The sequence below is a fragment of the Zalophus californianus genome, chromosome 5 (assembly GCF_009762305.2).
Source record: "Zalophus californianus isolate mZalCal1 chromosome 5, mZalCal1.pri.v2, whole genome shotgun sequence".
Lineage (NCBI taxonomy): Eukaryota > Metazoa > Chordata > Mammalia > Carnivora > Otariidae > Zalophus > Zalophus californianus.
Genome location: NC_045599.1, coordinates 41,943,776 through 42,065,671, shown reverse-complemented (window position 1 = coordinate 42,065,671; position 121,896 = coordinate 41,943,776). Strand labels below are relative to the sequence as shown.

The following is a 121,896-nucleotide window of genomic DNA, read 5'->3' as shown; positions in this document are numbered from 1 at the left end:
ACACTGCCATGATACTGAGTCATTCTCCATAATTTTTTGTGTGTGTGGGACTTGAACTCCCCACTCAGAGGTCAAGACCTGAGCTGAGATCAAGAGTCATACGCTTAACCAGCTGAGCCACCCAGGCGCCCCCCCCCCTTCATAATTTCTTATCTGGACACTGCAGTTATTGTCTGACTTTGTCTTGGCTTCTTGTACCACCGTGTTTCTTTTTTCAAGATGCTACTAGAATGATCTTTACAAAATACAATTATGCCACTTCCTGCCAAGGATTTCTCAGTATCTCCCGTCCCTTGTTATTTCTCCTCCTTTCCTTTCTTTCCCTTTCACCCTAGTTACACCCTTATTCTCTCAGTATGTGTTTTTTTTTTATTTTTGAAAGATTTTATTTATTTATTTGGCAGAGAGAGAGAGAGCAAGCGAACACAAGCAGAGTGAGCAGCAGGCAGAGGGAGAGAGAAGCAGACTCTCCACTGAGCAGGGAGCCCGATGTGGGGCTGGATGCCAGGACCCTGGGATCATGACCTGAGCCAAAGGCAGATACTTAACTGACTGAGCCAGCCAGGCGCCCCTCAGTATGTCTATACATGTTGAGAAATCTCCTTCAGCAAATTGACTTTAAAGAAAAATGGCATTTAATTATCTCTAAACTCTACTAGTTGTTTCAGCATTGTTGGAAAAGCTACTTTGGGGTGTGATGGCTTTACCTCTTACATCATCATGTTAGCTTAGGTTTAGCCCTATTGTGGCTGGTAAAGCTATCAGGGCCATGAGGCATGGGCTAGAGTGATTCCAGGTTCACTACGAAGTAATGAGGCTGGCTTCAATCATGGATAAGTTCTTTAGTCACATAATACAGATAGAGTATCTGTTGTCAAATAAAATTCACAAAGTTAATGATATCACAGTGATGGCATATTTGAATGCTACATATGCATAATTTGCTACATGATAATTAGGCTTTAGTGGTAAACACTTCACATTAGTGCATATAATTAGACATTAATTTTCTCCTCAGAGAATTGTTCTCTAGCATCTGTAATCAGCATCTCCACCTTCCCCTTTTCTTATAGCTCTTAGAAGACAAAAGTCAAGCGGAGATTCTCCTCCAATATTCTACCTTATTTTGTTTTATAAGCCTGGACCAAAATCAGAGTCAAAAAGTGGCTGGCCACAGGTCAGATCTAGCGTGTGAGTTTTGTTTAGCCTGTAGTTCCTAATCCAAATTTTAAATTAGTTTCCCATGTTTAAACACCAGGAAATTGCAGATAAAATGCAGATTTCCAGCTTCTTTTAAAAATTTATAGAGGCTTTGGCAACACTGTTAACTTATTTCTTCCCATTCCAGTGTGGCAAGCATGGACCCCCTTCTTGAACATGAATTTGGCATGAACTCTCAGGTTGGCCACAGGCCCTGCTAAGGACACTTCTAGCCACATAGGTATTTGATCTGTAACCTTTGGATCACTCATTCATTCAATTAAACATATATTGTGCATCCAGTGTGCCTGGCAATGTTGTAGGCCATTTACATAGGTTCTTTTACTTCACACAACACTGTCACTTTCGTTCTATAGAGGCAGAAGCGGAGGTTCAGAAGGTCAAATGTCAAGTGGCAGAGCCAGATTTGACCCAGGGTATGTTTCATACTCTGTGGTTTCCAGGTCCATCCTTATGACCTACTACTGTTCCCTAGAAACCTAAAAATTGTCATGATGTAGAAAGATGACAGTTTGCAAAAGTTTCTGTTAGTCACTGTTTTCCCCAGTGGCATCAGTATTTCATGCATTTGTTATAACAAGTGAATTAGGGTATTAGTTCCCATGTGCAGTCATTGGCATTTCCAGGTAAGCATGATACCCCACCATGTTTTTAGATTGTATCTAACCTGCAGATATGGTCCTTTTACACAATGATTAATGCCTTTTAAATAGAATCAAAGAACAACAGAATTTATTTTAATTCTCTAAGGCAAAAACCTGTTCTCAAAGGTAGTATTTTCTGGAAATGACAGAGGTGTACCCTTTAACAGTAATATCTAAAGCCTATTTAAAAGATGCACATTTTGGGGGGCGCCTGGTTAAGCGTCCAGCTCTTGATTTCAGCTCAGGTTGTGATCTCAGGGTTGTAAGATTGAGCCCCATGTCGGGGTCCACACTGGGCATGGAGCCTGTTTAAGATTCTCTCTTTCCTCCCTGTGCCTCATCCCTGCCTCCCTCGCTTCCTCTCTTAAAAAAAAATGCATATTTTCATATTATACAGAACCTTTATGACAGAGAGACAGAAAATGCCATCTGAACTCACACTTACTTAGTGACATTACCTATTTTGCAGGGTTAAATTCATCTTGTTTCTGATTAAGTTTGATCCTGTGAGAAATGACTACTGGCAGAAAAACGAAGGATAAAAGTGGAAATGAGCACACAACCACAAGGTACAATCTAAGACTAAAACTGTGGGGCATTCCAAAGGAGTTCACTGGTGTAGCTTGAACTGCAGAATGATTGAAATTGGCTGGTTTCTGAATTTGTGAAATAGAGTGTAATCACTGTTCCAAGGTATGCCTGACAAATTCTTGCTGGTGAGTAAATCTTCATTCCCCTTCTCAACAGTTTAACGTAAGAGGATAGTTTTTATTGTTTCTTTAATTCCACACAATATAAAAAGAGTTGTGTGTACAGAATCAATTAAGTTTAATCTGTGCTGCCTGGGAACAGTAGTAGTATTTGTGTGAAAGTATACATGTCAAGCCACATAAGGTAGATTGTTAAAAGAGTTATAATTTTCACTTAAGATTAAAAAAAATTAATTTTTTTGGAAGAGCTTTCCTTCTTGTCAAAAAGTCCTTAGATGTTGATAGTCGGGGAGGCTGTGAGTCAGTGGGGCCAGGAGCCATATGGGTAATCTGAATATTCTGCTCAATTTTGCTGTGAACCTAAAAGTGCTCTAAAAAAATAAAGTACATTGCATATATATATGCTACAATATGTATAATACAACTTTTAAATATACATGTAAGATGGCTTTAAAAAATATATACGGAACATATATATACTAAAGCCCACAGGTAAATGGGAACAAAGATAGTCCAGCAGGGGTTGGGCCCCATGCAGGGAAGGCTGCCTGTTGGGAATCAGATTGGTTACACAGGGGGTTGGGGTGGGGGAAAGGACTTGAACAAATGAGTCAATATACTGAGGTACATGGGAGTCAGGTTTTTCACTGTCCAGGAAAGGGTTAAAAATATGGAAAGAGGGGAGGCTTGAATGAACCTGGTGGTGGTAAACTGAAATTAGATTGGTATGAACTCATGGTTTGTGTGTGTCGGCATTATGTATATTTCTCATATGCACAAGAAATCTGTATAGTAGATATATAGTAGTTTTGTCTACATCTACCAGGAGGGCCTGGGAGCAAGTGACAAAGTGACACCCAAGAGCAATGAGTATTTTTAGCACCTTGTTTTTAAATACCAGTCTCCATCAAAGGAATCTTTGGAAAATGGCTGATCCCAGGGCTGAAGCAGAGAACACACAAGATGGGTCTCTATGGAAGTGTTCAAAGAATACTGGTGCCTTGCCAGTGGACAGAGAAGCTGGCTTTCAGAGGCACCCAATGGCTGAGTAGGACCATTTGAGCAAATAAATGATGACAGTAATCAATTTTCTCTCACTGAATAGGAGTCCACAAATCCACTCTGATATAAATGAATAATAAGTGGAAGAAGAGAAAGCTTTTCTTTATAGCAACATGTCCATTAATAAAATAAAGAATGCAAGAACTAGAAAATCACCATTTGGCAACTATCAGAGTAATAATTCAGAATTCAAGAAAGCTAAGAGCAGAGTTAAAGTTGAATGAAGAACAAACTATGTAATCTCAAAGTATCAGCTCTGCAAAATACTTAACATAAAGCTAGATATTAATTACAAAGGGAAACAGTAACTTTATAGTGATGAAGCCTACTCAGATGATCACAGTTAATATCACCAGCATTGGGACAAATTGGCTTTGTAGCGCCTCCTGGTAAGACACACCAAGAAGAGCCCGGCATAGGGCTCCCTGCTCAGTGTGGAGTCTGTTTCTCCCTCTCCCTCTGCCCACCTGCCCCCCCTCACTCTCTCAAATAAAATCTTAAAAAAAAAAAAAAAACAAAAAAAAACACACCAAGAAGAGCAGAGCATCACCTCTCTGATATTCCTGTCACAAATGCATACTCTGAATCCAGTCATGAGGAAGCACCAAACTCCAACGGAGACCTCTATAAAACAATAACCTGTAATCTTAAAAAATATTAAAGTCATGAAGGTCAAGAAAAAACTCAGGAAGGATTCTGGATTGAATGAAACTGAAGAAACTTGATGACTACAAGGAACACGTGATCTTGGTCTGGCTCCTTTAGCTATAAAGGACATAACTGGGGCAGCTGGCAAAATAAAAAAATTACCAATCTTTGTTCAAAAACTTTTATTTACTATAAAGACAAACACCAAAATAGGTACAAATACTATAAAATTGGTTCAATGGGGTAAAAATTTTAATTAAAATATCTCGATATATTTAAAATAACAAAGGATACATTTAAGCCAAATTTTCTTAACCCAGAGATTTTTTTTGTAACATTTGCTTACACAGTAAGGTGCTAATAGAAGTTAGCCCTTAAGCCCTGGAGGTCTTAGGAATTATAGTCACACAGCAAATATAATTTCATTGTGAAAGTGAACTTTGGTAGAAGAAAAATCTATAGGACACCTGAGGTAGTAGAACCTGGAATAAACAGCAGTAGACATTATTTACAACTTTTGAGTACCAAATAACATTAAGAACACAAAAATAATTACACAATACAATTTTCAGTCCAGCTTTGATCCAAAGAAAATAAGAATATTATATCACATTTGCATTGAAAACAAAACAAAAAACAAAACACCACAATTACCAGCAAGCTGAGGGAACTGCAAACAAACTCAAACAGTGGATTTGGACATCTAGAGGCAGTTTGAGTTTGAAATGTGGTGGGCATGGTGATCTACAAAGTAATACTGATTAGCTGAGGTTCCTCAGTTTATACAGTTTACATTTCTGTCAGACACAGTATTAATCTGACTAGTGATGATCTTCCAGTACATAAAATGGCAAGAGTGCATCCGTTAAAGCTTGCACATGAGAAACTCGGAAACAATCTTATTAGGGTTGTGAAAATTCTAAGTAGTCACACACATAAAAAAGATAGAAAATAAAAAAGAAAGTCAAGTACAACACGTTTAGAGCTACCAAACTTCACATTTCGGTACTATTTTCAACTCTTCGAATATTGCCAATCTTCCAAAACAAAGGAATGTAAAATTTCACTAAGAGACACATTCACGTTAAAAAAAAAAAAAAAACCTGCCTTTTAAAAATTATATGCAATATATCCCTGTAAACTTATCTTGTAACTTATTTTACTTCCAATTTGTGATGTACATTTAAAATGTACTCTATATAGCTTATTTAGTTTATCCTGAGTCTTTGAGAATAACCAATTCTGTTTCACTCTGCAATAATTCAACTGGCTTCTGAAGAGTTAAACTTAACATCTCAAAAAGTCGTATTAAATATTTAATCAGTACTTGATTTAAAAGACTCACAAAAAAAGGATAAAAGAGCTGCCATTTTCCTTCAGGATTCCATGCATCTGAATTCAACTCAGATGAAAACCATTAGATAATTGTGCAAAATCCAAGAATTAGTCAAATTCAATTTCACTTTTCATTCTGAACCATTTTCAGAGTTCCAAGCAAATTTATTTTGTAAAAACACTATTACTCATTGGTAGTTATTTTTCTTTATCTTTACTGTAAAGAAATAATGCATGGTAGAAGGAAAATAGCAGTTTAATGTTACTATTAGTGGTGATGGATGATGAATGATGGATTGTTACATACAAAATAAGACTTCAATGGTGTGAAGTTTCCTACAAAAGAAACCAATACAGTAAAAAAAAAAAAATCAAATTTCAAGGTAATCTTGATCTTGGTTTTGAGCTGCATCACAGAGAATAGTTGATTTTCACTTAATTTATATTTAATCTATATGAAAAGAGCAGTGACTGACTCAGTGAAGGTAGTATTTTATTATATTCCAATTTTAAAAACAAACAAAATTAAATCTGTATTAAAAAAAACCTCTTGCAATAGCAAGATATTTAATAAACTCTAGTTCACACCTAGTTCTATTTTTTTTTTCTGGTTTGAAAAGATCACCTTTCCCTGAATATTAAACAAAAGTGAAGGTGAAATGAAAATATAGAACCGTAATTTCCAAAAACGAAATGAATGGGCCAACAGTAAAATGCACAGTGGACCACAATTGCCCAGGCATTTAAAAAATAAAGGTCAACTGTGGTTCATAAAGAAGTTACCAACTTTTAAAAATATATTTACTGCTAGTTATAGCATATTCTGACCTAAAAGAGGCAGATACTGATTTATAGCCAGTGACAAAAAAACAACGGAATTGCAGAACCCCCTGCTTGTGATCACGATATGAAATGGAAGAATAATTGAAACATTAAAATAGATCCTGAGCCCCTCAGCTGCTAATATTGCTGAAAAAGTGCTCCAAAAAAAACCCAAAAATACGCTTCTGTTAATTAGTCATGCAAACTTCACTGCTTTCCTGTTTACCTATGGCCAGTTCTTTGAAAGGCACGGTTTACAGTGTCTGCACAAATTGTGGACTTTTGCATACTAAGCTTAGGTACAGATCATGATTTGTCAATCACATACTTAGGTTAAGGGTTCCCCACTGGTCTTGTTCATCGCTGTTCGGTGGCATGAAGGCCAACATATTATCAGCGTGGTTCCCCACAAAAGTTTTGCCTTGTTGAGCATCCTGTCTCCATGAGAGTTTATAATTGGCTACCAAGTAGTACGGAAGACTGGATGCTTCAGTAGCTCTCTTGACGGAGGTCTGTCCTGAGGTTGAAGTTCTAAACACCGAAGAGCCACATCTCGTAAACCAGGAGACAAATGTGAAGGGATTGACGGAGCAGTAGTTGCACTTGCAATCTGTAAGAAAAACCACCAGCATGCTGACACCTGGCACAGTTGGAACTTCTGTAGTACACATGCATCCTGTACATAGAAGAATCGAAGCGGAAGTGCGTGGACTTTCTTCTGACAGAATCTATGGAAAAACTCACCTGCTGGATGGAAGGCTTCCTCCAAGAACCTTCAAATTTTAGGATTTTTAGAAATTTGACCAAATACATCCTGAGCAGATGGATCTATGGGTTTCCCTTATTGTCTCAAATGAACACGACTAAGTGCACCAAAATGCTTAAGTAGGTAAAGTATTCACTTTATACTATATGTTCGCCTACATTTTCTATTGTTCAGCACAGAGAGCTATTCAAAGTAAGAGTGTCCATTTAGTGCATCAGACACACAACTGCACCAAATGAGGAAGGGCTCTAAGTGTGGGAAGGACCGGAGGCTGTTAAGGCAGGTGGGAGGTGCCGGGACAGGGTGCTGGTACAGTGGACTTCACTTTACTCAGGCCCAGAGATAATTTGCTTATTCCCATAATAATCCCATGAAGTAGGTACTGTCATTATACCCATTTTACAACCAAGAAAACAGAGGGTAGATAGAATAAGTCATTTCCCTAGTCACAGGGCTATTAAAGGCTGGAGCCACGGTTTGAAACCATGTCTGTATCACTCCAGAGCCCGAGCTTTTTTTTTAAATTTAAATTCAATTAATTAACATATAATGTATTTGTTTCAGGGGTACAGGTCTGTGATTCATCAGTCTTCTGTAATACCCAGTGCTCATGACAACACATACCCTCCCCAATGTCCATCACCTGGTTACCCCATCCCACATCAGAGCCCGAGCTTTTAACTAGCACATGTCTGGATCAAAAACTAAAAACCTCAACTATTATACTCTTCTCTGCTGGAAATGGACAGAATGGATTTCAGAGTTGTCAGAAAGGTAGAACAGACAGGATTTGGTACCTGACTCGGGTGTAAATTTCTTAAATACAGAAAATAGTAAGTCAGATTTTAAAAATTGGCAGCTTATATACATAAAGAGCTCTATGTTTTTACATTGAAAGGTGGATATATCTATTTACATGTTTCACCTAGAAACAATGATTCATCATTTGCTAACTCACTGTTCGCTGTGACTTTATAGAGCTTTACTACTGTGAAAAATGAGGACCAACTGTACATGCTGCCAACATTCACCACACCATATAAATTCCTGGAGATGTATACATGCATATTTATTTCAAGGAGGATATGCTTTCACCTGAGATTGAGAGTTAAGGAGAACCCATGAAAATCTGCCTCCTGCCAGTTTTAGCAGAAAGAAGTAATTTTTATATGTTACCTTAAATATCAAAGCAAGATGATTGGAGTGTTTTTCTGCGTTCCAAGGTGGTTTAGCACAAGCCATTTCTATAATGGCACAGCCAACACTCCATACATCACAGCTCCTACCATACTGCTGACCTCTTAGTACCTAAAATAGAGAGTTAATTTGGAAATATGACTCATTAAAAAAAGAGAAAGACATTCTGTAGTTATGGATTCTAGTTTTTTATTTCAGATCAAAACAGTGGTACAGACAGCAACTCCATGGACTAGCCTGATGTCTCATTTATTTCATCAACAAGCTTAATCTCCTATGTGGCACAAAAGTATTTTGGAGAATTCTGAGATTCTGAGAAAGAGTTGCATCATAGAATTTCCAAGCATCCCCAGTGCACTTAAGTAAACTATGGAGCCAGAGGACAACAATTATCACTACATATAAACACGAAGAGTTCGGAACACAACAGAAGAAGCCTGATTCAGAACAGCAATGCTTAGTTAAACTTCTTCCACTACTACTAAGACCAGCTTCTCTGTGCTCACCTCCCTTTGGAATAGGGAGAGAATAATGGTTGAGATTCCTAATTATGTGTTCTTTGGGTGTACTACAAAACTAATAGTACAAATTACCCCAAAATTCTTTGTTAGAAATAGCCTTATAAGCAAACTATTAAAACCTGTCTTTAAAAATTTTGTCAAGACAAAGATGGAAAGACAGGTAAGGGTCTAAAATCAAGGATATCATTAAAACCTTATTTTAGAGCCATGAGCTTCTAATTGGTAGAGCATATACTGAATAACACTACAAACTAATTTGCTGTAATTCTGTCACACACAACTCCAGATATTTTCTTTCATCACACTGAAAGCTGCTTCTCACCTCAGGTGCCATAAATGCAATTGTCCCCAGTAACTGTCCCTGAAACTCTCCTGCACCAGTTCCTTTTGATGCCAACCTCGCTGCAGCTCCGAAATCTGCAATTCTCAGTCTCTGACCTGTGCTGTCAATTAGTAGATTGGCACCTATCAACAGAAACAGCAAATGACCTTGTATGTTAAAAACAAAAGAACAGATTAAAAACTCAGTAAAATACTACTCACGAAACAGGACAGTAACAAAGGAAGTGGGCATGGAAGCATTCAGAGAAATCTCCCCTCTGAATTCATTTCATTCTTGCTAAAGGCACACAGGTATCAACAGTGCAAAATAAATAAAATCCAAATCCTCACAGGGATGATCAAAGTAACAAGGCAGAAAGAGATAAAGGCAGACATTTAATGAAATAGTACTAAGTGCTGAAAACCTTTAATATAATGATTCCCAGCAGAAATCTTCCCTCAAAGTTAAAATTTTAGTGCAGTTTCCATTTTAAGACAAAGTGCTATTGAAACATACTCACCTAGACCAATTCAAAATATACAGTCCTTTCACAATTATAAAAAATTAATGTTGTAAAATTACTTGAATAGGTTACATCAAATACTAGCCACAGAGAGTCACGTCAGAAAACCAAAGTAGTTTTTTTTTTTTTTAAAGATTTTATTATTAGAGAGAGAGAATGAGCAGGGGGAGTGGGAGAGGGAGAAGCAGGCTTCCTGCTGAGCAGGGAGCCTGATGCGGGGTTCAATCCCAGGGTCCTGGGATCATGACCTGAGCTGAAGGCAGACACTTAACCGACTGAGCCACCCAGGTGCCCCCCAAAGTTCTTAATAAGATGAAATGCAAAAGATTTGAAAGGATTTTTCTCAAAAGTACACGATATCCCAATTATTCTAAGTAAAACCAGGAACAGGAACTTTTCGGGAGGCAGTAGGTCATGAGACCAAGACAGAAAATCAGAGACCTGATTTTTATACCTGGTTTGCCATCAATTAGCAGTAACACTGGAAAAGTCACAGTCTCTCTGAGGAGGGTAGATTACATGACTCCACAGGTTCCTTTCACTTCTATTAATTCTAGTGATTTGAGTTACCCAGGAGAAACAATCCCATAGTTGATCTCAAGTTAGAAACCATCAACAAAGGTCCAAGTTGTAAAACTACATTTGTTTTCTATTTATTACTAGTAGGTAGTAATTAAAATAATACCTACCTTTGACATCTCTATGAATGATCTGGTTTTCATGGAGATACGAAAGGCCACGAAGTAATTGTTCAGTATAGTTAATAACTACTGATTCCTTGAAGGCTCCGTATTTACTGAGCAAATGAGCCACAGATCCCCCTGTAAGACAAACATAAAATAATTATAAACTCAAGGCAAAATTAAAACTGTTCACTACACTTTGGTTATATAAGCTTGTGCCACAAGTGCTCACATTCACATTTGAAATGTTAAATTTATCCTCTGCATCAGAAGTCAAACAGATTTTAAAACTAACACATTCCAGGAATCTGAAAACCTATCAATTAGACATTTTCATCAAACTTTCATGAAATAGTTTTTTGGAAGGTCAAGATTTCAGAAAACTTTAAAACTTAACAATTTTACATGGAACTATTTCTGCAATGTACCATTCATCTCTCTGTCTTTTTGACCAAGATATACAAAATACCTTTCTTAGTAAGACTTAGGTAAAGAATGCTAACATGTTATTCTGCAGAAGGTAGAGAGAAGCCAGACAAGAGAGGAGCCAGAAGATCCAGCATGAGGCTTCATATTCTACTATTTACCAGCTCTGACCTGGGACAGGTCACAAACTCAATAAACCTCACACTGAGAAGTATTTATAATAGTCAACTTAATCAACACAGCTATACCCAACATCAGAGAACATACTAAAGAACAGATATGTAAATAGAAATCCATTCCTTCAGTTGCAAAAAAAAAAAAATCTAAGAAGTTAAACCAAGCACTTATCATTTATTACATCCCAAGTTACTTGTTTTACTGTACGTATGATATGATACCACATAAAATTCAGTTTTTATTTGTTCAAGTAGATAATTAGGTTCAACTTTATGCTTCAGTGCTAGTTTACCTACAATAATTTTTCCAAGTTATATCTTAATTTCATTTTTATACTGTCACGTTAAAACATCTCAAATCTGTCCCACTGATGGCCACCTGGAAAAATGAGTCTTACACATAGGTTTTAAAAAAATTATTCCTATAAAACAGTGCTACACAATCATTTAAAAAGAAACACTGAAAAAGTTTGAAAGGTAGAGACAATATTTTTAAAAACATATAATGTATTATTTGTTTCAGAGGTACAGGTCTGTGATTCATCAGTCTTACACAATTCACAGCGCTCACCATAGCACACACCCTCCCCAGTGTCCATCACCCAGCCACCCCATCCCTCCCACCCCCCTCCACTCCAGCAACCCTCAGTTTGTTTCCTGAGATTAAGAGTCTCTTATGGTTTGTCTCCCTCTCCAGTTTCATCTTGTTTCATTTTTCCCTCCCTTCCCCTATGATCCTCTGTCTTGTTTCTCAAATTCCTCGTATCAGTGAGATAAGATACTGAGACAATGAATATCTTATTTATATTTAAATGTAAGACAAAATGGGCAACCCAGCCCTCTTGGCTTCCCTCCGTCTTTGGGAGCTGTGTACTATCGCTCAATAAACTTTGCTTTGCTGCCCACCAATCAATCAACCAGTCAGTATAAGACAAAAAAAGTATTTCCGGTCGTATTATGTTAGGGATGATTTGCTTTTAGAAAAACAACTAGTTATTAAAAATAAGTCTTTATTACTGTTTTTCCTAAACTTAGTATCAGCCAGAAAGTTCAATTCATGTACTATTACTGGCGATTTAAAACAGGAACATACCTGCCATCCATTCGATGAAGAGATTATAATTGCTCTTCTCACATGTGGCTCCCAACATCCTAATGATGTTGGGATGATTCAAATGGCTCATCATTCTGATCTCTTCTCTTAATGCTTCCACTACTTCTTCTTGCTCAGAAGATGTATTTCTGACATATGTCACCTGTTTCAATAACCATGTTTACAAAGTTTTGAATTCTGATGAATTATTCTATTTACAGACTTCACTAACAATCTGATCTAAAATGGACAAATTCAAATCCGTTTATAGATTAATAGGAGTTGGCATTTATGCTCACGGATACAATGTAGATACTTTATAAAAAACCAAGTCAAGCTCTTAGAAAGAAGAGAGTCTAGCTTAAGAAGCAGTGAAATATCAGAAAAAGGGAAAAAAATGGGATGTTGCCAATCCTCCAAAACTGTTTAAAGATAGAATGAGAAAAGCCTATTCATAGAAGAACCAACATCATTTAAAAATGAAGGCTTTATTTTTTCTTATCTTGATAAACATGCTCAATATAAAAAGTCAACTACAGAGATCCCAAGATGCTGCTGCACTGGTAACACTGCTAAAAGGAGTAGGAAACCCTAACTCTTGTTTATAAAAAGCACAGACCCAAACCAAAAACCACCTCTATGAGGCCCATCATGATGCTGCATCTTAAAATAATCATGCTTCAAGACTATACTTTCAGGGGTCATTTCTACAGTTCATTAAAATAATCATGCTTCAGCTTTTCATTAGAATTCATGATACTTTTGGTGCTTTAGCAGTATTTACTTTGAAATTCAGGTTTCTGAAAAAGAACTAAAACGTATACACACAGGGACATATCCTTTATTTTTCTTACTTGCTCATGCTTCGTTTTTATAATTTAAGTCATTTATGTGCTCCCTAGATATTTACCTGTTTAACAGCCATTAAAGTTCCAGTTCCCACATCTTGAGCCTGGTAACAGGAAGAAAATGCTCCAAGGCCTATCTGCTGACCTTTCAGCCATTCAGTGTCTTCTCTGTAAGGCTGTTTTGCTTTGGTATGTCCTGGTAGAGTTTCTGGTGTCTACATATTAAATGAAAGCAATCTTTTTACTGTTAAGTTATAAGAGGAAAAGTTTGTGAAATTAGTCTGGCAAAATATTATTCTTGTTCAGTCTGGCTTCCCAAACCACCTATAAAGTTGACCTCTGAAGGGACAGTGTTGGTGACCAATGTCAAATGCAGAAGTGATCACCATTACAGAAGCAACCAGAAATGCCTTTGAAATAGGCAAGTAGTGTTTGTGGTTAAGCAACGACACAAAATTGTTGCATAATTCTATGTGAAAAACTGCTTCTCACTATTAACTCATGTGAAAAGCATCATTTCTGAGTTAGATTTCTTTCAGCTTGGTCCAAGGAAACTCTCTAATCTCTTCAAGACTATACTTACATCCTGTTGAATAATGATGATGTCTTCTCCATTTTCAACTTGTAGTTGAGGAACTATGGGGAGGGCATCCTGAGATGCTGACATTGCCATGGCAATTGCTAAAGCTGCTTCTTCTTCAGCTTCCATTTTTTCTTTGCATTTCTGATTATGATTCACATCATCTTTGTAGGTATCATCATTTTCATCCTTTTCAGGAGAGAGCACAGCAACTTCGGACTTAAAAGTTACTGTTGTGTCACTTGAAGGCATAGATGCTTCAAGAAGGTCCTCAATACTGGAGTTGAGCTCTGTATTGACATCTAATCTGCATTTCTCTTCTACTGGGGTGAACACTGTCTCATCACTGGGTATGACAGCATTACTGCTATTGCTGCTGCTGCCAAAGCTGTCATCACATTTGGCAGGACTGTTCAGATCAAGTGTCATGCTATTCTTTGAGGCATCTCCCTGTTTACTTGTATTACCTGGGGTAGGTCGAGATGGCTTTGGCCTGTGTATATTACTAGAGGGCAGGGGTCTTGACTGAGTAAAGATAGGGGAAAGTTTATCTGAGTCTCTGTTTTCGGAACAGTTTCTCTGGAACTGTAGAGAAAATTTGCGCTGTGTTTGAGGAGATGCAGAAGGTATTTTGCAGGGAATGAATCCCTGAGGTCTATGCTTAGAGACATCTGTTCCAGTACCAGTTGGTGCAGAGGGGGCAGATGAAGAAGGAGTTGACAAGGGTGGAAACATTAATGGGGAATGATGAGATAAAGGAGAGGTGTTCAAACACTGACTGTGGGGTCTGCCTTTTGTTTGAACCATTGGCTTTGGTTGCTCCATTGTTGTTGAACTGGGAAGTCCTACTGAAATGCTGCCCAGTCTGTCAGTAATGTCCTCTGAATTGGCGCTCAGTTTTGTAGCACACAGTCCTTTTCCAGTTTTCTCCAAATGGTCTGTGCACTCAAGGGAGCTGTTCTCTGTGGTTTCTGGATAGCTGGAAGGGACAGAGGCCTGTGAAAAGCTGTCACGTCGGCCATCCGAAGTGTCTCCTACGCCCAGTTGGATGGCCTCAGCAATTTCCACCTCATCTGCAATAGTCATCAAACGACGACGCATCCTGGCAAAATGAGTGGAACTGGAAACATTCAGCATTTCTAATAGTTTTGAAAATACGTGGGGTACTGCAGTAACCATTCTTGCAGAACTCAAATATATCCTTCGGGAGAGTTTACCAACCATTGAGTGGGAATTATCAATGGACTGCAAAGCAAAGGTTAAGAGGGACAGCAGCTTTTTATACCTGAAAGAAAAAAAAAACACATTCAATTACTAGACAAGTCAAAATTATTGCAAAATATATGCAAATTAAAAAAGGTACTAATTTACAACTTACACATTTAAAAAAGAGCCGTTTCAGAACAAAGGATCTATAAATTTTTAATTAAATAGCCTAGACTTGAGGTTTTTATATCAATCAAAGATTAAGGTATTAGTGACCTATATATGCTCTGTAATTTCTGAATCTTTCTTGAATCTAAAATGTGTCCTCCTTAGGGGAGTGGGGATGGAGTAGAAAGGAAGAACAAAGTAATATATTTGCAGAAGAAAAATTACCTGACTTCAACAGGCTCAGCTTGTGAAACATCAGTACTGACAATATGAGGGTAAAATTCAGCAGGAAATTCCAACAGCAGTCTGTCTATAAGACAAAGGCGGCCCAGAAGTTCTTGCCAGTTGTTTGATTCAGTTTGGTTTCCAAGAATACAACTTAAGACATAATCAACACCACCAATACCAATGGATCCTATGAAAAGGAAAGCAAAAATAATTGAAAAACAGCGATATTAAAATCTAAAAATATGATCAAAATAGCATAATGCCAAGAATAAATGCCAAGAATAATACTCTAATTATATTCATTTTAAGAATTTCTTAGGGGTTGCCTGGGTGGCTCAGTCCGGTTAAATGGCCAACTCTTTATTTTGGTTCAGATCATCATCGCAGGGTCCTGGCATTGAGCCCTGAGTCTGGCTCTGCGCTCAGCAGGGAGTCTGCTCCCTCTCCCTCTGCCCCTTCCCCTGTGTGATCTCTCTCAGATAAATAAATCTTTTAAAAAAGAATTTCTTAGATTAATTCATATTTCTAATGTTAGCTGACTCAATCAATTTACACAATTACTCCAAACTCCCGTATACAATTGCCCTATCAGAGATGACGGGATTAGACAGTAGGCGAAGGAAAATGGTAAGACGTGCTATATTAAGTAAAAAGTTATTACCAGCTTTAAGTATTTCTCTGCCAACTGCCAACTCTCCTGCTTGGCCTTTGCATAATTCCAACAGTGTTGATATAGACAGTTGACTTGTACGACTAAAAATGAAAGAAGCAACATCAGACTTGGATCTTAGATAAAATACACATTAAAAGGACAATAGTAATGTAACGCTATGTGAAAAGGTGGGGAAAAAAGCTTCCACAAGTGTTTGCTTTTCCACCACTAAAATCACATTAACAATGTCCCTACAAATAATAATATTCATTATTTAAGGTCTAATTTCGTAAGTTTTATCTCATTTGTGGTAAGCACAGAACTTTTACTAGTGGCTCTTAGCAAATACTGATTTAAATAGCAAACCAGATAAAAGGCATATTTTGATGATTTCCTTAAAATAAAAAAGAAGACTCGTTTTGGTTTCTGAATTTTCAGTAAGACTCGCTTGCTTTAAAAATAAAACCTTCCCATCCAAAACTTTAGCCTGACTGAGTTCCAAATACCTTAAAATCTCTTTACTGTATTTTTTTTATAATGTTCTGTCATTGAAGGGACCAGGTAAACAACCTAATTTTAGTATTCGGGAGAGCACATGACACAACAAATGCCACAAAAGCAATGAAGTTATCAGAAAAATATGTACTCTAATCCTGAAAAACTGTAATTTTTCTATGCATTTTGCAAATTATTTATTTTGCCTAATGTTGTTCAGGTATTATAGTATTCTCTCTAAGCAACAAGACAAACTCTAATACTTTCAATCCATAGGCTTGTGTAGAGAAAACAATGGAGGCACAAGACAGACTTCATGAAATGAGAAGCAAGTCAAATCTAAGCACCTAGTTTTTGAGACCATACAAACCTACAAACTCTACATCATGTGACTTAGGAAGACAAAAGTTGGGCTGAGCGAGCTCCAAACGGGTATAATGGCAGAGGCACAACAAGGGGGATTCAGTCCCCGCCCCCAGAGAAGGGTGGGAAGGGGAAGAGGCGAGAATGCCCAAAGACCTTTGGCGCCAGCTGTACTAATTAAAGGAGCGGTGAGCGAACCAGTGGTCTCATAAAAGCACAGTTTAATTTTTACTACGATCGTGCCTCACTTCTCTGACTATCTTTACCGCTCCAATTAGCATTACTCTTGTTCTTGTCAGTTTTTAAGGATATTGCAGGGCTATATGGAATTTGTTGCTGTGGGGGTATTTTTTAGCATAAACTGTCATAGAGTAAAATTGCATTACACAGCAAATATGGAATTGTATTTTTAAGCAGATGCAATGATTTTATTGGTTCCTATCCTGTGTAACTCATTCTCTAAAATGAGATTATGTATATAACACCTATTGTTCTTTCAACTGGAGTTGAGATTAAGAATATTACTTTAAGATAAAAGAAAATCAATCACAACACAATAATATGGTTATCCATGCAATTTGTTAGCCTGTCATTAGTCCTTCTCCCTAGTGTTCAACAGCTTTAAGTGTTACATTTTAATTTCAAATCTCATATTAGAAAACAATATTCAAAGCCTCATGTAATAAATATGTATCAAATACTCACCAGGTGTGAGGCTTGTTGCTAGGCTTTTAATATAAGAGGGTTTGAAGCAGTTCATCAATAGGGCCTTACCTATTGGCATCTGCACACTTGACTAGGATGGTGTCTACAACTGGCCGGAGAAGTCTCTGCAGTTTGATTCTTTCTGCCAAACTATGGCAAGGAGTATATACTAGCATGGCTCTCAACGTTTTCTGGGAGGAAAAAACTGAAGGTCAGTTTAATTGCATTTGAAAAGCATCAAAGACCCTGGCATAATCTGAGGTGATTTAATAAAATAATGATAGGAAAGGATTATAACCCATAAATAAATAATCCATGGATCCATACTGATACAAATAAATGAGTAAGTAAACAGATGGGGTACAAAGAAACTCTCTGAACTATTTCTGCAATTTTTGAAGTATGAATTTTAAAATGAGAAGTTAAGAAAGAGCTTCCAGTGCCAAAGCTGGAATAATATGAGCAACAAATTAAATGATGATAGTACTGGATTTTAATCCATAGATGAAAATAAATACCCATCAGCCTATATTGGTATAAATTTAAAAACTGAAGAAATACATAAATGGGGAGAGAAGAGACAGTTCCTCTTGATAGAAGAATTCCAGTTAATTAATATAGAAGGAATGAGGGAAACAAAATCATTAGAGCACCATAATAATGAGGTCTAATTCCATAATTTCGTAAGTTTTACCTCATTTGTGTTAAGTACAGAACTTTTACTAGTGGCTCTTAAGAGAGCAAATACTGATTTAAATAGCAAACCAGATAAAAGGCATATTTTGATTATTTCATTAAAATAAAAAAGAAGACTCGTTTTGATTTCTGAATTTTCAGTAAGACTCGCTTGCTTTAAAAATAAAACCTTCCCACCCAAAACTTTATATTCTCTTATATAGCCTGAGTTCCAAATACCTTAAAATGTCTTTACTGTATTTGTATTTTTTTTATAATGTTCTGTCATTGAAGGGACCAGGTAAACAACCTAATTTTAGTATTCGGGAAAGCACACAACACAACAAATGCCACAAAAGCAATGAAGTTACCAGAAAAATATGTAATCCTGAAAAACTGTAATTTATTTTCTATGCATTTTGCAAATTACTTGTTAATTTGCCTGTTGTTCAGGTATTATAGTATTCTCTCTAAGCAACAAGACAAACTCTAATACTTTCAATCCATAGGCAAATCCACTGACAAATGCTAAAATCAGTGGGCAAAATTCTTAAGAGAAACAGGATATTTGCACAGTCTCAAAGTATCTCCTCCAAGACATTTATTAATAGTAATTTATAGCAAGAAACCCAACAGACATCACCTTAACCAAATGATGAAAGACAGCATCACCAATAATAAGACACATCAACATCATGTACCCCTTGATACAATGCACTAAGAATGGCAACATCACCTCTCGTATTCTTATGAAAAATGCATAAACTCAATCAAATCATGAGAAAATATCAGATAAACCCAAAAGGAGGGACATTCTTCAAAATAAGTGGCCAGCACACTTCAAAAATGTCAAGATGTATCCAAGACAAGGAAAGACTGAGGAACTGTCACAGATGGGAAGACATTAAGGGAGCATGGTAACTAAATGCAATGTGAGTTTCTGGACTGGATCCTAAAACAGAAAAAAGACATTAATGGAAAAACTGGTAAAAACTGAGTAAGGTCTGTGGCTTAGCCATAAAGGACACTTGCAACAACTGGGGATATCTGAATATGGATTTCATAAGTACATAATAATACTGTTATTAATGCTAAATTTCCTGAGTCTGCTGATTGCATTGTGGTTATACAGAAGAATGTATTTGTTCTTAAAAGATACGCACTAAAATATTTGAGGTGAAATGTCATGTGATGCCTGCAAATAACTCTCAAATGGTTCAGCAAATGAGAGAGAGGAGGGGAAAACAGGAAGGACAAAAGGGAAGGGAGAAAGAATGGAGAGCTTTAAGGGAAGGAGCCATTTCTGCCTCCACTGTGCATGGCACACGAAGTAATTATAGAGGAATCAGAATATAGTATGATTTTCAGAGTTCCTTTACTCCACAGCTCACAGACTACATGGGAAACTATCTGAACTTAAGAAGAAACAACCAGACAGTGAGGCAGTACACTGAACAACAAGTATGCCTGAAGGTTTGTGTTGGAAAATAGTTAAGAAAAAGAGGTAAAAAGTTGGGCCAAGAACATTGGTCTTTACAGTATGCTGGTCCCTGGATATTCTACATAAAAAAACAGACCATGGTAAGACAGATTTGGGAAATAATGCATTCTACTTCTTGCTCTTAAAAATTCCTAATGTACATTAGCTTACTGAAGGTTCCTAGAAGCCATGCAGTGAACAGACCCACTTAACTCGTGTAATTCATTGCTCAGCAATTTTAACTGAACACAGGGGAGTATCCCTCTTTCTTCAGGGGAGGTTTTCATAATCCTGCCAAACTGTCATGGAATATGCTTTTGGAAATGCTGCTAAAGCAACAGAATCCTCTTAAGGGTTTCTAACTTAGGGAATAATCAAAGTGGTCTTTAAGGAATACTGATGGCTACTATATAGTCAATGTTCTTACAATGTGCCAGACATTATGGCTAGAGGTTTTACACAATCTCATTTCAAACCTAAGAGGTAACATTTTCATTATTTTATATGTGAGAAAGCTGAAATTTAATGAGTCCTAAAGTCACACTGCCAGCAAATGGAAGAACCAGAATTTGAATCAAGGTCTTTGTAATCTTGACCTTATGTTCAGATTGCCTAGGCTAGTCCCAGTTTAACTAGCAGATCATTCAGGTACCCCAGTTAGGATGATAAATTATGAAAGCACTCAGTTCTGACTCCAAATTCATGTTCATAACCGTCAGGCTATATTACCTCTCAAAAAGAAGACTCACAGGGCATAGTTGTTATAGGATGGATTAGAGAAAGACTGAGAGTGGAAGCAGAGAGATTAATGAGTTTTAAAAACAAACTAGGTAAGAATTATTCTAAAGCAGTGGTTGTGAACTGGGCAATTTTGACCCTCAGGGGACACTCAGCAATGCCTGGAGACATTCTTGGTTGTCACGAAGCGGGTGGGAGGGAGAAGAGAGGTTTGCTACTGGTATCTAGCGGGTAGCGGCCAGGGATTCTGCTAAAACATCCTACAGTGCACAAGACAGCATAATTATCTGGCTCAATGTCAATAGTGCTGAGGTTTTTAAAGATATGTATACTCAGAATGGAGAAAGTCAAATTAGCCTCCAAAATTACAAATTAACCTCCTCATTCCATCCCACTCATGAAAGACAACTTATAATAGCTTCGACTAGAAAAACTCAGTCATCTATGTCATGTAACCCTCCTCTTTGAAAAGGATCCTGAATTTCCATACAATGTTCTCCTTAATGTCTAATATCAAATTTTTAAAAAAAGTAATTATCACTTGCTATCCCATAAAGCATTTTTAATTTGATCATGTGTAAGGTGTAAGGAAAATTTAAAGATATGAACAGCAAGACATGGCTATTTTAGGGGAGAAAGTAAACAGTATATAAGAAAACCTGAATAGATTAAAACAAGTAAAATCCAAGTGAAGAGATTAAATGGAAAATTGCAATTTCTTGGGATTATGATCAGGTAAAGTAGTTTCACTGGATCTTAAGAGTGATATCTATAAGCTCTAAACAAAACAAAAAACCCACCCATAATGCTTTGGTTATGTAATAAAGCTACTTACTAAAGCAGCAACGTACACTTTGTAGACAGGGTCAGCACAGACCATTGACAAAACGTTGCAGCATGCCTCTACCACGTCTCCTGAGATACTGGTCTGGGAAGACCCACTGCTGGCTCCAGCACTCGGGCTGCTTCTACCGTTGCTCCCAGAATTTCCAGTGCTCTCCCCATTTGCCAATAGCAGAGCCCCACTAACATCGTGGGAAAGACGCCTGAGAGCCATCTCTCTTACATTCCAGTTTCTAGAAAATAAGCAGCCAACGAGTTCCATTCCAAATACCTATAGTCAAACAAACACAATGAATTCAATGTGGAGAAAAACTAATGAACCTCAAGTATTTGAATATAAGCATGATTTTTGATTACTAAAGGAAAATTGTGGACATTTCTTAAATCTTCACCAATCTGCACAGTTTCAAATTATGTCTGGCCACTTAAAAATCAGAAGGAGGAATTTTATATTCAAGTTTAACTGCTAATTATCCAAACTCTTTTACATTTATTAGCTCAAATAAAATTAAGAGTGAACTCCATTAAGTAATTAGATGGATATGTATATGTTTCTGTACTCCTATACTTACGACCAAAAACATCCGTGAAGAACCCCAATTTTATATTTGTATTAAGGTAGTTAAACAGAGAAAAAACTGAAGCAAGATAAAGCCAAATCAAAAAAGGCACTAGAGTGTCCAAGAGATACAGAGTATTTCTCCTACAGATGACAGTGGTAAGTCAAAAACTTTTAATGTGATTTTTGTCTTGTAGAAAAAGGTTAAAGAAAAAAAAACCCTCAATAAAACAGATGGAACTATAATGAAGGGAGTGGAAAAATCTAAAGAAAAAAGAAAAAAACTCCTGTTCAAATCAGCAAATCACCATGCCTGCAAAGCCCAAGAGTCCCTAAATAAAGGAAAGGGTACATGGTTTTGACATTATGGGCCAATTAGGTAAAAGTAAACTTAAAACCTAAGATAACTTATCATATGAAAAATTTCTAAATTTTAGAGATGAATAAACACAATTTTAGGGCAAATAAATGATTTACTTAAATGTGTTCTGTTACAAGGTGACAGTAAAGGAGAATAAATCAACTAGAATATAGTCAACTTATTATATGCGTGGCACATAGTGTTAAAGAGCATACCATGGTTTAAGTCTTAATTCTCTTATGTCATATTCTTAGTAAAAAACTAGGAGTAGATAGTCCAGCCTAAAGCTTAAGCAAAACTGACTACACCACTGCCTTGAAAGAATGCGTCCAATAGCTCCTAGGTACCAACTTCGAGAGTTCTCTTGAAGACTCATGAAGGGGCAGGTGAGGGCCTATGTTCAATACCATTAATGAACCAGATAAAAAAAATAAACTGTTTATTAAGTTTGCAAATTTTATTAGATTCATGATAGGTTACTTACATGCTGAGAAAAGAGAATTCAAAAGCTGCAGGACTGTAACAGTCATAAAAAGAAAAAGGAAATCCTAATGACACACAAGTTGAATGAGTTGGTGTGTCTGTTTACAAATTTAATAGTATTAAACAGAATTTAACAGATTACTGAAAACATTTTACTTAACTACTGTCTACTGGAGACGTTGTTTAGTTTGGGATTCTACATTTTAAAAAAAATAATAGACTAAGCAGACAACAACAAAGAAAATCACCAGACTCCAACCAACCAACCAATAGAAATTCCAATTTACTGAGGAAGAAAAAACATTTCATCAGAAGAGAAAGTAAAAATGGAAACTGCCCTTTCAAATAAAAATGGCTAATATAAGGTAAAAGCCATACATTTTTTTCCCTTATTCATCCACTCAGCAATTATTAAGCATCTACTATATATGCCATGAGGATACAGAAAAGAGAAATTGAGTTTAAATGGTGATAAATAAGAAAAATGATAGAAATTCTTAGTAGAAATGGGATTAAACATTTGATCAAGTTAGCATTGAAGGAGTCTAGTGTCTATCCTTAGATAATCCTGATGTCTGATGGTTCAGAGATTTTTCTAGAGATGGGAGGTGAGAGAATTTTCGAAGTTTAAACTCATTTATAATAAGCAGCAGAGTGTTAACACCAGAGGTAAAAATTTCAATCGAATTATCAGTCATGATGGAGGGAAGCAAAAGTACTTTCTTAAATTATAATATAAACAACTGGGAGATAGCTACATTAATTGGTCTTATAAAGGTTTATTTGAGAAATGAAGAGTAAGAACTACTTACCTGAATCCATGGCTCAGCTAAATCTTTGTAAGCAGGAGGAATCTGCTGAGTTCCATAATGAGTAAGGTTAAAATTGCTCTCCTGACTCCTTCGCTGTGACCCAGCCAAAGGCTGCTGCTGTATGGTTTGCTGCTGTGCAGCTCGCAGGGAAGAAGGGGAATCCACAGGGCTTGACAGCTCGTGGCTAAGCGAAATATTAACAAAAGCGTGTTAAAAGATTTAAATAACACTTTAAGAACATTTTTATCTTTTATTAAACATATCCAAATCATCAATTCAGAATTCAAAATTACCTGTAGAAATCATGAGATCTCCACTTAGACCTACAAAGGGGACATATTAAAGGTTCTCTATTTCTTCTACATTCTTCTGCCCCTGAAAAATTAAAGGAAAAAAACTTAAAAAAAATATAAATGCTTAACATTAAGTAGTTGCATATAATAATTGCTGCTAATGGCTAGTATAAGTTTATATCAAAGGAACCTCAAAAAATAATTTGATGTATTTACCTAGAAGCAAGCAAACACAGGAGGTAAAATTATTCTGATGCATGTACCTTTTGCAAATGCTATTTTTTTTTTTAGTTAAAACATGTATTTTGCTATTTTTTAAAACATTCTGCCCCCTTGATTACCTGGTAATGTCATTCCAAAACTTGCTTTCATGTTACCCTGTTATGCCTGCCCAGGTCTTCTACCTCCTCACCTCCACGTACACCTTCCAGACCAGAATTTTTTTAATTCTGTGCATGCCTTCCATTACTACACGTATCACACTATATTACATTTCTTTGCTCACAAAGCTCATCTCCTAACAAATCCTAAACTCCAATTCGTTGAAAACTTTACGTAAGGGCCTAGATATACTTTTCTTCTCCCCCCAAAAGTCACGTTAAAATCCTAAATAATATAGTTGACTCCTAGAGTAACTGTGCTGAGGAAGCACAGGGAGAAAAAGAGCCACATACAGATTGACATGCAGTGGTGATGCAGCTTGTTCCTGCAGCCATCTTCACACACGGTAAGACTCTCTTCATCAAGCATGCCCAACAAGCAAATAGGACACATCTGTTCCTCCTCATCTTTTATACTATAAGGGGAAAGAAAAGCATTAAATGCTAAAGAATATAATACAGAATTAACACCATAGCTAAAAACAATTTTGGATTCTTTACGATATGAAAAAACTGATTAGAAATTCTTGTTAGGAGCATCTTTATGGAACTATTTGAGAAATATTTATTTCTCCTATTACTATACAGCAATTTTAAATAAGATTCACACCACTAGTATTTATAGATTGTGAGTATGTGTTAACCTTTCCTTGGTATGAATACAATTCAGTATACGAACTACAATCTTAGAGACCTATGTAGCCCCTCAATTCTGCTGTTGTACCTTTTGAACAAACTGGTATAAGGTTTGACTATATACAAACATGTGATATGCCAATAGTTTCAAGATTTCAATTACTGGAGAGGACCTTAGAGCCCATCACAGGCATTTTTTGTGGGTCCATAAACTGGTCCAACTTTCCTAGAAACTAAGCTAGAAATATATGTCACATTGTTAATAAGCAAAACCTTTCAACTAGACTTCTAGGAATATATCATAAGGAAACACAAAATAGTAAACGTGTGTGTGTGTGTGTGTGTGTGTGTGTGTGTGTGTGTGTGTGTGTATAAAAGAATATTCACTGCAGTATTATTTAGTATAAAGAAAAAAAATCAACCAAATGAACATCAAAAGAAGGTTAAAAAAAATAGTACACCACACACTGTGAAGCTTTTAAAAAGGATCTAAGACATTCATAAATGACAAAGACATCTACAATATACTATATGGTGAAAAAAAAAGCATGACAATTCTAATTTGTTTAGAATGATTCCAATTTATGGCAAAACTGCAACTTTATTGTGTATATTTGAAATACTCTTAATACGCAAAGTGCTTTTAAAAATCAGTAAGAAAAATATTAGTAATTCAATAGTAAAATGGGCAAAGAAGATAAAAAGGCAATTGAAATGAAAAATACCAATAGCCAGTTGAGTATGAAAAATGAAGTATAAAATGTGTATTAATGAAACCATATCCTTTTTTTTTTAATCTGATTGACACAAATTGTATAGGTTGGTAACATCTGGCCTTGATATTGGCATAAGAAAACAAGTTCTCATATATACTGCTGGTGGGAGTAAAAACAAGTTTTTGGAAAGGAAAGTGCTAGTATTTCTTAAATTACTTAATGTATACATGCATGACCTAAAAAACCTATTTTCTAGGATGCTATCCTACAGAGTTATTTGGAATATATAAACAAAGAAATTTAATAGGCAAAAAATTAGGTGTACTAAATGTCCATTAATTATGGCAATGGCAAAATAAATTGTGGCATATCTACATAATCCTATACAGCCATGAAAAGAAAGTAGTGTGTATTTTTCTACTGACTCAGGAAAATGGTCCTGGTATCTAAAGTTAAAACAAAAATAAAAAAGCAAGTTTCAGATCAAAATATAATGAGAGAAGTACTGAGGAGTGTGTGTGTCTATAAAAAAACAATGCAGGATAGAGTTTTACTTCCTTTATTTAATTTTTTAAAAGTTGTATTAAACTGTTAACAGTAGTTATTTTGTATGCAGCCCAGACTGGAGAGAGGGGTTTTGTTTTATATTTTATAAATTTTTGTTGAACCTTCATGATGTCATGAGTGACTTTTAAAAATCAGTAACCAGGGCACCTGGGTGGCTCAGTCAGTTAAGCGACTGCCTTCGGCTCAGGTCATGATCCTGGAGTCCCGGGATCGAGTCCCGCATTGGGCTCCCTGCTCGGCGGGGAGTCTGCTTCTCCCTCTGACCCTCCCCCCTCTCATGTGCTCTCTCTCTCTCTCATTCTCTCAAATAAATAAAATCTTAAAAATCAGTAACCATATTTCCATTACAATATAAAGACTAGGTTCTGAGATGTTAAATAAACTGCCAGAGACATAAAATCAGTTTGTGGTAGGCTTTAATTTGAGGAGAATATCTCATAATCTACCTACCCCAACAAATTCGAGTCTCTACTAAGCTTAGGCTTTTCTCTGGGCCTAATATTATTCTTCTACAACCCTAAGCTATATAATTCCTAAAAAATAGGTCTGAATGACTGACAGCAAAGTAAGTTTGCTTAAAAAACTTTCATAAAAGCTGAACAAACAGGTGCAGCAGCCATGATGCATGATTCCTGAGGTGAAGGCACACATACTAGTCTCTTTCCATCCTGATTATCTGCCCCTTCTCTTTATCTCTTTTCATAATTATGGAGCTATGTGGAGTGGGGAAGTGCTGTCAAAATATGCATGTGGTTAATGACAAAAATTAACAGAACCATGGCAGAAATGATTTGTACAACAGTCTATAATAAAAATATTAATGGCAGAGATGATCCCAGGTCAAGTAACTTTAAAATTACACCAAAAATAGCTTAGAAGAAAAAAATAAAATTCCATAATTTAGTCCAATTGCAAGTACAATTTATTACTCAAATGTTTTTCTGACTTCAGCATCCATTTATTGTTGGACATGAATTGTTTCTGTATTTTCACATTTTAAGAAACCAGTAGAAACATTTTTGTACCCACTTCTTTTACATTTCACATTTTCTTTTTAGCATAGTTTTTTCAGAAGTAAAGTCACTTGAGTAGAGAGCAGGTATTAACATACTACAAGGGGATCAAATTAGCCTGTTCCAGCTTTTGTAAATAAAGTTTTACTGGAACACAGCCATACCCATTCGTTCACTTATCCTCTATGGCTATTTCTGCTACAGGGCAGAGGGGAGTAGTTGTGACAGAGACCTGATGAACCTTAAAGCCCAAAGTATAAAAAAGTCACCCATAATAATGCCATCTATTAATAACCATTAAAATTCTTACTCATTATGTATGCACCCACAATACCTTCATATATAAAAATTGGGTTCAGGCATAACATACAGTACTATAACCTAGATTTTGTTTCATGCCATTCAGTATTCTTCAGAAGCATTTTCTTTTTAAAGATTTATTTGAGAGAGAGAAAGGGCGCCTGACAGCAGGCGACAACAGGGGAAGAGGCAGTAAAAAGTGAAAGAATATGAAACAGACTCCCTGAGGAGCTCAGAGCCTGAGACCAGGCTCAGTCTCACAATCCTGAGATCATGACCTGAGCTGAAATCAAGAGTCGGATGCTTAACCAACTGAGCCACCCAGGCACCCCAGAAGCATAATTTTAATAGCTGCATGAACTATTCCTAATATGGGTATACTTTAACCATTCCCTTGCTGGATATTTAAGCTGTTCTCATTTTTTTCCATAATGCTGACAAAGAGTCATATATATAAATCTTGTGCATTTCTCAGATTAAATTTGTCAAAAAAAGTATATTTACTGTATCAACAAACATAAACATTTTAAAAACCACATTTTTTTTTCCAGAAAGGCTACAGAACTTGACATAGAGTGAAGCAAATCCTTATACAAGAACTAAATTTTCTCATGACAAAGTCTCTACTAATTATCTAAATAAATCTGGTATCTTTTTTTAATGATCATTTCCTTAGTTATTAGGTTAACTAAACCATTTTCATGTTTGTTAGCCTCTTGAAATTCTTTTGTGAATATTCTCTTCATGCCCTTTGCCCATTTACATACTAGGACCTTAGGTTCACTTTGTCCCAATTCTGGCTTTTGTTGTTTCTTCTATAATTTAGAATTAATTACAATGCAATCAGGTCTCCAGACAAATTTCCTGTTTTTTTTTTTAATTGTAGTCTTTAGATATAAAAATCTGTGATTACATGAAATATTAACTTACTTACCTACACAGTATAAATACTCAGTATATCAAGATGACAGCTTCAGTGGTTCCCCCCATGGATACATTAATCCAAATGAATTCATAAAACCTCCATATTATGGCCAGCTCATATTTGGAAGGTATCTTCATTTATTTTAGAGAGAAACTTTCTATTTTAACTTTGGCTACCTGGTTTTAAACATTTTTTACTTTTTCCAAAACAAAAAGCTACAGGAATGTGAATCCAAAGGAGAAGAGCTCCAGAATAAGTTTGGGTCAGGAAGCGCAAGAAATAAAGCTCCTTTTTTCACCTATTTAGAAGAGATAAGGAGTAAGAGAAAGAGCCCTGAACTAGAAGTCAAGATACTGAGGTTCTGGTTCTGCCTTTGCTCAGCTGAGCTGCATGACCTCTTTTGGCTTCAGTTATCACTGAACCATGTAAACTAGAAATCTCTAATTCCCAAAAAACTTGTAAAACTCTGCAATTCTAAAATCAATAATCAAAAATAAGAAAATTTAAACATTTACTTTTCCCATAGGTCTCTCCATTCTTTTCTTCACAAATCCCTTGACCTGATTACTTTCTATTCTTCATGAATTTTGAAGTAGTAATAATACTTAAAAAAATTGCTGGGATGAAGATGGGACTTAATCACTTAGACTAGTGCTTCTCAAACAGGTGCCTCAGAACATATAGGAGGTACCCTTTTAAGAAAAGTAGCATTCCTTTCTGGAGTAATTTAAAAAACTCATTTTTTACATTAAAACCAATGAGGAAACCCAATAACTTGGAAAAGAAAGAAAATTCACATGAGACTTGAAAATTTTTTCACACCTGTCATTTTGGGCTGTATCTCAGATCCTTCAGCATTACATGTTCATTCTTACTAGCAGCTAGGCAATGGAAGAGTCTGAGAAGCGCTGCAGATTTTCAATACCTGTGATTAACGGCTACTGTATCTCTTAATTACAAATGATTAGTCTGTTTAGAAGAGCATCCTTGTGTTCTCACAAGTAAAACAGCCTGTAATGAGGATTCTGTGAAAATATCTATGAAAGAAGTGGTGATGTCATACAATTTAAAGGTCCTACATTGGAAAGTGATTTTGGAAAACCACTTCGGCTTGTATATAATTTGTTTATAGAAGAACTAAAGACATATTTTTTACACAGTGTCTCAGCTTCATTGTCTGCAAAAGAGTGATAAAACATACATAATGAGGATGGTATATGAACAGAATGAGATACCATATTAGGTGCTTGGCAAAAGGTAATGATTGATAAACAGTAGCCACTTATATTTTATACTTGCCACCTGATTTTTCTTATGAAATGACTATTATATTCTGATTTTTAAGGTGCCATTTTCCAACAGTGTAGTTTTTCAGGATGAAAAGTCCATATATATGTATGCATATATGTGTGTCTACACACATATACTCAGATGACCTTTAGTATTGTTTACCCCTGATTTTAACTTCAAAGCCAAGACTCAGTAAGTAAATTATTTTAGAGCAACTTAACAAGTAGATACAAAAAATGACCTCTAAAATAAAAAAATAACACTGGATTAATGCTTTTAATTCCTTAAAAAGTACTAACCTGTTTTCTGAACTAGATGTAGAAGTACTAGATGATGACAATGTATGAGAATTTGACATGCGTGAAACAAACTTCTGGATGGTGTTACGAGATGGAGCTTTGATCCTTGAGCTACGTCTACTGTGATATTTCTGGAACAAACTTTCAACCTAACATTGAAAAAAAGACAGTAACAATGATATTCGCACCATAATATACATATAAAGAGTTCTAGAGAATGAATTGTCTTTTATTTCATAAAATTTTCATAAAGCCAATTTAAGAGCTTCAAAAATAAGAATATATATAGCTTACTAAGATTTACAGCAGGTCAGTGTTTACCTTCTTTTCAATCTGGAAGAAAAAACTAATCAGTCAATGGATTATAAGAGATAAGCCTCAAATAATTCTTAAATATCTTCACAGCTTCAAAATGACCACTGTCTATTTAAATTTAGAGCTCATGGAAAATTGTCAGGAATGAGCCATAAAAATCTGTTAGCAATTTTACTCTAAAGCATTTATTAAAAATTACCTCAAAATTCTTTAAAGTTTTTCTCCATAACATTGGGTCTGAAGGTTCTAGTTGAAATACCCGGAGCATAACAAACAACAGATGAATACAAAATGTTCCACGCCCACAGCTGCAGTTCTAAAGAGTTAAAAGAGAACCTATTGGTAATAAATCTGTGGTTCTATTAGAATTCCTAAGATGATCACTTTTTTTATATTTCCAAGTTTAACGAAGTTTCTATTTGCTTCACTTTTCTTATATAGTAAGATATATAAGGATATGTAAGAAAAGTCTATACTATGACTTAATCTCTTATTTTTGGTGAATTTATTAAATCAAATTTGTATTCTAAAGTATATTGAGTCATACTAGAGACGTTCACAAATACATTAAATAAAAATGTTTACTAGCCCAAAATATATTTTAAATTCACTTTAGTTAACTAAAGAGAATTAACTGATCTAAATTCAAGAATGTTGTAGTACATACATTTCACTTAGTACTAGATACTAATAAAATGTAAAATGGTGAAAAATCCTACCTGAGGCCCGATAAACACCCGGTATTTATTGTCTGGGCTGTCTCCTCCAATCAGGAAAGAGTTGGGTCCTATTTGTTGCAGTAAGTACAGCCTGGCCCGCATAACTTTGTTTACACGGCGGTTTGTCTCCTCAGGGCTATATGGTGAGAAGCCATCTGGGGAAGGGGCTCTTCGAGGAGGTGTGATTCGCCCACTCTGAAACTTCACAACATTGTTTTTCTATTAGGTAAATTGCTTACTTAACAACTGCCTAAAAAAGGGTCACACCAGATGGCCATGTGGCATTTTATATTCTGAAAAATGCCCCAAAATAAAATGGGATAAAATGTGTTTTGCAAATGCTTTTTATCTGACATATGCATCACAAGTAAACTTCTAAAATCTCAGTCATCCTTATAACTAATGATAAACATTTGGCTGAGTGAGACAACCATGTCGTAATTTTACAAAATGTAAATATTTGAGTTCTTTGAAAAGTACTATGTAAACCAAGGTTAAAAGCATAAAAATTCATCCATAAGCAAGCAAAATGACTTGTTTCTAGTGATAAAAATTAAACATCCAATTTCCTAGCTTCCACTGAATGTGTTACTAAATGCTCTTTTGCAATGGTAATTCATAAACACCTCCATGGAATTCCTCCTGTGGTACACTCTGTAGAGAACTAATGGCAAGTGACTTTCCCCAGATTAAGACATTTTACTGAAGGCCGACAAAATCTCTTGTGGTGAAGGTGATATATATCACTCATTCCACTCCACTGATTCCTCTAGAACTTGGTCTTTCTATATCAATGCCCAGTGGAAATTCTAATTCTTTTTGATGCCTTGTTAAAGATAATAAATGTTGGTGAGAACATGAAGGATTAGAACCCTCATACAGTGCTGGTGGGAAAATAGAATGGTACAGCTACTTTGGAAAACATGAGCCAGCAATTCCACTTCCAGGTATAAACCCAAGAGAAGTGAAAGATATGTACACAAACAGATTCGTATGCAAATGTTCCCAACAGGATTATTCATAATAACCAAAGAGTGGAAACAACCCAAACGTCCATCAGCTAACAAAGAGATAAACCAAATGTGTATATCCATACAAAAGAATGTTATTCTTTAATTAAAAATGGAGTACTTCCAAAAAGAATTACAGAGAATTGGGTCAATCGGAAATTAATTTTGAATGTTAAACAAACAAAAAAACAAGAATGATATTGCAGAGCTAATATTTTTGTTAAGATATATACGTACACGGCAAAAATCAATGCATACACTGATAAATAAACATATTTTGTGGGGAAAAAACCCAGAAAAACCAAACACAAACAAATGGGGTACTAATACAAGTTATACCATGGATGAACCTCGAAAACATAACGGTAGGTGAAAGAAACCAGTAACAAAACACCACATATACTGTATGATTCCATTTACTGTTTATGAAATAACCAGAATAGGCAAATTATATATAGACTAACAAAATAGACTAATGGTTGCTGAGGACTGGGCAGAGACTGCTAATTGGTCTGGGGTTTCTTTTTGAGGTGATGAAAATGTTTTAAAGTTGACTGTAGTGATGGCTACAACTGTGAATAGACCAAAACCCAATGAATAGTACAATTTAAACAGGTGAACTGTACAGTATAGGAATTATATCTCAATCCGGCCATTTTTTTAATAAGCAGTTATTAAAAAGTAAAAGAAAAAACAAGTATACATGTACATGTTATATGACCTAAGCATTCAGACTATGGATATGCTTACAGATGTGTAAAATTATGTATGCATAAAAAGTATGTTTGCAGGACTGCTTTTTGGTAATGAAAAGAAGGACTATACATGTCCCTATTAGTGTGCAGTTGATTAAATAAACTATGATTTATCCAGATAATGAAATGCTAACTTGGTGTTAAAACGAATGAGGGGTAACTTTGACTAACATATACCCTAAAGTGGGGGAGTGAAGGGGAAACGCAATTCTGTATATACTTGTGGTAGACTTTTATACTTTGACGGCCCCTATAAACCATACCTCCCAGTATTTATACCCTTGTGTAGTCCCCCACCACACTGATTCTGGATATGCAACTAGCATGTAACTACCTTTGGGCAATAAGGCATTAGGAAACAAGGTAGCTTGATAAAAGCTTCCACACTGGACTTGCCCTCTTGATACATCTTTTTTTGGCTTAATAGAAATTTCTCTCATAGATCCAGAGGCTAGAAGTCCAAGAACAGGTGTCAGCAGGGTCCCCTCTGAGGACAGAGACAGAGAATCTGTTCCATGCTCTCTCCTAGCTTGCAAAACTTGGTGTTGCAACCCAACTTCCATAGTATGAAGAAGAGATGCCAACAGCCTCCAACTGTTCTGGCATCCCAGCTGAAGCACCAGACACATGAGTAAGGAAGCATCTTGGATATTCCAGCTTTAGCAGATACCATGGGGAACAGACATAAGTCATTCCTGCTGAGCCCCACCTAATTTGCAGATTCATGAGCAATAACAAGGTTGTTCTTGTTTTAAGTTTTAAAAAAAATAGCTCATTTAAAGCTGTGTCAACATAAAGCCAATAAATACTGTTGGGTATCTTGGGCTTTAATGTAAAAAAATTTACTTAAAATTTACTTCTGGAAGGATTTATATGCTGATCAAAGGAAAACCAAATCTCCCCCTGTGGTCATGATCTTAGTCATTCTACCACCCACTCATTTGCTCTTTGCTCTTCAAGTTTAGAAACTAAATTTTAACTTGCATTTCTGCCACTAGAAGTCTTACTCTCTCTCTCTCAGAAAGATAGTACCTATCATTTTGCAAATCTCTCTGATGTCTGATTTAATACAGAAGACAACTGGATTCTCATTCATGCTTCTGCACTGTGTCTACTGTGATAATGATGTTTGGTTAAAGTACATGAAGAAAATGTGGCTTCACAAATATATGCAGCTGGAAAAGGTATTTTAAAAGACTCTTCCAATAATTATGAACACTCTTCTCTGATACTAGTTCCAAGAAGACTGTGATATGGAATCTGAAACCACATCAACAAACTTTTCCTACTGTTACACATGAAAATCCAGATGGTCTATCTTACACAATGTGAATGGATCATTTACCTAAGGATGATTTTGTTTCATCATGCATTGGTCATTGGGAAAATACTGGTTCACCAAGTTATGCAGATCTCCTAAATGTTTACACATTTCACTGCAATACATTAAAAAAAAAAAATCACATTTGATATTATTACCGATCTCGTTAGAAAATTCAAGTATCGAGAAACTGTCAAGTTTACAGTGGTGGATATGAGTTTCCTAAAATTCTAATCTCACTAGTGAAAAAAAACATTTCAATTGTCTTTCTTGAAGTTCCTTCCTTCACTTAACTCATCTTAAGGAAACTGTCTGCCAAAAATACCCCAATTTCTGTTGTCATAGCTTTAATTTAGGTGAATGCATGAGCTTTACCCACCACTGTAAATGTTAATGCAGTGAAAGAGGCAAATAACATCTCAGTTTTATTACAAAATTTATTTTGATCTAATGGATCCACAGAAAGGGTCTCAGGACCTGCTCTCTTCCCCCAATCAAGGGTCTGTGGACCACACTTGGAGAAATGCTGCTCTAACAGATGGCTAGCCAATCTTTCCTGTGTTATAAATGTACCTAAAAATTGTAGAAACTTAACATACTTGTTGAAAACATTAACTTACAGGCACTGGGGAAACTCTTTTTCTCCGAACTCCTGGAGATTCTGACTTCACTGAGCGACCTGACGGGGTGCTGCCAGGAGAAGGACTGCGTCGGCCTTTGGGAACGGGTGACGCGGGGCTCACCTGGCCCTCTCCTTGAGACTCAGTTGCCAAGTTGTGAATTTCAGAACCATCTCCTTTAACAGGGATTGGTTTTACCACCTAAATTAAAATCCCAACATTCTGATTACTTAAAATAGAAAAAGTAAATTTGAATACAACAGACCAAGAAATGAACTCAAGTTTTCATTACACAATATTATACAAACATAACAATTTATTAACTTTTATTTAGTATTACTTCAAACGATAAATGTTAAGACTATTTTTACCCACAGATGTCATTCATTTAGGCTTTATCACTAAATTGTTATACATAATTTTAGAATTTAGTATTATGTTATTATGTGCCCTAAATCACTTAACATTCAAAATCAATAATCACAGGTTAGTAAACAAATGTGAAAAATAAGCACTTTTACATTCAACTAGATTCAAGATGTTTTCTTTTTCATTTCTATTGAGAAAATACATAATCTTGAAAACAATAATGGGCCTAATTTAAATGCCCAAATAGTCTGATTAATATAAAACCATTTTGCCTTTTTTTTTTGCAATGTTTTATTACAGTAGCTTAAGAGCAATCTCTTAAGCAGAAAGGCAGGTTGCAAGACGTGTTGTTTCTCAACAGACCTAATCTAGCTCTGACCAAAAGAGGTCAAACCCTGTAGCCTTATCTAACCTTCCCTGCCGTTCTCCCACTACTCTTCTACTGTTCTACTAGCCGGCTGCTGTGCCTATCAAACATGACTAACCTGTCGTCTTCCTGGGCTTTCACTCCCCCTCCCCCAACTCCACATCTCCAGCCTGCAGCACACCAGACAGCATACCTTCACCTGGTGAAAAACCCCTATCTTTTAAGGCTCGGTTAAAATCCTGTGTTTTACAAATGCACTTAACTCTATCAGCCTGATATTTTTCTTTCTAAATTGTTCCTGCTCTCTTCCTACTCCACACATTTGGCATACAGTCACATACTGTTCTGTGATATTTCATGCCTTTATTTTTATTTATAAGTTGCATTTTCTTAATTGGAGATGTTTATACCTCACATTTCAAGAAAGACCTGATTTAATTTACATAAAACATAATAAAAACAAACAAAAGCAGACTTTCCAAGTAGACTATAAACTTCTTAAGGGTAGTATGAAATCTGTAAACTATGAGATGTAGGGTAGCATAACTGAACTTAAGGACTACATGTTGTCTTATTCCACACATCTCTTCCCTCTTTACCTCTGTCCTATATACAGATAATGTACTTGACAAAAAAAAGAATTTGGCCTTAGATAACTGAATGTCCTTAGTTTATATGTAATAAAGGACTGGCTTTATTGGCTTCTTTTCAAAAAGTTATGATTTCTGCTTTACGGTATTCTCAAAAGATCTGGACTCTTCACCAGTATAAGAAGCTCCAGAAAGCAGCACATCCACACTTCAGATGGTTTAAACTGCTCAAAGGTTCTTTATATTAACTAGGCAAAAATGTACCCCCTTCTGTAAGATGTTTCAAAAGAACTTTCTCTTTTCTAAGATGAATTCCTGATTTCTTCATCTGCATCCTCTGACATGATTACTAAAATGGTCAAGGGTTCTCACTATACTACTTCATATGAAAAACAAATGGAAGAAATGTGGAAGCTTAGCTGGAAAGGAAAGGACTCATGGGTAATGTAGCAGCTTAGGTTAAAAAGCTGGTATATAAAGAAACAATTAAATATATTCCATATTAGCTCCATGGATTAGCACCATTGTGTAGAATGTGCAAGACAGAACGCAGCTCAATGAGGGAAGTCTGTGTGGCTTTTGAGCATTGGAAACATGGCTAATGTGGCTGAGTAACGAAATTTTTACTTATTCACATTTAATTAATTTATATTTGAACTTAAATAGGCAAGTGGGGGACACCTGGCTGGCTCAGTTGGTTAAGCGTCTGACTCTTGATTTCAGCTCAGGTATGATCTTAGGGCTGTGAGATCGAGCCCCATGTTGGGCTCTGGCACTGGGCATGAAGCCTGTTTAAGATTCTCTCTCCCTCTCCCTCTGCTCCTCACACCACCTTTCTCTCCCTCTCTTAAAAAAAAAAAAAAAAAAGGCAAGTGGGATGAATGTAGGGCTAGATGATCATACGCCTGAAGGGTTTCAATTGTCGAATGAGTAGCTTGCCCAATAACTTTTATGATTATACCCACCATCCCTTGCCCTCCCCCAAACCTAATAAATCTTAACTTGTCATCTTTACTTATAAAGAACAAACAAAAAGCAAATAAAAACTTGCTGATACAGACTGATACTGGGACACTTAACAATTGAGATCTACTTCCTTTATAAGAAAGACAAGCACATTTCATAGTATTTGTCTACTTTAAAAGAAAATAACCATGGCAAAGGATAGAGTATGCCTTTCTTTCCTAATTCTACCGATCTAGGTTTTCCTTCCCCAAACCCTGGGCATCTTTTAAATTTACCTCAAACCCCATGAGTCTATTCAACCTTTTTGCTTTCATGGATGATTTCTGGAATTCAGATCTTTGGATCCTACCTTAGAGAAAGAATATCAAAATAAAATGAGAAAAAATGCTTTTCTTTTTTAAAGCACAATATAAATCTCTACTAAAAGGATTTTAGCTACTGACAGTAGGGGGCAGTGTTGCTTTAAGCATTACCTCCCCAACCCAACCAGTTTAGTTTCTATTAACAGTTTAAGGTGCTTAGTGAGCATAGTTTTAGCTATATTTTGTTCCAAGTGGCTAGAATATCAAGCAAATGAAACAACTGCATTTAAAATCAAGAAGAAAAAAAGCTTACAAGAGGATCTATTTATGCTCCATTTCCCACTTCCTCCTATGCTTTCTTCCTTACATCAGGTAACCCACAGCCACTTACCACAGGGCCTCTCCTATTTCTCCTTTCCAGCCACTCGTGCTTCCAGGCTGGCATACAGGTTGCCTTCAGTTTCTCTCTGATCATTCGTTCTTCTGGGCGATCGTCCATCTTGTGCAACCCCTTGAGAGTTTCTTTATTCTCCATCTCACGACTAAAATGGAGGGAGAAACAAGAATGAGATTAATATATAAAAAATAATTTCCAAGAACAGTATTTTATACTTTCATTGGACATGTAACTACAAAGGTAACTGCTAAAAACTCCCCAATGATTTAAGCCAAGTATCAAAGTATCACTGTGAATCACATATACACTATTGTTCAATGTTGCATGATGATGTGAGTTTAATAATGCCTTTAAAAAGAAAGGTTCTTAGAAGGTACAGACTTACTAATAATACTAATGCAGACCTTTGTTCCCAGGTAGTTAACAAAATGGATACCAAGACATTAAGTATGGCATTAACAAACACATTCGTGAACATTGCACTGTTTCCAATTATACCATTCTCACATCCTGAAGTATTTAACAGATATTTAGAAGAGTATTTTACTACTCTAGGATTTCCAATAATTTAAGGATTTCCAGGATTTCCAATAACTTATCCCAGCATTTTCAATAATTTAAGTCACTATAGATTGAATCTGGTGGATATGCTCATTTTCTGAAAAAAAGCTAAATAAATATTTAATAAGTTAAGTGTAACCTCACCCATATTCTATGATCCCACAATATTTGTTCAAAGCCTAAATGATTAAATTTGTATTCTCCCAACAATAATTCCGCATCAAAGCACTGGGGATACTTTGTATATAAAAAGTAAAAATTGGTACAAACACCTGACCTTTACTCCATAATACAGTGTGGAGTTATCAGGATAAAACAATGTGGAAGCTAGTAACTTTTGAGAATTCTACAAAGCCTAAATGGTAAAGCATCCACTAATTTCAAATACACTTATATCCACATATGGATATATACAACAAATACAAAATGCATATGCATGGATTTTAAAACCTGTTTCATAAGGAAATAGTTAAAGCATTCGTACTCTGGGAGAAGCAACAATTTAAAAAATACTAAGCTAACTTCAATAACTATTTTGGACATTCTATAAAACTACAGAACAGTTATTATTTTTTTTTACACAGATAGGAAAAGGAAATACTCAAGGAAATACCAGAGACGATAACCGGAAGCTTACTAAAAAGTTAAATGCAAACTCCTTTAGGAATTTTCCAGCTAATTACAACCATAGAGCATCAGTATCTTCAGAGAACCAGCAAAAAAAACCCCCCAAAACAAAAAAACTACTTAAAACTAAATGTGCACTAGAAAGGAAATGGTTAATTGGATTTCCTGAAGCATCAATTCTGTGAGGGCAGTGGAAATGAACAAGTTAAATACCCCTGTGCAGAGAAACTGGTCTAGATAGTTTTAGGAATGCAAAAGAGCACGAAACATTTGAAACTTGCAAATGGGCATTAAGAGCATATAGAAGAGTATTTCCGCCATACAGGTATAAGAAAACTGTCGAAAAGAAAGAGCCTATATGAAAAGAAAAAAGGTAAAGAATGGAAGGAAGGAAGGAGATTCTTTTATTTACTTAGAAGTGCCTGGCCCTTTTTCCTGCTCTGATTATAGTATAAAATACAACTTTTTGGGTGTCTAAGAGGAAGAGTAGAGAGGGAGGAAGGAGTGGGAAAGGAAGAGAGGACAGGAAGGGGAAAGAAAGGGAGAGGGCAGGAAGAGAATGAGAGAGGAGTTGGGCATAGGAGGACGAAGGGAGGGAGGGTAGAGAAATGTTCTCCGAAATTTTATCCTGTTCAGTTACTACTTACCCAGGGAAGCTCGGATTTACAGGCAACCCAATTTATGGGCTGATTGCATACCAAAAATTCACTTACAATTCTCTGGTTTGAAAAGCAAACACTTTCCCCTCCAGTAAAAATGTTGCAAGGCGTGGCTAGGTTCCCAGGCTAGTTCTCAAAAAATAAGTCACACTGCAGAACTGCAGTGCATTTTCACCCCAGAAGCTCCTGCACTCCTGGACAAAGGAGATTATCCTCCCTTTGGTCCTAAATGTCTCTCCTCCCCCAAATTTGTTTTATGAGTATCTCTTCTCCATTCTGTATTTTCAGTGTCTCCCTGGCACACACCCAAACACGAAGAAGACTCTCCCTGTCTAAACAAAGCTTCCTGATGATGTGGCCTCCTTAAAGTCGGCATGATTTGCCTCTTTCCACTTGTTGGAAAATACTGTAATCACTTAAACCAATTTCTCAATAAATAATAGGGGATAAGCATACTAGTACCTCAACTTTTACATACATGTAAGATTATTTCTTCCCAACAAATGCAGTGAAATGGAATTGCTGGGTCAAATTGTACACAAATTAAGATTTTTGGTGATACTGGCAAATTATCTTCAAGAAAATGTATCTTCTACTCCAACCCCCCAGGTCAAGTTGCCAACTTGCTGGTCTGTACTAACAAAACTCCTAAGGAGGCTTCTTCACTTTGTAATTTTTTTTAAAGATTTTATTTATTTATTTGAGAGAGAGAGAGAGAGAAACAGCATGAGAGGGGAGAGGGTCAGAGGAAGAAGCAGGCTCTCCACTGAGCTGGGCACCCAATGTGGGACTCGATTCCAGGACTCCGGGATCATGACCTGAACCAAAGGCAGTCGCTTAACCCACTGAGCCACCCGGTGCCCTTTCACTTTGAATCTTACTCCAATCCAGGCTTCACAGAGCAGCCAGGGTTATTTCCTCTATTAAAACCCTCTAGTGGTATCCCCCTGGGTTGGCCTAAAATTCAAAATGTTTAACAGGTCCTTTGTGGCCATGCACCATCCTGGTCTTACCTCAACTGAAGTCACTTAGACCCCCACCCCCCTCGTTGTGTTTCTTTCACTGCCTGAAAAACTCCAACATCACTCCTGCTCAAGACTTTTGCACAGACTGTTTCTTGTCTACTTTTCATCTTGTTCATCTCTACTCACTTTTCAACTTTTCTTCTACACCTCAGAGGTGGTCCCAATCTCAGTTAGGAATCCCTAGTTCCATTCCTTCACAGCACTGTACTTTTCCTTTAAAGTGCTCATTGCAATTTGCAAACGTATTTCCCCACCATGAACTATAAATTCCATGAAGGCAGGGACCAGTGTTTTATCCATCATTATATATCCAACATCTAACAGTGTCTGGCTTATGATGGGTTTCAAAGCATATATTAAATAAATGATCATTTATTAACAACTTTGCCAGCCGTAAGGACCTTCCTAGTTTTTAAAATTTAATGACTACTCATGTTAATCTTTTTACAGTTCTGTATTTAATTAAGACTACATTTGTAATTTAGATTTTATTCAGTAGAGCAATTTTTGTTGTTCCTAAATTAATCTGCAAATATAAAACAAAGTTATTTCTAATGTTTTCTTAAATAATAATCATATATTAATTCTAAAATGTGTATTTGTTTGCATTTTACTATCTGTGAAATCTGAATGCTTCTTAGAATCAAATGTTGTAATTTATGGTAGGGTTTATATAAGATAATGGTTCAATTTATAACCAATGGGATCTTAGATTCAATGAAATATACAGTAAATCCTATTCTACTTGCTAGGAACAAAATCATGTGTGTATGTATATAGCGGTCATGTATCTTCTTATCCAATTAATACTAAAGCTATAACAGGAAACATCTTTTTTTTTTTAAACACAAACTAATCTAAACAGATGGTTGCTAAATCACCAGGAGATCAGAGGGCCTCTAATTCATTTTGGTTAAACATGAGTGTTTTGGAGAGTTATTTTTGCATTAGTACCTACAACAAATACCTGTTATTTTAACTAAAGTAATAGCTTGTATATTTCTGACTCTTTGACAAAACAAACATATTTTGAGAAACCACTTTGAAGACTTTAAAAATAAATGAAATTTTTGGGGCGCCTGGGTGGCTCAGTCGTTAAGCTTCTGCCTTTGGCTCAGGTCATGATCCCAGGGTGGAATCAAGCCCAGCATTGGGCTCCCTGCTCAGCAGGAAGCCTGCTTCTCCCTCTCCCACTCCCCCTGCTTGTGTTCCCTCTTGCGCTGTGTCTCCCTCTGTCAAATAAACAAATTCTTTAAAAAAAAATAAATAAATGAAATTTTAGCCAAATATGAGAAACTTAAACATTGTTACAAACTAAGCTTTATCTTCCTTTCCTGTTTATTTACAAAACATTTTTCTTGCTTTTTTTGGTTCTAAACATTCCTCAGAATGAATCTCTGATCAACCTAGAGCTTCAAAGAACCTTTCTTCTCTGAGGTTAGGCTTCTTGTTCTGGTCCCTTTCTAGACCTACAGAATTTGCCTGCAACAAATGAGATGGTTCAATGGTCCCTTCTTAATGAAGTCACTTGGTCCTCTGTCTGACTACCTGTGGTAGCAACTATTGTTGACTGGACTGTCACTCTTATAGCTCTCCTCTCCCTGAACTTCTAGGAGGTGATTTTTTCCCCAGTTCTGCTTCTAACTCTCTGACTGACCTCACTGGTATATACCAGACCCTCTTCCCGGAGCCCCTTAAACACCAGCCACCACTTCTCGAAGCACTAAAATACTCTTCTGAAGCACACCAAGGTATTTCATACCTCTCTGCTATTGCAGATGATTTTTTTTCCCCTGACAGAACTATCCTATCATCTTACATGTCTTCAGTAAAGAATTTCCTACTACCATTCTATAGCAGTTGCCACTCCCTCCCCACTGAGTTAATATTAATTATAATACATTATAAAGTTGAATATTAGTTTAAGTATCTGCTTCCCTCACCATACTGGGAGTTTTTCTGGGACAGGTTATAACATCTTACTCATTTTTCTATCATCAGTAGCAAATGTCTTCGACAGGCCACAAAAGGCACATGAACCAAAGCCAGAGGGCCTATCCAGCCATAGCCACCTCCCCTTCCAAGGATGGTGCCTGATGCTCGGGAGCACCGTACTTTATACATTTGAACCCATCCTGCAGTCCACAGTTGGCCAGTGCAAGAATGTGCCCTGATCCAAAGACCCTCTATACCAGATGGTAGTGTACATTTTAACCGTATCTGCCCACTATGGGTATGTGACTGCAAGATACAGAGATAGTGTCACTGCAGGAAGAATGGCATCGAAATAGAGAAAAAGAGCAAAATAGTAAGTAGGAACAATAAGACAGAAATAAGAGAAGAAAGAGAAATTAGAAGATGTGGTTGGCAATGGAAGGAAGGGAAAAAGCAATGCAAATAAACTTAAGAGTTGTACCTGGGCCACATGATATGCTGTTAACAATGATCAGAGCTACTTTTAAACTTCCCTGGTTGGTGAATAACCAAGTTCTCCAGAGGCCACATGTATGCGCTGCCTTGGAGGAAACTTCTTGGGTCCATTTTACATTGCACTGAAATAAACCCTACTATGTCTCTGTTCCCTGCATCCCCAAAGAGCCTGACTACAGCATTAATACAGCACACTGCTCTGGCACACAAAAGATATTAGAAAAACATTCAAAAATAGAATTCTACCAAGTTAATTATGATTTTTAAAAGGTATTAAATGGTTCATCTTTATCATGGAAATACGTCTGTTAGTCAACAACTAGTGATATGGAGAAATAGCTGCCAGACTTACGTCATAATAGAAAAAAATTAATGTTACATGCCAGGCAAGGTGTTAGGTGCTTTATAGATATTTACATGTACTTCACCCTCCCAATAACCCTATGAGGTCGTTACCATCTGAGGCTTCGAGAGGCTGATTTACATACCTGGGGTCACACAGTGTATAAGGAGCAGGAGCAAGATTCAAACCCCGGTCAATCTGACTCTTGTCTGCTATGGCAGGTCACTGTCAACTCTGATTTGGTTTTACAATGACTCAACATCAGATATCTGTGCTGTTTATCTAGCTGATGAGAATACAAAGTTTAAACAAGTTTTTACAATGGTGACTATTATAAGAATTTAAAAAGCACATTAATTCTCTTCATTAATAGAGCACTTCACTGTAATAAGAGTATGTAATGATCATATGAAACCCTTCTGGAAATTAATAGAGTTTAACTTTAGTATATATAAACATTTCCAGAACAGTTCACATTATGGATAACTTTACATAGAAAGACACTCAATTCTGTCAGTGTCTAAGAAATCTTAAGGAACCCTGGAAAATACACTGAATTGTCTGGGATAGGCACAATTCAGAGCCACCCAACTGAGGTCTACTTGGGAAATTCTCCTAAGAGGAGGAATTCATATCTTAAAAACCGCAAGCTTTGTGACCAAGGGGAGAGGAAAGCAAGGGAGGAACTATCTTCCAAAACAAAACTAGTCTATTGTGGGACCCTTAAAATTTGAGTTTCCAGGTAAAAGTCAAGAGAAGGAAGGACTTAGGTAAGAATGGGGAGAGTGTGCAGTGAAGCATAAGGCTAACAACAGAGGCTAACAATCCCTTACCATGGGCAGGGCACTGTGCTAACAGCTCCACATGGGTCACCTCAGTCAATTCTCATGGCTTGGGACTTTTACTATCCCATTAGCAGATAAGAAAAAACAAACAAGGAGGTTAAGTTGTGTCCAAGGTGATAAAGTCTGTATGTGAAAAACACAGGATTGAAACCCAGACAGGAATGATTCCAGTCTCTTATATCCTAACAGGTCGAAAGGAAAATGAGTATTTACAAGTGCTTAAAATTTGCTGACCAAGATCTGAGGCCAAAATATCTGTAAAAACTATTTTCCCATAAGATAATTTCTCAAGAGATATGGGCTACTACTGGCATTTTCCCTCTTCTGAGCAGGAAGAATTAAATAAAATCAATGGTCAGTCCAACCCTTCCATCTTTATAATACAACTACAACATATCTAATTTTACGTAAGAAATAATAGTATATAAAGTGGCTCATGTGTGTATAATTAGTCCCCAAAAGACTTTATTCCAACTTACGCTCAGTAATATTTGACCCCGAAAACCAACGATGGCACAACTCCTATTTATTTACAATGAGAAACAGGCAATTGCTTTTTACCCATAAAGAGTAACCATGTTCTCTTTGTCACAACAAAGGACTACTGATTTCTTAATATGGATATGGCCATGGTATAATCAGTGTTATAATATGTGGAATCTCTATCAGAAGTTTTTATTGGGGAGGGGGGCAGCTATTTCTAGTATAGTACAAATCTTCCTATTTAGTCCTTTGAGGGATACAGGCACAGAATCTCACCCTCAAAAAGCCCACGTTCTGGTTAACAACATCAAAGGTTAAATAATAAGGAGGCCAAATAACAAAGACAATAATATAACTTATTGTCAATAATGATTATAAGTACTTTAATACCACCTTAGTGATTTTGACTGGTTCTATTTATAAATTATTCCAAATTATCTGTACATACTAAAATTCAGTTTATCTGACCTCATGGATTAGTTTCTGTTAAAATGGCACCTCATCTGAGTTTTAAGATTAAAATTATTCAGCAAAAATTACAAGATTTTGAAAAGTTGGACATGGTATAGAAACGTGAAGAGTATATATGAAATTAACCAAAATTAAACTGATAGAATATATTAATGGGTAAACATACTGCAATTGCTTGTTCACTTGCTGACTTAGGCCAACGTAGACAAGGAAAGTGCATTCCCCTGGCATGTCCCGCAGCTACCAACAGAGGGCACCCGCAGCAACAGATGCCCTGGGCTCCATAAATAATTGCTGATTCAGAATCAGAAGTAGCTGGTTATCATTTCTAATAAACAAATTATCTGGGAAATAACACTGTGCAGATGTAGTACCCAGCAGACACAGCCTATTTTTTAACCCATAACTTCTACCATCAATTAGTATCTCTGGGACATAAAAACAATTTTAAAGAGAACAAGAAGAATATTCAAAAGGTTTTCTGACTTCTAAATTAGTAATTTGTAAAATATTAGCTTAATAATTATGCAAATATAGTAACAGGGAGTTTACAAAAAGCAAAGAGCTACTAGACAGTATCAAAGCATTTAAAAAAAAAGATTCATTTATTTTAGGTCGGGCAGAGGGAGAGGGAGTCTTAAGCAGATGCGCTGAGCGCAGAGTCCGACACAGGGCTTGATCTCACAACCCTGAGATCACGACCTGATCCAAAACCAAAAGTTGGACACTTAACCGAATGTGCCACCGAGAAGAGACGCCCCAGTATCAAAGCATTCGTAAAGGTAGCAACTCCACATGGAATTTTTTTGGCAGTCAATTACCTACAACCTAGTCTATGGAGTAAACTACATGCCTCAAAGGCTCCTTTTAGAGAATTCAAGCGAATCACAAAAAGAAAAGTGTATTTTGGGACACCTGGCTGGCTTAGTCGGTGGAATATGGGACTCTTGATCTTGGGGTTTTAAGTTCAAGCCCCACGATGGGTGTAGAGATCACTTAAAAATAAAATCTTAAAAATAAAAGAAGTCTATTTTAACTACATGGTTCTACATTATATGTTCTTATATATGTGATAAATATGTATGGATATATTTAAGGAAATTGATACTCTACAAACACTGAATAAATTCTAAGGGATTGATAAGTGAATTATTACTGGTAATTATAACTTTTAAATTCAGACACCATTAAAAATATTTTTTAATGTACATAACATATTATTAAGTGAAGAAAGAAAAGATTCTAGGTTGTTTTATGAACTGCATTTTTGTTTAATTCTACTCAAAACTGTTTTATGATTAAAAGGCACCTTTCTTTTTTAATTTTTTATTGTTATGTTAATCACCATACATCATTAGTTTTTGATGTAGTGTTCCATGATTCATTGTTTGTGCATAACACCCAGTGCTCCACGCAGAACGTGCCCTCTTTAATACCCATCACCAGGATAACCCATCCCCCCAACCCCCTCCCCTCTAGAAACTTCAGTTTGTTTTTCAGAGTCCATTGTTTCTCATGGTTCGTCTCCCCCTCTGACTTACTCCCCTTCATTCTTCCCCTCCTGCTTTTTTTTTCTTAACATATATTGCATTATTTGTTTCAGAAGTACTGATCTGTGATTCAACAGTCTTGCACAATTCACAGCGCTCACCATAGCACACACCCTCCCCAATGTCGGTCACCCAGCCACCCCATCCCTCCCACCCCCCACCACTCCAGCAACCCTCAGTTTGTTTCCTGAGGTTAAAAATTCCTCATATCAGCGAGGTCATATGATACATGTCTTTCTCTGATTGACTTATTTCACTCAGCATAACACCCTCCAGTTCCATCCATGTCGTTGCAAATGGCAAGATCTCATTCCTTTTTATGGCTGCATAATATTCCATTGTGTATATATACATCTTCTTTATCCATTCATCTGTCGATGGACATCTTGGCTCTTTCCACAGTTTGGCTATTGTGGACATTGCTGCTATAAACATCGGGGTGCACGTACTCCTTCGAATCCCTACATTTGTATCTTTGGGGTAAATACCCAGTAGTGCAATGGCTGGATCGTATGGTAGCTCTATTTTCAACTGTTTGAGGAACCTCCATACTGTTCTCCAGAGTATTTGTAACAGCTTGCATTCCCACCAACAATGTAGGAGGGTTCCCCTTTCTCCACATCCCCGCCAACATCTGTCGTTTCCTGACTTGTTGATTTTAGCCATTCTGACTGGTGTGAGGTGGTATCTCATTGAGGTTTTGATTTGGATTTCCCTGATGCCGAGCGATGTTGAGCACTTTTTCATGTGTCTGTTGGGAAAAGGCACCTTTCTTGATCACATCTCCATAGCAATATTCAAATATGAGTTTGATAAAACTGCTTTGCAGGAAAAATAAATCTTGTGTAATTAACACACAAGCCTTTGGATGGACTTCAGTAGCTTTCAAAGTTACTGACATACTGAAGGTAAAACACCAAGGTTGGACTTTCAGGTAGACACGTTTATACATGAGTAAATATTATCAAACTAAAGGGGCAGTGTTTCCTGTGCCTAAGAACCACATAAACCAAGAACAAGATACAGTGAAAAATAATGTTCAAAATCACTCTTAACACTTGCCTAGTCGCAGGAAGAATATAAAGCAGCAATGCAAAAACTTGGTTAAGAAGTTTCCTTGGTACATCTGTATCTCTCAGAAATGTAATGGCAGGTTCCATTAAAAACTACCACATTCAAATTAATTAATTTACCACAAACAGATCAGTCTAATATGCATTACTGATGACATTATGTGGTAATGGAACCGTGATATTCTATCCAAATCTGGAAAAAAAAATTACTCTTCCTTCTAAATGTGCTAAAAGATGAATCTGAAAATCAATACATTTACATCAAATGAAAATAATTATATATACTTTATCAAGTTAGAGGATATGTAAGATAATAATCACATGTACTGACAAATGTGTAACTGACTGGTCAAGAAAATGTCTACAACAGAAGTTAAAACCTGCCAGGAGGCAATAAGAATTTAAAGAAAACTAAAGGAAATAAGACAAGTCAAGTTAGTAATCAAGTTAGTAAGGAAATAAAAATCCTACAAGATTAGCAATTTGAAATCAGAAAATATGTTCGTAAAAAAGCACTCAAAGAGAAAAAGCAGAGACAGTGCAGGCAGATATCTTTTCAAGGTAACACCCCCTTGTGTATCGGCATAAAAAACAAATCAGACTAAAGTGAAACACATGCTTTCAGTTCTATAATGACTCAAGTTCAGTGTAAAATGAAATGGTAATATTTATGGCAGACAAGTGAAAATTGTAAAAATGGTCAGAAGTGAACAGAAATGAGTTTTGTGATTTTCTAAGATTCACCAAACTCACAAAATATATGAAAATCTTACTGGGAGAAAAACAATGAATGCTACTCTTCTAGCAAAACAAGTGGACCGAAAAGTTAACTAGCTGCCAGTGGAATGTTTACCTTTCAAAAATACTTTTTTTTACTCATCAAAGTAATGATCTTTGTAACAATATTTCCAGGGAGAAAGATTCACATTATTCTTTTCTTCGCACCCACAAACTTGGGACATCTACCAGGCTTAATGTAAACTTTAGTTTCTGAGAGCCATTGTTTACAAAGGGAGTTTAAGATCAATATGGTCCCATTTTTCATTTGTTCCTTTCCAGCAAAAACCCAGGAAGGCTTCAAAAACTTTTTAGCCTGTAGGTTTGTATTCTTTTGATATTCACTGCTAAAAATTCCACTGTTTATTCTTCCTTTGTCCTTGATACTTGACAAAGAACCTTTAGAAACCCTTTGAAAAAAATGGGACGTATGAGCATCCTCTTCCTTAACTGTTGAACACAGATCGTAAGCAAGGAAAGGATGCTAGTATTTTATAGTATTCGGCTAAATGTGTATTTCCTTTCAAGAATTCCCCTTTTGTGCTACATAACAGATCTAGAGTTGGGAATGTCTAAATGACAAATGATGCGTAAGTATAGTGAGCTTTTACAATACATTAGAGAAGCAGATTGGAACTCCCTACACCACTATGGTGAGAGAGTTTCCAGCAAAGCACACTTTCCTCCATCTAGTACATAGTTCACGGTACAAAGCAGGTGAGGGGACAGGGGGTTGCTGAAAGGGGTGGCTGTTCCTTCACCATTTTGCTTTTCATCCAAAAGATCCCAAATCAATGTTATATGGAAGTTCTGCTGTATGCTTTTCTTTGGAACCTTCTCCAGTGGGTGTGCAACTGCATTTTTACTATGTCAATTATTTTTCAAAAAACATGGCAGCTTAGTTTGAGTTATTCTTTTAAGAGATCAAATGAGTAAGACTAATAATTGGGAAACTGGTCTGTTACTGTACATATTCCCCTCTTTTAAGAAAAGATGGTTTACAGTTAAAAATATAACACTGAGAGAATACCATCAATGTTAATAAAAACCCTTGGGCTGTTTATAATGTTTCCAGATTAATGGAGAAGAGAGTATAGCACTGGATTACAGCACAAAGCGCTCTTACAGCCTTTGCTAGGAGAATGATTTCTTTCAAATACCGCAGAACAGCTGATAGTATTTCTATAGTACTTCCTTCTAGCTGGTGGAAAGGCATGTTAACTGGGATGCTCAGAATGAGGAAGAATGACTTCCTGACAAATGCTGCTTTTCTTCTTTATGCTTTTAATACTAGAAAACCACTCTGTTCAATGAATGTTGGCACGTCTACTACATGGAAGCTCTGGGCTAGGCAAGAGACATAGAAATACAAAGTGGGATAAAGAAACAAAAGATAAATAAACATAGGACCTCTATCCCTCCAGGTGCTTAGTCTGGCACAACAGAGAAAATATGATGCCATCTCTCCTATAATGAAGTATTTTAATATATCATAAACAGTTGCAAGGATGGAGTGGATATCCATCCTTAATTTTATCTAGGGGAGTCCTGGAAAGATCCACAGAGGAGGTCATACCTGGATAATTTTAAAGGAAAGAACAGGATTGGCAGGCATGGTACTGATGAAGGCTGAAAGATTTTCTAGACAAAAGATATAACTTTGGTGAAAACAATGTTCTATAAAATACTAAACAGTTTATGATTCTGCTGTTAGGAAATGCGAGATAAGATGAAGTTAAACAGGTTATTTAAAAACCTATGTGTACTTCATTTTCCAAGGGGGGGGGAAGAAGGTACACAGCATTCCTTACACTTATTTGGCACAGAAGTCCCTTTCAGCAGAACACCTTTGACAGAGTAGTGGTTTTGGGGATATACTGTGAGAAATCTGTACTGAATCATCTTTACAATCCCTTCTGGCTCAAATTAGTATGTCTAAGAAGAATCCAGTGAAGAAACTAGCTGTCTTACTGTCTTAATATAAGACTTCTCAAGCTATCACAAAATTCAGCATGTTTTTAGTACAACTAAGGCTCTAAGAATTCAAAATATGGGGGGAAAAAGATTACCTGACAGCCAGCTTCAGAGATGGGTAAAATCACCTGATACGAACCCATCCTAAGGGAAGGGGGTGTCAGATATTCAAACTTCGCCTAGTCTAACTATTAGCAGAGGCCAGAGTCACTAAGATTTGCCCCTGTCTACTCACTCTTTGTCAAGGACTTGGGTCTTGGGTGAAGATGAGACATCAGCCAAAGGAAAAAAACAAAAAACCTGACAAGCCATTTTCTCTCATCTCCACATGCCTTGAGTAAAGCCCCAGAATGTGAAATAAAATAGGGACCTGGGGCACAGTCTTCACTGCAAACTCCCGAAGCTCTGGCACAGTGGGAGCACTCTTGTGTCTTTGGCACTGATAGCCATGTTCCTGGCAGTGACTGGTGGGAAGGCGGTCAGAGCAGAAAGAGCATCAGTACCCAGGAGAAGCAGTGAGACCAATGTGTCTGGAGGAAGCAAAGGCAATGGACAAGGAGGCAGCACTGTCCAGAGACAGCTACAGGGCAACAGACCAAATGCATTCACGAGCCATGTCAGACCCACACTGGGGAATTAAAAAGTATTGCGGGGGGTGGCTGAGTGGGGTGTCTTAGGGGTACTGATGGGGGCAATAGCCACTCAGACCAGTAAAATCTGGGTTGTACACACAACAAAACCAAAGACTTTTTATTCACTAGAGAGGACATAATTTGAAGGATATGTTTCTAGGATAGGGTAGAAACAGAAGTCATAACCACACACATAATCAAAAAGTATGGCACAGTGATAAGGGGAATGAACTCTGGAGCTAGACTGCCTGGGTTCAAATCCAAGATCTGACACTATTAGCTATGGCTTTGGCCCAAGGTATTTACCTTCTCTGTACCTTAACTTCCTCACTGTAAAATGGGGATAATAATACCTACCATATAGTGTGACTAGTAGGCTTAAATAAGTTAATATATATGTAGAGTGCCTAAAAGGGTTTCTTCTGCAAAACGGAGATAGGTATTATTTATGATGCACTTTCCTATGTGCCTTTCACTGTTTTAAGCCCTTTGCATATAGTTCTCATCTCACAGAATGTTAAAGTGAATGAACATGAATGAAGCACTTAACAAGTTCCAATTACATGGTAGGGACCCAAATAAATTTAACTACTAAAATTACCTATTATTATTCATGATGTTGACGTTGATTAAAGCTACTCTTTAGGGAGCACCTCCTCTGTACTAGGTACTATGCTAGATGTTGTCCATATAGTGGCTCTAATTCTCACCACGGCTATAAGGTGAAACACACCATCTTCATGGTGGGGGGGCACAAAGAAACTCTTGCAGAAAGATCAAGTAACCTGAATAAGAATTCATAGTAAGTGGGGTTTCTGAGTTTTAAAACTGGGTTTCTTTGGCCTCAAAGTCCCATCCAGAAAGTGGGACTAGTGGCCAGAAATGAGAAATGAAGCATGGATGCTTTGTGGCCAAGTCTCAGCTGCACTTACGACAATGGCCAAACTGAATTCTAAGCTGAATTCTAACTCCCATGGTTCCAGGGCTCTCTGCAGCCACACAGCCTGTTTTTTTCATAATCTGGTGTCATAATTTCAGAAGTGCTTGATCTGTGTCATAAAAGTGATGGTTTTTTAAAATGAAGAAAAGCTGGGATATGTTAATATTTAATGTGTCATTTTGAGTACTAACCTGAAAACCCAATTACTGCTAAAATATTTGTATTTTGTATTATTAAAAATTATGTTTTTTGCGGGGTACCTGGGTGGCTCAGTCAGTTGAGCACCTGACTCTTGATTTCAGCTCAGGGATCTCAGAGTCGTGGGATCGGCCCCACATCGGCAGGCTCTGTGCTCTGCAGGGAGTCTGCTTGAGATTCTCTCTCCCTCTCTTCCTTTTTTCCCTCCCCACCAGCTCGTGAGCTCTCTCCCTCTCAAATTAAAAAAAATATATATGTTTTCAGAGACTATGTGTCATTCATTCAGCTAATTATCACTCCTTACTTATGTAGTAAGAGTAGACATCACTACAATTTATTTTTTAAGATCTACTCTCTTAGCTGCTATTCTTTAAACTGAAAACATGACCAACCTTTGGTTAATTACATCTGGTATTTAGGACACAAGCTTGACATGTTTGGATTAGACAACATAAACATTTTATATGGAATAAATTCTAATGCCCTACACTGTATATTTTTTTGGTTTTCAGTTCAGAATTTTAATATAAAATATCATTCCTCAGTGGGCTGTACAATTAATCCATCTACAACAGCAAGTATAAATTAATGTGTCATACAGTCTTGCTCCTCTTGAAAAAAATCACTCTCCACTTACACAGTCAACAAGTGGAAAAAGCTGCAAATGTTTGATGCCTAGCAATAAATTAAGCCAAAACACCACAAATGTGCCAATAAACTATAAATAATGGCCATGTAAAATTCTCAAATAAAATCTTTTAATTCTGTTACTCCTGTGTTTGCTAGTAGTGTTCATGTTCTCAGCCTTTCACTGATGAGATAACATCTTGTTCATAACTACCAAAAGTACCATATGGATTACTGTGAAAGAGGTATTTGGATTTCCAACTTGACTTCAGGAATCTCCCCAGATGACCTACGGCCAAGTTGTGATCAAATAATCTCTGTACTAATATTATTCTCCAGGTGACTGAGGTCTCCCCACCAGATGTTGAGACCAATGTCGTATGTTCCTTGCTCCCCTTCAGTTACTCGTTGGAATAATTTCTTTCCAGCCATTTGTTCACCTATTCCCACTCAATGAGTGTACACATACCCATCTTAAAACAAAACACAAACCTTTGGGCCAATCAATACATTAAAATCATGGGAAGGTTTTGAAACTTGCAAAGTGCTGATCGTGTTTATGTTTTATTTTCTACAACCGGTTTTGGAGGCACAAACTTCCTCTAAGAATACTAGCCACCCTATTTAATCCATTAGATGATGATATCAGGAGTGAACCTAACTTCTTTGTTCACTGGCTGGCATAAGCTACCTATTTGTAGTTGAAAAAAAGAATTCAAAGTGAGACAGGACATTCTAGAATGGAATGACAGGGAAGGGGGAAAAAAATCCTCATTCAGTAGGTGGCACTCTTTCCTTAAAAATGTAACTTAGGCGAATATTGGTATCAAAGATGTCATCCGCCCCATGAATCACTTTAAAGACACATTAATTCTGATATCCTGTTCCAAATATAGTCTGAATTATTACTTTCTACCTAAATAATGTCTTTCTCATTTTTTTTTAAAGATTTTATTTATTTATTTGACAGAGACAGAGATAGTGAGAGCAGGAACACAAGCAGGGGAATGGGAGAGGGAGAGCAGACTTCCCACCAAGGAGGGAGCCCGATATGGGACTCGATCCCAGGACCCTGGGATCATGACCTGAGCCGAAGGCAGACGCTTAACGACTGAGCCACCCAGGCGCCCTGTCTTCCTCATTTCAACAGAAATGGAGGTGTTCATAAATATGCCAATTTTTTTTCACTGTAGCAAAAGCTATAATTTAGAAGAATCAAATAATTGCGTTTATTTTAAAATGGCAGGTTCTGACTTATGACTTAGCCTGGTATATGCCTCAAAAGACAGTCGTTATAATCATTTCTAATTTTAATGAATTCAGTTATAAAAAGAATAATCTGAATGGAAATGGGGCAAAAGATTGTACTTATATAAATTATATTATTGTGTTTATTGCTGTTTAAAAATGTGGCAGCATCTCTTTTTCATAAGCATGCATGTGAATATTCCCTTTACTTGGAGTAACTTCGACTCAGTTCATTACCATTCTGGCTGAAACTCAACCTCAAAACTTTTAACTTGAAAAATGGGAACAAAGCTGACAATAAAATGTAATTTATCTACAATACAGAAGAAGGAAAAGATAAAAATAAAATTTGTCTAGTTTTCCTTAGGCATATCTCTTAGTCTCAGTGCCCTGTAGTTGCTTCTTATCACTCAAGTTCTAGGGTCATCTCTACCTTAGAGAAACTGTCTCAGATGCTGCTTTTAGGCTTCCCCACTAGTCACAGCCCCTCTAACTCAGTCTGAGGTTGGGGTGAGGGATGGATTCCTCTATCCCCACTAAGTGTAAATAGCACTACTATAATGGTCTCTTACTTATCTGTCTCCAACACTTGACTGTGAGGGCAAGAAATGATCCTTGAGGACAGAAATGGGTCTCAACACGTTCCCTGCCCTAGCAGAAAGCTTGGTACTTAATAAATAAGTGCTCAATAAAGGAACAGATTGATCTTTCCCCTTGTGCTATATTTTTCTTAAGGGTAAGGCCCATGTCTTCCATTCTAATATTATGGACCTTCTAATGCTTGGCACCTGTACGTAGCAGGCTGGGAAAAAACAATGCCTTTTCAATATAAGCCTTTAGACCAGAAAGATCTCTAGGATGTAAATAAGCTTCACTGAAACCTTTGTTTAAACCAAGTATCCACCATTAGTTCTAGGGGCTGCAGAAAGAGAGAAGAGCTGGGACCATCCCTCATGGAGTAAAAGATTTCATCCCCTGTAAAAGAAGTTAAGAACCATGAGCCTAGACATCTGTATTTCAGTGAAAAAACTTTTCCGTAACTTTGGAGCTTATCCATGACTCTAATTTTGTTAATGCCTGTTGATTTTCCTATGGTTAATAAGAATAAAAAGTCTTGAAGGATACCCCAACAGGTTTTGTGTCTGGGATGGGAGAGGCAGAAGCCATGAGACTACATCTTTCTGTGAAGCAAACTCAGAGGGAACTAGCTAAGGGGACCAACGAATAGAGTGTGTCCAGGGAAGGGGCAGTGTTGGAACCCCAAATCCAGACTCCTCAAACCTGGGTTCTCCTAGTTTAGGGGGATACAGCTGGAGGATGCATTTGAAGCCACAGCATAAGCATGAAAAACAGACCATCTATTTCTAGAATGCCAATTTCATTCTAAGATTTGGGGGAGGGGTATAATGCAAGTTTTGTGTTAAAAATACAAAGATGACAAACAAAATTCAAAAGAATTAATTAATGTGAACCATGAGCCTAGAGACCTGAGAATCAATTTTGTTCATGATTCCAAGTAAGCATTCTCAGGATGGCGGACTGCATGGGACACTCCTGGGTTCTTTCTCTTCAACAAGAACTGAATGGATGGCCAAAGTGTTCACCAATCAGCTAAAGCAGCTGTTCTCAACCACGTTCCAATCACAATATGTTTACATAAACAAGATACGACAAAACTTAAAAAAATTGTTGAGAGCGTAATTTGTCAATGGCACAACTAGCCATATCTAAGCAATAAGTCACCCTCTACCTAAGGCTGAGATAAGATAAACTGCATACCTGCCAAGTATAAGCCATCTCTCTACCACTTATCAAGAAAACCACCTACCAGTTATGTAACATAAGTAATATTTATAGGTATATTTCTAAATATGTCCTAAACTATTTTTTTAAAAATATGTAAAAACTTTGATACTTTATTATTACCAAGAAAGTATTCTTGCATCACCTCCCCAGGTGCGTCACCACACCACACCTTCAACATCAAAATCTGATTGGCTACCAGTCAGGTCTGCGTGCTGACCAAGTTAAAAATGGGACGAGGACACTATTTCTAAGAGGTAACTATGCGTGACAAATTGGAAGGGGTAGAGAAATATACGGAGCCACCGAGAGGGCTGGGAAAGAAAGCAATCTTCTGAACACTCGGGGCAGAGAAAGTCACTTAAAAAAAGTGTTCCTTGTCATCTGCAGGAAAGTCCATAAAACCTGACCAAAATGCACAGAGAAACCACGAAATGGGTTCCAAGCACACTTAAAACACTTCTGTTTTGTTAGAACATAATCTCTGTAAGAGCAGGGATTTTTTTGTCTGTTCCGTCGCTGGTGTATTCCCAGTACCTGGCACACAGCCAGTTCTTAATAAATTCGTTGAGTGAGTGAATGTTTTGCTACGTCATGAACTGCAATAATTTAAACTCAGAGAAAATGCCTATCTACATATTTCATAACCATGGCAAACTTTTAATCACAGACTGGCTTCCTATTCCCCATTCAGTCAAGTGCCCTCCAAGCCTCCTCCTCAAGAAATGTCAGTGTTTCAGAAAAGCAAGCTCACTACTTGAACAACAAAACCTCCTCTCTTTGCTCCATCTCTTCAGCCTATAAGCATTCTTCCCTCTCCTACCCTTCTTTAAAAACCAACCAAATCAACCCTAAAATGCTTCTTTGCCTTTGCTAACCCGTAGGCATTCCCCTCTCTCCACTAGCTTTTTTTTTTTTTTTAAGATGTTATGTATTTATTAGAGGGAGACACAGTGAGAGAGGGAACACAAGCAGGGGGAGTGGGAGAGGGAGAAGCAGGCTTCCCGTTGAGCAGGGAGCCCAATGCGGGGCTGGAGCCCAAGGCAGGGCTCGATCCCAGGACCCTGGGATCATGACCTGAGCCAAAGGCAGACGCTTAACTGACTGAGCCACCCAGGCGACCCCCTCCACTAGCATCTCAAGAGGAGCCTGTGCTTCCTCACTCCTCTGTCACCCCCTAACGAGGCACAGTGGCTCCAATGCCCACCGCTGTGCTAAAACTGCTGGTCAGGAGACATGCACAGCCACCCTTGCATTCCTTGCCTAGGGGCACTGCTCCTGCAGACCATTTTCTCCTTGAACAAAGTCCTCTCCCCTGCCTTTTGGGTGTCATCTGTCCTGTGACATCTCAGGCTCCTTTGCAGGTTCTCCTCTGCTCTCCTTCCAGGAAATCCTGGCACCTGAGAAGAAGGAATCTGAGCTAGGATTTCCCTACCACTCTTTCAGAGGTCCAGATATGAGCCAGGGCCTATCTGTAAGGGAATTAAAATTGCCCACAGCAACTCCCCATTCATCCCTCAATCCTCAGCAATTGTGAAAGATTCTGAGCAACCCAGGGTTCAGTGAGCAAAGGTATCCTTAGAAACACTCACGAGAAGCCATGAAACTTCAATCCCAAAGTCGGAATTATTATCACTGTAATAAGATGTAAGATTAAGCATATCTTACTTTCCACAAGTTATTTTCTTAAAAGATGTATATAAATAAAATATACGTAATAAAATAATTTTCAGGAGTCTGATGCTGCATCATTCTTGATTTTTTTCTTGGGTGTGTGTGTTTGTGTGTCCCAACTTACATTTTTATTTAGAGGGCTTTCTTAAGGCATAACAGTATTTCATTCCTCATTTTTTTTCTTCACTGCCTACATCATTTGTACCCTAAAAGGATAATCAATAGGCAGCATTTATGAAGCTGTCCTCATATCCAGTATATACATGGATACTGTCAAATCCAGGGAGAATGGACAACTACTACTTTTTTCTCCAAGAGTTCTTCCTGAAACTAGCTACCAGGAGTCAATAACTAGCTAGAGAACACAAGAACTGAATCTTTTTACCTCCTCAACTGAGTTTCTAGCCACAGTAGTATATACACAGTATGCCAGTAAACATGGACTGAGTTGAAATGATAGTGTAAGTTTCTATGAGCAGCACATATGTAAGATTTACAGGACAAAAAACACATTACCATTATTTTCAAGAAAACAAAATAAGGGAATAACACACAGTTAAGGGCAAAGATATTTATTTTGCCCTGAAGGAGATTTCATTTTTACCTGAGTGGCCTTTCTGTAGTTAAACTCAAAGATAATCTCCTTTGTTTGTGGGGGAGGCATAGGGTCAGGGAGATTACTGAATTCTCTCAAAGCCACTAAGCTCTTTTAATTATCAAAGAAGATGCCTGCTGAAAACAAACTAAAGATCCCACACTTGGTAGGCAGCCATTTGTTAACTTACATTACTAGGCAAGAACAAACACCAATTAGAGAATAAATGGACTAAAATTCATTTAGGCATACCTCTATATCGGATGGTAGCCTTAGATATTGACATCTTTACTCAAATTAGTAAAAAGGAATAGCCAACAATTAAAATACACCAACTAAAAGAATGCTAAAGCCTGAATTGAGCTTTAATTTAAAACCACTGGACATGAAAACTAGTTATTTTTTTCAGGACTCACTTACAAAGAGTTCTAATAATTACACTTAGGTATAAAGAAATAAATTTCAAAATGTCTGAAACACCCAAGACAGCTCCCTTAGAGCATGCACTAGGGCACTCCAGTGTAAGCTGAGGAGAGGCAGCATAGGAGGGAGTGGGTGTGTATACAGAAGAGAGTCAGACTTCCCCTCCGCCTCTTACGACTTCACTTGCGTGGGGAGGCTAACTGTTCTGAGGTATTCTCACTATCTGTAAAATGGGAATGATGGCTGTGTCACAGGGTGTGGGGGAGACAAAGTCTGTGCGTGTACTCTCTGAAGGGTGAAGGTTCCACAGTGTTAACAATGACCACTTCCAATGCAATATGCACTCCAAGCACATCTCCCATTCTGCGGGCAAAGTTCTGTGCGTTAAGGAATTCAACTATATTTGCAGCCTGGAGCCTACTCTCTTCTCTAGCACAGTAAATACAGTGAAGTCTAAATTTATTTGTGCTTACAACTGGCCTTATTTTATAAGAACGTCACGTCACAATGAAAAATGTTAACGGTTCAATGATGCTTCCTGTGTATTCTGGAGGACCCAAACATAATTTAAAAAGTCATCACCAGATATAGTTTTTATTTCAATAAAAGCCAAGACAGAGAAATAACAGATAATAAACTGTGTGTGCTATTGTAACTCAAACCTATCTCCTGATTTTAAAATATATATATTATATATATATAAAATACCTATCATATATATATGTATATATATATCTTTTGTGTGTGTGTGTGTGTGTGTGTGTGTGTAAAAGACTATTTAAAGGTTAAGAGCACAGTCTTAGTGTCAAACTATGAGGGTTCACAGCCAGGTTTCACTGCCTGGCTAGCTGCTAAGTTACCTCACTTCTCAGAGTGTCTGCTTTCTCACTCGTAAAATGGGAATAAAACTGCACTTCACAAGGACAGTACAAGGCTTAAGTGAGAGAAACTATATAATGCACCCAGTGGACCAGGCACAGAGGAAGTGAATTATTACTGCTCTTTCCAATAAGACCAGCACACAGGAGTATATTGCTGAACTAGAATGAGCTGAGGGAACTCAGCACTGGCCAGCCGCCCCAGCCCCGCACTCCACGGCTCTGCTCAACCCCCTGTTGGTGACTGAACATCTCTAATGTTACTGTGCTATTTAGGGACGCAGGTGCTTTGCACTCTGGAATTCTAAAGTGCTGGGACCATAAATCCTAGTGCTTTATTTTTACCCTTTGAAAGCACTTTCATATACAACATCTCATTTGATCTTCTCTAATTCTAGAAGTAGGAAAGGTATTATTTCCAATTCATAGATGAGGACAAATTCAAAGAGGGTAAAGTACCTGACTCAATCTCCTGCAGAGTTGAGAAGACAGTACTGGGGACAGGCTAGCTGGCGTGAGCCAATGCTAATACTTAGTCTAACACAGTCAGCTCCTGGACAGCAGGTTAAATACCTTTCAACTAAAGACACATGAAAACTCCCTATACAACAGCTGAATGGGGAAACAAGGAATCAGATGCATCCTTAAGGAACTCTTGAATTTGAACTGCAATTTGATTCAGCTTTTAATTTTAACTGACACAGGAAAGAAAGTTGAAGTGCTGTATCAGAATAATATTGGTTTTCAAAGTATTTTCCACATTTTCTCACCTTTAAGTTGTGTTATTTGACTCTTGAGAGGTCAAAGAAAAATTGATTTGTTCCTAATTTTTTTCATTAGTCCTACATAAGCAATTGTAAATACCCTGAAAAAGACTAGAATATTCAAAGTTGTTTTTAATGTTTAAAGTTCTAAGAGAAAGAAACAATGAATCCAAATATCATTTAATAAGTGCTATCTCTCATTCTCTCTCTCAAATAAATAAATAAAATCTTAAAAAAAAATAAGTGCAGAAGTGAACACGCTACCAATTTTTTGAAAGGGCAGTCTAAAGGCCCACTGGTAGGTAGTCCAATTAAACTTGAAGTACAAAATGAACAATTAGGAGGAATACGTTAGGTTACAAATCACAGGTTAACAAAAAATTAAGGCCTGGGTCTTCTGTGGTCCATCTCCCTCTGTCAGAGTCTAACTACCTTGTAATAAATAAGCCTGACTGAGTTTTATAGTCCACTGGTTGTAAAGATTGATTCTAGCTGATGCTGCCACCAGTAACGGTCCCTTCTCTTCTCCATCCCATCCATTCCTGATCCAGTCTCCTAAAAAAGTCCCACTGGTGGCTTCTATGCTCCAGCAGGGCAGAACACATCAATATCCTGAGTGAGTATTATCCAAAAGCAGTTATGTGGTATCTGAACTGAACTGGGGCAGGGAGTCCACCCTGGCCTCAGCTGCAGCACAGCAGAGGACCCCTCTTTGCCCAGGATCTAGGGTAAGACCCAGTGATGTTTCACTTCCCAGACTTATAGGAGAGACCCCGAAATAACTACTGGGCTGCTGGGCAGAAAATGAGAGCCACAACAGCTGAGAGTGCTGACTTCACCATTTCCTCCATGACACACAATCCTGGAGGAGAGTTGGTGATGGCTGTCAGGTCTTCACAGTGTCCAAACCCCAAATTCGTACACATCAGCCTAAAAACCCAAGATTTTATCCCATTTTCACAGGTAAAAGTATTGTAGAATAAAGAGCTGGAATGGTGAAATTATAAAATTTCCAAGGATATTTTAATGGTTTATGGAAAGAAGAGAGAATATTAATATTGTATTTAAAAAGATTTGATTCATGTGGCTATAAAGCATATGGAAAAAACTGAATATTTAAAATATATCCCTTAAGCAGAAACTTTTTACAAAATATAAGTGCTATTATCAATGTTTTTAAGGCAGGCAATCTCCCTTAGTACACTTTAAAAAAAAGCAATCCTGGGGCACCTGGGTGGCTCAGTCGGTTAAGCGGCTGCCTTCGGCTCAAGTCGTGATCCCAGGGTCCTGGGATCAAGCCCCGCATCGAGCTGCTCAGCAGAGAACCTGCTTCTTCCTCTCCCTCTGCCTTCCACTCCCCCTGCTTGTGCTCTCTCTCTATGTCAAATAAATACCTAAAATCTTTAAAAAAAAATAAAAATAAAAAAAGCAATCCTAGATTAGGTATTTAAAAAAATAACTAATTGATAGCATATATTTTTCTAGGTCTTTGGGCTAAATTCTGTGACAGAGTTAAAAACAATCTGGCTTCAGCCAATATAAAATGCAGCTCCTGTGCTCAAAGTAATATACTGGGGCAGAAGTAACTCAATAGCATGAGGACAGAAATCAGCCTAGGAGTAAAAGTATAGTATAGGTAACTCAAAGTGTAGAGGAGATCACAAAGACAAACCCTATCAATGCTCAATAAATAATTTATATTTATTTTTAATAAAGAACTGAGAAATACATGAAAATGTGTGAGTGCAATGGCATTATAGGAACCTTGCTATAGCAAAGAATTCAGTGTACGTGGCTTACTGAAGACCTTGTAATAGCAAGTCCCAGAACAACTTGTCAGCACGAATGAAAAGGCAAGACCTACATGTGTGTTTGGGGGCCGGGGGTGGGGCAGGGGATGGAAGGGAATACGAAACAGAGACAGAGCTCAGAAAAAATTTCATCTTGGCTCGGTGTATGACCAACCATATTATCTACTCAGATAAGAAATTTCTACTAATTTGTTTTTAGTAATTAAAATCTGCAACATTCAGTGTTTTGGGGAACCTTCAATAAGAATAAAGCATTATATTACACAATGTAATTCTGAGCACATTTCTTTACCAAGTTGCTGTATTTAGAGATAAGCTGACTTCAGAAACTAATGGTTTTCTATCTTATCACCAAAACTTGGCCCAGGAATTAAGAAGGAGAAGAGAAAGCAAGAAGTTCTTGAGTATAAACCTTTTCTCTTTGGTGCCAAAACTGCCTTTATGGATCTAAGCCCCAAGAGGGAAGGCTTTGTTCTCATGCATCTTTGACACTATTTAAAACTCCTAGCAATCCTCCTGCAGCGGAGGGAATGTTCCACCATGCACTTACAAAACTGAAGGATGATTTCAGTTTGCATTGTGCAAATGAGTCTTACCTGCCTTATTAGTGGTAACAAAAACTACTGCTAGTTACCACAATGAGTCACAATAAGCTAGAAGAATGGTGCTAATGCAACTGAGACTCAAAAGCACTTGCTCTATTTCTCATAGCAGCTGTGTCTAAATAAATCAGGTGCCCGTAGCATGTAGTAAGTGCTCTCAAATATGTGAATAACTGATCCCAACATTCAGAACTAAGTGTATGGGTTGTGATGAAAGCAGGAAGGGTCAAGTATTCCTCACTACCAGGAATCTAAGACAAACAGTAATTAGTGCTGGATGTGCTCAGCAATGACTTAGAAGCAGCTTCAGTTATGTGTATGAAGAATAGCAATGAGCCAGAGAGTTTTCTGTGGATATGCTTCAAGTTGGTACAATCACAATGATTAAGTCAGTTAAAAAGTCCTCTTCCAAATCTACTTGAAAGTCAACTGTTTCTAGAACTTGAGCCCCAAATTATTCGATTAAAAAAAAATTCACAGTGAAATTCATACTTACTAGGAATTGCCAACTCTATTCAAATTATGTGAAAAGAACCCCGCCCAATACAATTAAATTTGAATTTTCACAATCAGGAAACAATACAGCTAAGTGTCACCAAACAACATATATTAAAGTTTTAACTAAAAAGGAAAGTATGTATACATATGTGCATTTATGGAAAAAACTTTATAAACACAGGAAAAAGTCCAAGCAGGGCTTTGCTTATTAGAGGTCATCCCTGGGGATATCCATCCTTATACAACTAAAGCTGAAGTAAAGAAAGACAATTTTTAACAGTATAGTTACCAAAAATTAGATTTATTTTTTTAAAAGATTTTATTTATTTATTTGACAGAAAGCGAGAGAAAGCACAAGCAGGGGGAGCAGCAGAGGGAGAGGGAAAAACAGGCTCCCCGCTGAGCAGGGAGCCCAATGTGGGGCTCAATCCCATGAACCCGGGATCACAACCTGAGCCGAAGGCAGCCACTTAACTGACTGAGCCACCCAGGCTCCCCCCAAAATTAGATTGAAAGTTATTTTCAAAATTCCTCTCTAACAGAATCTGTTAAACACAAACATTCTAACTACTCAGTCCTAATTTCTCTCCACTTTGCAAGATACTATTCTCCCAGTATAGTTACAGGCTTTAAAAAAGTAAATATTTTCTCATCATTTAACAAATATTTCTTTTTTCTGAGCCTTCATTAATTCTCCTCTGAATTTCTCCTTAGAGTTGATATCCACGTTTAAAATTCCAAGAGTTGGTAAGTTCAAAAAACCAATTGTTGTTTCAATAATTACAACTAAATATAGCCACAAGAGGTAATTTTCCAATTAAGATAGTGGAAAGTTGCTAGCGCTTTAAGGAAACCAAGATATTATGTAAGTCAATCACTTCTTTTCACAGATGAGAAAACCAAACCCAGGAGACCAGCCTTATGTCCTCACAAAGTGATGAGATCCCTGATCTATGTACTAGCAATGATATGCTTTATCCCACATCACATAGTTTTGAAAGTTGTGTTTTCCATTATTCTAGCAAATAATTTCAAAATAATGATGAAAAATAACTTGCTCTCAAGATGATGTATAATCTATACACACTACCTTTGCTAAACTAATGGCAACTAGTAAGGTAAACTTGAGTCTCTTAACCTCATCCTCATCTGTACAAAGTATTAATTAGTGAGTCTTCATAGTTACTTGCAGTGATATTATTTGACAGTTAATGTTTACTGAGTAGTTTTCTGGGTCAAGAATCATGCTTCATTATCTCATCTAATCACTCCACTCACACCATTTTTGAGGTAGGACATTTGAAGTTCAGAGATGTTAAGTGACTTCCCCGGAGTCCAACAGTAGTAAGTGGCTAACAGGTCTGACTCTTAGAACGCAGGTTCCTAATTACTACACTGTGTCGTCTCTGAAATACAAATGGGCAGTTCCAAAACCACATTCAGGATCAAAGTGGATGGAATTTGTTTTACAAGAGAACACCTCTGAATCCGCGAACCTCTGAAACTTGGGAGCTGTTGGCAGTGCAAAGACCTGTGGCTGCAGACTATCTTGCACCAGCTCTGATGTAACTCCTTTGGGCCTCCTGACCCACTTCCTAGCACACCGTGATTACCTGTCAAACTAAAAAAGCTTTTTATTTTGTCCTAACCACAAAGATCTAAGGACTGGCCAGTGGGAACAATAAGGAAGCAGAGAGCTCTGCATGGCTCTCTGGACAGTCCCCAGCTTCGTTCCTGAGTCCCATCTACACACTGCTCTCCACCCAGACAGAGGTATCTGAATTATACTTGCAGTTCTCCATGTCAGCAGAGGGCCTGCCCCCCCAAACTCCGCCACCCCAGTCATAAAACCTCTCGCAAGCCCCTTTCACCTGTTTAACAACTCTGAATTCTTTGAGACTTGGCAAGGACCTTCCATTTCCCAGGATACCCTCCCTATACCTGCCTCACTCCCAGCTCAAGAAGGCCTGCACAGCCGTTGTCATCAGTAGACTGTTACCTTGTTAAACTCCTTCATAGGCATCATCCCTGCTGGGTTCCTAGCACCTTGGTAGTCACTCAGAGTGCTCCTGAAGGCACGGACAGTGGCGGCATCAGAGGGCATAAGAGCACTGGCAATGGGCATTCGCCCTGGCATGTTTACTACTCTGCCCTTTGGTTTCTCTAGAGAGAATAGCCACAGACCAGACAAAAAGAGATTTCAAATGACCCCACATCTGACATGCCTATCTTCCTATAGCCCATCAGCTCCCTGGAAACTTGCCTGAGGGGGCCAGGCAGCCGATGTAAACCTTGTGATCATGTTCCCCCGACACAGTCAAGCCCTGCGCTTGCAGCATTGGAGCATGTTTGTTCTCTGACTGGAGATGGTCTTGGATTATTCTCAAAGACAGAAATACATTGTATGGCACCAAATATTTTCCTGACATTGCACCTTTGAAATTTTAATACAAATGGAAAAATCTGACTCACTTTACAATAATGTATACTTTCCAAACAACTCTTTGTAAACACTGCCGTTCAGTAAGACATGACCATGTATGCAGTGACAGGAAAAACTGAAGAGGTTTAAAAGTCTAATTTAAAAATCTAATTCAGATACTGAAGAACTCTAAAGAGTTCAGCAGAATTCACAATTCAGTACACTTCTCCAAATAGCCGCACTTATATTTAGTAGAATACCAATACTTCTTTATTGCAAAGGGAATAAAAACATTATTTAAAAACATCTCATAGTGGAGATGAAATGAGTATTCCAGATATGGGAAACAGCACACTGAGAAAAAAGAGGGGCGAGCTGGGAAAACAATAATATGAACACGGAGGAACATGGATGTCTGGAGCAGGGTGTCCTGGAAGGGGGAGTGAAGAGGGGAGCAGAGCTGGTCACCAGAGGCTTCTGAGCTACAATAAGGAGTCTGGACTTCATTCTGAGGATGAAGGAAAGTTTTGTGGACAGAAGTGTCACGGGCAGACCTGCACTGTAGAAGCCCCACTCTAACTGCAGTATAGGGAAAAGACAGGAAGACATGTCTAAAAGCAGGAACCTAGTTACAAAGGAAGCTTTGCAAGAATTGGGATGAGGTGACAGAGGCATGACCCGGGGTCAGCAGCTGTGGTGTAGATTCCAAAGCTAGCAGAGACCTGGGGACACTAGAACTGGAGACTGCTTGGATGCTGAGGATAAGGAAGCCCGCAGAGTAGGGGCACAGTAATTGAGGGGGACGGTGGCAGGAATTACCAACAGGCATCCCAAACAACCAAGAAATCCGAGGGAGCGGACAGCAAGGCTGGGGAGGACAGGGATTCAGGTTGGACACGTGGCAGCTGCAGTGCCTGCCACAGCTGTACCTTCTAGAAAAGCTATCCCAGAGGCAGCTGGATGCAGGGTTCTGTCACTGAAGCTAAGACATTTCAGGAACCAAAATATTAATCAGAACGAGTCAGCAAACATATAGTTAATAATCTAATATATCCTTTCTCTTTAGTCAGTGACTTTCTTTTAATCTTTGTACAAAACTTGAAATGTGATTATTTATGAGTTTAGGCCCCTTGTGTAAGAAAAAGATCTGGAATAAAGAAATGCATTTGGGCACTTCCAAATGCTTGAAAATTTAGTGGATGATAAAGGGGATATTTCTTGTCAATTAACAGTGCTGGAACACCTACTCATTTGGAAAAAATTAAGTTAGAGCCCTCTGACACCCCTTAAACTTCAGATGGATCAAAGGTTAAAGTATTTTTTAAAAATACATAAAAATAGGGGCGCCTGGGTGGCTCAGTTGGTTAAGCATCCGACTCTTGGTTTGGGCTCAGGTTGTGATCTCAGGGTCGTGAGACTGAGCCCTGCATCAGGCTCCGCGCTCAGCATGGAGTCTGTTTGAGATTCTCTCTCCCTCTCCCTCCACCCCTCGTGTGCTCTCTCTCTCTCACTCAAATAAATATATAAAAATATATTTTTTAAATACATAAAACATATTAGAAAACACTGGTGAACTGTGATAATTCTGCACTTGGGAATAATAATAGTTATTACTTATACGGTGTTTACCATGCACCAAGCACCGTTTGAAGAACTATACAAACACACAGTTTTTGCAACAACTATGAAGTAGTATCTTCATGTCACAGCTAAGAAAACTGAAGTGCAAAGAAGCTAAGTAACTGTCCGGTTACCCTACTTGATAGTGGTGAAACTCGGATTAGAATTCATGCATCTGTACTCTTAGGTACAATTCAGCACTCCATCCCTAGTACATTCTATAAGACCTAGACAGAAATAATGAAAAGAAAGAACTGAAATTTGAAAAAATAATTAAAGCTTCCTTATGGAAAAATACTTAACTGAAATTCATAACTCACAACACAGAAGTGGAGGAGAACAATTCCAATACATGTCAGAGTTAAAATTCTAATATACAGAGGATGATTACAAACCAGTAAGAAAAAATGAATAATTCTTACCCATGTGTGAAAGGAAATATACCAAAAAATATGAAACTGATAATAAATAGGACAAGTTGTACAATGATGCTAAAAAGCTAAGAAATTTAAATTAGGATAAAAAACCATCTTTCATCCATCAAACTGGCAAAAAATGAAAGACTGATGATATGCACTGTTGGCCAAAATGTGGGGCCATGGGCACTCTCACATACTGTGAGGTATATATAAACTGTACAATGTTTGACAGGGCACTTCAGCTATAGAATTGAATTTTAAATACGCATGTCCTTTGAGCAATTCCACTTCTGAATATCTGTTTTATAGAACTAGATGCACAAATATATGAAAATGTATATACAATGGTAGTCACTGAAGCTTAATTTAACAATCCCAAAACAAACTATATAAATGTCTAAAAACAGGAAACTGGCTAATGTGACGTTCATAAGATGGAATATTATTCAGTCATTAAAAAGACAGCTCTATGTGTATCAAGATAACAAAATACTGTCAAGAAAAAAGCAAAGCCTAGGGGTGCCTGGGTGGCTCAGTCGTTAAGCGTCTGCCTTCGGCTCAGGTCATGATCCCAGGGTCCTGGGATCGAGCCCCACATTGGGCTCCCTGCTCTGCGGGAAGCCTGCTCTCCCTCTCCCACTCCCCCTACTTGTGTTCCCCCTCTCGCTGTGTCTCTGTCAAATAAATAAATAAATAAAATCTTTAAAAAAAAAAAGCAAAGCCTATAGTAGTCTACAATGTACAGTCCTTTTTGTTAAATGATAAAGATAGAAGTTTTAAAAAATAAATATTTGTTGCTTTCAAAAGGATTGTCTAATAATTTTATTAATGAGGTTTGATACCATAAATTCTGAATCCCAGAAACATTAGGACCTCATACAACAGCCTGAAGATGTCTGTGTACCAGAGTAATTGAAACATATTTTCCAAAATTCAAAACAAATTTAGCTTAAAACACTAAAACTTTTTCAGGAATATTAATATATACATTAATCTGTCACATCTTTTATAAAATTTAAGTTTCAATGAAAATAATCTTATTACACAAGCAAAATTTAAGAATACTAACAGAAATTCAGAAAATAAGAGATGTAGCCAACTCATTATCTTGAAGGAGAAAAAAGAAATGTGGAATGTGTTTCAAAACACTCTTCATCTTAGAGCATACAGACATGAAGAATGTTTTTGAAGTAATTAAACCAAAACACTTGTAGTCACCAGGTAACTTGATCAATGTTACAAAGTTGGAGCTTACTGCCTGACTCTTCACAGTCTCACTAGGAGAAAGGTCAGTGTATACCAGTGGTGGTGATTAATAAGCATCTTAAAGAAACTGCAGGGTATAAAATGACTCAGGCCCACAAATAAAGCAAAAAAGATTTTCCCATACAGACAATCCACACGACATTTCTACTGAGTACCCTCCAATTTTATGCAATTCTAAACACTTCATTTATTCAGTATCATCAAGGCCACAGGACTACCTAGGTAGTTCCAGGTAACTTAAAAGCTTACCATTTTGAGGATCAAAATACTTTCTACACCTATCTCGAATGGAAATCTTACTTAAAATATAATAGGCCTTCTAATTCAGTTCACTGAGCAGACAGAAACACAACCTTGTAATGAGCCACACTTGCCATTATAAAAACAAACAATCCTGATCACACTAATTCTGCATTAAGGAAATTGGTACCCAAAAAGTAATGTGGAAAGTTCTGTCATTTAATAAGTTTATAATCTGAGAAGCTATCCGGATATGCGGAAATGAATGTTCCCACACCAGGTGTCCCCTGACAGCAATGCTGTGAGGTGCTCTTGTCCCTCCCTCTCCTCTTTGCTGTCAAGTCTCTCTGTCTACACTGCAGCCATCAGGGAACCGTCTCTTCCCGATACTTCTAGTCTTTCTAATTGGCTGCTTTTGATCACTGTGTGTTGGGGACACCAAATGGACAAGACCACAAGAATAATATCTTAAATAAGTGTCAGTGAATCCTAAGCCAATGCCCTTGAAACTCTTGTTAAGTGTAAAATCAAAGAACTTCAAAGGACAGATTTCGTTACACGCCCTTTGGCGGCTGAGAGCCTTTTTTCCTTACTTCTTAGTGCTAAATCATGTTCTAGATAAGGGAGGCTGTAGGATTTAGTTACCACCAGTAAACTTTAAAGTGTTTTCTGTTACGTGGGCTCTTGGTTCCTAAAATTTCATACAGTATTTGCTTAGCAAATCTTTTCTTCAATGCAAACATGAACTTCTATTTACTCCAAGATGAATTAATATTAATAAAAAATTAATTTTGCATGACAGTAGGGTTATTGGGACAAGAATCCCAGAAGTGGTATTTTAAGTTTACATTACATTTTGAGTACTTGAAAGAGAACAATTACATTAATGCATAACACCTTGCTGAGCATATTTATACTCAAAATATAAATATACTCAATAAATAAATAAATACTCAAGGGACAAGAACCCTAAAATGGCATCTTGAGCTTATATAACATTATGAGAATTTGAAAAAAATGAATCATTATAATAATACATAACACCTTTATGTGTATATTTATGTATATATGAATATGAACATGAGTATAGATATCATATATACATAAATATACATACACACCCATTTTCACCTCCTTAGTAAGTGCAAAAGAATCACATACAGATAGTATGTTTATCTGGATAGCAGATTATCACACAGTACAGCAGTCTCCCCTTATCCACTAGGGACACATTGCAAGACCCCAGACAGTCCCAAACCCTATGTATACAATGTTTTTTCCTATACATACACACCTACGATAAAGTTTAATTTATAAATTAGGCACAGTAAGAGAGTAACAATAACTGATAAAATAGAACAATTATTGCAATATACTTTTAAGTTATATGAACGTGGTCACTCTCAAAATCTTACTGTACTGTACTCACCCTTCTTGTGATGATGTAACATGATAAAATGGCTACACAATGACATGAAGTGAGGTGAATGACGTAGGCATTGTGATGAAGCGTTAAGCTACTAGTGACCTTCTGATGGCAGTGTCAGGAGGAGGGTCATCTGCTTTCAGACCGTGACTGACTGCAGGTAACCAAAGCCTCAGAAAGTGAAACCATGGAAAGGGGAGGCATGGACTACTATAGAGCTATTTCCTCCATGCCACATTAAGCTGTCCTACCTCACTCAAGGCACTTGGCAGGTCTTACAGTCCAGATACCTCCCAAAGAATCTATCACAAACTAAGAATTAGGCCACACCAATCATCTAGGCTTTTGCTGTGTAATCCTGTCTCAGCTAGGACCTAGACTACGTCTGCCCAAAGGTGTTAAACAAATGATCTATGAGGTTGAACTTGTCATGTCATTATTATCCTTACTCATTTATTCCACAAATATTTACTAACAGGCAACTCTGGGCCAGGCATTTTGCTAGGTGCTGGGTCGCTATCCAGCCACAGGCACTGCCCACTCAGGCCTTACAGTCTTCTGGAGAAGAGAGCCATTTATCAGATGAGATAACAAATGTAAAATCACAACATTGAGAGTAAGGACACTGTGCTATGAAGCCAGTCTGGGAGATCAGGGAAGAAGAGCTTCCCTGAGGAGCTATCAGGGAGCTAGATTTGAACAATGAAGTGCTGACTTGGGACTGGGGAAAGTGTTCCAGCAGAGGGAGCATGCAGTGCATGCCAAAGCCCTATGGCAAGGAGGTGGTGTGCTGAGTTTGAAGAAATGAAAGAAGGCAATCCTGCAGAGAACAAGGGCAAGTGTGATCTGAGATGAGCCTAGAGAGGCAGCAAGGGCCAGACAGGGCAGGGACTGAGTAGGGCATGATAAGGATTCTCTGGTCTTTAACCAAATGGCAAGCTTTTGAAGGTTTTTATACTTAATCTTATTTACTTTTCTAGAGGAACATTGTTATAATCAGATTAACATTTTAAAATGATCACTCTGGCCATATAATATGGAGAACAGATGGGAAGGGAGAAAGGACACAGGGAGCAAGTCAGGAGGCTACTACATCAGTCCAAGTAAGAGACCATGCAAGTCTGGCCTTGGGATGTGGTAACAGGGTCAAATCCCCAGGCTCTGATGGTGGACTAAATACAAGGAGTGGTCAAGGGTAACTCCTAGGTTCTGGTTCTGCCATTTCATGAGCAGAGAATATATTAGTAGGACAAGGTGTAGGGAAAACCCTGAATTTGATTTTAGATATCTGAGTATGCCTATGTCACACAGACAGTTAGGTGTAGGTCTGGAGTTTAGGAGAGGTCATGGTAGGAAAACAAATTCTGCAATCACTTGTGAATGGTCAAGAACTATCTAAAGACATTAATAGTGGGAATGGAGAAGACAAAATGACGAAGCCCTAGGATCACCCTAAGGATCTTTTAATATTTATGTTCCAGAGGGTGATGATGGGCCACCAAGGAAGAACTGCCAAGGTTAAGAAGAAAATCAGGAAGGTTACCCATTAGCCCAAATAACTAGTCACTTCAAGTATCAGAAACTCAATTTTCTCAGTGTTTGACAGTTTGAGCATGACTCTAATTACTTTGTAACTACACTTAGCTATTAAAATAATTATTTTAAGTTTTACATTACATAAAATCAGTCAATATTATCAACCTCTCATTGCTAAATACCACCTACTGCTACTATATATCAACATAAGAAAGTTCTTGCCTTCAAAACTTGCCTTAAACTAGACGATGATTGAAATCTCATCAAAGTAAATTATTGTAATCTTTAGATATAGTAATTTAAAAATAACCACTTTGGGAAAATTAGTTCATCCTAACATTTATGGGCACCTAATATTCATGGGTGTCAGACGCTAGTCTAGGTACTAGGCAGTGGAATACATAGAAGACAGAGCTCCTCATTTGTTAACAACGGATATTTAGTATCAGAATGCTGTAGGACCAGTTGAAGATTATTTGATAATATACCAGTTAAGTGACTATTTAGCCAATAACAAAAGGTAATGATCATGTCTGTCAGAGCAAAGTCTCCACCCAGTATCTACTCTCTCCTTACTCCATATACACTCATCATCACTATACTTTCATGTGATAAACTTAGTTAATGCCCTAACTACAGCACTGTGTAAGCTCCAAGGACCTCCCCCAATCTTCAAGAGGTCTGATGGCCTCATTAATAATTCCCGGGTGTCAGACTATACTCAGAAATATATGCTTGGTGGGTATTAATAACTTAACAGTTCTTGGCACTCTGATATCTCAATCTATTAAACCAAACTAACCAGACTGGTATTCCAAAGGATTCAATCACTAACAATACAGAACTCCCTTCCATACCTAAACATACCTAAACCAACTATGATATGCCACAGAGTAAATGAAGATAAGGATTTTTTTTTATTATCTTAGACTCTAGAGCATATTTGACATTTCCTATTTTTTTTTTAAGATTTTATTTATTTGTCAGAGAGAGAGAGCATGCACAAGCAGGGGGAGTGGCAGGCAGAGGGAGAAGCAGGCTCCCTGCTGAATAAGGAGCCCCATGCGGAACTCCATCCCAGGAACCTGGGATCATGACCTGAGCCGAAGGCAGATGCTTAACCTATGAGCCACCCAGGCATCCCCTAATGTTTTCTTAACTAGCAGAGTTGTTGTTACTAATAATAAAGACTAAATTTTAAAACCACCATTGGTATATATTGAGTTCCTTGCTCTCCATACCCCCTTTTAATGTTCTCTTTCAAGAAAGAAAAAAAATCACATCTGAACTCGCGGTTCCATACATATTCCTCTAAGAGTGTAGGCAGAAATAGTTTGAAACTAATCTATATCTAGATTTCTTTTTCCATTACTCTGGAAATAGTAAAACTACAGCACATACCTGTCCTAAGAAAGCAGAAAGAGACCAAAGGAAAGGAGCAAAAATTAACAGCCCAAACACACAAGCAGAAAGCAGAACAAAGCCACCACCCTTAACTACTAGCCTGGAAGGCCAATTAATTCCTCAGGAAGTTAGGGAGATAACACTCTATTCATTCACTATAGGAATATAGTGTGGCAGGTTGTGGATAAGACTCAGGGCACAAGTTTTTAATCTGAGAGTCTCTCTGTATTCCCATCTCTCTTAGAGCACTTAATATGGTACTGTTAAACACGTTCATACTAGAACCTACCAAGAGAAACAGATCAATGATCTTTTTCTCTACCACCCAGACCATCATCTTGTAGAGATCCGTAAACCTTGGATGAATGAAATAAAAAATAATAAAGGAGCAGGGTACAACTGTACTGGAACAGTTTCTCCCCAGTGATGATTAAGATTCATGAGTGATGTTAATTTCACCTTCTTTAATTCCCTCCACTTATAATACAATCAAAATACATTGTATTATATCAAATTATGTATCAAAAAACAAAATACATTTGATTTGATACAAATCAAAAAATCTAACACTCAACGTGAATCAATTATTCGCCTTGCCTAACACAATAAGGTGATCTAAGTACAGTCTACTTTATTACATTATACAAGGCCAGGTTACAGAAAGCTATGCAGTATATACATATAAAAAGACGAATATATTGGCAATGGCACTGGGTAAAGACCTATTATGTTTATTATGACTCCTGCAGAACAAATTCCTCCTTAAAAATTATCAATTAATTTAACTATTAATTTGGAAAAATAAAAGCAGCACTGATGGTGGAAAGAAATGAATTGTGGAGTCAGACTGACCTGGCTCTGTCTTCTAGTTATGTGATCACAGAGTTTTAGCATCACAAATGAGTTTCCCTCTCTTGAAAACAGAAATTACAATGCCTTGGAGGGCTGTAGTGATAATGAAATGAGATACTATATATAACTGGCCTGACCTGTAGAAGGTAAGAAAGGTGACTACTAAAAGGAATCCAAACATATCTGTATACTCAATGAACATGTTTTAGCCACAGCTAAAATCCTCTTATAATCTTGCTATAAGAAGAACACCTGACTAATCTCACTGTTTTGCAATGAACCATTTACTTTAATTCTGTTCCTGGTTACTTCCTTCATGTTTTAAAAATGTTCTTAAATTATTTGTTAAAGATAACTTGGGTCTGTTCCTAAAACTGCACATTTCCTCACATTAATCTTCTACCCATTAACATTTTTAAGTAGCTCTAACTTTTGACTTAGGATATAAAAAGAGGCAAGGACTGAGGAAAACCACCAAGTCTAAGGAATATACTTGGTATATCTGATATAGGCAAAGGATTTCCAAGGTTAGAGGTGCAATATAGTGTAGTTCTTAAGCAGCTTCTGGAGACCATTACTTTTCCATGCCACGTTTTCCTATTGCCTTTACAGAGAAATACCTCTCAACCCAAGAAAATGGGTAACAAATACAAAAGTTGTCCTTTCTCACTCAGAGTACTTCTGAATGCCCTATATTTTCCCTCAGGGGAATCCATTCACCATTAACTGCCTTCCCACCCCATTATTTCTTCTTCTGGAATGCTTATAGCCAGTGTCAAGGACTGATGACCAGACAGCCTAGGCAAGCTGTAGCTGGTTATTTTGCTCTCTTCAAAACAAAGAACACTCCTTTCTTTCCATGTTTTGAAATCTTCAAGTCAGTAAGTCAATGACCATTTCTAAGACATGCAACATATGCTTGAGGTGCTATAGAAGACAGGAAAGAGTATCAATGAACAGGGCTACTTCCTGGTTTTTGTATCTAACAAAATTGAGTTGTTATAGTGTATTGGAAATCATACATTAAGGAATGTTGGTTAACCAGTCACCCTTGCCAAAATCAGATATGAAAAGAAAACAAAAGTTGGCAACAACTATAGCTCTGATATTTTTCTTTCAGGATTACATTTATTAAGGTTAAGTATAATGAAGAATACATTAATGTTCTACCTGATTTAAAATAGAATTTGTAGACAATTCATAACTATGAAACTTATATATTCACATAAGTTACCTTATGTAACTACTTGTACCGTTTCATAAAATCACCAACTTAATTTTTTACAACTTATTTTTAGATAATAATGTTCCCATATCTCCTCTAGTAAAAAGTCACTAAATTATATTTTTAACCTAGCAGCTTTTAAAAGGAAGTGAAAGCTGGGGGCTATATGAGGATATAAAAGCAGTCTATGAAATGGTTTTAGTTTTAAACAAAAACTAACATTAACAAGTACAGCATATCTTGTTCTTTCATGGGGCCAGCAAATTGATAGTTAGGGTTTTTTTAAGTTACAAAAATAGGATTGAGTAATTATATCTACCAAACTCACAACAGCCTGTTCAATGGAAAGTAACACTGTAATTTTTCTTCAAAAACAATAAATAGGAAGAAAAAGTTCCTAATTCTGTAATATAAGTTAAAATTCCAAACCCTTGGGCGCCACTTACAGGCACAAAACTTTCATTGATTTCAATTATTACCCTAAAGGAGAGGGACAGACATAAATCTTTTATTTTTAATATGAATATAACTTACAAAATTTATACTTCACAAATGTATTTTCCACATTTTCAGTTTCTACATCCAAAGATCAAAAAAACTGAAGGAAATTCTGAAATTAAAAAAATCATAGAACTCTCTTAAAAATACAACAGGTCTTTAGACAGAAGGGAACCCCAGACCCGTACTACTCCTGAAACATAAAACTACTTCAAAATCTCAGTGCTATATTTTCCTCCAGAAAGTACAAATGAAACTACTGTCAAAAAAGTAAAATGTAAAGTTCACCGAACTCTTTAGAATCAAAGTATTTATACCAATAGATGCAAATGAACTTCAACCCCACAAACAAGGAACTGGAAGGAAAAATCACTGTATTTTCAAGCTTAGAGAATCAACATTTTACTATAAACGAAGTCTGTAGGTATTACATTTGGGGTGAACAAACAGCATTCTGGCTAGTGAAATTCATTTTTTAAAAATGATTATGCTGATTAGCTCCTTATTTCACACACTGCATTATAACCCACTCCAACAAAGAGGGCAAAACGACCTATGTTATAACATACAAAAATTAAACATGGGTTACTCAGTTCTTCAATTCTATCTGCCTCCACCTTAGTCTTATTTTGTGTGGAGGCAACTCTAAACAACTTCTATACATTATTTTTACAGTGGTTGCTCCTCTACTATAGTCATAGCTCATCAACAGGACTAGAATGCTGACACTAAATTATTTACTGTATTCAAAAAGTTACTCTCACAAGAACATAAAATTAACTTCTAAAATTTAAGGTTTAATATTTTTATCTGGAGCTCATTTGTAGTACTAACTGCCTTCAAAGAATTATTCTAGTGAGGTTTTAATCCAATCTTCACAGAAGCAGGAAAGTGTAGAGAAACTTAGCTCTTGTAACACTAACATATTTACAAGTGCACACAGAAAACTATCACAGCCACAAATCTCCTTTCCTCTCAAGATTGCCATGGCACAGTGCTGATCATAATTTTTAGGGTTTTTTGTTTTTTTGGTGGGGTGTGCAACTTCCTGGTAATAAATGAACTGTGGTTTTAAATAAATAAAAATATCAAGCTCAAAAAGTACCAAAGCACTTTAGATAATTAACCCAAACCAAGGATTCCCATTGTCAAATTCGTCTCACAAGGGAAACAAATATAAAACACAGTCTTTAAAATACCCATAATAAATTTAGGTCAGGAAACTCTACAGTGCAACGGTTAACTATCACAAAAAACATTTCCAGCAACTCAAAATACTCATCAAGACTACAATGTGCAAACACTAGTCAGATTTCCTAAAAACAAGGATTACGACTGTCACACTTAAAAGAATTTCCTTTAACATAAAGATTTCCAGTTGCCAAAAAGGGGTCAGGCCAAGAACCGCTGGTCTATTACCTTACACGTACCGTAATGCATAGGCACGTAGGACTATCTGAGCCGAAGCCCACTTCACTGTGGTCCCTGGAATCCCGCAGTCGGCTGGTAGCCCGCGCAGCTGCACGAGCAGGAAGCACCGCACCCCAGCCGCGGTCCCCAGCCACGCCGGAGAAGCTGCGGGGAGCAGTCACCACTGCTTTGAAACTGAATGGCTGACACATCCGGTCCTGGCTCTTACACCACTCCGCCAAATGCAAACTTCAAAGGCCAAATTCAAACTCCAAACAGAAGTCACTCAAGTTTTAGTGGCGCTGTGCGCATTCCCAAGAACATGTAGAGCCCCTTGAGGGACGCAATGAGAAAACCCAAGTCCTAAAATATTCCAAGTCCCCGAGTTTGCAGCCCGCCCGCTCGCCCGCCCTCCCACACCGCTTTGACAGGCGTTACAGAGCCTTCCACCCGGAGCGCTCTGCGGTCGTGCTGCCTTTGGCCGGCTCCCGGCCGGGCCCGGGTACCTGACGAGGGGCTCTGCCTGTCAAGGTCCAGTGTACCTCACGCCGTTCCCCAACGCCCCACCCCCCCCACCCGGCCTACGGCTGGGATCCGCACCCACCCCGCCCCTTTTTTGACCACCGCCTGTCTGCAGTCTCGGGCCTCACCCCCAGCGATCCCGGGACTCTCGTCTGGGGGCGCCGCCGCTGGGCTATTGCCCGCCCCCCAGCCCTGCCCCGAGGACAGCGCCAGGGTCCCGCGCCGGGTCACCTCGGAGAATCCCGATTCCGGGAGCCCCACAAAGCCAGTCCGGGGCCCCACACCTTATTTCAACGGGTCCCTGCAGCGCGGCTCGCACGCCTGTCACATGTCTGCAAACAATAACAAACTCTCCGGCACGTCCCCGCCCCGGGTCCCCGTTCCGTCCCCCAGGCCAGGTCCGGGCCGCCGCCCGACGCCGGAGGGGTCAAAGGGGGTGCCCGAGGGCTCGGATCCCGGCGAGCGGCGCGCAGCCTCGCTGCACGGAGCCCCGGGACGCAGTGCGCGGTACCCCGGGTTCATTCATTGCCCTCGTCCGTCCGCCCGCCCCCAAGTCCTCGCCGCGTCCCCGGCCGCGTTGCTCACCCGGCGGGGGCCGCTGCAGGAGGCGCCTCGGCGGCGGGCGTCCGCTTCTCCCCGGGCTCGGCCCCCGCGGGGCTCGGGGCGCCGCTGTCCTGTGCGGCCGCGGGCTCCAGAGGGTGGGCGCCGCCACGGTTCGCGGCTCCGTGAGACTGCGGCACCGCCACAGGCTGGAAACCGCTCCCGCCCGCCGCCGCGTCCGAGGGCTCCGGCGACGGAGAAGTGGAAGAGGACGACGGCGAGGCGGCGAGGAAGAGCGGCGGCTCCGGCAGCTGGTCCAGCTCCACACTCCGCACTTTGCGCAGCTGCCGCCGCCTCCAGTCAGCCCGCTCGCGGCCCCCGCTGCCCGCCTCCCGCAGCAGTCCCGCGGCTGCCGCGGGCGCGCTGCTCGCCTTGAGAGCCCCTCCGCCGCCGCCCGCCTCGGGGCTCGCCGCCCCGGCGCCCGGGAATCCCGACGACGAGGCGCGATTCCCCGCCGCCGCCGCCATTTTCTCTCGCGGGCTACATTCGCTCGGCCCCTGCGAGGGAGGGAGGGGGCGGGGAGACTGCAGGGGGAGGGCGGACCGGCGGGCGCTGCGCCGCTAGCGTAGAGCCGCCTGCGCCAACTGCGTGAGCAGGGCCCGCCGGGTGCTTGGCCTGGACGGTCGGGCAGGCGCACCGGCTTCGGCCCGGGCGGGGGGGGGGGGTTGGTGGCGCGGAGCAGGTGGAAGGAGTGGGGTGTGCGCCCGGCGTCGCGCGCGGGCTGGCGAAATGAACTGGAACGTAACCGCCGCAAAGGCGCCCTGGGCTTTGCGTGCTGCACTCGCTGGGCGCCAGGTAGTCCCGGGCTGCACCGGCGAGAGGAGGAGCCTCGGCGGCTACAGTGCGCCGCTGCCCCTCCGCCGCAATCTCCGCCCGGCTCGTCGAGAGGTCGCCCAACGAGAGTTGCAGTTCGAACTTAGGTGTGTAGTGCGTTAAAGGGGATGCAGGCGAGAGGGTTTGCGGTCTGTCATTCTCACTGCCCTTTGCAGTGGGCGTCGGGGAACCCGGGCGAAGACCAATCCTCCTCCCCCACTCCGCGCGCGACGCGCAGGTGGCGCCCAGGGTTGTCGTCTGATGCAAAGCGAAAGAAACCCAATGTTTAAGCCGACGTGCAGCCGCGGACCGCCCCCCCCCAAAAAAAGTTTTTTGAAAAAACCTTTTCTCCTCGTTTGTCCTCCTCTCCCACAACACGAGCTACAAATAAATACTTCAAAGTTTCCTGGGATCTCTTGTTCACAACCTGAAGTCACCGATTTGGGACATCCCTCTTATCTTCTCCGCCCTCGCTAGAGAGAGACATGGAGGGGCGGAAGTCCTTGTACATCTTTATTTTTTCCTCCGCTGTTTTTGGGAAAGGCAGCAGTATACGGGACCACAAAGAGCATGTTAGGGGAAGGAACCTAGGCTGTGCCAGAAAGTGCTCGATAATGTCATTCTCGGCCAGGTTTTGGCCCTCCCCGAATCCGATGCCTCTGGCGGCACGTCCTTCTTCCCGGCAGGGTCGGGTCACAGTCCGTGTTCCATCCGCCCCCACCCCTGCAGTCCCCCCGAGTTGCCTAACGTGGCGTTCCGAACCCTTACAGTCCTTGGGGCAGTCTCGGCGATAAGGAGCCTTGGGATGGAAAAAGCACCATTTACATGTTAATGATTTTCGACCTTTCTTCTGGCAAGGAGAGCTTCTGTGTGGCGTTTATTTCTCCCCTCCCTTCTTTTCCTCGAGCTGATTTGTCTGTGAGGGGAAACCTCCCACAACCAGGGGTATGCATCCCCAGATTTATTTTGTGCACGTTAATTAAGACATGGGGGTGGGTGGGAGGGGGAGGGTTCCTCACGAACAGAAAGAGCGCTATCTTGTCAGTGTTCATAGAATTAGGCGTTAAGTCAGTACTGTCTACAAAATGATTCATTTGACTTCTTGAAACTAGGTAAAATGAAAGTCTCCTTCCCGACTACAAATGTTAACCGAGGAGGATGGTGATATTCGAGGGATTTTTTAAAAAATGGTATTGATTTTATATTAGCTCAATGTTTTGAATACTGCTGCATCTGCCGTAAAACAGTTTTAGATAGTTACATTCAACGGTACAAATTTTGGAAAGTTTAGATAAATCTGTTAAAATTTGAAGTCTACATTTAGGCTATAATTATACACTCTTTTAATGGTTGCCAAGTGTATCATCCAAACTAAACACTAGTTATTTCCCAGGTCTTCCCAGATTGCCACACCCACCAAATCCTAAATTGAAAAGGATAAACTTTACTCTTTCCTATTTAGATCGAAAAACCTTTAAATGGCATACACATACTCTGGTACCTGTAAATGAGAAAAGCAAGTGGACGCCCTTAGCCTTTCAAAGTTGTTCCAATTTTAAAGTTTGGCCATAGTAGCAAAGTAGAACAAGATTCAAGCAAAACTCTTTATTTGTACCAAACACAACACTGTCAACTAGCCCCAGTTCTCCACACCACCATGGAGAAACCCTAGTACTGATCTTTTGCGAGTTTTTGATGCTTTAAGTCATTTTGCCCTTGATCTTCTTTGTAAATATTTGGGTTGTCATTATGCATCTATACACTGACAAACTGATTTTTTTTTTTTTTTTTTTTTTGGAGAGACGGGGAGAGAGAAATAATCAAAGGACATGCTTGACTGCAAAGGATGTTCTTCCTCTGTCATATGTTAATACAAAGTCTCTAACCCTGGGATTGCTACTGTAGTTTCTCCGTCTTAAGCATGGTTAGGACTCTAGCTCTGGTTTTGGTGCTTTTGGCTCCTGCTTTATGTTATTGCTCAAATGATTTCTTTAATGGCATAAAGGAGACGTGTCTTTTCAAAGGTTGTTTGTGCACTGAAAATTCCAGTTACTATTCCCAAGCTCTTTAGTTCTATTCTTTCTTAGTTACAAGCATTGCAATGATTACATTTATGCCATGAAAACTTTGCTAATTTTTATGCTGGTGCTTTACAAATCACTGCTTCTACACAGTACTTCTGGGAATTGTCACACTTCAGTTCCTACACCACGTTAATTTGGAGTATCTAGTTTAATGTTGGTGCATTTCTTGGTTGTGTATAAATATCACTGACCTTATAATGAGCAGATTTAGTATGCACCAGCAGAAATATTTCAGACTGTACATCATTCATCATATATTTATTAAGCACCTAGCCCCTACCATACACATGCAAGGATTTTTCCTCTTCTCTGGGGATAGTATTTGCTGTATTTCATATTTACAAAATTAAATAAAACATTCCTATCTGCAAATATTTTTATTAGGTATTTATCAGGCTGACTCTTAGAGGATTTCAGATGTGTGTGTGTGTGTGTGTGTGAGTGTGTGTGTGTGTGTTTTCTTGCTTGTTTGTAAGATCTATGTCTTAGGTTGACATAAAGAGTACGAATGTAACCTGGAGAATGGAACAAATGCTTGTGTTCTATTAGGCTTATATATATTTATATATTTAATACAGAATACTTGCTGGAGAGTTGGGCTAGAATTTGGTTTCTCCACACTTTCTAGACACCATACTTCCAGGTGTTTCTACATGTTCTAAGTCAGCAAATCTTGTCATTTATGGGGTAATTGGCCCCCTACAAGGACAGTGTAGGTGACATTATAGTAGAAAGTTTCTTAAGCAGCCTCCACTTAGCTGACTCGTCCAGCAACATTCCCAGTGTGGCGTACAACATGCAGAGGGACGCCAGAGCACAATGAATGCTCATGGTGCCTATACCCTTCTCCCTCCAGGTGAATTGTGGGCCCCAAGAAAATCTACTTGTTCCCAAACCTGATTATACCTATTATAACTGTCCTTATGAAATTGAATTAAACACTATTAAATTATTAAATTAATAAAACATGGGTATGTGAATGCAAAAAGAACGTTAGAAAACTAAGTTAAATGTTTTGGAAAATGAAAGAAGGTGAGACACTGAAAAAAGTCTCTCTTGGGGCGCCTGGGTGGTTCAGATGGTTAAGCCTCCAACTCTTGATTTTGGCTCAGGTCATGATCTCAGGGTCATGAAATCAAACCCCCGGGGGGTCGGGCTCCATGCTCAGCAGGGAGTCAGATTGAGATTCTCTCTCTCCCTCTTCCCCTTCCCCTCCCCCCTCTCTCAAATGATATATAAATAAATCCTTAAAAAAAACTCTATCAAATTAGTTGTGGATGGGATAACTGTAAAAGATTGGGAAAGCAAGTATCTATCAGTTCTCACTTTGCTTTAAAAAACTAAAAGTGAAAATTGTAGACAGTGAGATATGTGACATAGATACATGAAACTCTAAATAGCAAACTCACACTCAACAGACCAAGGTCCTAGAGCCAAATACTGGTTAAAAAAAACCCAAACCATACAAAACAAAATCCTGTTATTTATGTTTTAAGCTAAAATAAGATATTTAAGATAATATATCTTATAAAGATACATAAACATATACATATTTATGATTGCTTTTTATTAACCAGCCGTCTACATATTTTGCATATATTTGCATGTACTTAGAAACTAAATTTTGTTGTAAATAATGAAAAAAAGATGAATTGGGTTTTTCTACTTCAAAATAAAACTATAGCTTATGAAGTTGATCTCTCTCACAGTTAGCAAAATTCTGCTACCTTTACAACTCTGCACTGATTCTTTGAATTCTTTCAATGAGTCATGTTGGTTAATGTTTTTGATGTATGGTGAGGTGTTCTTTCTCCATTTGACTTTTGTGGTTTATTTCTGATTATTATTTTTGCAAAAAGTATTTGAAGACTTCATACACTATCCCAAGGTCCTCCTGTAATATTCAGTTACCTTCTTTGAACTGATGTCCTTGTTGGTTTCCTCTTCCTTTGTGGTCTGCTGGTTCAATTCTGTTGAATCCTACAGTGAAAAGGCTTTACATGTGAGCTGAGAAGTTCAGTACCATGTCCAGTGGCTTAATTAACTTCTGCATCTTTTGCAACATTTGAACTTCACTTTGCAATTGATTTGCATTGTTTTGGCGTGAAAACTGCTAAATAGGTATACAAAATTGGCATCTACTAGAGCAGTGCTAATAAAATTTAATGCAAGCCACAAATACAAGTCACATATGTGATTTAAAATTTTTAGTAACCACATTAAAAAAATAAAAAGAAAGAAGTGAAGTTAATTACAATATTGTGCTATTTTATATAATACATCCAAAATATTACTATTTCAATATGTAATCAATATATAAAATATTATTAATGGTAACTTTTACCATTTATTTTTGTACTACATCTTTGAAATCTCATGTGTATTTTATACTTCAGAACATCTTGAACATCATTTTGGACTAGCCACATTTCAGGTGCTCAAAAGACACATATAGCTAGTGGCTGTGAGTTAGGCAGCCCAGTCCTAGAGCCGTTGTACCTAACACTTATGAGTTTGATGTACTCCCAAATGCCTGGTTAGGCCAGATTGGGGTATAATTAAAAATATCCATGTTTATGTGTTCAGGAAATAAAAAATCACAACAGATAGAAATTGGTAACATATAATAAGTAAATTACTTTCTACCTCCAGTGGTTAACCTTTCAAATAAATTTTAGGCACTATTGTCAGTTATTTTTCTAAACTGCAGTTCTGATTCTGTCCCTTCTCCTCAAACCCTTGAATGGTTCCACATCACATAGAGAATAGAATCCAAATTCCTTCTTTCATTCATTCAACACATATTAAGTGCCTTAACTCCTGTGTGCTAGTCACCATGCGAGGCCCAAGAATACCGTAGGATTGAAGTAGCAGATAAGCTTTCTACCCTCCTGAACCTCTCAATCTATCTCCTCCTTCTACTTTCCACCATTAATTGTTCTGCTCTCACCATTCACCCTGTCCTGAGGCCCGGGCTCCAGCCACAAGTATCTGTTCCTTTGTTCCAACCACAAGTAACATTAACCAACAAGTATCTGCTCCATACAGTTGTAGCTGGGAAGCAGCTGCCCGGCCAGGACTGTTTCCTAGCCATCCCTGCAGTTAGATATGGCCATGTGACTGGTTCTCATCAATAGAATGTGAACCATGGCTTTAAAGGAATGGCACTGGCTAGATACAGATGACTACAATGCCTCATGGGATAGCAGAGTCACAGAATGAAAGGGTCCCTGAAGGACTAGCTAGAGGACAGCCCCTCTAGATAGCCTGAATTTGTTCCCAGGAAGAAAATTCTATTGTCTTGTGCCATTACTTATTTAGATCTTTTTGTTAGAACAATTTAATCTACCATAAATAATACAATACAATTTTCTTTGTTCACTAATGCATTGTGATACTGCTTTCAATAGGAGAAGCAGACCGAAGAAGACTTCAGTATCAGCCAGGTTGGTGTTTGAATCTCACTTCTTCCGTTATTAGCTACATGACCTTTGGCAAGTTGTACACACTTTAGTCATCAGAAACATGGGGATTTTCTGTTGGAACCTCCCCCTTCTCCTCTCACTGTTACTGCTACTTCGGCGTACATCATCCAGATTTCCATGGCAGCTACATCTCTCTGGCCTCTGAAGTCACTTGGCTGACTATATAGGCTGCTGGAAGTGGACCCCACACTCCTATCCTGAGCAGTCCTTAACCAATGATGAGCATTGCAGTGGTGTACTGCAGATGGCTCTCCATCAGTTTATAAGAACCTGGAGGGCATATGTCTTCCCAACTTCAAGTTCAGTGATGTCACATTGGTAGCTTAAAGTTGACCATGATGAGTATATTTACATCATGGGAATTATTAGCAACTGCTCCAAATCAGAACTCTCATCCTCTACCAGAGCTGTTGGTTAAACACTGACCAATATACCAGAATTTCTTATCCTTGGGGTGAGATAATTCAGGAGTGTGCTCCACAATGATTTCCAGATATTTTCCCCCAGCAGGACTGAACTCCAGTTACCCTTAGTGATTGCCAGCTTGGAAATAGAAACTTTATTAGCTGTCTTTCCTGTCTCAGTTCTCCACTCCCCTGCGTTCCCCTCTCATACAACTATTTGCATTAAAATCCTGTCTCAAGGTCTGGTTTTAGGGGAACTCAAACTAGGACAGGGGCTAGCAATAAATAAAGTTGAAATTATGTAAAGTGCATAGCACTTAGCTGGTGCTCCACAAATATTAACAGTTCCCTGTACTGAAATAATATATGACTAAAACCAACTGAGCAGAATTATTATCAGTTAATTAACCATAATAGGAATTGGAAGAATGCATTTAAAACTCAGTTGGCCTAAATATATAAATCACCTCCAATGACTTATTTATTTACTTACTTACTTACTTACTTACTTTACTGGTGGGCAGCAAAGCAAAGTTTATTGAGCGATAGCAAAGTGATAGTACAAAGCTCCCAAGGAGAGAGGGGACCCCCAAAGGGGTTGCCCTCCAATGACTTTTTAAAACTTTCATTATTTTAAATGGTTTTATCATACAAAAAGAAACTATACATGTGAAAACTAAGGTAAATCTCTCACATATCCAAGGAGACAAAGAGAATTCAGGAATGCAGTCATCTCCAAGCTCCCTTTACATGCTGGTAGCTATAGGCTTCTAATAAATTTAAAGTCTCTGACCCCTTTATTCATTGATCTTGATTTTTCCCTAGCGACTGTCAGTTTTGTCTTATTTTGTTTTTTTTTTTATTTTAGATTCTTATCTTGATCTCGTATCTTATGTCCCCTTTGAACAGCGATGTGTGCCAGGATCCCAGGATCCCAGTATTCTATATTTACAATTGTAATTTTGGAGCCATTAGAAAGCTCTTTCAAGAGGTCACCATTACAAAGCTATAACCGCTCTAAAAATACAGGTGTCCCCCGCTTTTCAAAAGTTCTCCTTACAGCTCTTTGCTTTTGCGAAAGACCTACACCAGTACCTATTTTCACTAACCAAAAGATACATGAACTCAGACACTATACTCAGCATCTCAGCGTCAAGCCGCCATAGCTTTGAACTGTGTCTGTGAGCATCTATGCCTTATCTCGATTTATTTTGGCATCTGTTAGCAAGACGTGTCATCAGGTATCAGAAAAGCCTGAGAGGTTATTATTATTATTATTATTATTATTTGCATCAGGGAATGCTCAAAACTTCTCCATATAAATTAATGGTTGTTACTTTGTTTTATGCCATTTGGGCTTATAAAAGATTTCATAGCAAACCTCTACTTTTGTATAGCAGGAGAAACCTCTAGTCCTTTGTGATGTCTCTATGGTGATATGATGAATAACATTTCTTACCTTATTATATTTCAGTAGTAAATGGGCTCTTATCAGACACAAGGACTGAGGATGTTTTGGAAAATCCAAATGATCAGTTTCTGAAGAAAGGAGAGCATAATTTAGTAAGAAAAACACCAAACTCAGAGTCAGGAGTTCCAGATTATCGCTCCCACTGTCTGTGTCAGATTGGGTGAGTCATTCAGTCATTTCCCTTCCCTGGATTTTCATTTTCAGAGTAAGGATCCTGAACAAGATGTATTTAACATCTATTTCAGCGCTAACATTTTATGAAAGTCTAACATTTTATCAGAGACTGACACATATGAACAAAGGCCCCAATTCAAATTATGGACCCATCATTTGCTAGTCCTGTCTTAATATGTCAAGGGCTATAAGACAGTAGGAAAAGACTTCTGCTCATGTTATATGCTTGTTATTGTCTCTGTTGTGTCAATTACTGTGTGAAAATCAGAAAGTACTACCTTCATCTGGGGAAAAAGGGGGCAATGAAGTGTTTTTCCTTAGGGTTTTAATGTTAGAAGAAATGACCGATTCTTGATTATGGTTTACTTGCTGATGTTTTAAAGTGTTTTTTATATGTAACTTACTGATCCAGACTTGCAAATTAAAACAGTGAGATCTATTTCTTATCTATTTCTATGACAAGAATTAAAAAGGCGGGCAATGCCTGATGTGACTGAGGATAAGAAAAAACAGTCACCAATGGTAGGATTTAATCTGTATCTATGTAAACTGAAGTCCCCCCAAAAGCAGAGCCTGAGACAGGGGAACAGGAGTCGGGGAGTGAAAAGGGAAGGGTAAAGCCAGTCCAAGGGAGCCTTTTCTAGCTGGTCACCACCCTTGTAGGCAGTCTGGACTGGATCCCTCAGGGACCTTCTGAGGAGCTATGTGGATTGTGCCTCACAATTGCCCACCTGAAGAATGGGAGAGGGGAAGGAAACATTTACCCACCAGCTCCTGTCGTCATTGGATAAGAGTTGCACCAAGAAGTGTTGTTGGCCTTTCACATTTCAAGGTATGCACATGAGCAAAAGCTGATCAATGTCCCCAGGCATCCGTCACACAGCCTTGAGAGACCCTGGGGAGAAATGAGAGATAATGAGGTCGGGCGGGAATGAGGTGCTGGTATGCCGCAGACAGCTGCACGAAGCTGCCACATTAATGGAAATCAAAGGTGGTTGAGATGCAAGGTGGGCATAGGAGGCATCCAGTGCAGAAGCCTAGAGGGCAATGGGAAATACCTTTCAAAATTTTAAATAAAACCATGCTTTGAAGCAGCACAGTTTTCTATGCTGCAGAGAACCATTTCTATTCTACGGAAAACGGAGAATGTCCTTTAGAGCAGTGTTTATGTTCATGACAGGGTAACAATGCACCAGATGCCAATTTGTAGTGGCTAGATTTTTAAAAATTATGCTACCTAATATATATACAGTGGAATATTATGCAGCCATCAAAAGGAATGAGATCTTGCCATTTGCAATGACGTGGATGGAACTAGAGGGTATTATGCTGAGTGAAATAAGTCAATCAGAGAAAGACATGTATCATATGACCTCACTGATATGAAGAATTCTTAATCTCAGGAAACAAACTGAGGGTTGCTGGAGGGGTGGGGGGTGGGAGGGATGGGGTGGCTGGGTGATAGACATTGGGGAGGGTACGTGCTATGGTGAGCACTGTGAATTGTGTGAGACTGTTGAATCACAGACCTGTACCTCTGAAACAAATAATACATCATATGTTAAAAAAAAAAAGAAGAAAAAGATAGTAGGAAGGGAAAAATGAAGGGGGGGACCTCAGAGGGGGAGACAAACCATGAGAGACTATGGACTCTGAGAAACTGAGGGTTCTAGAGGGGAGGGGGTGGGGGGATGGGTTAGCCTGGTGATGGGTATTAAAGAGGGCACGTTCTGCATGGAGCACTGGGTGTTATATGCAAACAATGAATTATGGAACACTACATCAAAAACTAATGATATAATGTATGGTGATTAACATAACATAATAAAAAAAATTATGCTACCTAAGTGAATATTCACTCATGGAGAAGAGTGAAATAACTTGTTGTACCTATTTATTGTATTGACAAAGAAAGATGTCTAAAATGTAGTGAAGTGCAAAAGCAAGTAGCAGAATAGGATAAAATTCTATTTCTGTAAAGCCTGTACTTATATTATTATATATATTATATATAATGCTAATATAATATGACAAAATTTTATATATTTCAAATACATATAAGATGGTTAATAGCAACTCTTGTGAGTTGGATGAAAGAACTTTAACTTTTTACTTCTATGTTGTTTGTCATCTTAAAACAGACATGGATCTTTTTTCAATAATAAATCCAAATAATACATACAAATATGAAATAATCTTTCAAAAAAGTATGTCTTATTATCAGTGATTTTGTTTTGGCTAAGTTTTAGTTAGAGTCCTATACCTTGCCTAACTTCTGAAAATAAAAGTGTTTCTATAACAAGTCCACTAATTTACATACATTATGAAGTTTACATTTTGGGTAGAGGAATAGTCATTATTTAATAGACATTAAATACTAGAATGCCGGGTTCCCTTTTGGAAACATAAAACTTTACTGACTTATTTTCCCCAAACTCTAGTGTTGAAACTTTGAGTTGGTTATGAAGCCTTTGCTCTTCAGTCTGAAATTACAACATTGAAGGCCAATCCTTGCCATATATCCAGCGTATGCTGTGGACAGCATGTTTTTGAGCATACTAAGTAACTAAATAAAGTGTTTTTTGCTAACTTAAAAAAAAAACCTAAAAACAAAATACAACTCATGAGATGGGGGAAACAATCTTCATTTTTGGACTTAGTTTAGTGCTTCTCTGCACTTCCTTGGAGGACACCTATCACTGACTTCCATCTCTAAATAAATTACAAATAAAAATAATTTCTGAGAAGAAAAAGTGTCATTGAATCAACAGCTCTAAAACACAGGCCATCTCTCTGGAGAGCCCACCCCTTCACACATTTTATTGGCAATCCCAGGATACATCGGTTGCATTAGATGATTCTTGGCAGAGAATCTGCTGGGCCGAGCTGCAGAAGGACATGGCAAGATGAAGAAGCTAAGCAGAAGAATTTACTCTCCTCAGTTTGTAGACTACAAAGCAAATCAGGTCATATCCCCATCTGAGAGAGAGGCAAAGGTGAACTAACAATGGGTTTTCTTTGAGAAGCACTCCAAATGGTGGCAAAATCACAGAACTCTCTTCTTTATTGCTAAAGAGATCAGTGTAATGGGCATTACTATTCCAGCTTATTAGTATATATGAAAACATTGGAATGCCAACTTATTTTAAGACAAGAAAACACTGGACTAGGCAGAGTAAGACCGTGGAAACAAACTTTTGTTTTATTTTAAATCACTTTTCATATTGCAGAGGGTCTCAAAGTTATGTTTTAAAAATTCATCTCCTTCTTTAGAAATAAGATTGATAAAGTGAAGTGAACTAATTTGAAGAGTTAGGTTTTTAAAATATTTCAATTATTAAAATGATCAGGGATGGAAATTATACAGAAATATCAGTGGAGATCAAAACTCCTGAAATATAAGAACATTTCTAAGCTGATTTTTAAAATTGCCAGTTTTTGCTTAAAATAATTCTTTATCTTCCTGAAACAGTGGACCATATGTTGGAACTTAGGTTGTGTATTGAAGATTGAGGAGACCCGGGACATTTGCATTTTTCTATTCTCCAACTGCTTTGCAGGCTTGTTGGCTAGGACCAGTGTTCCTCACTGCACTTTCAGGCCCAGGCCCAGCTCTGCCTATTCATGTGACAATTACTGATCATCGGTTCTGGCAGGAGGGAAAGGATTGCTCCCAAACAGTCTGGCCTGTCTCATACTGGAGCTGTCAGCTTCCTTTGAAGCCGAGCATATGTTCAGAGTGGCCCCTTCTAACTCAGGTGATTTTTGCTTTTTCACGTGTATCTCTTCCCTTTTCCTCGGATTCTATTTTCATTTCATTTGAAGGAAGTATCCCAGCATCCGTCATAACTTTTCACTTTAATCTAATCAACAATAATAAGGTCAGCTCAGGTAACTGCCAAGCGGCTATCATTGAGGAGAGGATGGCATAAAATCATCATCAGCTGAGTTCTCTGTGAAATGCTGCAGCTGTCCTTAACCAGGGGAATTAATGCCTCCTTTACCAAGGTACACACTGTGAGTTTGCTAATACCTAAAAGTCAATCTTAATCATTTATATTGGCATCGTAACATTTAATATTCCTATTATTTTTGCTTGCATCTCTGTACTTTGCCAAAAATGAGTTGATTATTTTTAAGAGAAGAGGAATACTACATAATCCAGAAAACAAAATAAATAGATTAAAATTATTGGTGGAAAGCCTAAAAATTAAGGACAAACTTATTCATGACAATGAAAAATGTAGGATTCGATTCAACCAACGTTTGCTTGGGGCCCCTGTCTGTCAAGTGTTTTTGTGTACTGTTGCCCACTTAATTCTTCCACAGGTCTTTTTGGAGACAGACACAGTTCTCCCTGTTCTACAGACTTGGAAATGGAATCATAGGAAGATTTTTTTTTTATCTTGCTGCAAATCACTTAGCTGGAAAATTGGCACGATAGGATGCTAACTCTAAATTTGGTCTTCTAACCATAATACATCACTGCTTCCAGGAAGAATAAATGTACTCTTTGTGTAACAATCAGGCATCTCTAATCAGTCAACAAATGTTTATCAAGTGCCTATCAGGTACCAGGCACTTGAAGGTTTTCTGTGTAATGATTGTGTAATCACTCATGGTCTTCAACCAGTCCTTTTTGAGCAGTAGCACAAAATTTCCTAGCAGGTCACTGGGTTAAAAGTTTAGTGGGGGGTAAAAGTAACAAAATTTCTTTTAATGATGCTGAGTAACTCAAACAAGGACCATGACTGTCATTTCAGCTCATTAGCATTATGTTCTAACTCATTTGAGTTATCAGGCTCTCCAAGATGGGCCTGGAATTCCATAACAGATTCTTAGGTATTTCAGTAGAATGATCCAACATACACACTAGGTGTTCAGGATACTCATATACTGATGTAACACTCTCAGTTTTGTATTTTTTCAGTTTTGCAAATTGAGTACTTCACGTTTACCTTCTTAGTAAGTCTACTTCAAAGTTCAGCTCTTCATCTTCTTCTTCTAAAGATGCTCACATGGGGAGCCTGGGTGGCTCAGTCATTGACTGTCTGCCTTTGGCTCAGGTCATGATCCCAGGGTCCTGGGATCGAGCCCCGCGTCGGGCTCCCTCCTCAGCAGAGAGCGTGCTTCTCCCTCTCCCGCTCCCCTTGCTTGTGTTCCCTCTCTCTCTGTGTCTCTCTCTGTCACATAAATAAATAAAATCTTTAAAATAAAATAAAATAAAGATGCTCACATGGATAACGAAGGAAAAAATATCTACCAAAGATGCCAAGAAAACACTTTGGTTTATAAAGGCCTCATAACTGAAGGAATGCTAATCACATGTTCTCCCTAAATTGAGTTTTGGGCTGACTTCAATATGGAAAGCTCCAGTAAGAAAGGATGAGTCCCAGAAATTTGCAAATATTTGAAAACAGATAAGATTTTATTTATTCTTCATCTTTGATTCTAATCTTTTCTATTAGCATCCAGTAGGGCTGACACAAGTCCAATAGGGATAGATACATGGAGATGGATAAAAACAAACAAACAAAACATTAGCTGGTCATCAGTGAACACTAGCAGATAAAAATATCATTGTCCTTCAACTCTTAATTTTACAAAAGCCTTTGGGTGAAATGTTACCTCTATTTCCTGAAGTGCTTCTCTTTACCAAGTAATTAAAAATTTAATTGAACTCAAAAGGGCAGAAGAGGCCCTCAGCATTTTACACTTGAAGTATAATCAGCATCTAATTTGTTTAAATGTTTGGCCAAATGATGAGACGTTATACAATAGCATATGGCGTATGTTTTTATCATTTTCCCCTCTAATATTTCTATGTCACTGAATTAGAAACAATATCATTAAATAGTGGTTTTAGGCAGATGACCTGAAAGCCCAGTTAGAACAACCCAAGTCTGGTTTTTCTTAAAATGATGATAAATTACTGTTGCTGCACTTGAAAACTCAGAAGTATCTTATGGTCAAGTCTGCCTTTTCCTACCCATCACAAGGGAAAAAGAAAAGGCATCTTTTCTACCCCATCTGTACATTCTTATTGCCAGCATGGTACCCTTTAGGAAACCTCTAGAGTTGCTGACAGGCCAGAAGAGGAAGTGAATAGCTTAAGATGGTGTTTGGTTTACTAATGGAACAAGGGAGAGAGCAGTTCTTATGAGCAGCAGATATCCAGTTCTGGCAGTGGAAGGTTAAACCAGTAGGTTTGGTAGAGGAAAAGAAAGGGATCCTTTAGCAAGGCATCTGTGACTGAGGCATCTCCCTCCTCGCAGCTTTTTAACTAGCTCCTCAGTGACCCATCAGGCCAGGGCTGCCATACTAGCAATTTGGAGTTTCAAGATCTCCCTACTGTCCCTAAACAGGATTTACAGTAGATGGAACATTCCCTTGCAGTGGGGAACTATATCCTGGAGCACGGAGTTGGAATAGGGGTGCTTTCCAAGGCACTGGCCCCTCTCTGGGGGGGTGGGTGAACCCTTTCCAGGGTGCTTTGCCTTTCGTGAAGAAAAGATAACACTCCCTGGGGCTCCTGCCGGCTTCTCCAGGATCTGAGTTGGAATTATATCCATTATTTTCTCCAAAACAGTATTAAGCATGTTAGTTTGGTGCTGTAGGACTATTAATCTTGTACTATATATTGGAAGTTACAACAGATTTTCTAAACTGCAGGTCAAAACCAATTAAATGATTAGGAAATCATGTTATTGGGTTGTAACCATTATCAAAAAAATCAAATAGGATGGAAAATATCAGAGTGCATTGCCTGGAGTAAGGGCAACATGAATCTTTTATTTGTGTGTGTGTGTGTGTGTGTGTGTGTGTGTGTGTGTGTGTGTGTGTGTGTGTGTGTTTGTGTATGTGTGTTCATGTAGTTACACTGTAAAGCGTATTCCTTACCATGCATTGCAGTAAGTAGGATTCAAGATCATTGTGATGGGGAGTGTAGGACCTAATCTACATTTATACATTTCACTTCTATGTGTTGAATCAGGCCCATGTAGCAAAAGTCAATTCATTGATGATGAGTGAATTTGCCACAAGTTAATTCACTAAAAATCCATTCCATGAATGATTTATTCACAGACTCATTACTTCATTGCCTTACTGGGGACTTTTCCTATATTCTAGTTTCCTTAAAGCTTTGCTATAGTCCTGTAGCTAGAGATTTGTTAGACTTATCAAAGTATCAATTTTGGTTACCAATTGCACAATTTGGGTACCTCTGTCCCTTCTGCCCCTGGCCATGTGGATAAGCCTGTATGGTAACATAGCTGTGATGAATTTTCTGGTAAATTTCAGCAAATTTGTCATTTGGCAAATTAATCATTTGGTATATTGACCTATAGCAAACTGACCTATGACCTGTTCATATTGTTTCTACTTAGGAAATTCTTTTCCACTCATTTCTATTCACAGGGATCTCTGTTCTCTGGTTGCTTGAACATTCTCTCTCTGAATCATACTGCACATTGTGATATGCTGTGCTATTCTCTATTTATACCACATCACAGTGTCATACCATATTGCTAAGAACATATGACATACATATGTGAATGTAAACTTGGAGCAAGACCCCTGGGTTTGAACCTGATTCTGCAACTTAGTAGCTATGTAACTGTGAATAAAGTACTTAATCTCCAGGTACACTGGTTCCCTTCTCTATAAAATGGGCATAATAGTGGTACCTACCTTATGGGGTCAGTGAGAGGGGTGAATGAGTTAAAACATAAAGCACTTAAAATAGTATCTGGACCACAGAAAGTACTACCTAGGTGTTAGTTGTTCTATTTCTGTATAAAATAACATATATAAAGTACTTATAAATAAAGTAACCTTAGATTCATAGATTTGGATTTCTTTTTACTTACTAGCTTCCAACATTTAAAAACCTGTCTTTTCTAACTTACACCATCAATTAACCATGGATTGTTCGTAGAGAATCTATAATATCCCTAGCTATGTGGAACCAAGAAGGCATTTGAAAGTAATATAAAGCAAAAGAGTTTATAGTGCTGTTAAAAAATGATGATATGAATATGAAGCTGTTCATAAGGATGACAGTCCTGTACAAACAGGTGCTAAATTCTACAATTGCATAATTAGAAAACAACAGACTGTATAATGATGCACTGATCCTAAGAGGTGGACAATATGTGCAAAATAATTTTCCTCTAGGTACACACTGTTCTACCAGTAAACTGAAATTTTGGCCATCTCAGTGTCTCTCCTCCACATTCAGGCACTAATTCCTAAGAATTTTCCCAAGAAGGGGCACCTGGGTGGCTCAGTCTGTTGAGCGTCCAACTCTTGATTTCAGCTCAGGTCATGATCTCAGGGCTGTGAGATCAATGCCCCACGTCGGGCTTTGCACTCAGCACAGAGTCTGCCTGAGATTCTCTCTCTCCTCTCCCTCTGTTCATCCCCCTGCTTGTGCTAAATAAATAAACAAACAAATAAATAAATAAAATGTAAAAAAAATTTTCCTAAGAAATTGCTTTCAAAAAATTCTCTCCCACTTTCCCCCCGTTTCCATCCTTTCTATCAGAGTTCAGTTTTTCCTGGATTGTTATTGTTTACTGATTTATTTTCCAAACTCCTCTCCCCTCCTCCTCCTCTTTTTTTAACTTTATCAATAAAAATTATTAAAGGAATCAAATAGTTCCACGAGTTTTGTCATAAAAGCGGTGGTTCTCTGCCTCCCTTTCAGTACTCCCCCTTCCTCAGAGGCAACCGCATCAATGGTGTCAGGCAATGGCTGGCCCTGGTCTCAGGGTTGGTGGCACGGCCAGTGTGGTGGCACCAGGGAACCGTAGTCCTCAAGACACAAAAATAGTCAACAGAGATAGCCTAATGCCTGGTGAGGGAGGGTCTGTTTTTTATTTTTATTTATTTTTTTTAAAGATTTTATTTATTTATTTGAGAGAGAGAGAATGAGAGAGAGAGAGAGAGAGAGCACATGGAGGGGGGAGGGTCAGAGGGCGAAGCAGACTCCCTGCCGAGGAGGGAGCCCGATTCGGGACTCGATCCAGAGACTCCAGGATCATGACCTGAGCCGAAGGCTGTCGCTTAACCAACTGAGCCACCCAGGCGCCCTGTTTGTTTTTAAATTAAAATTTACACTCTACTCTGGTGAGGGAGTGAAACCAAGTTTATATTTTCTCAATTCCTAAAGTTGTGTGTGAAAACTTAGGTGAAGAAGGGTATGATAAATCTCTATCTCTATGTATGTGCATCTATCACAGTATCATTTGCATACGTTAAAAATAAATGTACACTCCTGTATCATTATGACTCATGCTTGTCTCTGTGTGCATGTTTAGTATACACGTGCTTTAAAAAATATATCCCAAAAGCCTCTTATTAAGATATTTACTCAGTTTCAATTTGAGCGGTTCAACTGGAATTGTCAGAGATAGAGCACTTGTTCAAAAAGTCTCGAGAGTTTTAAAAAAACAATGCAAAGAGATGAGACCCTAATAAAAAGACCAATAACCCAATTTAGAAACCGATTCCACTTATATGAAATGTCTAGAAGAGGCAAGTCTATAGAGAAAGAAAGCTGACTAATTAGTGGTTGCCAGGGGCTGGGCAGAGGAGGGATGAGGAGTAACTCCTTAATGGCTGCCATTTCTTTTGGGGACAATAAAAATATTGTAAAATTGACTAGTGATGGTTGCACAATTCTGTGAGTATACTAAAAACCATTTATTTGTACACTTTAAATGGGTGAATTGTATGGTATGTGAAGTTTGTCTTGATAAAGCTGTTAAAAAATACATGCAGACAAAACAATATCCATTTTGTAAGAACACATGCAAATGTAGCCACACCTGTTCAACAGATCAAATATGTCAGAATGGCTAGCTGTGAGGGAAGAGGGAAAAGGCAGTGAAACATGGGGATAAAAGGGAATAAGTAAATAAACTAAAACAAAATAAGCAAGGGGCATTGCGTGGTCCATGATAGTGTGCATGAACCAAGGTGTATGATTAAATCAGCCATCTATCTACACCTAGGTTTAAAAAAGAGAAAAGAGAATTTAAAAAATTGAGTTTAATGGCACCATATTTTCAACAATTCAAGTGGTAGATGTTTTTGGTCTTCCTAAGATTACCCACTGGCCCTACATTTAATCTGCAAATAGTTTTGACTCGAGGGTTTGGTTTTAATATTGGAGCAAGGGAACCCGCTCGCCTAACTGGTCTATGATTTGCCTGTCCTTCAGTATTTCTTGGTTAAATAATGAAATTTTCATGTACAAAATATTGTTGTGTAATGATTTCTTCCATTTATGAAAGCATTACTTTTATTTAGAGTATATGTCACTGACTGGACCACTGGTCATAAACTGCTGTCTGTTTTTGTGTTGTTTTCATATATTGAATTTATGTTTTTTTTAAAGATTTCATTTATTTATTTGAGGAGAGTGAGCATGAGGGAGAGGGAGAGGAAGAAGCAGACTCTTTGCTGAGCAGAAAGTCTGATGTGGGGCTCAATCCCAGGACCCTGAGATCATGACCTAAGCTGAAGGCAGATGCTTAAATGACTGAGCCACCCAGGTACCCCTTGAATTTATGTTTTAATGTACTTAAATCTTTTCTTTCTGACCAAATTATAAATTTCTTAGGGCAAAACTTATACTTTATGCTCTTTTATGTTTCACACATGATACTTTTCGTGTAATAGGGACTCAATAACACTGATTAATTGACAGATTGAGAGTGTTCCTGGATTTACCAAATCACAGTTTCAAAAAGAGAAAAGAAAAAAAGACTTAAAAAAATGTTTCAAGTGGTATTTTACTCTACTATTGTGTATGATTCCTTTGGTGAATTTCTTTCTAAAAATCAGTATATAGACCTGTTTAGATTTATGTGATTTTTAACATATATGCTTTTGAATGTCTTTACATAACTGGAAAACAAGTGACTTGTTATAATTTGCAATTAACAAATGAACATTCATCCATCACCTAGTTGGTTATTGTATAGAAAATCATAGAGAGTCCCTGCCCTTACTGAGTTTGCTAAATAAGTTTATAAAAATATAAAGCCCTTTAGCAAGATTGCATGGGTTTAAGATTAACTGTGTTAAAGCTGTACATACTTCTTGCAATCAAACTTATTTTTGAAACCTGAGTGTGCATATTCCCAAATGACCTTTATTTCCAGAGATCTGTAGCGCTGACTGGGAAAGACATTTCAGCTGTCTCATATTAGTGATCGCACCATAGCAAACACAACAAAAGCTGTCCCAAAGCTGAGCAGTATGGCCTTCTCAACAAGGGTTCATGTAGCATATTCAGAAGGTTGTAAATCCAAATTCCACTGATGTCTTATATCTAGTATTGTGAAAGAGGAGGGGAAATGAAAATTTCTATCTTAGGCTTCAGCCACGTGGTACTAATCATTTAAATATGTGAGTGTTTGCTGTTTCACACTAGAACCTGAGTCCTGAAGCCAGTGAGAAAGCTTACAACCTCTAATAGCTTTTCCTATTTGCTTAGAAGTTTTAAAGTAATGAGTTGCCTTAAAGGGCCCTTCAGTTTATTGATAACTGAGACAGTGTGGGATTAACCAACAGGTTATGACATGTTCAGGGCACCAGTAATGCAAGGGCACCCTCTCCCTAAAAATAACCAAGTTAACTTTGACATTTTCCCAGAATTTCACATTTAAAAATGTAGAAAAGAACTCTTAAAATTTTTTTAAATTTATTTTTTATCTATTTAAATTTTTTTATTGAAGTGTAGTTGACGCACACTGTTAACATTAGTTTCAGATGTACAACACAGTGATTCGACCAGTTTATACATTATGCTATGCTCATCAGAAAGGAATTCGTTATTTTGGCATGCATGGGAGTTTTCTGTCATAATAAAATTTTGAATTATCAATGGAGTGGGGCGGGAGGACTCCATTCTCTTTTCAATCTCCAAAGGGCACTGGCTGCAAGAAGCCATATACTGTATGTACAAAGTCAAGTGAAAATTCTCTAACACCCCAAATGAAAAGTGGATAATCTAATTTTTGCAGGTGAAAGTAAGGTAACGTTTTAGCAGCTGGGCATACGGAAGCTTTGTCCGACCGGGAAAAAATCCACTGAAATGAAGTCCTAGATGTGCCTGAAAGTTTGTTATCCTGCTCCAAATAGCTGAGTATCTAAGTAAGTCACTCAAGTTCTTTAAAAAAATCCCTGAAGCACTGGACAGCCATTTCTAGCTTCATTTAAATAGTACAATCTAGATGGATCCATGATAAATTATAGTCCTCTTTTCTTCCTTACAGCCTTCAATTTTATTTTACACCAGATAAAGATACAGAAGATTCTCTTTGCCACTCACCCTGCTCCAAAACCAACTAAAAGTGTTTTATTTGTACATTTAAAATTTTTTCTTCACAATTTTATAGATATCTGATATTGCAGTGACAATTGAGAAAAGTAGTTTGTTCTTTTCAATCATTAGTTTTTATTTTTTATTTTATTATGTTACATTAATCACCATACATTACATCATTAGTTTTTGATGTAGTATTCCATGATTCATTGTTTGCATATAACACCCAGTGCTCCAAGCAGAATGTGCCCTCTTTAATACCCATCACCAGGCTAACCCGTCCCCCCAGCCCCCTCTCCTCTAGAATCCTCAGTTTGTTTCTTAGAGTCCATGGTCTCTCATGGTTCATCTCCCCCTCCGATTCCCCCCCTTCATTCTTCCCTTCCTACTATCTTCTTCTTCTTCTTTTTTTTAACATATAGTGTATTGTTTGTTTCAGAGGTACAGGTCTGTGATTCAACAGTCTTACACAATTCACAGTGCTCACCATAGCACATTATTATTATTAGTTTTTAAAGAATACTCTTCTCATATATGCTTTATATGCTTGTAAATTTAGCTGATGACTTTCCTTGGAACAAAATTTTAGGGACACAAATAAATGAAGCTTATAATATTTTATATCTTATAATTTTATGTTAAACCATATAAAATTACAAAATTGGTGGCAATGGTAGGGCTAGATTCTGTGTAATATGTGCTAATATTTTGCTGCTCTTGCTTCACATATTTTTTTGAAGTATAAAACATAACAAAAATAAAGTCCTGCTTTTCCCATTCCTTTCCCTGAACCCCAAAGGTAATCACCATCCTAAAGTTGGTCTATATTTTTATGCTTTTACTGCATTTGTTTGTATTCATAAACAAAATATGATATTGTTTCATGGTTTGTAAAAATTTCCATAAATGTACTTTGAACTGTTTTGACATTTGCTCTTTTTGAAATTTACTTATGTTGATGCATGTGGAACTATTTCATATGTGGTAAGACTCTATTGTGCTCCATTGTGTAAACATACTTTAATTTTTTAACCTATTGGCCTATCAATGAACATTTAGATAACTTCCATTTTTTCCCCTAAGATAAGGGATGCTAACCGGAATATCCTCATATAGATTTCCATTGAAGATATGAATGAAGGACTCTAGATCAATTCTTAGAAGTAAAATTGCCAGTTTGTAGGATTTGTGCATTTTTTAAAAAGATTTTATTTATTTATTTGAGAGAGGGAGAGAGAATGAGCAATGGGGAGGAACAGAGGGAGAGAGAAAGAAACAGACTCCCCACTGAGCAGGAAGCCGGATGTGGGGCTTGATTCCAGGACCCTGGGATCATTACCGAGCTGAAGGCAGCCGTTTAACTGATTCAGCCACCCAGGCGCCCCATAAACACCTAATTTTAATGTGGTCAAAAATTTTTTGAAGTTTTAAAAGTTTTATTTTTCGTACTTATATCTTTAGTCAGCATTGATTTAAATATGTGATATTGTGAGGTGAGGCCTGATTTATTGTTTTTTTTTAAAGATTTTATTTATTTGAGAGAGAGAGAATGAGAGAGAGAGAGAGAGAGAGCACATGAGAGGGGGGAAGGTCAGAGAGAGAAGCAGACTCCCTGCCGAGCAGGGAGCCCGATGTGGGACTCGATGCAGGGACTCCAGGATCATGACCTGAGCCGAAGGCAGTCGCTTAACCAACTGAGCCACCCAGGCGCCCTGATTGTTCATTTATTGAGGCCTAATTTACTGTTCCATATGGAGAGCTAATTGGGATACTACACCTTTTCTTCCACAGATTTGTGAAGCTTTCTCTGTTATACATAAAGTTCTCATAGACACTGGACTTACTAATCTACTCCATTAATCTGTTTATCTGCCACACTGATTTATCTCAAGTTTGATGTCTGAGAGGATCATCTTTTTCTCTTTTTTCTTCTTCTTCTTCAAAAAGTTAGATATTGTTGCTCTTTATTCTTGTTTCTCCTCTTCTATATGTATTTTAGGATCCATTGTGAGTTCAATGAAAATATGTATGGGGATTTCGACTGGAGTTTGCATTGAATTTATAGGTTAGTTTGGGGGAGAATTGACCTCTTCATTTTTTGGGGACTTTATATCCATGAGATGATATATCCTTTTATTTACTTAGTGTTCCTCGCTCCCCTCATATTCAAAAGGAAGACTAGTAACAGTACTTAGAGTTTTGGAGGGGGATTGAGAGTGTTAATTCACAAAGTGTAACTTAGAATAATGTGCAGCACATGGTAAGTATTCAATATTATTATGTGGTGCTGGGATTTTAGGAGATCATTAATTCTTTTTCTCTCCCAAATTTCTCTATTGGAGATACATAAATGGTGATTAAAATATCACCTTTATTATTGGTAAAAGTGGTTAGGGAATGTTGCTTTAGATTGGTGAAGATGTTTTAAAAATGCTATTAGGTGGTGTTGGGGCTTCTTGGCTGGTCCCCTAAGCCACAGTTAAGTAGGACTCTACTCACTCTCTGCTCATTAAAACGAATAATATCTTTGACAGACGCTATCTTTGCTAAGTAGTTTAATAGTGATCCAATTCAGCAAAGATTTAGTAACACTATTGTGGACATTGTCCTGAAGAGGGAAAATTAAAGACAAGCTAGGCACAGCTCTCAGGGTGAAATGACAAGTTTAATAGGTAGTGTTAGAGAACAGTGGCAATTGTATCTGATTGCTGCAAGAAGCACCAAAGAACAACACTAATCAGCCAAATTAAAAAATATATATATAATATAATTATATATAATATGTATAAATAGTTAATATGTATAATTATATTACATATGTAGTTATAACAAAGAAAGTCCAGAATTCAACTTCTATAAAATCATCTTGTATTTGAAAGCATATAAAGTAATATATAGCAAGAATGTAAAACATATAAAGAATATAAAGCAATGGAAAAAAGACAAAATTGTATAGGATGTAGATGGAACCCATTACATTACATTACGTACATCATTAGATTTGTTAAAGCAATTCCACAGTCATTGTTTTGTCAGAGGTTTTTGTACCTTAAGCTATACACGGAAGTAACTGGGGTGGAAAAAAACACACATTTATTAGAGTGTGTGTTTGGGTCTGAGTGCCTGTAAGTTTTTCCAGCTTCTAATATAGGAAGGAAAATTTCAAAATTGGGCTAACATCCTGGTGCTGGTTTTTTTTTTTTTTTTAAGATTTTATTTATTTATCTGAGGGAGAGAGAATGAGAGATAGAGAGCACGAGAGGGAAGAGGGTCAGAGGGTCAGAGGGAGAAGCAGACTCCCTGCTGAGCAGGGAGCCCAATGTGGGACTTGATCCCGGGACTCCAGGACCATGACCTGAGCCGAAGGCAGTCGCTTAACCAACTGAGCCACCCAGGCGCCCCATCCTGGTGCTGGTTTGTGTCACTCAAAATGAAGAAAGAGAAGTATATGAAATGTCATGGTTTGGGAATATTAGTCTTGCAGTCTGGGTAACTTGTGTTGTAATGAATCATATTGCCAACGGATGTGTAACCACATATGTTTGATTGAGACTGGACTGAGACCTGGATAACTGGATTCCACATCATAGAAGGCAAGTCCATCATCATTTATTCACCTGTTTTTTGTTTTTTGTTTTTTCCTATAGGTATCCAGGCTAAGGTTGTAATGATACAGGTTTCCTGTTGACTCTAGAGCATGAGGGCAGATACTTTCTGTTTTGTTTTGAGAAAATATAAGTAAGGCTCCCAAGAGACATTATTTCTATAAACAACACTGCTATCTTTCTATTTTCACCTTTTTGGTTTCTTTAACAGCAAAGGATTGGAAGGCCCATGGGTAGGCCCAATATTCCTACCTGAAAGGACTTGGATAACATCAAGTTACTTTTTCTATGTTTTGGTTTGGCAGCGGAACAATATCCCATTAAGAAGAAAGTCTGAGAATATCTTTGTTGACAGGATACCCTTCTATCCCTATCTTAAGGACATACACATTTCAGTGGATATAGAGTAATTTTGGGTAAATTCATCGATCTGCCCATTTTTAAAATCTTTTTTCTTTCATCTAGCCATTTATTCAACAGACACTTTCCAGATACCCGGCACTGTGTTTAAAGCTGTGGTTCAAATATAAAAGTACTTTAGTCCTTGAGCTCAAGGAGTTTTCATTCTAGCGGGAGAGACAAACATTACAAAGCAACAGTTATAATATGGTAAGATACATGCCTTTATGAAGGTATTATGGAAACTAATGCATAGGCGCCCCTTCACTTACAGGTTAGTATGATAATAATGTGCCAGGCATTCAGAGTTTCAGATTAGCTAATGTTTAGCTCTAGATTGCCTGGATTTGAATCCCGTCCCTTCTCCTTTGTAATTGGGTGGCCATAGACAAGTTAGGTGACTAGTGTGTGCCTTGATTTCATTTATGAAGTGGAGATGATAATTATACTTCTTGCATAAGGCTGATACCAAGATAAAACAAGTTAATATATGTAAAGCACTAGAATTAGTAATATTTAGCAGTATTTACATATACTATATAAATGTTAATTATAATTATCACCCCTTATTTTCAAAATAGACTTAACATTCCATTAGAGCAGGTAGTCTCCAAAGATAATCCATTGGGAGCAGGAAGAAAATACTAGAAATTCTTTCCTATTTATTTATTTTTAGATTATTTATTTATTTATTTGACAGAGAGAGAGAGAGAGAGAGAGGGAGAGACCCAGAGGGCAAAAGCAGAGTGCATGGCAGAGGGAGAGGGAGAAGCAGGCTCCCAACCGAGCAGGGAGCCCGATGTGGGGCTCAATTCCAGGACCGTGGGATCATGACCCGGGCTGAAGGCTCAACCACCTGAGCCATCTCGGTGCCCCATCTTTCCTATTTATTTTTATTTTCCTTTTTCAATTTCAATTTTTGTGTGTCTTATAATATGTATATTAGTAGAGGAGTATACATATATATAGTTTATTAATCCATGAATAAATATGTATATAGATATTACAGTAAATGTTAATTTCTTTTAACTGGTACTCAGAAGCTTAGAGATGATCACATTACTGAAGTATATGACACTTCTGTCCACAGAAGGGACGTGGAATTTATAATTTACAAAGCATCTTTACATATATCACCTCAAGTGCCAAGAATATACTGAGCATATTAGTAACTATGTGCTTTTCATCAGCTTCTGATTCTTGCCACATCCAAGTGGACAAAAGTGAATGGTGCAGATACAGGCATACCAGAGTAAATGACTTCAGGTCAGTCCTTATACCCTTGATGAGCCATTTGCTAGGCTCTGCAGGTTCTCAGAGAAGTTGTCTCGTATTTTGCTGGCCTATGTGCTCATCACGCACACTCAGCTATTGCATGGAAATACGCAAGAAATAAAATCCATTGGAGTATAACTTGCACATATCATTGGTTAACATTTTCTCCAGTGTGAGGGTTAATGAATGAACTTTTTTTAGTGTTTACTTACTTAGACTTTAAAAGTTCTATGAGGCAAGTATACAAAAACATTTACTATGTAAAGCAATCTGATCTTCCTGTCTACATGACTCATTTTCAGATTTTTTTGTGTAAAAGAAACTGAAGACGCCACTAGAACAACAAACAGCTGCTTAGCTATAAATTATATAAAAACAAGCTTCTCTTGCAAAATTATTTTGGAGGGCTTTATTTAAAGCAATTTACAAATTCATGAAGGATTTCACTTAATACATTCACACTTGATATAGCTTTTGAAGGCATTTAGGGAAGGTCTGAGGATTACACAGGAGCACCCCCCTTTTCCGAAATTCACTGATAATTGGAAGGTTAATTTATGTAAACCAAAAGGAAAGCCATGTTTGCTAGAAATTCCATAAGCTCACTACTTATTTAATTGGGGTTCCATAAGACCCTGTTCATTAAAAAGGAAAGCTTCTCGAGTCAAAAGAGAGAGTTATCATCAACTTCTCACTTACTAGAAAGATAATACAGAGGAGATGGTGGTAATTAGTGGGAAACTTTGGGGCATATAAATTACTAGCTATGGAAATTCTGTTCTCAGTTAAAACAAAACAAAAACCTATTCCCTTTACCAAAGCTCATTTTCCTAAATTATTTTTTTCCTTTGGTTTTGTTTTGTATTTCTTGATTTTTAAGAAAAAATCCAAAGCATTTGTCTTAACCTAGAGTCTACTCTGCATTTGATGCAGACTCATGCCTGCCTTGGGCAAGTCATTACCTCCTCCTTCCTCAGTTTCTCCATCTGCAAAACAAGGATAATGACTCCTACCTCACAAGCTTGCTGCGTGAGTTCATTAGCTAATGTTGGTGAAGCATTTCTAAAGATGGAATGTACTGCTTATCATTACTTTTGATATACTTATTTATATAATTTGGGATATACACTCTGAATTTTTTAACGAGAGTAAATAAGCCTCAAGTTTCTCTTCTTTTGATTCTATATGTATGTCAATGTGATTTTGGTCTTTTAAGAAAAACAAATATTGTGACCTGGTTAATTTGTTAATGAAGTATGACTTACCTTGAATGTTTGACAGACTATTCCTATGATATTCATAATAATCTGTAAGTGTTGGGAAGCACAAAGAGCACAGTACTGTCTTCTTATGTCCTTGCTGTTTTTTAATTTTTGAAGATCCAAATGTTTCCTCTTCTTGAACAAAACAAAACAATGTTGGGAGTATGAATTTCAAATACTATTTTCTTTATGTGGGTACTTCCTTGGATAATTTCCAGACTTAGTAAATTTCATCCTTTTTACCTAATGGGTTTCTTTTTTAAGAATTCGAGAGCTGCAAAACACACCAGGCATAGCCTATTATCAATGAATTGATACACGCTTAGTGAACATCCTTTCTACTAGTCCTGGTATAGGTAATGTAAGTTAGTTGATCTCTAAGTGTAGTCTCAAGACCAACATCACCTGGAAACATGTTAGATAGGTAAATTTTGGACCTCACCAAAGACCTCTGGGGAGGGAGTTTAGCAATCTGTGTTCTTTAAGAAAAAAAATTTTTTTTAAAGATTTTATTTGTCAGAGAGAAAGAGAGCACACACAGACAAGTAGCGAGAGTAGCAGGCAGAGGAAGAAGCAGGCTCCTGCTCAGCAAGGAGCCAGACGCAGGACTTGAACCCAGGACCCTGGGATCATGACCTGAGCTGAAGGCAGGCACGTAACTGACTGAACCACCCAGGCATCCCAACAATCTATGTTTTAACAAATATTCTTGGTGATTCTGATGTTTGCTGAAGTCCAAGAAGCACTGCTCTGGAGGATACAAAGTTGATTAGATTGTTTATAACTTATAAACTATCCACATCTGTGTTTGTTGCCAGCATTTGGACTGATACAGTCTGTGTGTGCACACCTTCCAAATAAGTGCATCTATTTACTATTATATACTTGCACTTTTGGGTTTAGTTTAAGAAACACTCTGTATTATTACTTATTGCACCTCTACTCTATAAGCAGGAGTAGGTGTTGCTGTCGCCCTGGGAATATAAGATTCTCTTACCTGAATTCAATTCTTCTAGGATTCATGATCAGTCCTACACTGTAGGGTTTGGACAAGGGCCCACATCTGTGCAGAAGGATATTTAAAGGCTGTGATAAAGGCAGCGCTGCATTGGAGAGTAAGCCTGATTGGAGTGGTGGCAGTAGGAGGGGGTAGCCCTTGGTTTGTTTTTGTGATTCTGGCTCTGTTTTTTCTTTCTTTTTATTATTATTTTGTACTATAAACAACAACAACAACAATCAGTAATATACTGCTTTTCTTCACATTTGTATGGATTTTAGGGAATAACTGCTTTTACCCTTGAAGAAATAACCTGCAGACAAAAAAGCAGTAGTACCACATTGCAAAATCTGTAAATCCCCGAAGTCAACAGCTTGAAGACAACTCCTAGGGGCAGGGAAGAAAACACTTGTTGTACGAGATGAGACAAGCACATACAAGGACAACTAGCTGGGGAATATGACTGTTTCAGCGCCACCTGACTCAGACAGTAGGTACTTTTGTTCTTCTTCCACCCGCTGCCACCACCTCAAAGGCCTGATTTGGTATAAGGTCTGAAGAACGTTTTTCAAATGACAGAAGAGATGGTTTGAGGAGAGGTACAATAAGAAAGGCTCAAGTATGAATAAGAATAGTGCAAAGTCCAAAGTCAGGGAAGAACCCACAGGGGACAGGACACCCAGAAAGGTCAACATCTCACTACTTCAACCAATTGCCTCCATTGCACTCATGAAGGAGTCTCAAAAACATCTGAGGTTTCAAATCAGCATACAGACTGCGTCCCTACAAACCCTGTGGGGTTATTTTCCTGACTGGATGATGAAAAGCTTATGCCCTGAAGCAATGGAGACAGATTCTGAGATTGCCAAAGTTAAAGGTGGAAATTGTGTTTCCTTTGAAATGAACTGGCTTCATAACTGCTTTTTCTCTTGATCTAGCAACTGCTTTTTTTTCCATTTTGCTACAGGTTATCTATTGCCTTAAGCTTGAAATGAAAAGGTGAACTAATCGGTGTACAGAGAAGTGCAGTCCTGAGAAGGCACCGAGTCTGGACAGTAGTCAGCACATGCTGTGCTCTCATAACAGCTTGACCTTCCTTCAGTCCCAAAAACCCATCCCTAAGGTTGGTCTGAAGTTCGTTTGCAGGCCTGGTGACTACTATCACTCACAGTGGGAAATAGTGAGGTTTTCAGTATTGTATGAAATGTCTGAGTCTAAAAAATAAAATCACAGTTGTTGGGATTGGGCTAATTCCCCTAGCCCAGTTTTTGCAGATGTGGCTGTGGCTGTGGGCTTCCTGCTGAGCTTGGAGACTGTCGCACGCATAGGCACTGGAACCAGCACTGAGGTAGGGAATGCGCAGTAGGAACCCTGCATATTAGGGCTCACTGTCTGCAAATGGGCCATGAATGAAGAGCTGGCTGCCTCTCCTTGGCAGGAGAGAGCCTGGGGGGTGGGTGTGGAAGGCAGGATCTCAGACTCATACCGCAGGAGCTGCTGGCCCACGAAGCCGAAGTTGGGCAAGACCACGCTCCTCCTCTGCTTGATGTAACCGACGGCATCCTTCAGGCAGAACTGCTTGGTCTTCATTAGGTAAGCTATGCAGATGGTGTGTGAATGGGAGAGCCCAGCCTCACAGGGGACCAGGACCTTGCTTCGCCTTTCCCTGACATAGTGAAGCCTATTGCTTCTTGAAAATGGGAGCTAACGTCAGCCATGTGACTGTCTTACACGGGTTCCATTTGTACTGCAGGTGAGTCATGCAGGATTCCAAGGTCCGCTGTGAGACATTCAGGAGGACTGTGATGTGCCGGTTGGCCAAGAACTCGCACTTGGATGCATGGTAGGCTCTTCCAAGGTGGAGCAACCGAAGGACTTCAACGGGGCTGCCCTGGTCACAAGCTGGCCTGTAGCAGATGTTGAGCACTGGTTTCGCACACTGGCTCATGAGGGCTTTCTTGGTTTCAACCTTTTCTTGTGAAATGGGTTTTCCATCCACGCAACACTCAGGATATTCTGAATAGAAAGCCTCCTACCTCCCTTTGAGGAAGTAGACCCGCTGCCCGCAGGAACCCAGGCGAGAAGCGAGGAGCGCCGGACGCCCACGTCGCTCTCTTCGCGCAGCCCCGGGTCCTACACAAGACTTTCTACCGCAGCAGCTGCGCATGCGCATGTCGCCTCCTCGGGCAGCACGCAGCGTCGCCACTGCGCAGCGGTGCCTGACGCAGCGCCACCCAATTGAGGTGGGCGTTGAGCAATGGGCTCTGGGTTTTTGGTCGTGCATTTTTGCTGGGTAGAGCCGTTGGATTCTCTCAGCTGGATTCTGCCGTCCCATGTGAATGAGATTTTTTTTGCCAGATGACGTGGCTTTACCCTCAGGTCCACTAGTATGTAGCTGCTGCTCTGGTCTCTGTCAGGGAAGGAATGGTCCAGAAGCTTCCTGGTAGCATTTCATGGGACTGGTGGGGGTCTGAGATGTAAATGACCACCTCGTCTACTGATGCCCCTAAGTATGGGCTGTGGCTATGACAGTGTCCACCCTCCCGTCCTTTGTTCCTTCAAGGGCCGCTCCTACCTGCTCTTGGCTCCTCCGGGTCAGTCTGTCGTCCCTGAAGTCGGACTTTTCTCCTTGATGGTCTAGGATGACAAACACAAGATGTGTGTACCACCTGGACACATCGCTGATAGAAAAGTGTGCCTGCTTTGGAGATACTCTGGAAGGTCCCACTGGAGCCACAGCCGCTCAAGTCTCAGGACTCCAGTGAGGGACTGGGATTAGTCCTCATCGTGGTGAGAGCTCTTGGGAGGGAGGGTGAAATTTGGTTTCTGTTTCTCAAAGATGGATGGATTTATGGGAGTAACGTCTCCTTGGACACTTGTCTTTGATATGGTGGAGGCCCCTCTAGCGCTGATCCCGTCATCCTCCTCGTGGGGGGGGGGGGGGGAGCCGGGCCTGTTCTGCCTGAATGTCTGAATATTGCTCTGCTCTAGATTGTGTATTGGCCAGGCTTAGTACCACCTTCAAGGTCACTCAGGTGGGAAAAGAGGAGCTGGAATGGGTGTGTGTTTGCCCTTGGGGTGAGGGTAAAACTTGAATTGTTGAATAGGTGTCTGATTGGGATACAACCTATTCCCCTGTTCTTGTCCTTCTTTGTATCATAGGCCTGGGGCTGGCCCAAAGCTGACCTGGGCCTTGGAACATCAGTTCCTCACCATCTAGCATTCCCAGCCTCTTTGGAGTACTCTGTCATGGGCTAGCTTGGATGCAGGACACTAAGGCGTTAGCTACTAGTCAGTGTCAGTTGAGAGCCTGGGAATCTCGGTGTGGAGGATGTTGCTGGACACTGACCCTTGGTTGAGGGTTGGGCCTTTGGTCTCATAGAAGGGTTAAGTTTCTTCTTGTCGTTTAAGGAGCTTTCTGACTAATGACTGCTTAGCTTAATTATAGCAGCTTTTTTTTTTTTAAAGATTTTATTTATTTATTTGGTAGAGAGAGCGAGAGAGCACAAGCAGGGGCAACAGTAGAGGGAGAGGGAGAAGCAGGCTCCCCGCCAAGCAGGGAGCCCGATGCAGGGCTCGATCCCAGGACCCTGGGATCATGACCTGAGCTGAAGGCAGACGCTTAACCATCTGAGCCACCCAGGCGCCCCTATAGCACCTTTTTAATTATCGTTAATAAGTTCTTTAACCATAGTGCCAGAGTTGTGGTCTCTTATATTAGATATGTATCTCTTAGGCAACACTAACATAAATAATATATTATTCCACTTATATGAGGTACCTAGAATAGTCAAATTCATAGACATAGAAAACATAATGGTGGTTGACAAGGCCTGGGCAGAGTGGGTAGAGACTGTTTAATTAGTATAGAGTTTCAGCTTAGGATGATGAAGAGTTCTGCAGGTGGAAGCTGATAATGGTACACATCAATGTGAACATACGTAATGCCACAGAGCTATACACTTAAAAATGGTTAGGATGGTAAATTTTATTTTGTCTATTTACCACAATTAAAAATATATATCTTAAAAACAAAACTGATATTGTTACGATAGTGGTTACTGTTAGTTGACAGGTGGGGCAATAGTGGCCATAGGGGAGTATGAAGGGAGCTCTCTAGGTTTTGGGAATGTTTTTAATCTGGGTGGTGGTCCCATGGGTATGTTCAGTTCGTGAAGATTCATCTAGCTGTAAGCTGACATGCACTTGTGTCTGAATACTAAAGCTCAAAGTTACCGTGGAAAAAAAAGCAGTGGCAAGTTTTAAAGCCCATTAATTCGTTCTATATTACACTACTGGGTGCCGTGGGCAAGGCACTCTCCCACTCACTTAGCTCTATTACAACACTCTGAGGGAGGTGCTGTTTTATGAAAGGAAACAGGAATGGCAGTTTCCAAGGAAAGGGTAATCACTTACAAGTTTGTAGTATGAGATATCAAATATTTCAGATCTTCAGGGTATACATCTCTAAGGGTGCATTCTCTTGCCTACTCAGTTTAAAGTTTTTCAATCTTTAAAATAGACCTTGTAATTATTAAATAAGACCTGGTGTTAAATTACATGTGCCTCAACCAGAAGGAAAAAATATATACAGTTTAAACTAAACATAAACTTTCTCACCCATGTCACTTTCAGGGTAAGCTGGGATCATAGGTTGGGTGATAGTTCAAAAGCAGTCATGATAGTCTTATTTTTTTATCTAAGTGATTTTTAAAAATTTATGATCCCTTTAAAATTTTTTAGAGGGTGGAGATCAAACTAGGAATTCATTTGGAAAAATGTACATTTAAAAATATACACAGTGTACTATTTTGTATTAAAATATCCTTTTCTTTCTTCATTCCTCCTTATTTTACAGGAAGGAGAAACATTCTGTTAAACATTCTGTTAAGTCTTTCCTTCTAGATTCTGCTAGATTCTTTCCTGTGTCTGTCTGCTGTCCCCACCCTTCTATTTCCATATTTCTCTGAGGCACATTTGTCCTTCCTTGCTTAGTTTTACTGAGCTTTGCAACAGTACCACATCTGCCTTCAGCCTCAGCCACATCCTCTTATCTCTGGCTGGCTGATCAGAACTCAGAGCAGCCGTGGGTGGGATCCTGCTGCAGTACAGAGGCATGTGCCCTGGCTGGCTTCTCTGGGCCTTGTTCTCTGTCATAGCCCATCAGATTTTTGAGACTGCATTTTGCCCCAGGGATTGGGCCTGGTTAAAATAAACTGTTCAGAACACTTTCACAGTTGTTATCTGGGGAGATTGGGAAAGAAGGCAAAGAAGGACAGTCATTTTGGCAAAGATAAAGAAAAGCAGTACAGGAAATGGGGAAGAGATAGGGGCAGAAGTTAGTTCTTATCACAGCCAAACTGGTTCATCTTGCTATATATCTTCTGAAATATCTCCTTTGACCAGCACTTTATAGGATGTCTGATGGTAACTCCTACTTATTTCACAATCCCGAATTCAAGGGTGCCCATCAGAGAAGAATACAGTCTCTATTGAAAAGACTCCCACATGAAGCCCATTGTGCTATCCCCTAATTTTAGCTCGAATTCAGGCATGCTAACATTTTAAATGGGGGATCTGTGTGCACCCTCACTCACTGTATACAAGCCATTCTCCTGCTATGTGGAAACCTCCCATTTCTCTTCCCTACTGTGTCTTTGGTCAACAGCTATAAACTCTTTCTCAGACAGCTGGTTGTATATTAAAGTCTATTTATAACAGTCAACGGACAACTGCTTGTTTATGGGGAATCATGGCAGTTTTTGCTTAGGAAGGACAATTGGGGCATTTCTTCTGTTGTGGATCGGGTTCAGCCGCTGGACTCCACAAACATTGCCTCACTTGTCTTCTTACATTCTGTGGACTGAAGTTACCCTGGGTGCTAATGATGAATTCAAACCCGGCACAGACTGCTGGTTCTTCAGTCAAGGTTTTTGGGGGCTGGACAATGGAAAACATGAAACAATTATACTTTGTGAGGAACAAGGAAATATAAAAGTACCCATAGTTGTGAGGAACAGCATACTATACTCAAAATCTGAGTACAGTTTATGAAAATGTAGATCCTTCCCCAACCCATATCCCCCCGCCGGCACTCCCTTGGCTCTATTTAAAATAAGACCATGTAATAACTTGTTAGCCTTGGAAACAAAACAAAATAAAATAAAAACTGTCTATTCTGGTAGGTCTTGAGGTGTTTTTTTTCAGAATTTTTTTTTTTTACTAGAATATAATACAAAACTAAAATCTGGATGTGACTGGGCAGTGAAATAAATATGTAAATGGGAAAAAAATCTGGATTCCTAGAAGATGTCTTAAATCATGTTTTTGTAAACCAACTCTAACTTTAATGTGATGACTTTGCCCCCTTCCCCAATTTTTTTGATAATAGAATGGGTAATGATATTTAATTTTAAAATAGCATGTATTGAGTTTTTAACATAAGAAAACAGAAAAAAATTAAAATGGGCTATATCCTTACTGCCCAGGTAACACTTGTTCTATTAAAAAGATACTGTCACTAGTATATAGTTAGAAAGCTCAATTGGACAGCTTTCAACTAAACATAACTGTTCGTGATTATCACCAGAAAAAAATTGTGTATGTGTATCTTACACACATATAGATATATCTGTATCCATGGAGAAGTTTTTTGTTTTGTTTTAAGATTTTATTTCTTAGAGATAGTGTGGGAACAGGAGGGGGGGAGGAGGGGCAGGGGGAGAGGGAGAAGCAGACTCCCCGCTGAGCAGGGAGCCCTCCATTACAGGACCCTGAGATCATGACCTTAGGCGAAGGCAGATGCTTAACTGACAGAGCCAGCTAGGAGCCCCTCCATGGAGAAGTTTTAAACAAGTCTATTTAAATACTAAAATGGACCTTGTCCACATCCTTGTTAACTAATTCTGATTTCAATTTATTCCACATCATTATAAAACTGAGTATATCTTTGGGCGCCTGGGTGGCTCAGATGGTTAGGTGTCTGCCTTCGGCTTGGGTCATGATCCTGGGGTCCTGGGATCGAGCCCCGCATCGGGCTCCCTGCTTGGCGGGGAACCTGCTTCTCCCTCTCCCTCTACTGTTCCCCCTGCTTGTGCTCTCTTGCTCTATCAAATAAATAAATAAAATCTTTAAAAAACAAAACTGAGTATATCTTATTCATTTTATTGTGTCTTTTCTAAAAAGTTATAATAATTACAGTGAACATGATTTTGAGTGACTTTTTATAGTTAATGTTATATAATTTATACATTATGCTTTTAAAATTCTTAGAGTCACTTTGTTTTTCAAAGCAGTAAGTTATCCCTAAGTAACTACTTATCCCAGTTTAGATGCTTTTGCTTAATTTAATAAATTTTTTTTAAAGATTTTATTTATTTAATTGTCAGAGAGAGAAAGAGCACAAGCAGGGGGAGCAGCAGGCAGAAGGAGAAGCAGGCTCCCTGCTGAGCAAGGAGCCTGATGTGGGACTCGATCCCAGGACCCTGGGATCATGACCTGAGCCGAAGGCAGACGCTTAACTGACTGAGCCACCCAGGCACCCAATTTAGTAACTTTTTGAACCACTGTTAAACTCTTGTTTTCGTGTGTGTGTGTGTGTGTGTGTGTGTGTGTGTGTGTGTGTGCGCGTGTTTGAGGACCAGTTTGGATAAGAAGCAGCCTTGTGTTGCTGAAACAATTTGTTCTTAATTCTGTACATTTTGGAACTTCTTTCCAGAAACACCATGGTAAACCCTATCCTTTTTTTTCCCGTATGGCCTCTTTGAGATTTGGTCCTTGTGCATTTTTCTTTCCATCTCTGCAGCAAAAGGTAAATTAATAATGAGGTGCACATGAGTGAAGCCAAAGTCCTTTCAAGAGGAGACTGTACAGCAGGATCATGGTTTCAGTTCTTATGTTCTTCTTAAAGTCTCAGATTCTTCCGGGATGCAGAACTGCAAAAGCTTTCTGTAGAGGCTGGAATCGGTTTCAGGTTGTTCAGATAAGGTCGTCATTCTCATTTCTGAGTCTCACTAGAAGCACAGGTGAAGGTTGATCTACTTAAAGCTTTTTCTTGTGGCCACATAGATGTTAAACTGTCAAAGATGGGGAGAGAAAACAGTCACTTCATCTCAAAAGTCCTTTTTTTTTTTTTTAAAGATTTATTTATTTGAGAGAGAGAACGAGAGATAGAGAGCACAAGAGGGAAGAGGGTCAGAGGGAGAAGCAGACTCCCTGCTGAGCAGGGAGCCCGATGCGGGATTCAATCCTGGGACTCCAGGATCATGGCCTGAGCCGAAGGCAGTCGCTTAACCAACTGAGCCACCCAGGCGCCCAATCAAAAGTCCTTTTTTTGTGGATTTGTCAGTGAAAAGTAGTGAAAGTTTTACATTCACTTATGCCTCTGTGAGCTATTTGAGGTGGAGATAAATAAATAAAATGGGAAGATAAAGATTTAAATGGGTTAAAAGAAGTATTTTCAGAATTGTGTTCCATATATGCATATAGAATAAGATAAAGGAGTAGTCAGTCAAAATAATAGTGGTATATCATTTTAAACAAAAACCTAGATACGCTAGTTTTGGGCCATATGTTAATATGTTTTTATTGGTGAACAAATCATTGTGGTTTTCCATTTAGCAGTTAGAAGGTCTGAGATTTTTAAAACCTGAACACTTTTTGAGCAATAAGAACTATGTATAAATGTCTTCCACAGACTGTAATGTAACTTGTAGAAAACAGAAACTACTTCTCAAGGTCACGCAGTCCCCAAGATACAGAATGATCCTGTATCTGGAAGAACACCTAAGAAACCAGCAAAATTCCTGTCAGGCAATTTTGGAGCAGGAAGGGTCCGACAAGTTTTCCGTTCTTTATTCTTAAAAATCACTTATAGGATAGGTTCCCAGGAACAGTGAATGGTGATTTTGAGCATCCCTTTTTCTTTCCTTTTCTTTTATTGTCTTTTCTTCTCTTTTATCTTTTCTTTTCTTTTTAGTTTTCTTTTTCCCCTTTTTTGTTGAAACCACAGAGAGAGTGGTTTCCCAAACTCACTGGAATAAAAGAATAGAACATGTTTTCACCAAAGCTTTCTAGGAAACTTTGGAAGGGTGAAGGGGGAGGTAGATCATTCAGGGAAGTGACTTAAGGTCATTGGTGACAGAGCAGAGAATGAATGAGAGAGACAGAGAGAAGAGCAAACCTAGGACAAGAGCTGTAGGTGCTGCTGGTTGGAGTAGGAATCCTGGGGAGCTGAGGGGTTGGGGAAACCACTTGAGAATCCATTCAGAAGCTGTGGGTGGTCTTGGGACCATTTAACACAGTTCTTCTCCATGCTGGCTTAGTTGGGCTAAGTTGGGCTTGGGCCACCCAGACACAGTACAATAGAATCTCTGTGGGAGGGTTTGCTGTATTTAAAATCCTGTCTAGATGTGCCTGGATGGCTCAGTTGGGTAAGTGACTGACTCTTGATTTCAGCTCAGGTCATGATTTCAGGGTCTTGAGATCAAGCCACCTGTTGGGCTCTGGGCTGAGTGTAGAGCCTGCTTGGGAATTCTCTCTCTCCTTCTTCCTGTGCCCCTCCTCCCTGCTCTCTTTCTCTCAAAAAAAAAAAAAAAAAAAAATCCTGTCTATGTAATTTTAATGTGCAGCCATGAAATCAGCTTCTGATCAAGGAACTTACATCTAGGTTTTGAGGGAGTGACTATTACAGAAAAGATCTTGTAAATTCCAGCATGGAAAGATTCTTAGGTGTTAACCTTGGGTAACACCCCAGCTAATGCCTACTTCATGGAGTTGTTGGGAAGAGTATCCTTGTGGTTGAGCTCAGAGGTTTGGAATCAGATACACTGGGTTCAGATCCAATTATCAGTCGCGTGTTGTTAGGCCAGGTTGTTTAATTTCCTTAAGCCTCAGTTTCCCAATTTGTAAAATGGGGGCAAAAATACTTGTAAGAAGCATTTAGTTCTTACCTGAGCTGAGTATTGTACTTGACATATGGAAAGCCTACAAAAATTATAGCTGCTCTCTTCCTCCCCATCCCCTCTTGTTACTATTACGCTATTTAATGCCTAACAAAATGTATAAAAACCTAAATGTTAACCTTTCTTTCCATTTCTTTTTTAAAAAAATATTTTATTTATTTATTTATTTTAGAGAGAGGGTGCCTGTGTGTGTGCTCATGTGTGTACACACGTGTGTGTGGGGAAGGGGCAGAGGGAGAAGGAGAGAAAGAGTCTCAAGCCGACTCCATGCTGAGGCAGGAGGCCGACAAGGGGCTCGATCTCATGACCCTGAGATCCTGACCTGAGCCAAAATCAAGAGTCAGATGCTTAACCGACTGAGCCACCCAGGCACCCCTGTGGCACATTATTTTATTATGATATGTATACTTTATAATGTGTAATGTCTTCTGTCTCTTGATTTTTTTTTCTTTATGTTGGCAGAATAGTGAAAGGATTAAATGCTGCTTGTCTTGGTGGGGTTTAAGCCAGATCAAATGTGACAACCCTTTCTAGGAAGAAAGACTAATGACATCACCACCACCTAGATAATAACTGACTATGCTAAGCACCTCACATGGACTGCCCAATTCAGTCTTTACAGCATCCCTTTGAGGACATTAATAGAATTGCCTCTATTTTTTTGATAAGAAAATGAAGGTTTACAGAAGTCAAGTCATTTGCCCAAGGTCAGAGAGCCAGCCTGAGGTGGAGGAGGAAGAATTCTAACTCAGGCAGGCTGGCTAGGATTAGCTCTGCCTGTAACCTCTTTGCTAAACAGGCCTCACTCGCTGTGGGTCAGTGTCAGGTTCAAGGTCCTCCAAGGCAACTCTAAGGGAAAAGGGAGCACCAAGAAGCCTTTTTCTCTGAGTTGCTAAGTATCAGTTTCCTCATATATAAATTACTACTTAATGGCACACTTTTTACACTGCTATTTTTGGGCATGGTATATTATGTTCCTGTAGTTACATTATTTATGTATATCTGCACCTCTCTGAAAACTTGTATGTAAGAAGAGTGATAAAAAGGCAATGAGAAGGGATGCTTGGGTGGCTCAGTCAGTTAAGCGGCTGCCTTCGGCCAAGGTCATGATCCCAGGGTCCTGGGATCGAGTCCCACATTGGGCTCCTTGCTGAGCAGGGAGCTTGCTTCTCCCTCTCTCTCCCTCTGCTTGTGCTCTCTCTGTCAAATAAATAAAATCTTAAAAAAAAAAAAAAAAGGCAATGAGAAGACCTGAGAAAAATAATACTGATTTTATGTTTTAAGATTTATTTTCTTGTATAAAACAGGTACAAAAATCAGAATATAAGGCAGCATGTACAGTATTGTTGCCTATTTTAAAATGCATTTACATATAGAAATGTACAGAAGAAAGTAAATCCTAAATGTTAATGCCAAAATGTTGATAGTGGTTATCTTCTACAAGGTGGGCTTGGGTTGACTATCACTTTATTTTTATGACCTTTTGAATTTTTTTTTTTTACCTTAAAATAGGCATGTGTTACTTTTATGATCAGAAAAATAAATGTCCATTGTAGAAAATTTGGAAAATCCAGAGAAGTATAAAGAAGAAAATAACAATTATCCCATACCTACCACTCAGTTAAAAATGCTAACATTTTGGCCAATTTACTTTCAGTCATCTCTTTACATAAGTCTATTATGTGATCATAGAGTATGTATAATTTGGAGAACTCAGTTTCTTTTCTTTCTTTCCTTTTTTTTGGATACATACATTTTAAGCATTTTATGATATTAAAAACTCTTCTTGGGCATTAAATAGCTACATAATAAATTATATATACAGTTTACTTGACTGTTGTACTGTTTTTTTCTACTTTTTTATAGTGAGCATCAATGATATACTAAACATCCTTGTTCATGAATCTTGGTCCATATATCAGAATTTTTTCTGGATTCCCAGAATTACTGGATTAAAAGTTATCTGTTGCTATGGAACAGACTGATCCAAAATTGGGAGACTTAAAACAATTTATTGACATTCATGATTCGGTGGGCTGAATGAGCTGAACTTGGCAGTTCTAGTTTCTGATCTCATGCAGTCAAGTGGAGGCAGGGGCTAAAGTTATCTGAAGGCTTCAGTAGGCTGGACATTTAGCAGGGCTTCTTCACACATGTCTGGTGTCTCTATGCTCTTCCACATGGTCTCTCCCCAGTGAAGTGGCCTAGATTTTTTCCATGGCACTCAGGGCTCCAAGAGTAAGAAGGAAAGCTATCAGTCCCTTCAAGGCCAGGGCCCAGAGCTGATACAATGTCACTTCTACCATATTCTGTTACTGAAAGCAGTAACAACCAGCCTAGATTACACTTCCTGATGGAAGAAGAGTGGCATGTACCTGCAGGGAGGGTAGGAATTGATGGCAGTCACTTTGGAGTTCAGCTACCACAGATGACTTTTGAAAACATATTCAAATATAGTTTGGTACAGTTTTAAGCAAACTTGTGAAGTGGTTGAATACTTATAAAATTACACAGAAATTTTTGTCAGAAAGAAATCTTAGTAATGCCCCTTAAAGGAGGATGAGGGAGAGAAGCAGACCTATCAAGACTGGCTCTCCTTAGCAGCCCTAAATATACAGTGAGGGCACAGCTGGGATGAAGTACTAACTAGTTTGAGATTCTGTTGAATGGCTTGTCATGCCTCAGGCAAACATGGGACTTTCTCATTATCTGAAGTTCAGCTCAGGCTGTCCCTGGCCAGTGTAGACCTCCAGGGTCAAACCACAACCTGCACAGAGGTGCCAGGAGAGAGGGTCGAGGATGTTCTGGGGCAGCCCTGTAGGGATGAAGACAAGCTGTCACTGGGAAGAGATTTGAGATAGGGCTGTGAGGGGAAGAAAGAGGGAGGGACAGGACAAGGTGACTGAGACAGAGATACTCAACTCTCGCCTAAAGATACAGTATATCTATAGTGCTTATCTTACAGTGGGCATAAGTCCAGTATGCCTGTCTTTCTGGAAATGGTTGTCATTTTATTTGGTGTGAACCCTCGACCCAAGGATCAGAAATCTAGCATTCTGACCTGGTGGAAATGCACCCAGAAGGTATTGGGAGGCTCGAAAATACTTCAGGAACAAGAAAAGTAAGGACTCGGGGGGCAGAGCAAGATGGCAGAGGAGTAGGAGACCTGGATTTCATCTGGTCTCAGGAATTCAGCTGAATAGGGATCAAACCATTCTGAACACCTACGAACTCAACAGGAGATCGAAGAGAAGAATAGCAACAACTCTCCGAACAGAAAAGCGACCACTTTCTGGAAGGTAGGACGTGTGGAGAAGTGAATCCGAGGTGATATTCGGGAGGATAGACGGCAGGGGAGGGGGCTTCCGTCGGCTGCTTCTGGCAAGTGATAGAGCCGCGGAGCACAAAATCGGACCTTTTAGAAGTCGGCTCTGCTGAGGGACGTCGCTCCAGTGGCTAAGCAGGGGGTGGAACTCTTGCGGGACAGTGTGGTCTCAGGATCCTCGGGGTCACAGGAAGACCGGGGGTGCCTGAGTGCGGCAGAGCTCCCAGGTATCAGAGTGGGGAAGCTGGCTGCAGAGACGGAGCTGAGGCCTGGGCTCTCAGCTCAGGGTTGTCATAAACCGTGATCCGTGGCACAGTCGGGCCACTGCTCCTCCAGCAGGGACCCAACAAGCGGCAGATCCGGGGAAACTCACCTTCCTCCCCCGGGAGGAGCGGCGCAGGAGCGCACCGCAGGGATCTGCTGGGTTTGGAGACTCCAGAGGGGGTCGTGTGCCAGAGATAGAAACGCTCAGTCACAGGCGGGGTGAGCATGGAGTGCAGCCGGAGACCGGGGAGACGGGAGTGACTGACTGCTTTTCTCTGGGGGCGCACTGAGGAGCAGGGCCGCGAGTTCTCGGCTCCTCCGGGGCAGAGATTGGGAGGCCTCCATTTCCACTGTCGTCCTCCAAAGCTGTACTGAGAGCTTGCAGGGAACAAAAGCTCCCAAGAGCAAACCCCAGCAGATTACTTAGTCCGGACCCGGCAAGGGCGGGGCAATTCCGCCTCCGGCAAAGACATTTGGGAACCATGGCAAAAGGCCACTCCCCCAGAAGATCAGCAGGAACAGCCAGCCAAGACCAAGTTTACCGATCAATGAGAACGGCAGAACTCCAGCGCTAGGGGAATTACTGCACATAGAATTCATGGCTTTTTTTACCATGATTCATTAGTCTTTCAAAGTTAATTTTTTTAACATTTTTTTTGTATTTTTCTTTTTCCCTTCTTCAACGAACATCTTATCAATCCCTTTTTTAAAAAAAACATTATTTTTTCATTTTTAGAGTCATATTCTATCCCTTCATAGTAGTTACCCTTAGTTTTGGCATATATATATATATATATATATATATATATATATATATATATATATATAAGTTGTTCTCTCTTTAAAATTTTGAGATACAGTTTCTTCTAACATATCAAAATATACCGTAAATCTCTAGTGTATGGCTTTGTTCTAGTCTCCTGCCTGATCACATTCTCTCCCCCTTTTTTTCCTTTCTTTCCTTTTTTTAAATCCTCTTCTTTCTTTTTTTCAAACATCTTCTTATCAATTCCTTTTTTAAAATTTTTGTACTTTTCATCTTTACAGTCATATTCCATCCCTTCATTGTATCAATCCTTATTTTGTACATATATAAGTCTTTCTTTAAAATTTTAGGAAGCACTTTCTTCTAACAGACGAAAATACACCCAAAATCTAGTGTGTGGCACTGATCTATGTACCAGCCTGATCATATTTGATCATATTCTGTTTTGTTTTGTTCTGTTTTGGTTTGTTTTTATCTTTTTCTTTTTCTTTTTTTTCACTCTTTCTTTTTTCTTTCTTTCCCTTTTTTCCCCCCTGGTTTCAGGTCTTTTCTGATTTGATTAGAGTATGTTTTCTGGGAACGTTGTTAACCTGTTAGCATTTTGTTCTCTCATTCATCTATTCTCTGGACAAAATGACAAGATGAAAAAAATCACCTCAACAAAAAGAACAAGAGGTAGTACCTTCTGCCAGGGACCTACTCAATACGGACAAGAGTGTGATGTCGGACCTAGAGTTCAGAATCATGACTTTAAAGATACTAGCTGGTCTTGAAAAAAGCGTGGAAGTTATTAGAGAAACCCTTTCTGGAGAAATAAAAGAACT

The 121,896-nt window shown here is 38.5% G+C and overlaps 1 protein-coding gene and 1 pseudogene across 4 annotated transcripts; both read right to left on the bottom strand.

The window, feature by feature from the left end:
• Positions 1–4,436: 4,436 nt before the first annotated feature.
• On the bottom strand, positions 4,437–79,665 carry MAP3K1 (mitogen-activated protein kinase kinase kinase 1). Of its 4 annotated transcripts, none has more exons than XM_027606806.2 (20): positions 79,603–79,665; positions 37,490–37,640; positions 34,505–34,705; positions 30,799–30,999; positions 30,279–30,395; positions 29,765–29,913; positions 24,313–24,434; positions 23,639–23,720; positions 23,346–23,529; positions 21,123–21,401; positions 17,464–17,585; positions 15,841–15,932; positions 15,177–15,366; positions 13,581–14,862; positions 13,060–13,212; positions 12,150–12,312; positions 10,461–10,592; positions 9,249–9,391; positions 8,385–8,516; positions 4,437–7,052 (listed from the first exon to the last, which is right to left on the bottom strand). In XM_027606806.2, the coding sequence occupies exons 2-20, from the start codon at positions 37,631–37,633 to the stop codon at positions 6,903–6,905; spliced, it is 4,038 nt and encodes a 1,345-aa protein (XP_027462607.1). In that variant the 5' UTR covers positions 37,634–37,640; positions 79,603–79,665; the 3' UTR covers positions 4,437–6,902. The 4 variants fall into 4 exon arrangements, 3 of the variants coding, with proteins under 3 accessions (XP_027462607.1, XP_027462605.1, XP_027462606.1); XM_027606804.2 differs by lacking the exon at positions 79,603–79,665 and adding an exon at positions 78,432–78,947; XM_027606805.2 differs by lacking the exon at positions 79,603–79,665 and adding an exon at positions 77,345–77,769.
• Positions 79,666–107,982: 28,317 nt separating this feature from the next.
• On the bottom strand, positions 107,983–111,912 carry LOC113928555 (annotated as a pseudogene).
• Between the last annotated feature and the right edge of the window lie 9,984 nt (positions 111,913–121,896).

Excerpts from the sequence above, each read along its gene's own strand:
- MAP3K1 (XM_027606804.2), bottom strand. The coding sequence starts at position 78,913 with ATGGCGGCGGCGGCGGGGAATCGCGCCTCGTCGTCGGGATTCCCGGGC. Across the intron at positions 23,530-23,638 it reads AGATCTCATGATTTCTACAG|CCACGAGCTGTCAAGCCCTG; the intron begins GTAATTTTGAAT and ends TATTTCGCTTAG. Across the intron at positions 8,517-9,248 it reads TTGCATTTATGGCACCTGAG|GTACTAAGAGGTCAGCAGTA; the intron begins GTGAGAAGCAGC and ends TCTCTATTTTAG.